This window comes from Sciurus vulgaris (genome assembly GCF_902686455.1).
Source record: "Sciurus vulgaris genome assembly, chromosome: 19".
Classification (NCBI taxonomy): domain Eukaryota; kingdom Metazoa; phylum Chordata; class Mammalia; order Rodentia; family Sciuridae; genus Sciurus; species Sciurus vulgaris.
In genome coordinates, this window is record NC_136480.1 from 4,770,603 (window position 1) to 4,914,781 (window position 144,179).

The 144,179-nt window shown below is 38.3% G+C and overlaps 1 protein-coding gene across 1 annotated transcript; it reads left to right on the forward strand.

Annotated features, from left to right (window-relative positions):
- Positions 1 to 19,303: 19,303 nt before the first annotated feature.
- LOC306650430 (vomeronasal type-1 receptor 90-like) lies at positions 19,304 to 110,389 on the forward strand (the record flags this gene model as incomplete). The annotated part of the gene is made up of 3 exons (XM_079122463.1): positions 19,304 to 19,627; positions 96,039 to 96,457; positions 110,209 to 110,389. 3 exons carry the CDS (start codon positions 19,304 to 19,306, stop codon positions 110,387 to 110,389), a joined length of 924 nt encoding a protein of 307 aa, XP_078978589.1.
- Positions 110,390 to 144,179: the final 33,790 nt, after the last annotated feature.

Sequence of the window (144,179 nt, forward strand, 5' to 3'; positions counted from 1 at the left end):
CAAATGGGAACAAGCTAGGGAAGAGGGACCCATCCACACATGGGAGATGCCAGGAATCCCTCACCCCAAAGTAGAGGCCACTGAAATTTGTGGAATGGGTTTGGACTAATTTCATTTTAGGATTAGAATGAGAATAACTGGAGTTGACAACCATGATGGGGACATGATTCTGATTAACATCTCTCTTAAGATATGTCCAAGAACTTAGAAAATGTTTGGAGTCCAACTCTCCAAGGATTGCCATTTTCCAGCAGGGGATAAAGTAAATTAAGAGACAGGTGACATGTTCCACTGGGGAGGCCACAGTTCTGTGTTCTCCAGTGAGATCTTGTCACTGTTCTATAGACATTAAAATGACAGTCCTTCAGTGATAGAACTTAAAGATGTCCTTTCCTTAACACAACAGTTTGGGCTCATCTCAGGTGCCATGGAGTCCTTCCATTCCCTCAGGCATCTAGGTGTCTTCATGTCCTCAGATGCAGAATTAGTGCAGATGGGTCCAAGAAAGAGGAAATTGAAACCAACTAGTGAGGTTTCTGGTAGCTGCACACTCCTCTGGTAGCTCCAACAGTCCTCACGTAACCATGAGTTTTAATTTAAAAGTTTTACTTATAATTTTGCATCATAATAGAACTATTATTGATGTGACCAACTTCTATAGTTTGAGTAATTATAAGTTTTGAATTTTTTAAAATTTTTAAATTTTTAAAAGAAAATCACATTCATTTCATAGAAGGGAATTGCACACTACTATAAACTACTTGTATTTTCTCATTAAGTTTTGTACCCATTTTAATTTCACCAATTATAAACTCACTTCCCTTTTACTCTCACTTACAAAATTTCAAATTAGATGTTCCTTGAGAAAAGTTATGCAAGTACATTAAATATTTTAGAAATCAAATTAATAAGCTGGTTCTTTCTCATTCCTGGATTTAAAACATCCATGAATGAAGTTTTGTGAGTTTGGGGGAAGAATATTTATGTTCAGATAGTCTTTAAATCTTTAGCCACTTAAAAAAGGTAACCTTTACAATGTCTGTTACAATGAAAATCTCCGATTCTGAGTTTTTTTAGAGTAACATGTAGAGCACTCAATACCATCCTGTCCTGCTCACTGTTCCTAACTCTCAGACTTTTTCCAAACTCGATTTTTATGTCTTTAGCATGAACAGATAAATGTGAACTTGTCTCATTTTTCAAACTAGACACAGGTGAACAAGATGACAGAAATACAAACCTGTTGAGAAAGAAAGGAATTGAATCTTACATGATCACGACATCCATCAGGAGACAGACTCTTTGTCAGGATTACTTGAAATTCCCAGTAATGACAACTTGGCTTTTGCCAAATAAGCATCTCTCAGGCTTCCTGTTTCTTTATTTTAAAAGATTTAAAAGAACTCCTTCTCAGTCTGGGGGTTATAGATCAGTGTCAGAGCACTTGCCTAGATGTTGTGTCCAACTACAACTAAAGTGTTTTAAAAATGAACACTTTCTCTTCTAGTGGATTTTCTCAAGAAAAAATTTAAAGTAGCTGTAATATAAATATCATAGCTCTATGTATGAACCATGAGCTGTATTGTACACCCTTATATTTTACAAAAGTAATCTATAATACTTTTCTCTATCTCTCACACATAGCTATCATTCATTTGCCCAAGCATTGTCCAGAGTTTTGCTAATCATGCTGCTTGAGTTCATGTATTTTATGTCAGATGTGCCTGCAGGACTGACATTTGTTAGTGATGGGTTTTTCCTTCTTTGAAGTGCCAGCCATTGATACCTAGTACACTTCATAGATTTTCAACACAAGTAAGTCTACATGGTAGACAGTGCTGCCTTTATGAGCCTCAGTCCCAGACACTTGCTTGAAGCAAAACCAGTCTCACCTCTCAGATCCCCTTTGTCCATTATTACCTTAGTGAAAAGAAAGAGGAGAATGGGATGATGGCAACAGTGGTGAAGCTGAGCTGTGTGACAATGACAATCCAAAGCACGTGAGGCTGTACTTGCATAGCTAACTGATGAGTACATATAGGATTTGTCTGTCATCTCATTCCTAAAAGAGACGGAACAGGATGATGTTCACACTGCAGATAAAAACCCAAAGTTCTCTAAAACCCAAAGTTCTTTTTTTATTTTTACATTTCTTTTTCTCATGTATGACCAAATTTTCTATATGCTCACTTTTTCCTTCTTTCCAGGTCTGAGTTCTTCAAATGTGACTCGTATCAGAAGTTCATGTTAGATTCACTGTGATCCTATGTTCTTACACAGAATATCTAATCTGGGGAGCTTCCATTTCTCCTGTAACATAAATATATATCAGAGCCTGGTACAAAAGGGCATCCAGGAACTAAATTGACAGCATCACTCCTAAGATCATTTTTTGAGGAGGGATTCTCAAATTACCCCACTGTTTTCAGAGAACTGTGTTTTCTCCCCTGATCTCCTAGACTGTGTTGTGTCAGGCGTGATCACAATGGGGGTACAGCTGGGAAGTGATGTGCCACAGGATTTCTCTTAGTTCATATTTATGAATGCTTCCCCTTCCCCAGGGATGCTTTTAACAACAATGGTATGTCAGCATGGAAATTATTATAGATCTTTCTTACCATAATACTCTGACATATTTACATAATTTCAATTATATATACTTTATGTGCATATTTAGAATATGATTTGTGGTTCAAAATTTGAGATAGAAGTATGACTAGAAAAGTATTTTCTGTGGTTTGTCCTGTCAACACATAAAAGATTAGGTGTGCTTAAGATTACATCAAAATATGTCCCTTTCTTGCATAGATATATCTAAGAAAGAGTCTAAGTTTTTGCTGTTACTAATATAGAAATTCACTTTCAGAAAACAATTTTCCAGTGGTTTTTAGACAGTGGACAAACAAATCCATGAATTCCTTATTAAGATTGTAAACTCATGGCATCTGTACATTCCCACTTGTCATTACTACTGTTTGTATGACTGTAGATCCCTTGGCACACAGAATTTAATTTAATTCAAAGGCCTTGAGACACAGGGATTGAAAACCAGTCATTCAATGAGCATTAAAATACTTTGCTTTGTAAGGCTCAAGTGTTTAAAATGAATTGAAACAGATCATGTGTATTCCCAATTAATATGATAGAATGAATATTTTTTTTGTGCTTTGTTTCATAAATACATCTTTTCTTTTTGTCAGAGAAGGCAATTTAACACCTTTTTTTTTTTTTTTTTTGGTACAAAGATTGATGCCAGGGTTCTCAACCACTGAGCCACATCTCCAGATCATTTTATGCTTTATTATGAGTCAAGGTCTCTCTTAGTTGCTTAGGGCTTGCTAAGTTATGGGAGGCTGGCTTTGAACTTCTAATCCTGCTGTCTCAGAATCCTCAGTAAGCATAATTACAGGCCATATGCCACTGTGCTTGGCCTAATACAATCTTCAAAGGCTATTTATTACATGCTAATATGGATCCACTTAACTTGTACTGAACATAAAAATGCACATAAAATATTTTGACTGATATGAAATAAATTATAAGAATGAGCATATTGCCATTTCTTTGTACATAAATATCGCAAAATAAGACACTGTATGCTAGTGATCAAATGTGACCCATAAAATCTTGGACCCATATCAAAATTTGATTTGTGTCTTTCTATTCTTTTTCTGAAATTATCATGGGAGATGACCCCCAAACATGGAATGAGTGAACGAAGAAGAGTTGTGTGACTTTACCTGATCATTACTTAATGAAAGACTGTGTTATCCTGGTAGTGGGTAGATAGTTTTTATTTTCCACAAATACTGAATGTTGTCACTCATATATTGAAGCTAAAATAGTGGATCACACAGAAGCTCAAACAGATCTATAAGGGTCTTATAGATCTTCCCAGATCTATAAGAAAGTAAATGAGATAGACAGTGGGTAAGAAGTGGCAAGATCTAAGAGGGAAAGTAACTCAGGTTTTATAGCCCAATAGGGTGAATACGGTCCATAATAAATACTATACAATTCAAAATATCTAGAGAAGAGGTTTACAGGTTTCAAACATAAAGATGATAATATTTGAGAAGATGGAAATTACCCTGATTTGATCACTAAATACTGTATGCACAAGTTGAATTATAATGCTGGGTTCATATCCAGTACAAATAATAGATTACTATTAAAAATCAAAATAAATAAAAATTAACTATTCATTGTTTAACCAAGTAATCTACATCACTTTGGATTTTATATGGTATTCCATGTTCATGAATATTTAATTTTTCTCACTTCTCTTAGTTTCTTGCCATATAGATCTATATGTACTGGAGTTGTGAAAGATTTAGTCTCAAAAACAATTTTCTGTTGACTATTATTTTTTAATATGTGACTGTAAATAAATTAAAAAATAACTGCTCCTTCAGACACTTGATTTAAAGCACACATATGCCTTGTATAGGAAACATTCCATCCATAGATCAATAGTAAATTTTCCATGTCAGGTTTATGCTTGGAACTAAACTGGAAAATTGCTTAATTCATGAGATGAAAGTAGGGATTCTTTTGGATGTCCATTTTTCAGGTTTGGGTCAAATCATTTTTCTTTAATAAAAACCTTACAATGGAATAACTCTGAATCTAATTTAATTGTGACTTTAATTGCCACCCCAATTCCAGATAATGTAGTTAATATTAGAATGCCTTACTAATATTGGATAACTGCATTTGGCTCACTTAAGACATTTCTCAAAGAATTCCTGAAATGCCACCAAAGATCTTGTTACAGTTGTTGACTAAATATTCTAACATTATGGAAATTTCTTGAGGCAACAATAGATAGTCTTTTAAAAACCTGAATTAAATCACCCAAGGCACATGTATGAGCAAGTGCATAATTAAAACATGATGGCCAATATTTCTAGAGGTCATTATATGTCATAAACACTTTCATCTTTGGTACTTCATCTTCTTTTATGTGTAATACCTATAGAATACAGGTAGTAGAACTGCCTGTGTTTTATAGATGATGATCAGATGTTAACATCATAGACTGCTCAAGGTCACACTTGAACCCAAATGGAAGATCACAGGACACAAATTCAAAGAAAGTGTCTTAGAGTGTATACCTCTCAATGTTGGCTCAGTTTTGATGTATTAAAAATATTAGCTCTGGTAATAAAATAAACAGAGCACTAAATAATACCACAATTTATACAACTAATCCACTAAAATTCATTTCTGAGAGAGATAGAGTTCTCCACTATTATGCAATCCTCCCAACTGAATCATCAAAATTTGAAGTTTCAATATGCACTTGGGGTTTAATCAGGAGGAGAAAGATGAAAACCAGTAAGACACTATCCCAGAAAACCTCAAGATGAGATTATAATCAAGAACTCTTTTCAATAATATATGGCAGTTCTGAATGGATAGGAGAGCTCATGCACAGTGGAGCCCCACAATCATTACATCATCCAGATGATTTGGTAATAATAGGAAATGACACTGGGAGGGTTTCAGAGACACTTGGGCACTGACGTGAGAAAAGGGTTGAGTTGTGGTGAGATCACATTTCCTCATGGTAATAATATAGGCTGTGATTCATTCCATTGAAACTGTTTGAAATAAGATTTCATCTTCATTTCTCCTAAAGATATATACGATGAGAGTCCTTGCCCATAAGATGAAAATGACCAACCAACTACATGATTTTATTTGCATAAGAAAGCACTTTTCTTGAAGTTAGCCTTGGGATCTCAGCCAATGCCATTCTTCTTCTCTTCCACATCTGCAAATTCTTTCATCAGCACAGGCTCAAACCCACTGACCTGATCATTGGTCTTTTGTCCCTAATTCACTTAGGGATGCTGATAATTTTGGGATACATGGGTACAATGTTTTTGTGTCTCAGGACTTCTGGAATGACATCAAATGTAAATCATTTATGTACCTGTGCAGGTTTTGAGAGGTTTTTCCATTTGTGCCCACCTGCCGCTGAGTGTCCTCCAGGCCATCTCCCTCAATCCAGAAGCTCCTTCTTGGCAAAGTTCAAATACAAATCCCCACGTCAGAGCTGTGTTCCCTCATTTTCCTCTGGATCTTCTACATGTCCTTGAGTGCTCCCTTCTCATACTCTTCTACTGCCATCCTTAATATGACCTCACATGGTCTTATATGTAATACTGAATCCTGCATGGACTTTTCCAATGAGTTACTTTACAAGGCATTTATTTTCTGTATTAGGTGTATTCCGGGATGTCATTTTTATAGGACTCATGGCCCCTCTCAAGTGGGTATATGGTGGCTCTATTGTGCAGGCATAAAGGCACTTGCAGCACCTTCAGAGTATCAACCTGTCTCTAAAAGCATCCCCTATACAGATGGCCACCTGGACCATCCTTCTGCTAATGAGTTCTTTATGCTCATGTACTATTTGGACAGCTTCTTCTCCTCCTCAAGAACTATGTGGAACAATGACCCACTTTGTCATTATATCCAGATGATTGTGGCCAATGGCTATGCTACAACCTGTCCTTTGCCTGCTAATCTTTAATGAAAAACAAATATAACTTCTTGAAATCTTTTTTGGGAAAATAGTACATATTTAACTATTGATGATAGATAAGTTTTTCTAACATGCCAAATACCCTGGATTCTGAACAATAATTCATGGCATATAATATATATTCTCTGGATTAAGTGAATATGGACTTTATACATGTTTTGTTAAATCTGTGTACTTTGAGACATGTGAATAACAAACATTTCATGAAATGTCAATCATGTAGCTTTTTGAGATAGCACAAGGGCCCACCCTACCTGCTTGATGTCAGCATGTAATTCTTATAAGGTGGCTCTCACCTTCATGGCCTAGGTTAGCCACTTCTAAACACAGTGAGGGTGTATAGCACTTTTTAATAGTACATCAATGAGCTGTATTTTCCCAACTAAATATGTCAATTTTTATTGCCATGATTATCTACCCTATCCAACACTGTTCTTTTATTTATCTGCTAAAAAGAACTGAAGTCAGAGACTGAGGGGACAGGGTGATGTGAGACTTCAGTGGACTTTTTCATTGGTTCAGCTTTGACTCATATAAGCATCTTTCATATTTGAAACATGGAGTTAAATCAAAGAGGAAATATCAAGCCTAATTGAGGCACCAGACTGACAACCCCAACAAGAACCATGCTATTTTAGGCTAAATGATTCCTAATCTTGCTTGATTCCCAGAGTTTTGAAGTCCCTTTTCACACAATTTTTACCTAAAGTATCAATGCTGACTGTGGGGGTAACAGTGCTGGTGAGTACTCTGCAATAAAGGATGTCAGGATCCATTAGCCATGTCTACTGTCAACTCAGCAAGGGACCACATGTGTTCTTCACCAGACTGGAGGCTACAAGGGCAGGGGCCACTTCTCATCCAGTGTGACAAGCCTGCTGAGGACACAGATACTACTATTAATATACACTGAAGAATTCTTTGACAATTTAATGTCCAGAAAAGCTATAACTTGACAGTTACTTCCAGCACCTGATTCTAGAGGCTTGTATGTATATACATGGAGCAAAATGACTAGTAGTTGAACCTACTGAGTAGAGATTTGAAAGTTTTGCGAGGTTAGCATGAGCCTGGGCAGGAACTAAGTCTCCTGTGTCCATCCAAGGCCAATCTTTTTTCTCCATATATTATATGGATCCAATATGTGATTCCATGGTCTTGTTCCATCCTGATTTGGCAGTTCTCCCAAGACCAGAGGTGAGGCTGATTTACTTACCTCCCCTACTGGCCATCTCTAACTCCCTCTTGGGAGCTGTGTCTTAATCACTGAGCACCAAGATCATAAAATTCTTTCAGGTTTGGGATGATAAACACTCAGCTGTCACATTCAGTCCTAAACCACAGGGCAGTTGCAAACAAGCCACCCATCAGTTTCAAACAAACTCTCTCATCAAGGATGCAGGAAGTACAGGGAAAGATGCACTGAGGCCTATTCTTCAGGCTCTTATGTGATACCCTCAGCAACAAAAGTGCATCACTTTTTACTACAGTCTGAATGTTTTTCCTCTCAAACATTTGTGAAATCCAAAACTCCACAAGGTGATGATATGAATCGAGGCCCTGGAGGTGATTTGATCATGGGTGTGAAGCCAAATGGGTGGAATTATTGTCCTTTATGAAAATCCTAGCTGCCAAAGACCTCTCATCTCACCCAGTGAGGGCACAGAGAGTTGGTGCACTGCCTTTCTTTGATCAGGGTGCTATAATAAATTATATTAGACTGGTGGTTTTTTAAGCCATAGACACTATTTTTACACTGTGGAAGATCAAGACACCAGGAGATTCAATGTCTGTTAAGGATATGCCAAATGGTAGGAAGCTTCTGGCTGTGTTCTCAAGTGGAAGAAGGGGCCAGCTTCACTCTGGGACTTTGTTCATAAGGATATTATTTCCAATGATGAAGGCTCCAGTCTTATGATGTCATCACCTGCCCAAGGACCCACCTCTTAATACTATCACCTTGGTGGGGAAGAGTTCAATCTAGGTAATTAGGGGGACAAAAACCTTCAAATTAGAGCTGTCTAAGAAGAAGTGGCTCCTCACCAGACACTAAAAATGCCGAAGACTTCATCTTGGACATTCTAGCTTCCAAAATTACACAAAGGAAATTATGCTGTTTTTAAGGTACATAGATTCTGGTATTTCATTACAGCAGCCCAAACAGACTAAAATATATTTCAAATGACAATTCTTTCCTTTCAACTATTTCCCCACTGTGAACACTTCTCTGAATTTTACACAGGTTATTGACAATGACAATAACAATCAATGACAGTGAATGATCAGGCAGGCCAGAATTCTTGTACTTCTCCTATTAGACCTATTTCTTTAAAATAGGAACATAGCCTTCTTCTGTCCTGCATCATAGGCTTTGCTGTTATCTCCATAGAGGAGCTCTTGACCCCTAGTCACAGCAGGGCACAACTATCACCTGCACATTCTTTTCCTCCTCTACGACACAGATCACAACCTGTCATCACTTTACAATGCTCATTTGTGCATTTGTTCATCTGCCTCCACAGTTAGAATAAAGCTGCCATTTGCTAGCTGCATGACCTTGAACAAGTTAAATTCCACAGTGTTCAGCATCCCTGTCCTGCAAGATGGGTGTAAACATGACTCATGTTCATGGTGGTACTGCTTCCAGTAAAGGGAGCAATGATAAAAGTGCTAAACACATGATTCCAGCACAAGCTCATCAAAGGTTCCTGCTATTTAAGTGCCACCATTATTAGCTGTCAATCCCAGCTTACAACATGGAAAATGTGAATCCCAGAAAAGTGAAGCCATTTAACCAAGTTCACCTGGCTGGTGAGTTCAGGTATGCAAGTTTTCCTGTTCCCAACCACAGCTTAGGGTCAGAACTGAAAAAGTGCCATGCAAAGAGCTGGTCACTGTAAAGATGCTGAGGGAAGTTTCATAAGTGGACATGAGACAAAGAATTATGGGATGGAGCCAAATCTTTAACCTTACACTTGGGGATGGTGAGATTTTACCTTCAGCCTGACTCCCTTCTCACAGGGACAAAACTGTCATGGAAACCTAGGCAACAGAGACAGGTTAGTATTCCTAGAAAATAGCATCTACATACCTCCTCACAGGTGTACTCATTCTCTTCAGCCATAAAGAAGTATGGAATTTTGTTAATTGTGGAAAATGAATAAAAATAGAGAATATCATGCAAAGTGAAATATGTCAGACACAGAAAATGAAGGGTCAAGTGTTCTTTTTATGTGTGAAATCTATAAAAAAAAATGGAAAGAAGAAATAAAGAGGATCACACAAACTAGGAGGGAGAAGAGCAGAGGAAGGGTGGAGGAAAGGAAAAATAAAAAATTAAAGAATAAGAATGACCAAATGAGTTACACACAACCACAGATATGTGAAAGACCCAGGAATTAGATAAGAAACACTTTAGCTGCCAAAAATAATGGATCAACACTCCCATAGATGAGCACAGGCACCCACTTCCTTAATCAGATTGCTAAAGCTCAAAGCTCAATAAATGACATGGCTTCAAATTAAAGATTCTGCACAGTAGAAAAGAACAATAAAGACTATGGAAAGAGCTTACAGAATGGAAGAAAAATGTTTCAGCCACTATTCCAACAGAGGATTAAAATCTTGAATATATGAAGAATTAATAAACCTTAACAAAAATAAGCCCACAAATATTTCAATCAATAAATGCCCCCCCCCATAACAGTGGGTAGAGGGAGACAAGAAGAAGGAAGGATAGATTGTATAGAGGAAAATGAGGGGTGGGGACATGGTGGGGGGAAGGAAAATAATAGAATGAGACAAACATCATTACCCTATGTACACATATGATTATGCAAATGGTGTGACTTTACTTCATGTAGAACCAGAGAAAAAATAGTTGTAACCTATTTGTATACAATGAATCAAAATTTTTAAAAAGCACACACACACACACACACACACACACACACACAAAATAAACGGGCCAATGAACTGAACACACATTGCTTAAAATAATGTGAAAATAATGTCCAACATCTTTAGAACTCAGGGAAATCAAAACTCCATTGATATTTTATCTCTACAATGTCAATTATTATTAACAAATAATTATTAAGAAATAAAACGACTTGCAAAGATTCAGATAATATGGAATATTATACACTTTTGGATGGATTGTCAATGAGTATGATCATGATAGAAATCAGCATAGTGGTTTCTCAAAAAGTTAGAAATGGAGTAACCACTTCACCCCACTACATCCCCACCTGTATTTATCCAAAAGATCTAAAGTCAGCATAACATAGCAATACTTGCATAACCATTTTTATAGCAGTGTGGTTGAGAATAATATCCATTAATGGAATCAGCCTAAGTGTTTCTCAACAGTTAAACAGAAAAAGAAATGTGGTATATATACACAATGGAGATTTACATGGCAATTTAAAAAGCTGAGTTATTTACAGGAAAATGGACAGAAATGGAGAATTTGATGTTAAGTGAAAAAGCCAAACTCAGAAAGTCAATAATCAAATATTTTGTCTCATAGATATAAGCTAGAGACAAAAAAGAAAAAAAAAATAAAAGAATCTCATGAAAACAGAAGGTATAAAAGTAGAGTAGAAAAGGGGGATTTGTGGATAGAGGAGATGAAAGAAATGGAAAGCATTGGGGAATTAAATTGACCAAATTATGTTATGTGTACATAATGAATATTTTAAAATGAATCCTACATTAATAACTGTAATGCACCCATTAAATTGTGTTTTTTTAAAACCTAGATAACCAAGAGCTAAAGATCAGTGGGACATGACTTCCACCTACATTTTTTTTGGTCAGGATATAATCATGGCTACTCCTACCTTCAAAGGAAAATGGAAATGTAGTTTTTAAAGTCATATAAAAGTATAAAAGGCAGAAAGTTTTATTCACAATAACTGATATTGCTTCATAACATTAATGTCTACAACAATAACAGTTTTGCTTTTTCATATGGAGATATTTGTTTGAAGTGCCAACTCTGGGCCAGGCATGGAGCTACCACTGGTGTCCTCCAGTGAAGTGAAAAGACAATGGTCTGTCCTCCTATGGCTCAGAAAGCACTCACTGTGCACCAAGTCCCTTCTACCTGAGACTTCATTTATTTCTCATTATACCTTTGGGAAGCAAGTGACAGCAGGCCAACCTTACAAATTAGTAGAGAGAGGCTCTGAGATGTTAAAAATCTATTAAATGCTCTAAAAATAGATAAAAGCAGAAATCCAAACGTATGCTGATACACTCCAGAGCTTCATCCATTAATGTTTATTCTATACTAGTCACTACATCTGAGAAACTTACTGAAAACTTCTATGAATTCAAAGTCTGAGATCTTCCCCCATGGATTCTCGTTTAAGCAGTTGGGGCTATAGCCCTGGTATCACTGTATTTGTGCCTAATTCTCATAATTAGAGATGGATTTATTTTCCAATCTATTAAAAATCAGGGAAACTTAGAGGTTGGATTCATGTGCCCAAAGTCACAAAGTCTAGAGTAAAACAAGGGTATGTCTCTACAAACCTCAACAACTCTAAAGAGCTCTTCCTGGCTCCACATAAAAGCAGACTCCACAATGTTGGGAGTACAGTGGCCAACAATCTCCCACAGCTAACCACAGAAGCTTCCCAGGGAGTGAGTGTGCATAAGAGACCAGATTCCAGGTTTCACCTCAGTGATCAAGGAGCTGTGTCATGCCAGGAAATAGGCCAGAGCTCAGGTCAACATAGGCAGGAGAATGGCTGGGCCAGGATGGGGGCTACAGGTGGAAGTAAACCTTTCCAGAGCACATAAATCACTGGGCTTCCTACTCCCAAATTGAGTCTTGCCTAATTGCCCATATGCCAGAATGCTTGTTCAACTACTTATGCTTTTATTTTACTTTGTATTTCTGTCTCATGTGGCTTTGGGGCTTCTTATGCTTTCGCATTGGTTATGACATTCTTCTCTATTTTTCCAGCCTTCACAGGTCCATACTTGTGGAATTTTAGCCTGTAGATGTTACAGATTTCATTGTATATATTTCCATTTAGTTCAAGTTTCTGATTCTGTCTAGGAAAAAAAAACTAATTTTTCATTTGTTATCATACCTGTATTGACCCTTCACATATTAATAATGTTTGTGATAAAGAACTATCTTTTGATTCCAACTCCTGGAACGTACTTGGATCTGCTTGAAATGTTAACACATTCTTTTGATTCCCGGTCACAGGACTCCATTTAGTGCTTTATATAATTTTAGCAAAAGTGCCCAAGAAACTGAGCCTAATTTTACATGGTTTCTCTTAGAAAACATGCAACTCTCCCCACTACCTCCATTAGGGAGAAAGAGGGCTAATAATGCACGTTCCTTTGTGTAAACTTCCAGCTAGGGCTCTGCTTCAGCTCTACTACATGCAATCTTCCTGTGATCTCCACAATCTGTGACTTACAGTTCTGCCTCTCCCTTTCTAATTTCTATTTTATATTACATTAATTTTAATATTTTAGTCAGAGCTTGAAACACAAATTTGCCAGTTTGGAACTGATGGCACCTAGAACAAACACTACCCAGAAAAATGGGTGCTCCATGTGCTAATAAACTAGAGAAGAGGGGCCCATCACACACTGTGGGGAGAGGACCCTCAGAGCCACTGGGAACACTTGGAGGGTGCCAGAACCAACTCATCTCAAAGTATAGGCATTACAGTTGTGGAATTGGTTTTATATACTTTGATCTTAGAATCATAATGAGATTAATTGAGATTGTCAACATGATGAAGACATGATCCCAATCAAGATCCCTCTCCACATGTATCCAGGGAGCTTAGAGAAAAGTTTGGAACCCAGCTCTCCCAGGACTGCTGTTATCCACCAGAGGAGAAAGTAAAGTTAAGAGAGAGGTGACATGTTTCACTGGGGAAGCCACAGTTCTGTGTTCTCCAGTGAGATCTTGTCACCTTTCTAAGACATTAAAATTATGAGCCTTCAGAGATATGACTTAAATAGCAACCTTCTTTAAAACTTAACAACTTCTTGGGCTCCTCTCAGCTTCATGGAGTCCTCAGTCACCTGGGTAAGTGTCAACATGTCTTCAGATGCAGAATTAGTGTGTGGTTGGGTCCTAGGAATACTGTGGAATGAGGGAATTTGAGCCTGCCAAGGATTCTTATAACTGCAGAGGAGACATCAGCTCCAACAGTTCTACTCAGCCCAGAGAACTGTGTTCTTTATGGTGCAAAGAGGATATTTTCTTCTAAGAATGTTTGCTACTGTAATTTAAATCCTTCTAATATTAATCAACTTTTCATAGGGAATGCCAATTCATTTTTCATTTTTTTAATTCAATGCATTCTTGTGACGCAACTTATATGTGGTATGTTATCTAGAAATTTTAAACATTACCTACTTGTACAAATATTATCAGGAAGCCATGAGTTTTTATATAGTATTTTTCCTTATTTTGCATTTATCATCTTCATACATCAAATGAAACTATTATTCATGTGACTTCTATAGTTTGAATAAATATGTTTTAAAATCTTTGGAAGGAAATGAGGTTCTATGTTCAAAGCCTCATTTCTAGAGGGAAATCTCGCACTGCTATTATCTATCTACTCATATTTTTTCATGAAGTCTTTGGATCTAATTTAATTTCACAAATTAAAAATGACCTTACACTGTAAAGAAATGTCAAATGTGAGGATCATCATGATAAGGTTGGAAAGTATGTCAATTATTTTGAAAACGCAGATGAACTTCTGTTAGTTTCACATTTGTGGCTTCAAAATACTCAGGAATATAAGTCACAGAGTTTGGATAAAGAATACTTATGTTCATTAGTCTTTCATTTTTAGGCACTAAAAGAAATACCCTTTCCAATATCTGTCACAATGGAAATGTCTGAATCTGTTTATGTTTAGAGAAATACTTAGGTCAGTGGAATCACATCCTGACCTGGTCACTGTACTCAACATTCAGATTTTTTCCCAAACTTGATTTTTCACTTCTTTAGCATGGACAGATAAATGTGCATCTTTCTCCCTTTATTGTCACTAAGCCACAAAGAATGAGATAGTAAACCCAAAGCTGTGACCAAGAAATCAGGACTTGAATCATTACATCAGTCAGACACATGGACCCTTCTGCAGGACTGCTTGGGTTTACCAGTAATGACAGCTTAGGGTCTACAAAGCAGCACCTCTGGGATTCCAGTTTCTTTACTTTAAAATAACATTTTTTTCTTCTGGTGGTTTTTCTCAGGAAAAATTTAAAATAGTGGTAACATGAATATCATAGCTGTACGTGCAAACTCTGAGCTGTACTTTTCAACCATAACAATTTACAAAGCAATCAATAATTCTCACCTCCATTTGTCACAAATAAATGCCATTCTTTTGCCCAAAATTCATCCAGAGTTTTGTTCATTATATTGCTGTAGTTCATGTGTTCCACAGCAGATGAGTTCTTAGGACTGATATCTGCTGGGTGATGGTTTTGCCTTCCCTGAAGTGCCAGCCATTTCTCCCTAGTGCTCTTCATGGTGCACAAGTAACACCATGAGACAAAAAGTTCTGCCTACATGAAACTTGGTCCTAAGCCCATTTACTTTAAGTAGAATCAATATCACCTCTCAGATCTCTTTGGTCCATTTTTACTTTAATGAATAGCAGGGCAGGATGGGGAGCATTGGCAAGTCCTGAAGAAGAGCTCTGTGATAAGGACAATCTGATGTATGGGAGTCTGCACATGCGAAGCTATGCAGTGAGTAAATGATAGAATTTCTCTCTCATCTCATTCCTGAGAGGCAGTATGATGCTCATACTGCAGGCGAGGGAACAGACGTGTGTTCCCTTCACTCCTTCATCCTGCATCTGCCCACCTAGAAAGTTCTAAGAAGCCCAATTTCCAGTGGGGCCTCCAGAGTGGTGTCCTCCTCCTGCAATTCTCTTTACTTTTGTCCTGAACTCAAACTCATGTCCACTGTTTCAGCAGTTCTCACTATTTGGGGGGAACATATATGATCACGCATGTATCATAGAACCACTCATGATTGTGGCAATGGCAGGATGGCACATTTTCTAACACGGCTGCTTCCTTGATACAGATAATTAGTGGAGCCCAACCATGAGGGTCCCCCAGTCTTCACTATCACCTCTAAGAAAACAAAGTTCTGGTTTTCTTTGGACATCTTTTTAAATGTGTGATCTGTTATACTCATTTGCTCACTTAGCCTTTCCTTCCTCTTACCAGATGTGGGTTTTAAATATGTGACCTATTTCAGAAATTCATGTTAGATTCCCTGGGATTTACACATCTTTATAGACAAGAAGTCCACGCTGGGGGCAGCTTGATTTCTCCAGTAAGACAACTACAATATTAGTGCCTGGTACAACAGGGCATCCAGGTACCAAACTGGCAGCATCACTCCAAAGACCCTTACTTGAGGAATGCTTCTCAGATTACCCCACTGATGGCAGAGAGCTTGTATTCTGTCCCCTGATCTCCTAGACTGTGATGTGCTAAAAGCAATCATAATGCAGCAAAGCTGGGAAGGGATGTGCCACAGGATTTCTCTTACCTTATCTTTATGAATGGGTACCATTCCACAAGATGCTTTCTAATAATGTGCATCGCCATGGACATTACTACAGACCTTTATTTACAATACTATGATATATTTATATAATTTTAATCACACATATTTGATGTATATATTGTACTGATAGGATTTCTTATGGTTCAAAACTGGAGATAGCAGATGACTGCAGTATTTTTCTGTGGTTTCTCCTGGTGCTGCATTGTAGAATATTAATTGTGCTTAGGATTACATCAAATTATTTCCATTTCTTTGAAGCAAATTATCAGAAAAGGTTCCATGATGCTCATGCTACTGGTACACAATTTCACTTTCAGAAAACAATTTCCCAATGGTTTTAAGGCAATGGACAAACAAATCCATGAATCTTGAATACTATTGCAAATTAATGGCACCTGTACATTCCTGCTTTTCATTATGCTTGCTTTTAGGGCTGCAGATTCCTTGCTCACACTCAATTTTATCCAATCATCTAGAGACACAGGTTATTAAAACGTCATTCAGCAAGTGCTAATGCTTGTTTTTTGTGAGTTTCAAATGTTTATAATGAATTAAAGCAGATCCTGAATTCAGAGAAATGTGATAGAATGCAATTTTTTGTTTTGTTTTATAATATAACCTTTTTGTTGAGAGAAGGCAATTTATTTATTCATTTGTTTATTGGTATCAGAGATGGAACTCAGGGTGCTTAACTACTGAGCCACATCCCCACCACTTTTTACTTGTTATATTGAGGAAGTGTCTCACTAAGTTGCTTTGGGACTCCGTAAGTTACTCAGGCTGCTTTTCAGTTTGTGATCTTTCTGTCTCAGACTCCTAAGCTAGTGTGATTATAGGCATGCATATCTGCCCCTGGCCTCAAACAGTTTTTCAAAGTTATTTATTATATGCAAATATGGATCCATTAAAACTTTATTTGCATTGTAAAATGTTCATATATTATTTGACTTATGTGAAAGAAAGGTATAAGAATGGGCATATGCCATTCATATGTACATAGATGTCACAAAATAAAGATATAAATCCTAGGGACCAAATGTGACCCACAAAATCATGGGCTCATATGGGCATTTGATTTATATATTTCTGCTTTTATTTTCCTGGAATTATCATGGGAGACAACCCCAAAACACAGAATAAGTGAATGGTGAAAATTGTGACACCTTACCTGCTCTAGTTGGGAAAAATATCATCTTTTCCTTATGATGGTAGAGAGTTTTCTATTTCCACTAATACTACATCATGGCAATCATGAATTGAACCTGAAAATATTGATCATACAGAGATCAAAATCAGAAAACTTCCTAGATCTTTGATAAGAAATGGAATGAGATAGATTATGAGTAATGAGTACCAAAATCAACTAAAAGGAGAGAGTTAGAGCACAATAGGGTGATCACAGTCTATAATAGTTACTTATACAATTTGAAATAGCTAGAGAAGAGCTTTCAGGTTTCAAACATAAAAATGACAATATTCAACAAGATATAAATTGTTCTGATTTGATAACTACACACCATAAACACATGTTGAATTAAAATCTGGATCCCATATCCAAATACAAATAGTAGAATCCAAGTAAAATGTAAAATAAACAAAAGTCAACACTTCATTGTCATAAACAAGTATCTTCATCACTTCAGATTTTTAAATGGTATTCTATTTTCATGATTATTTCCCTTTTCTGGTTTCTCTTAGCATCTGTCCTTATAGATCAAAATGTTCTAAAGAGTCATCAAATGATTGAGCCTTACAAGCTTGATTTTCTTATGTCTGGTAATTTTCATTGTGTAGATGTAAGTGATTTAAAATACATATGTACTATTTCAGATACTTGAATTAAAGAAAAAAACATGACATAAATGAAACATTTCATCAGTAGATCAATATTAAATTTTCTGTATCAAGTTTATGATGGACCTCTGAACTAGAGAATTGCTAACATAATGGAGAAGAAAATTGGAATTTTTTTGAAGATCCATTCAAACTTGGGTCAAATGCTTTTTCTTTAATAAAAACCATACAATGGAATGACTCTGAATCTATTTAACGGTGACTTTAATTACCACCTTACTTCCAGATGACCTAGTAGAAAACATTAGAATATATTTCTATTAATATTTGATAACTACAGTGTGTTCATATAGGATAGGTATTCTGGTGGAGATAATAACAGAAATGTAGATATGCATAGTTACACTGGTGATTCAAAAACAGTCCTAAAATACCACAAAAGATCTTTCTATATATATTTCTAAAATGTTCAAACATTTGGGGAATTTTGTGAGGCAATGAAGGTAGTCATTATTAAAAACAGAATTAGTTTTCCCAAATCACATGTTTGAGTAAGTGCATAATAAAAACATAATGGCCAATATTTCTAAAGGTCATATTTTAGAAACATTTTATATTTGGTACTTCATCTTCTTTCACACATAATAATTCCAGAATACAGGTAATATTACTCCCCATATTTTACAGATGAGATGATCAGAGTTTAGCATCACAGACTGCTCAAGGTCACATGAACTCAATGGAAGATCACAGATACAAATTCAAACATGCTTTAGAGTGTGTACTTCTCAATGTTGGTGCAGTTGATGTATTAAAGTTGTAGGTCTGATAAAAAAAATGAGAACAAAACCAGCAATAAAATAACAAACCTATGTGTTAATCTACTTCACTAAGATTAATTTCTTAAGTAAGTTGGGATTATCCACTATTATGCAGTCTTTCCTGTTGAATTCACCAAAAATTGTTGAGTTTTCAATATACACCTGGGGGTTAATCAAGAAGAGAAAGATGAAACCAAGTAAGACAGTAACAAGAAAATCTGAAGGTGAGATTATAATCAAAATCTATTTTCAATAATGTAAGGTAATTATAAATGTATACAAAAGCTGATGCACAGTGGGAGCCCAACAATCTTTACATAATCCAGATATGATCTGGTTGTAATAGAGGAATGGCATCTGGAGGGTACCAGACAGACTTGACTACTGAAGGGGAAAAAGGGGTGTTGAGGTAAAGCCACATGTTTTCTGATGGTAAGAGTTTAGGTTGAGATTGATGAAGGTGGTTCTTTTTGAAATAATTTCTGTTCATTTTCTCCCAAGATATACACTATGTGATTTCTTGCCTATAAGATAAAAATGACCAACCAACTATATGATTTCATTAGTATGAGATATGCATTCTTCTCTGAAGTTGGCATTGGGATCTCAGCCAACGCCATCCTCCTTGTCTTCCACATCTTCACGTTCCTTCTCCAGCACAGGCTCAAGCCCACCAACCTCATCACTGGTCTATTGGCCCTAGTCCACCTAGGGATGCTGATAATTATGGGGTATACTGCTACAAATATTTATGTGTCTCAGGACTTTTGGGATGACATCAAATGCAAATCACTTCTCTACTTGCATAGGTTTTTGAGAGGCTTCTCCATTTATGCTACCTCCCTGCTGAGTGTCCTCCAGGCCATCACCCTCAGTCCCAGAAGCTCCTGCTTGGCAAAGTTCAAATGTAAATCTCCACAACAAAGCATGTGTTCCTTTATGTTCCTGTGGGTCTTCTACATATTGCTAAATGCTCAGTTCTTATTTCCTTCTACTGTCATCCCCAATGTGACCTCACATGGTCTTGTATTTTTTGTTGAAACCTGCAAAATTTTACCAATGAGTTACTTCCTCAGGCATTTATCTTCTATTTTGGGTGTATTCTGGGATGTCTTTCTCATAGGGCTCATGGCCCTCTCCAGTGGTTACATGATAAACTTCCTGTGCAGGCACAAGAGGCACTCCCAGCATCTTCACAACACCAGTCTTTCTCCAAAATCCTCCCCTGTACAGAGGGCCACCAGGACCATCCTGCTGCTCATGAGCTGTTTCATGTTCATGTACTCTTTGGACTGCCTTTTCTCCTCCTCAAGATCTATGTGGAATAATGACCCCGTTTGTCATTCAATAAAGATGATGGTGTCCAATGGCTATGCCACAACTAGTCCTTTACTGCTAATCTGTACTGAAAAACAAACTCTTACATTTTTGAAATCCTTTTTGGGGAAGATAGCACATGTTTAACTGCTGAGTGATGGACCAGTTCTCAGAATGTGCTGATACGCTGACTTCTGAACAATACATCATGGCATAGAATATATACTTGCTGAATTTAGTGGAGATATGCGTGCTTTGTAAAATCAGTTTATTTTGATTCACATAGAAATGTCAATCATGTGCCTTTTTGAGACAGCATGGGCCCAAAATATCTGCTTTGTGTCAACAAGAAATTCTTATGAAGTGTGTCTCACCTTCACAGCCTAGGTTACCATTTATGAACACAATGAGAGTGCACAGCACTTTCTCATAGGTGCTCCAATGAGCATTATTTTACATAACTATGTCGATATTTATTGTTGTGAACTACCACCTGATCCATCAGTAGTTCTTTTATTGATTTGCTAAAAAATATTGAATGCAAGGACTCAAGTTATCATATGTACACCAGTGCTTATAGTAGCATTAGTGTTCATAGCCCATAGTACAAACAACTCAATGTCTAAAAGTATAAAATGTATATACCAAATGTGGCCTAGGCATAACACAAGACATTATTTATCTTGAAACAAAACAGTGAATGCCTGAGGGAATAACTGCAAGTGAACTGTTAGTCACAAAAGAAAAATTCTGTGGCTAGGGGTGTGGCTCAGTGCCTGGCATGTGTGAGGCACTGGTTTCCATCCTCTGTACCACATAAAAACAAATAAATAAAATAAAGATATTGTGTCTATCTACAAATAATTTTTTTTCTAAAAAAAGAACCAACATTGAAAGAATATTGTAGAAGGTGAAACCAAGAGTAGAAATTTACACAGACAGAAAATATAATGGTAATTACCAGGGCTGAGGAAGGGGATCAGTGAGGAGTTTTTATATGGTAACTGCACAGGGATAGTTTGGGTAGAAGAAAAAGCACTGGAGATGGATGGTGATTGCTTTCACAATAGCATGATTGTGCTTACTGCCTCTGACCTGTACTATTAGAAAGAATCAAAATGGTAAATTTTCTGATATATGCACCTTACCATAACAAAAAGTGCCCAATGACCTCCATTAAGTTAAGTGAAATACACCAGATACAGAAGGGCAAACACTACATTCTCATTCATTTGTGGAAAGTAATAAGTAAATCTAGTAGAAAAGAATAGAATAGTGGTCACAACAGAGAATGGGAAGAGCAGAGGGAGTTCAGTGAAGGGTACCAAGAACAGAAAGGAATCACCTCCTGTACTTCTTAGGTACTGTAGGGTAACTATTGGTTGAAAGAACCTAAAATGGGTTTTAAAATGAAATTCCTGACACATACATGTAATTAACAGTTGAGAAGATGGAAATACTTATTACTGTGATCTCATTACTACAACTTATACACATTCAATGAGTTACAATAACGTACCCCATAAAATGCACATATAAAAATATGTCTTTCAAAGTTTCCAGTGACATTATAAAGAGATGTGAAAAAAATCTCTAAAATAAAAAAATTATATATTATAATTCTAAAGATTATAATACACAATTTTTAAAGATATTTTAGTGAATATGTTCCAAAGAATTTTTTGGAGAGGGACAGGGTTTGAACCCACCAGTTATTAACTACTGAGCCACAATCCCATCCCTTTTTATTTATTTTGAGACTGGGTTTTAATAAGTTGCATAGCCCCTTGCTAAGTTGTTTGAGGCTGACCTTGAACTTGTGATCCTCCTGCCTCAACCTCCCAAGTCACTGTCATTATAGGTTTAAACCACCTTGTAATCTATCCAAAGGAGGAGGAGGAGTTCTTGTTATGCATTCAGTTAAGCACCACTCTGTGCTGTTCAACCATTCAAGGGTATGTTGCTTCATGTACAAACAGTCTCTTCAATTTTTGGATAAGTTGTTTCACCTGAGTTTAAGATGTCAAATTCAAAAACATGGAAAATTACTACCCTTGATAATTCATGCCATGAAAATCATGGATTCACAGTATTCTTTTAAGTAGAAAAAGGAAAAATATCAGAGTTGTACTTGTAAATAGGTGACAGCCTTTTATTTCATGGAATACTTCAAAAGATAAAATTTGTGAAATATTACAATGTCATTTATCTTCTATTCTATTACCTCATAACATCAGTGGTACTCTCTGCAATGTTGCCTTTAAAATTATGACCTAAACAAATGAAAATTGAGTACAGAGGAGGCAACTTGTAGAAACTCTGTACCATGTGCAATTTCTCATTGATGAAATTATCAACATGTAAAAGGGGATTTCCTAAATGAATGATTATGTCCAATTAGTAGAAATTATAGACTACTGTGTACCAGTAGTTGCAGAATACACCAATAGTGGCAGGGAAGAGGAGACGCATAAAGACCCTTCTAAAAACAAGCTCTATAAATGGTATGTAGACCTCTGAAACCATGTTTAACAGCACATGTCACTGGGAAATTAAAGGATTAGAAGATCCTACTAAGCAGTCATAAATGGCACACACTCACAAAAATCCCAAAAGTAACAAATTTCATTTGGTTCCAGAGCACAGGGAGTCTCCTTGATTGTTTCTGGGATGCCAAATACAGTGCTCTGGTCAAGGAGCACTGTAGTTTTTATCCTTTATAAATTTACCATATGAACCAGTGATCACACTTCCAGATTTTATCCAAATTATTTATAAAGTGATGCCAAAGAAATGTTGTGTTAGTTAAGACTTGGTTTTTGTCTCTGCTTCCAGTTTAATAAGGAGGACATGATTTTCAGAAAAAGAAAAAAGCAGGTATATTGTTTGACTAGCAAAGGAGAACTACAGGGGACCCTTGGCCAAGAGGCTGTGATTCAGCCCATCAGAAGAAACAAGGTTTTTGTTTTTGTTTGCTTGTTTGTTTTTTAAGAAGTTATTCAAAGACTGTATACCAAGAGCTCCCTGTAGGAGATAATTCACTTTTACTTCGGGAGATCCCTGTAAATCTGAATTACCTGGTTCCTGTGGTAGGTGGCTGCTCAAGACAGATAACTGGGTCTAGGATAGGGAAAAGAAATCTTATTCCCTGCTCCAAGGTGAAGGACTGAGAAAGGAGAAGAGAAAAAGAAAACACATTCATTTTCAAAGAAGTTTCAGTGACAGAGCAGCAAGGGCTATATTCAAAGCATGAGGTGGGCCACTGTTACATATGCAAGTGTTGACACCAATTTATTCACTAATGATGTAAATTGGAAGGAATAAAGACATTCTTTGGAAAAATTAATGGAAAAGCAATTATCATATTTGCAAGAAATTTTCATTCAACAAAAAGAGTACCCTTTTGAATTGCTCAACCAAAATAATGAAAATTAAATGCATTTTTCTAAGTGAAAGGACCTGGGATGCAAAGGGTAATTATTTCAGTTCATTTTATATGACATTCCTGAGAAGGAGAAAATATAGACTTGAGATGAGACTACTGGTTTTAGGGTTGGGGAAAATAGCAGCCACAAAGAAAGAGTGGATGTGGCCTGGCATCCTGTGTCCACAGTCCCAGGTACTCAGGAAGCTGAGGCAGAATAACATAAATCCACAAGAGTGAGACCAACCTAGATATCACAGCAAGACTTTGTCTCCAAAGAAGATTGTAAACAAAGATAATAATAACAAAGAAAAAAACACTTAGATAACTTTTAAGGTAAAGGAACTTTTCTGTACTGTCCTAGGATGACATAAATATATGCCTGCCAATTTTCATAACCACGGAATTCATTTTACAAAAAGTGTACTCTAATGTGGGTAAATGAAAAGAAAAACTTTAAAACTGCAGTGAGCTGAGTAACTTTGAGAAATAGCGTTTCATCTGAAATTATAAAATTTTAGATAACATCTGTGGTAATGTATACCAACAGTGTATTCTAATAGGCAAATTATTTTCTTACAGAGGTATGGATTTAAAATTCATACATTGTTCTTAAATGAAACAAATATACATATGGTAGGTAGTGGATAAATCCAAAAGCAAATACACAAGTATCTAAATGCCACAATTAGTATACATACAGATATGGCACCCAGTTCTGTTAAGAGGGTTCAGCACAGTGGCCCCTAGAGCCTGGGTCTTGGTTTCTATCTAACAGAACTAGAGAATGATAGTATGAAGAAGAGAAAACCTCAGCCCATACCCCACACATAACAATGATGTAATGATTCCCAGACCAAGACATTTTCATGAGAAATCCACAATTAAGTTAAGTATGAGTATCATGAAAGAACACAAACCAGAGAATATTTGTATTGAAGGGAATGAGAAGAGTAATCTTATTTTACCAGTGAGTCTCATCCCCCCCCAAAAGTCGAGGTCTCCTCCAACCACAGTCTTCATATAGGGGAGACTCCTTCAACCACAATCCCCTGTATGAAGAAGAAGAGAGTCAAGGGGAGGGGCTAGTTCCTGTCTTACCCTGTGGAATACAGGACTTTGTCCTTCCTTTTCCTGGACACCGTATGTGGTAGTTTTGTCATCTCTCTTATTTCAGTAAACAGGAACACTCTGGTACTAGAATAACTGAAAATATGTAAAACAATGGAACTGAACCAAGACCAGAGACATAAATTCACACACATACAGACTTTGGCAAGTATGTCAATAGCACATGATGGTGAAAGGCCAGGCTTTTCAGTAAAGTGCTGAGACCAGATATCCACATACACAGCAAAGACTGAATCTTTCTTTACCTCACACTCACAGTGAATGAAAGATTTAAATGTGAGATGTGAATCTGTAAAACTACTAGAAGAAACATGGGGAGATGTTTACCAATCTCTACCATCCTTCACACCCCAAGGCGGTAGGTAAGCTAATTATTCCAATTTGATCTTTATAAAATATACACATGGATTAGATTATCACACTGTAGCCCATCATCATCTAAATTTATTGTGCATCAATTCAGAATAAAGGGTAAGTCTCTGAGGAGAGGAAATATAAAGAAGGAAATAGAGAAAAAATTTAGGACATTTGCTCAGACAATGATTTCTTGGATATTAATTCAAAACAACCAAGAAGTGCATTCAGATATAAACCAATAGTTTCTTATTCAAATAAAAAGATTCTGCACAGCAAAGTAAACAAGTAAAAGAACAAAAGAACAGGTCATAAAATGGGGAAACTTTTTGAAAAACACACATCACATAAGGAGTTAATACCAAAAATGAAGAACTCTAGAAGTCTACAGCAAGAAATAAATAACCCAGTTTTACAAAGAACAAAGGGTCTTAAGAGACATTTCCCAAGGAAGATATATAGAAAGTGAGCAAGCAACAAAAATACTCCTTATCAGTTGATCATCCAGGAGATGCATGCACATAAAAGACATGATGAATGTGCTAATTACCTTGGTTAATTCATTCTGCACTGTGTTCAGGAACCAGTGTTATGTGTCAGGTAGGCATAGGGAATGGCTAGAGCCCCTAAGCCCCCCTAATAACTTCCTGTGAGGGGAAAGTGAATCAACTTATTGCTAAAAGGAAGAAGCTAAATGAACACAAGGGGAATTCAAGACACTGAAGGGAGAGTGTCCCATCTTGGGCATGCACAACTGCTCAAGGGAACAAACTAAAGTTTACTTCTTATCACTGTGGATTGCTCTCCTTCTGTATTTATCTTGGGGGGGATTTATGTGTTGGCACTTGAGAAGAAATAATGTCAAATTCAGCTGTCAATCCAGGTGCCAACCAACCCCAGATCCACCTAGGTGAGAAGAGGGAGAAGTAGTACTGCACCATGAGAGCAAGCTGCACTGTGTAGACGGGACCTTGAGCTATGTGGCAGCTCAGCCCACTGTGCTCTTCCAGAGTGTACACCTTTAATTTCAGTAAAGCTCTGCTTTGCCTGCCTAGTTCTTGTACCTTGTTCAATTCTTTGTTCAGGATGTCAAGTGCTTGGACCCAGAAACCCCTGGGAACCCCCTGTATGGTACCCCTTGTATGGTAGTAATATCACACTGTAGCCCACATGTGTATACAAATCTAATAAAAAAACAGGAAACAAAAACCACAATGAGATATCATCTCATGCCCATTAGGGAGACTATCAAAAAATAAACAAAAACTAATGATGAGACTTGCTAGAGAATATGTGGAGAATCACCAAACCTATATAATGTTGGTGGAAATATATAATGGTGCAGCCAACCCCCTTCACAATATATATATGTAAACTGAAATCAAGATCTCCATGACATTGTAAAACTCCTATATTTATGACAGCATGACTACCAATAACAAAGATATAGAGATAGCTAACACCTCTAGATGAAAGGCTAAAGAACATGTAGTGTATTATTCAGTCTTTAAAAAGAATTTAACACTACCATCTGTGACAGTAAGGATGAACTGGAGCTCATTACCCTAGGGAAATTAGTGAACCACAGGACACATTTTGCATGATCCACCTATATAAGGTATATAAAATATTCAAACTCATCAAAGCAGAGGTAAGTACAGTGATGATTAACAGAGCCCAGGGGAGAATGGAACACAGGTTAAGAGGAATAATGTTTCAGTTCAACTCTAGAAACTTTATTATATTAGGCATAAGAATTACCAGTGCTATAGTTACCACTTAAGAGTTTGCCTAATAGAGTGGATTTCATGGTTAGTATTCTTTTTAAAAGAAAGAGAGACAAGAAGGAAGGAAGGAAGGAAGGAAGGAAGGAAGGAAGGAAGGAAGGAAGGGAGGGAGGGAGGGAGAGAGGGAAGAAAAGAGGAAGGGAGGGGTGGGAGATGGAGGGGAGGGAGAGAGAGAGAGAGAGAGAGAGAGAGAGAGAGAGAGAGAGAGAGAGAGAGAGAGAGAGAGAGAGAGAGAGAGAGAGAAACAGAGACAAGACTGGAACAACTGCATGAGTGTGCAACCTGTATAATCACACAAGGATCCAAGCTCAGAGGGGCCTTGGACTTGGTTTAATGCCTTGGTCCTCATGAAACAATTATTAACTTTATCTTTGTACATATGTTTTTCAAGTGAATTCCAACAGGAAGTGTGATGACCAGCATAAGACCTACATGGAAATGTACCTGCTGCTGTTCTTTGTACCCATTTACATGTAGTACTCATGATCTGCTGCAAGGCTCTTCTAACATGCTTATGTTGATTCTGGGCTCTTGTGCTGAGAAGGGCCCTTTGCTTCATTCAATTCTCTTTCAATAAAATTGTGAATTTGTCAATAATATTGACTTTGAACTTGGGTTTTATTATTACCTCCACATCAAAATCAGAAAAGGACACAAGAAAATTACAAATCAATATCCCTGATGGGAATAGATGCAAAATTTTTCAATGCATTGCAAGTGAATTGAACATAGCAGCATATAAAATATTATACACCGTTTAAGTGGGTCCGACCCTGTGAATGCAAGGATGGTCCCACAGATAACAATCAGTAAATGTAAAGCATTGCATGAAGAGAGTGAAGAACAAAGACCATAGAATCATCCTGAGAAGTTCAGAAACTCGATACCTCTTCATCATAAATACTCTCAAAACAAATATAGAAAACTGCACCTAAACACCAAAGGCTATCTACACATGAAAAACTCATAGTGGGCAACATACTGAGTGGGGAAATGCTGAAATCATTTTCTCTAAGATCAGAAACAAGAGAAGGGTATCCACTTTCACCACTCTTATTAAGTGTAGCATGGGAAATTTATCTAAAGCAGTAAGAGACAGAAATTAGGGCATCTACATGGAAAGTGTTTGTAATAATGTGGAGAAACTGGACCCCTTATATTCTTGGTACAAATGTAAAACGGTAGAAATGTAAAATACCTACAGTTGCTCCACAATGCCTTTCCACCACCTAAAACCAGAATCCCCTGCTATGCAGTAGAGGATAGAGTTTTCTGATACTTTTAGTTTTTTGAGATTAACCTCTCATACAGTGACCACTTTAAAATGTAAGATTCAGTGACATTTACAGTGATGTGACATGATTTCCACCTTATCTTGTTTCACTTCATTTTATCACCACAAAGAACACTTTGTGACCATTGAACGACCACTCACTCTCATGCCCTCATGGGCCTGGGCAATCACTATTCCAGCTTCTCTCTCTGTGATTTCCAATTTCTGGATGTTACGTGTGAATAAAATTATGTGCACTGTGACATTTGATTTCTGATTTTGTATAGGTAGGTTAATACATTTTAGATTTATTCACATAGTCACATGTATTAGTTTTGTTACTGTGTGAAAAACCCAAAGCCAACTTAACATAAATGGGGGGAAATTAAACATATTTCCTTTAGAATCTGGAAAAGACACGTATGTCCACTCTCACCACACCTAATTATAGTACTAAAAATATTAGCCAGAGTAATTACTGAAGAAAATAAAGGGGATTAACAAGAGAAAAGAAGGCAAATTATCACTCTTTATAGATGATATGATCCTATACTTAAAAGATTCAAAAAGCTCCACCAAAACACCATTAGAGGTAACAAGATCAGCCAAGGTGTAGGTTACAAAATAAACATACAATAATCAATTTTTTTTACAAGCCAACAATGAATCTATTAAAAAATACATGAGGAAAATAATCCCACTAAAAAGAGCCTCAAAAAAAAAGTACCTATGAATAAATCTCACCATGGAGATGAAAGACCTGTACACCTAAAACTATGGAACATTGAAGAAAGAAATTGAAGAAGAAGACCACAGAAGATAAAAATATGTTAATGGATAGGCAGAAATAATATTGTTGAAATTGCCATACTACCAAAACAATATACAGATTCAATCAGACCCCAATCTACATGACAATGACATATTTCACAGAACTAGAAAAAAGAAAGCAGTTCCAACTTTCACTCGGCAGAATAAAAGAACCAGAATAGCTAAACCAATTCTAAGCCAAAAAAAAAAAAAAAGCTAGAGGAATCACAATACCAGACTTCCAATTATACTATAGAGTTATAGTAAAAAAAAAAATGCATCATACTAACAGGAAAATAGACATATACACCAATGGTACAGAAGAAAACACACAGATAAAACCACACAGATCCAGTCATATGATCTTTGACAAATGAGTCAAAAACAATTGGCAGAAAAGACAGCCTTTTTGAAAAATGGTGCTTAGAAAACTGTTTATCAATATATAGAAAAATGAGACTAGACTCTTATGCCTCACCCTGTATGAAAATCAACTCAAAAGAGATCAAACATCTAGAATATAAGTCAGAAACTATGCACATCCTAGAAGAAAATGTAGTGTCAACACTCCAGCACATAGGCACAGGCAGGGACATTCTCAATACAACCCCTAAAGCTCAGGAAAGACCAGAAAGTGTTAATATGTGGAACAGCATTAAATCAAAAAATTTCTTCCCAGCAAAAGAAAGAATAATGTGAAGAGAGAGCAAATGTACACATCAGGGAGAAAATCTTTGCTAACTATTCTCACAGAGGGTTAACATCTAGAATACATAAAAAAATTCAAAAAACTTATTAAAAAATGCAAATAACTAACTTAAGAAGTGGACAATGAATCAAAAACTTACCAAAGAAGAAATACAAAGGATCAGTGGATATATGAAAAAATCCAACATATCTAGTTATTACCAAAATGCAAACAAGAAGTTCACTAGATTTTTACCTCACACCAGTCAGAATGGCATTTATCAAGAATACAAACAGTGATAAATGCTGGAGAGACTACAAAGAAAAAGGAACGCTTTTACAGTTGAAAGAGGATCAATTTTCTCTTCTAATACTCAGGTCTGAAATTAAAAAAAAAAAGAAACATAAAATATGGCATTTCTTTACTGCTAATTGAGAAAGAGTCTCTACCAGCTGTCTCAACACAGTGGATTATGAATGTAGAAATATCTGATGATATTTCCTGGACAAAGTGGAATATATTTTTCAAAAAGTAGAATTTCTCCAGTAACCAAGGATCAAAGTTTGCCAGAGAAATTCAATGTTATGGTAGGCTTTTCTCCTCTCAGTTATGAAATCTTTAATTTACTACTCTCCCAAAATAAAGTTAGGTGGTGAAGGATAGTGAGCCAATAATTAACAATATTATAGTGCTTCATGCCCATCAAGCATTTTCTAAATATTCTTTAATGTATTTACTTGTTTACTCCAATACTGCTATGGGAGAAATATTATCATAGCTAGGCATGGTGGCACATGTCTGTAATCCCATAAGATCAGGAGGTTGAGAAAAAAATTTACAAGTTCAAAGCCAACCTCAGAAAAACCGAGGTGCGAAGGCACTCAGTGAGACCCTATCTCTATGTAAAATACAAAATAAGGCTGGATATCTGGCTCAGTGGTTGAGTGCACCTGAGTTCAACACCTGTTCCCCCACTCCCCACAAAAAATATTGTCCTTATCTACTTTTCATGATGTTAATAGATTGAAAATTCTCACCCAGCTAGTAAGTATGGGACTGTTTTTAGTCAACTTTTTTGCTGCTGCAAATGAAGAACCTGACCAGTACAACTGTAGAGGGGGAAAGTTCTATTTGAGGGTTCATAGTTTCAAAGGTCTTAGTTCATAGAAGGCTGGCTCCATTCTTTGGGGCTCGGGGTCAGGCTGAACATCACAGCAGGGGAGTGTGGAAACTGGCTGAGGTAAGCAGCTTAAATGGTGATCAGGAAGGAGAGAGAGAGAGAGAGAGAGAGAGAGAGAGAGAGAGAGAGACTCCCTTTGCCAGATACAAATATAAACCCAAAGCCATGCCCCAATTCCCACCACCTCCTGCCACACCCTACCACTTCAGTTCCCACTCAGTAAATCCCTGTCAGGGGATTAAATTACAGATTGGGTTAAGACTCTTACAACCCCATCATTTCTCCTCTGATCCTTTTCTCATTGTCTCACTCATGAGCTTTTGGGGGAACAACTCACACCCAAACCACAACATGGACCACAGCTGAACACAGCCTGTTGGGTCTGTGATACTTACTACAAAATCCCACAGGGTTCTCCACTTCTATAAATAAACCATGAGAATGTGTCTCTTGAGACAGTTTTCCTGGAAGATTCCTATTTCCACTTCTCCAGGACTTAAATCAGAATCTTTAGTGAACACTATCGATTTAGGTAGCACTGTTTTGGGTCTTCCAGATCCAAAGGTAAATAAGGAGGCATCTCCACTCTTAAGATATATGGAGGAAAAATAGGAAAGTAAAGAAAAGCTACTCATAAAATTATGTAACTAATGACATAAACTAAAGCACAGTAGGTCCTACTGGCTTACAGATAAAGATATATATGGGTACTCCATGAGGTAAGGGGGAAGATAAAAAAAATCACTCCTTGGAGGAATAAATGATGCTCATATATGTATTGACACATATGCAATGTGTATGCAGTGTTTTGGGCAGAAGCCAGGGCTTCATGGATGTTGGCCAGCACTCAACCCAGAGCCACATCCGAGCTCTTGACTTGAAATTACTGTGTGGAATCAGTCACTCCTATTTACATAGAACTATTTTAATAAATAATGATTCTAGAGAAAGAAAAGTGTGAGCTGATGACTGGGAGCCTGCCAATAACAATACTGATGCTGTCATACACTCTTGTATCTCCTTTCAGAACTATTTGCTTCAACATCTGCATGAAGATGAACTAACGTTTCAGTTACATTGACATAAGGATGACTTCTATCCCCAAGCTGGCATTGGGATCTCAACCAACACCTTTCTGCTTGGCCTTCACACATCCACTGTCCTTGGGGGCCCCAAGCCCAAACTCACCAACTTCCCCATCCCCCACTTGGCTCCAACACATGTCCTCATGCTTCTCACTATGGGCCTTTGGTTCTACAGACATCTGGGAAGGCAGAGGACATTCCAGGGGACTTCAAATAAAACATGCTGGTTTTTCTGCACAAGGTAATGATGGGACTCTCCATCAGCACCACCTGGGTACTGAGTGTGCTTCAGGCCATCACCCTCAGTTCCCAGTGGCTTCTGGTTGCCAACTTCAAATTTAAGTCTGCAAATCCAATCCTGTGGCTATTTCTATTCTTGCGTGCTCTCACCATGTCCATTACCAGGAACCAGCTCCTCTGCACAGTGGCCACACACAATAAGACCCAGCCTGGTCTTCTGATTGTCAATGATCACTGTCCCCCTTTGCCAATGTACAGGGGTGTCTTTATCACCCTAATAACATTAAGAGATGTCTTCTTCATGGGCCTTATGATTCTTTCCAGTGGATGCATGATCATCCTCTTGTACAGACATAAATAGTGCTCCATGTCTCTTCGCAGCTCCAGGTTCTTTCCCAAATGTCCCATGAACAAAGGACCACTCACACCATCCTGTTCATCAGGTCCTTTGCCCTCCTGTACTATGCAGACCTCATGTTTTCACTGTTCATAAGCACCATGTGAAGAAATTATCCCATGCTATTGTGCATCCACAATTCTGTGGCCAAAGGCTTTGGCAAGCTCAGTCCCTTGGTGCTAATCAGGGTCAACACTCAAATAAAACAAGTTATTCAATATGAACAGAGAAGCAAGGGCAGCTCCTGCAAAAACTGATTCAAGCAACTTTGCCACTCTTTTCCCTCTGAAATAATTTCAGCTAACATGTCAAATTTTCTTTGTGAAAATGTTTCTAAGTGAAAAAAGACTTTGTGTATAATTTTTCATGATATCTACATCAGTATTGTTATCTGGTCTTCACGGTTTCATTTTATTTTCTTTCTTCTTTGATTTTTTATGAAAATTTCTTTTAAAGAAGTTGTATGATATCTACAATGTTCCCTATTCCATCTGAATGTAGCTATGTTGCACTCTTTCTTTTAAAATATCCTAGCAACCAGGCAGCACCATGCTCACTTGAAAAACAGGTGAAAACCAGTTGTCCATCAATAAAGGAATAAATATTGCCCAGCATGTTTGAAGACATGGGTTCAATTTCCAGCAACAACAGAAAGATAAAAAGGAAGAGAATGGATTAAAAAAATAAGGTGATATGTATGTAGTGTATGAATAAGCACATGTTATATGTACATATATACAAGCATATTGGTATATATGTAATTTGTAGTGGTAGAATATCACCCTGCCATAGAAAGAAATGAAAAACTGATATATGTTACAACATGAATAAATCTAAAAATATTGAGCTCAGTAAACAAAATCAGACCAAAGAAATCACAGATTGTATGCTTCATTCCTATGAAAAATCTTGAATATGGAAACTCCAGAGTCAGGAAGCAGAAGGTTGGTGGCCAGGGCCTAGGAGAGCAGAGAGTGAGTGAATGCCTGGTGGACACATGAGTGTTAGGTGGTGATTAAAAGTTGTGAAACAAGGAAAGTGGTGATTATACTATAACATAGCAAGTGTCATTAAATCTTATTTTAAAATGGACACAATTATGAGAATTGAACCTCACTTAAAAACCTAACCAAAAAATGTTTTAAAATGTTGAAATTTGCTCAATTACAGGGGGTAAAATCTCCAGGTGATAAAATGGCACTTTTCAGCCACAGATTCCCAATTGTACTTTGGATCACCAACTCAAAGGGATGCTAGTGATACTGGCTTCCAGGAATTGAGAATGTGTCAGGTGACATTCTGCCTTCTTCCTATATTTGGATTCTCATTTTCCCAGTCATCTTGGGTCCTGCTTGGAGGAATCATGAATTTATGATGAACAAACTAGGGCTGGTGAACATAGTTGTAAAAATTCTCAATATAATTCTCGCAAATAGTTTGCACAAACATATTAAGAAGATAGCACACCATGATCAAATGTGGTCAACCAGGAGTGTAAGGTTGAAAATCAGTAAGTATAATTCATCACATCAACAGGCCTAAGGAAAATATTTATATGATCATCTCAATAGATGCAGAAAAAGCAAATGTCAAAATACAGCACCCTTCATGCTCAAAACACTAGAAAACATAGGGATAGAATGAACATATGAGAACACTGTAAATGGTACAGATGCTAAACCAAAGGCCAACATCATTCTAATTGTTTATTCATGACAATAGAGTGAATTTGGACACATTGTATACAAGTGGAGCATAACTTCATTCCTCTGGCTCTACATGGTGCTGAGTCACACTAGTAGTGTAATCACACATGTATGTAGGATAATAATGTCTGTCTCATTCTACCACCCTTCCCATCCCCTCCTCTCTACCCCTCCCCACACTCCCCTTTGCACAATCCAAGGTTCCTTCTATGTTCCAAACCCCCACACCCTCACTATGGATCAGCATTCATGTATCAGAGAAAAATTTTGTTTTTTTTTTGTGTTTTGGGGTTGGCTTATTTCACTTAGTATGATATTCTCTAGTTACCTGAAAAGTATGATATTCATCAAGTTACCTGAAAATGTCACTCTTCTTTAAGGCTGAGTAATATTTCACTGTGCATATGTACTACATTTTTTTTTAACCATTCACCTATTGAAGGGCATCTAGTTGGTTTCATAGTTTAGCTATTGTGAATTGAGCTGCTACAAATATTGATGTGAATGTGTCACTGTAGTATGCTGATTTTACATCTTTTGGGAAAAATTGAGGAGTAAGATAGCTGGGTCAAATGGTGGTTCCATCCCAAGTATTCTGAGGAATCTGCACACTGCTTTCCAGAGTAGTTGCACCAATCTGTAATGCCACCAGGAATGTATGAGTGTATCTTTTGCCCCACATCCTCACTGACACTCATTATTGCCAGTATTCTTGATAATTGCCATTCTGACTGGAGTGAAATATTAGAGCACTTTTTATGTTCATTTCTCTGATTGCTACAGATGATATGTTGTTGACTGATCATATATCTTCTTTGGTGAAGTATCTATTCTGTTCCTTAGTCCATTCATTGATTTTTTTGGTGTTAAGTTTTTGTGAGTTCTTTATATATCCTGAAGATTAATTATCTGAGGTGTGTGGAAAGATTTTCTCCCATCTGTAAGTTCTCTCTTCATTCATATTATTGTTTCCTTTGATGAGAAGAAGCTTTTGAGTTTGAAACCAACACATTTATTGATTCATATTTTTACTTGTTGTGCTTTAAGAGTCTTGTGAAGGAAGTCATGTCCTAAGCTGACACGATGAAGAGGTCCATCTACTCTTTCTCCTATTAGGCACAGGTTCTCTGTTTTAGGGCCTGTCTTTGACCCACTTTGAGTTGACATTTGTGCAGAGTGATATGTAGAGGTTTAATTTCATTATGTTACATATGGACTTCCAGTTTCCCCAGTACTATTTGTTGAAGAGGCTGTTGTTCTCCTATGTATGTTCTTGGTGCCTTTGTCTAGTAAGAGATAGCCATATTTATGGGGGCTTGTCTCTGTTTCTTCTATTTTGTGCCATTGATCTACATGTCTATCTTGGTGCCAGTACCCTAATGTTTCTGTTACTTTTCCTGGGTATTATAGTTTAAGGTCTGGTATTGTGATGCCTCCTGTCTCACTTTTGCTAAGAACTGCTGTTTCTATTCTGGAACTCATTTTTCCAAGTCAATTTCAAGATCACTTTTTCTATTGAAGACTGTCATTGGGGTTTTAGTAAGAATTGCATTAAATCTGTATAATTCTTTGGATAGTATGGCCATTTTGTCATTAATTCTCCTATCCAAAAGCATGGGAACTCTTTCCATCTTTGAAGGTTTTCAATTTATTTCTTTAGTGCTCTGTAGCTTTCTTGTGGAGGCATTTTACCTCTTTTGTTAGATTGATTCCCAAGTATATTTTGAGGTTATTGTGGATAGGGTAGTTTTTCTAATTTCTTTTGCTTTAGAATTATTGCTTATATATAGGAATGCAATTGATTTATGGGTATTGATTTTATATCCAGCTACCTAAATGAATTCATTTATTTGAGAAATGAAATTTTTTGAATCTTGTAAGTATAGAATCATGTCACCTGCAAATAGTGATAGTTTGATTTCTTTGCTTTTTTGTTTGTATCTCTTTAATTTCTTTCATCTGTCTGATTGGTCTGGCCACAGTTTCAAGAAAAATGTTGAATAGAAGTGGTAAAGGTGGGCATACATGCCTTGTTCCAGTTTTTAGAGGGAATGCTTTCAATTTTCCTCCATTTAGAATGATGTTGGGCTTGGGTTTAGCATACACAGCCTTTACAATGTTGAGGCATAACATACTCTAGGAGGAGGTAGAAGGCAGGCAAAGGAGGACTAGCCCCATAGTGTGCCTCCCACACAATCAGGATCTCTTCTCAAGGTAGTCCTGTCCCTGCTAGAATACTCTGCCGTTACTATCGTGAATTTTTATTGATTATGTGTTAATACTTATGTTTAATAAGGGAACTCCAAGGTGATAATGGACCACAAGAATGAGCAGAGTACACACATGTAACCTGCATGGTTACTGCATCTGGCCACTTCATTCATATGGAGGAGTTTTAATTCCCATAAGCACAGAAGTCTAGTGGGCCAAGGAAATATGGGAGCTGAGAGAGAGTCAGGTGCAAGGTGAGTGTGTTCTATCTACAACTAAGTACACGGAGGGAGGGTGCTGATTCCCAAGGAAGCCACACTTTGGTTTCAGCCAGATCTAGATTCCAGTGCAGAAGAAAGGCAGTGTATTCTTCACAAAGACCAAGGATCCCTGTCTTGTACTTTGTCACGTATTGTACTTCACTGTGTAAGCCCACATCTCCAGCTGAGTATTGAAGGGAAAGGGAAACCAGGGTAATCTACAGTCACTTAGCTTTCAATTCTTTCTAACTCACTAACCAACCAACCAGAGAAGAGGTTAACAGTTATCAAGGTGTAGTGAAAACCACTGGGTTGGTTTTCTGTAATATTTTCACAGCTCTGGTATGAAAGAACTCAAGTCATATAAAATATGACTTGCTGATAAGTTTTGCATTTAGAATTGGCATTGAATAATTAAAGATGAATGTTAAAAGTCTTGAAAATAATTAAAAATGCTGGTTTTTCTGTGCTCTGAGGGACACTAAAGAACAAATAAAATGCACATGACACGTGAAGAAATCACTGAAGAAAGAAATAGATTTCTGTTGCTTGATGTTAATGGCACAGGTTATCTGCTTTTGATCAAGGACTCTGACTTTTCATTTTGCATGAGGGAGGACTGATGAATTACACAGCTGGCCCTAATAAATATGAGCAAATAGGAGTCTGTTTCACCGAAGAAAAGGCTGATTCTAGGACCTGGCAAAATATATACAAAATGAGCCTGAAAATAGAAGAACGAGGAGGAGGAGAAGGAGAAGGAGGGAGAGGACAAGGAGGAGGAAAGTGTCCCTAAGTGTCCCAGATATGGATGTCTGAGCAATGGCCTAAAAACTAAAGGTTTTCAAAGAGCCAAAGTTGGAAGAATATGAACAGTAAAATAAATGTGGTTATAAGACTGAAGTATTTACTGATATAAATAAATAAATGGCTACAGAGGTAAGAAGTGCGGGGAACAGATAAATCTCTCCAACAGAAGAGTTGAAAACAAGGCAGGTGGAGAGCATCCCTTACTGCAGGTGGAGCTTACTCCCTTCTCTTTTTCGGGTGGGCAGATCAGTGACTTGATCACAATGAATAGTGAAGTAAAAGAAAAGTAGAAACTTCCCAAAGGATGAGCCTGGCAAAAGCTGCCTTGACTGTGGATGGACATTAGCACCTCAAGGATTTCAGGTACCATCAGGTAACTCCATCACACTGTGAGAAGAAAGCACTTCTGTTTTATTACTTTCAAAATTATTTAACCATCACAGCCTTAAAACACACACACACACACACACACACACACACACACACACACACACACACACCACAAAAGCCCACGTAAGATACATTCCACAAAATACATGGCCAGTATTTGACATCATTGTGAAGATCATGAGGAATAATAAAAGACTGGAATGGTGTTCTCATCACAGATGACTGAGAATAACCACTTGCACAAACAGAAAATAAAGTACAAGAATATAAACCTCCAATAATCAAGCCAGCCAATGGATAGACAGATAATCTGGTAGACCCTAGTAAACGCCTAAAGTCTATAGTTCTGGCTCCATCTAGTGTCCAATAAGGAGTTCACCACTTCTAATGAGGGAAAAAACCCACATCAAGCAGAGAAGTATGCACTGGTAGGGGAGAGATAGGTATTCTTGAAATCTCAGGGATGGATGGGGAGATGCAACTGGAGAAGCAAGTGAGGAACAGCTCCTGAAGGAGTCCTTTATCACACAGGGAAGAAAGGATTGGGGGCAGCTAAGTGACCTGATGGCAGTGTGTTCTAGATAACAGAGAAGGTGAACACTGCCATGGATGGTAACATTGGACCTCATGCTCAAGGGGATCAATGACTGAATACTTGGGCTAGATCAGTGGACCAGCAGCCTCCTACTAGAATGGGAGCAGGGATTCCTGGCTGTTTTGTTCAGGTCTATATCCTCTGTCTAGAAAAGAGCCCAGTACATGATAGTTTCATTTTAAAACACAAAGAGGGATATGTTTTCATATATAAAACTAAACAAAGTGTCAAAACCCAGACCCCTCCCCATCCATGCTAAACTGCCTTTTAGAGAATAACAAAGCTGGATCTTGGCCTTATAGCAGCCCAAGAGGCAGTCATAACCACTTACACTTTTCTACAGATGCAGTGAGCTCCCCAAGGTCACCCTGGCAAGGGTCAAGGCCACCTGCCCCATCTATGCTTCTCTCAATGACCAGGTGCAAGGAAGACCCTGCTCGTGGGTGACCAGGTGGACTGTGGCACCCAGACCAGGCTCCAACATGTGACAGCCTCACAACATGTTTACCCTCTCTGGACCTCTACATGACACTGTCTACACAGCAGGCACCAGGAGATGTCTCTGTGGACACACCAGGCAATGGTTGATCCCAAAATAAAAAGTATTTAAGGTCACATCCCTAGGACCCTTCCCAAAACCCCCATGGATCCCCACCCACCTGGATACACAGAAGGTCCACAGTGTCCTGCGAGAAGGAGGGACTAAGGAAGGTTGTGCCATGTCACGCTCAGCCTCCCTCCATTGCCTCATTGTGTAAAGGGGAAAGTGAGGCCATAAGGGAACAGACTCAGGTCACTTTTCAGGTCAGGCAAGTCCAAGAACCCTGCTTCCCTGCTGGGCCCAGAGGAATGTCTAGCCTCATTTCTATTTGCTCCTCTCTGGGATCTCCTTGCCTCCTGCTCAGGCACTCACCATACCCTCTGCTCACCTGCTGGGCTCCTGATTTCTGCACTCAGCTCACCTGAGGAGCCCTGGGCTGGACAGGACTCTCACGTACTTCCCGTAGCCCCACCCACCTGCTGCTCCTATTGGTCAGGCTCCACTCAATCAGCTTGACTCTGCCCTACCAGCTCTGCCTATGGCTCCACTTGCAATATTTGGGCTCCACTCAGAATCTGCAGCACCACACCCACTCCACACACTAGCTCTGCTGCATTCTGCCCCCATGGATCTTCCTCTTCTGATCTATTTAACATACTGGGATCACTTGTTTTCTCCTCTAGTTTTGCAACTTTCTGAGATCTGGCTTGCCCCAATTCCAGGGACATCTCATAACATCCCAAATTGTTTTGCTCTTCTGATCAGCTTGGCTCTCAGTCAACCTCACTCGTACAACTGACACCCCCTCCTCAACTGGCCACTATACTGCTCTTTGAGAATACCATCTGAAATGGATGAAAAGGGTCTTGCAGAGAAGTCCACAGTTGTGGAGGCTGCTCAGGCTGAGGGACAATAGGACTTGGGATCTGGTCATGTTTGGAACTCATATCACCAAAAGTATGACCTTGGACCACTCTGCTCACCCCTAAGTCAGTCTCTCCTTCACAGAGAGCAGCTGAAGATAATACTTGATTGCCTGGTGGGTGAGCATGTTTTGAATGCTGTCTGTGTGTCAGGCAGAGTATGGAAGCAGAGGAGACTCTGGTGAGCAAGACAGCAAGGTCTCTCTTCTACATGCAATGAGTCCAGCCAGGAATAAAAGAGCACGTGTTTGCAGAGGAACTGGCTCTCTGCTTTTCTCTAGCTCTGGGGCCTCCAGCCCTCCTCTTAGCCTTTGTGCATAGTATGAGCACAGCTCCTTGGCAAACAAGTGCCACCTGTGCTCTCCCTGCCAGCCAACCTGAGGCATCTCAGGATGATGTAGCACAGGTGTCTGACCATAGCCATCTTTCTCAAGGTTAGGTCTCAGGAGGAGAGCCGCTTTACAACAACCTCTGTGTAACTATTGTTCATTCCGATGACCTGAATAAATGCTAGGGTAGCAGGCCAGCAGTTGGGGACATGGGCTCCAAGCTGCAAAAACTCATCTGAGTGTTTAATTAAAAACAATGTGTTACAGAATATGAGAGGGGTCAAGGCAAACTGATAGCAAAATCGATAAAGCAGGAGTTGGGCGGTGCCAGGTGATTGCAGCACCCAAAACCCCTGCACGGTCCCCTCTGGATGCTGCTGCTATGTGAGCACATTGTAAGCCTTTCTGCTGTCCCTTTGTCACTGCTCAGATTCCAAGTCTGCAGAGAAAGGGTCTGATTGGCTGGGTGTAGGTATCAGGAAATTCTTACATTCAACTAGGGATGGAAGGATGAGTAGAAATTTACTGAAGCACGAAGACAAAGGACATGCAAAGTAGTACTGATTATCGCCACTTCTAGCCTGGGTTGCTCCAAGCGACTCGCTGCTGCTTCTTGCTCTTATGGCCTGACCAGCAGGACAAAAGACTTGTACTCTTCAGAAGTTCGTGAAGCAGCTCCACGTTTATTCAGATAACACCCTCAATATATAAGCAGTCTCATGCATAAGCAATTGTAACCAGATATGTCCATCCAATCCTGTTAAAGGTCAAGTGATCACTCGCTCAAGCATACATGTAAAGTATATCTGTCCACGCGCTAGGTGGCTGAACTGATTATCATACAGCCAATTGTAAATGCTTCCTGCCTTTCTCCAGGCATAATCAGGATGCCATTTGCTCTCTGCCAGTCGCCATCTTTAGATGCACGTGGCGTAACCCTGGGCCCTGGGTCTCACCCACCACAAGGTAGGAACCACACGTATGTCTCAAAAAGAAACTGGGTCTCTGAGAATCACACAGCCACACTAGGACAGGGGCTTTTCTCAAAATGTCAGTCAGTGCCCTCAAACTCTTCAAAAAGAGTGCTAATGTTTTGGAAAACTGATTGCATTGTTTTTATAAAAATGCTAAAGTCTCTTTTAAAGGACTCCAAGTATACAGCAGAATGCTGCAAAACTAATCAGGGGATGGGAATCATGAAAAATCTAGTGCTCCAGACACCAGAATTAGCATTAAGCTACATCACCCCAGATGCCTTCCTAGTCACCTAGATGGGAGGGAGGGAGGGAGGGAGGAGGAAGGGGAGAAGGAGGAGGAGTAATAAGAAGGAAGCAAACTTCAATAAAATGAGACCAAATGTTCATAGTAATTTTTAATAATGCATTTTCACTTGAATTTAAGAAAAAGGAAAACAATTTCAGATGAAATAGAAGCAGTTGCTAACTTTACCTATTTCTTTTGACCAAAATTCCTGTTTGATATAAGATCATCCTGATGTTCTGAATAAAATTTTGTCTCAAAATTTTTTAAACATTGGTGGGGTTGTAGGTCAGTGGTACAGTGTTTGTGAGGCCTGGGGTTTGATCCTCAGCACCAACTAAAAGATAAAATAAAAGGATTGCATCCACCTGTAACTTAAAAATATTTTTAAAAAATTTTACAAAGGGTAACTTTCTTTCCTTGGATATTTGATGGGCTGACAGATCTGACTCCATGAGAATGTTATAGACCAGACTCTAAGGGAACTGACTAAACAGACTCCATTTTGTTCTGAGATTACATGGTATGTATGAAATAATCTTCTTCCATGGGAACACCCTGCCTCTGTGCCCATCATCAGTTACTTAGTGTGACATGTTTAACAATACAGAATGACAATTCCTATGTAAAGAAAAATTGCTCTCTTCTGATTCCTACTGCTCCTAAACAATGTACCATGTGAAGAGTGATTGTGTGGATGTTAGTAACCATTCTTTAGTTTGTACCTAAGTAAGGGCCATTTTGATGCACTTCTCCCTCTGTTGATGATCTCATAATGTTAGTTTGTAATTTTGAATCATGGAAACAGACACTTGATTGAAGTGATTTTTGGTATAAGAACCCCTACAACCTTATGGCCAGGGCTGGTCTCCCAATAGCAATTTTGTGGGCCATTGTGTGAGACAGTCAGCCAGCTGGCTTCAGAAAGACTCAAATTTGGATTTCTCAGTGGTAATTGGTATGTTCTTAAGTTGTGCCCAATACAGATATTTCACAAATGCTTTTCTGATATAATATCACCCTGCTATTATGATAAAAATTTTGTTTCAAAATAAATTTTTAAAAAATATTTTAAGATAGGGTTGGGCATGTGGTTCAGTGGTTAAAAATCCTTGGGTTCAATTCTTGGTACAAAAAACAAAAGCAAAAAACAAATTATTGTCTTTATTCTTAAAGTTCATATTTCAAATATAGCACTTATTTTTCTCTGTTGAAACAGAAGAAAATATTAAGTTACTCATGCATTATTCCATGTTCCCACAGAATATTTTGGCATCAGGCTATTGTTTTATGCCAAGAGCCATAATTTACCTGCCACCTCCCTTCCCTTGGAAAGTTCATGGAAATCCTACGTTTATGGGAGTCATCTCTCACCTCCAGTCCTGGTACTCTGGCTTCTTCTTTTCTGTTTATTTAGATTCGAGTCTTAACTTGGTGCAACCGCACTTTATAGATGGGAACAACAAGGTTTGCTCAAAGCCCCTTTCCCATGGCCCATCAGTGCAGGAATTGAGATTCAGACCAGTGTTTGCCTGTAGTAGAGACAGTGCTCAGGAGAGCCACGGGAGCTCTGAGATTTAGGACTTGAATGTTGATATCAAGAGTAAAGAGACTCAGTCTCTGTGATCCTCCAGGAGGGTGAGGGATCCTGGACAAGACACAGTGCTAACTCTGTGCCAAGGGTTCAGGTTAGGTATGGGACAGGTTTCCTGTGGTGCCTCCATTCCATCCCCAGAGACCTGACAAAGGAATTTGTGACAACTTGCTTGGCCTAGATTTTCCCCAAACTTGAGCACTATAAAAACAAAGTAATATGAGGAGAAAATCCAAGGCATGCATTTTTCCTCTATTAGAATAATATTCCTGCCAAATACTGAAAATATTTCCTTTCTTTTGAAAAAAAAACAAACAAACAAACTCAGAGGTATGTAGTCTGTGCTGCTCTGTCTATACAAACATGCCATCAGGACACAGGACCCTTCTTATTTACCATTTTGTCATCCTTTCAAGACACCTATCAGGGGAAAGGGAAGAAGGGAAACACAAAGATCTAGAGGCCAAGGGGTTTCCACCAACATCTCATTGGCCAGCGCATAATCACACCTACTCCTGTCTGCAAAGGATATTGGGGAATGTAGCTTGATTTTGGTTTATTGATTTTGATTTATTTTTGGTTCTTTGGGCTGAAATTAGGGGTGCTTCACCACTGAGCCACATCTCTGTGCCTTTATATCTCTTAGAGAAGAGGCCCCACAAATGTGCATAGGGCCTCACCAAATTGCTCAAGCTGGTCTTTAACTTGCGATCCTCCTTCCTCAGCCTCCAAAGCCACTGTGATTACAGGTGTGCACCACAGTGCCCACCTATTTTGATTTTTATTTATTTGGGTGATGGAAACAACCCATAGCCAAGCACATATTAAGCACATGCTTTTCCACTGAGCTGCACCTCCAGTCCTACCTATTCCACAAGGTATAATCAAGAATGAACACCTAAGCAATGGGAAATCTATTTGAAACCATTTATGTGTTTGTGTGTGTGTGTGTGTGTGTGTGTGTGTGTGTGTACATATAAAATCCAGAATGTGTAAAGCACTTCTGCATCCAAAAACTACAAAAATGCAACTCAACACATGCCTGTAATCCCACTGGATCAGGAAGCCACAGGAGGATCTCAAGTTCAAGACCAGACTCAGCAATTTAGAGAAGCCAAAAGCAACTTAGCAAGACCCACCCTCAAAATGAAGAAAATAAATAAGTACAAATGACTGGGGATTAGACTCAGTGGTCACATACTCCTGGGTTCAATCCCTTATGCAAAAACTAAACAAAAGAAAAAAATATAATAGGCAAAAATTTGAATAAAAAGTACCAAGTCAGCACAAAAATGACCAAACAAGCTCACCTAAATATGCTTATCATTAGTCATGAGGGAAATGCAAATTAAAAGGCCAATGAGAGCAAGCACTGTGGAACACTCAATCCAACTTCCTTCAGAAATGGAAGCAGGAGGATGGCAAGTTCCAGGCCATCCTGGGCAGTGTAGTGAGACCCTGACTCAAGACAGAAAATGAAAGAGGCTTGAGATTTAACTCAGTGGGTAGAGCACCCCTAGGTTGAATCCAAAGTTCCAAACACACAACTGAACAGGTGCAAAATACCACTTCACACCCACAAGAATGGCTATAGTTTTTAAGAAAGTAAACTAACAAGTGTAGAAAGTGTTGTAATAATGGGTAGAAAGTGGATCCCTTATATATTCCTGGTAGGAATGAAAAATGGTGCATTATGTATAGCAAACAGCTTGATAGCTTCTTAAAAAGTTCAAATTGGAATTCCCATATGACCTACCAGTTACACTCCCAGCTGAACATCGTCATGAATTGAAAACAGATGCCCAAAATTTGTACATGAATGTTCATAGCAGCAAATTCATGCCATCAAAAGGGGAAAGGAATAAAAATGACCATCAGAAGATAAATGGAAAAACAAACAGGGGTTTGTGGGGGTGTTTATACACACACACACACGTATGTACATACACACCTATACACATATATAAAGTAGAAGATTACAAAGTCATAAAAAGGAACAAAATACTGATATATACTACAACACAAATAAATCTAAAAATATATTAACCTATCTAAATAAAATCAGACACAAGATATTACTGATTGCATAATTCCATTCACATGAAATATCCAGAATGTGGAAACCCGAGAGACAAAAACTACAATGGTGGTTGCCAGGCTCTGGAGGGTGTGGGGGTAACTTTTTGTTCAAAGGGCATGTGGTTTTATTTGTGGTGATAAAATTATGTTAAACAAGAGAAAGGTGGAGATTAGGTCACAACATTGTACATGTCACTAAATCACACCTTTTAAAATGGTCAAAATTATGAGTTCATTTCAAAAGACGTTTAAAAATATCTGAAGACATTGAAGTCTACACAATGGTAGGGGATCCAGAATGAGGTTGTAGAGAGTCACCATGGAGCTACAGCATCCCAAGCGTCCTCTGGATCACAACTCAAAGCATGTCTGATAGTACCTGATAGCTGCCAAGAATTGAGAGCCTATGCCATCAGATACCATTCTAGGTTCTTTATATACTTGAACCTTATTTTCTCTGAGGTATTTTATATATATATATATATATATATATAATTTATAATATATAATATATATAATTTAAATTATATATATAATATATATATAATTTAAAGACAGAGTCTCACTGAATTTCTTAGGGCATCACTAAGTTGCTGAACCTGGCTTTGGAATTGTGATCCCCCTGCCTCAGCCTCCCAAGCTGGTGGGATTATAGGCATGCACCACAGACCCTCACTAGATCTTGTGTCTTAATGGGAAAAATCCTGATTTTAAAGATCAGTATATTTAGGTTAAAAGAAAAAGTGCTTATTCTAAGGTTATCCGCCATGAAGACCAGGGCTATGACAATTGATTTGTCTGAATTGTCTGAATTCCAAACACCTGTGTATCTATAATAATAAAAATCCAATTGGTGGAGTTTCTGGAAGGAGGAGGAGGAAACAGAGCAACTTCTAAGGAGCACAAGGAATATTTTTGGTGTGATATCAATGTTCGCTATCTTGATTGTGGTGATGACTTCATGGATAAATATATATGTCAAAACAGCAAAGTACATGTTAAATACATATAGTTTATCATCCACAACTTTGACTTGAATAAAGTTGTTTTTAAAAATAAAGGAAAGATCTGAAGAGACACCTCAGCAAACAAGATATGCATATGGAAAATAAGCATAGAGAAAGATTCTCAACACCATGTCATAGGGAACTGAAAATTCAATACACCCAGAAGAATGGACATAAATTGTAAACTGCCAACACCAAGTACTGACAAAAAGAGGAGTAACAAGACCACTCACACATTCCTGGTGGAATCACAAAACTGTTTGATGATATCTTACAAAACTGAAAACAGTTTACCTCTGGCCTAGCAATCACATTTCTAGGGTTTATGCCAAGGGGTTGAAGCTTATGGTCACACTAAAGCCTAATACAAATGTTCTTACCTTCTTCATTCATGATGGTCAATAACAGAATGCAACCAACTCCTCTATTCATGGGCATTTACCTATTATTAATTTTAAAAACCTGATACACCCATAAAATTTAGTATGGTTTGTCAATAAAACAGGGGCTTAACCAAACACATTGGTAGAAGAAAACAGCTAGTGTGAAATGTCAATCTGTGGGATTCCATGTCTACAATCTTCTGAAAAAGGCAAAGTAAAAGATGATAAAAATATGAATGGTAGAAGGAAGGGATCTTTATGGTAGTGAATCTAATCTGTAAGAATCCATAATGGGGGATACTCAACATTACGTTTTCCTCAATACTAACACAATTAGACAACTAGTTAAGAATTGTATATCAATATTGGTAACCTTATATCAGTTTATGGCAACAAATTTATCACAGATATGCAAGATGTAAATAATAGAGGAAACTCTGTGGGGGAAGGAATATGGGAATTTGGGCTCTATGCTCATTTTTTCTGTAAAAAAAAGTAAACTATATTAATTAGAGCAAGTAGACAATGCTCAGAGGTTTCTAGCCTCAGCCATACATTAAGTAATGACCAGGTCTCACCCAGTTAGAGTGATGCCTTGTGCTCACAATTAGAGATTCACAACAAATTTCTCCTTCTCTTTAACATATTTCCATTTGGGTTTTTTTGTTCCATTCCTAATAGTACATAAAAAAATCCATTTAAAATTTTTTTACTGGCTGGGCACATGATGATGCCTATAATTCCAGCTGCTTGGGAGCCTGCCACAGGAGGATTGCAAGTTTGAGGCCACACTCAGATATTTCACAAGACCCAATCAACTTAGTGAGACTGTGTCTCAAAATAAAATATAAAAAGTGTTGAGAATGTGGTTCACTTGCTAAGCATTCCTGGGTTCAATCCATGGTACCAAAAAAATTTATTCTCTTCATGTAGAAGAGCAAACAAAAGACCTCAGGGAGGAAACAACTACTCTAAAGCCTACAGGAAACTGAGACACCCTTCCATCAAACAAGAGTGACCATTTCTCTGTTCCCTAACTAGCGATTCTTGAGATCATAAGGAAAACCAGCTCCAAGGTATTTTACTCTGCCCATACTTGAGGAGAATATGGTCTGAGATAATCTTTGAAATAATCCACTTCATGTTCACCATGATATATTCAAATGAGAATATTTTACTCATGCTGACCTAGCAAAGCTTGAGTGGGAAATCAGCAGGAACAATGCAGAACAAAGGTGCAGTGGTGCACACTAAAGCACAAACTGTGGTCAATATTATGATAAGACATGGAGTTCTGGATCAGAGAAGCAATTATTTGGCAAGCCAAGGTTTGCAGGAAAGATGTTCTCTATCATTGTAAGGAGGTGGAAGGAGAGAGGCCTGGCTCATAAATATCCCATTTTCACACCATGTGCTCATGGATGAGCTGGAATCCACACTGAATGGAAAATTCTTTACTGGCTTTGGCATGGGAAATATAAGTTCCTTTTCCTGCTGTTTTAATGAATGAGGACAGATCCAAGAAAAACTGAAGCCTGACTCAGGAGATGAAGGAGTGAAGAGTACTAATGGGGGGCCAGTTGGGGAGACATTGTTCATGAGGGAAGAAATAAATCCCATGAGAGAAGAGTGAGTCACATATGAAGTCATGTTGACAAAATTTCACTAGTCTTTGAATTCCTTCCTTACTCATTTCATATCCTCCTTCCTTTTTAATCTCTTAAGTTCATTTCCTACCTTCTTTGCTTTTCAGTATAAGATGTCCCTATCTGATCTACATATTTCCCTCTCTTAACAAAGGTACTTTTTTGTTTTGGTACCAGGGAATGAACCCAGGGGTACTTAACCACTGAGCCACATTCACAGGCCATTGTATATGTTATTTAGAGATAGGGTCTCACCAAGTTACTTAAGACCTTGAGGAATTGCAGAGGCTGGCTTTTAACTTGTGATCCTCCTTCCTCAGTCTCCAAATCACTGGGATTACTGGCTCAGCCACAGTCTTAGAAATCAAATTTCATCAAGAGGCAGATTCATTGATATTTCAATATCATTACTCTCAACTGTTTTCAGCAGAGAGAAATATATCTTTTAAATTTCTATTTATTCATATATAACACTGCAGTTTTCATACTTCTGTCTTTTATGCCAGGTACCACCCATTTTGTATCCATGTTAGTGGGCTAAGATCTGTTTCTTATGATTGGTACCCCCCAAAAATAAAATGTCACTTGACTTCTTGACTGGGAAAGTGAGAGCTTCACACACTGAAAGTTTTCATCCACATGCTGATTGTTTACCATTGTTTGAGAATGAAAGAAGTACATTTTTTTCCCTTTGGGGATGTCTTCTCTGCCTATGCAAGACAGATACCATCATATTAGAGATGTAACACCAAGATAACGTATATGGAGAAATCAGCTAAACCTGTCTGTCCCATACAACCTCATCTTGGAAAACTCCTAATCTGAGTGAAAGAGGAGTCAGAGGAGGGTCCTATGTAGGTGCTGGAGGAAGTCATTTGAAATACTGACTCTGGATACATCATAACTATAGAACTTTTTAAAATTTTAGTAGACTTCTTAATTGTATTAAATATATAAAATTTGAAGTCCCATGTGGATCCCCAGGGCTGACCCAAGAGTCACGGTGTCCCACCAACATGCTGAGGCTCCCCACCTACCAATGAGTTGGGACGTCTCTGTTAACAACTTGGATTATTCCCGATGCCAATGGTGCCATCTTTAGTTGGGGCAGCTTCCAATCTGGAACACCCAACAGAGACTAGAAGCTCATCATCAAAGTACAAACAGCTTAGTTACTGGTGGATCTATCAACTTGGGTCATGGTTGCTTACACCCAGGTATATCAGCCAGGTTCTGAAAGATCAACACCAAGGGCCCAGAAGGCTTGTTGGCTCTTCTAGGTGTGCTAATTGACACCATCTTGCCACAGAAGAAGGAGAGAACATTGCAAAGGATCAATAGGTGGGAGAAGGGTGTGAGTGCATCTTGATTCTTGATTGTTCAGCCAACCAGCCTGGCACTTGCCAGGATCCAAAAGAGAAAACTTAGGCATACTTTTTGGGACTTAACATCATCCTGGTCCACAACTCCACCAAGCACCTACCTGGTCCTACTGGCTTGACAACCAACAGAACCCCCAGCTCCTGAATCCCCAATCTCCCTACCATGTCCTGGCCAAAAACTGGCCCAGTGTCTACAACCACATGACTGGCACATAGTTTTCAATGTGTGGTCCTGATGTGCCAAATTCAGGACAATTTTTTGAGAAAGGCACACAGGTCAAGTTCCTCAGTCCTCAGTACCTCCAGGAAAAGAGGTTACTGATTGGAAAGTCAAAAAAAGAGGGACAGTAGAGATAAAATTTAGAGACTAAATTATAGACCAGGAATTCTCGGGTACAAAATAAGGGAAGGTGGTAAGACCAGGCTCCTGTTTCATATGACTGGACCCCAAAGGAGAGTTCTGGGGTTAGGTATTCCAGAGAAACTGACCATTGCTATACCCTGCCAGCAGGAGTCCTGCCTCCACGTCTAATAATCTTACCTTAGTAACTGTCATCATCCTGATGGTGGAGTTACCAGCAAACTCCAGACAACACCACTTATCAGAAGAGAAGTGAGGCAGAGAACATACTAAACTCCAACAAAAACAATGGTTCAAATTTTCTTCAAGACTCTATTTTTTCTTTTCCCAATTTTTTTTTCATTTCTCAGTCTCACATCCCCATCATCTTTGAAATCAAATACCTTTCATGCAGCAGACTACTGAAGACTTTGAGGTTTCAATAGTCTATTATAGATTTGTAGATTTTTAAAATTTTAATTATTAAAATTTTCACACTCTATTTTCCTCTTATTCATCTATTTCCTTGGAGTCACTTTCTCTCTTTTCTTATGCTAATAACCAACTTCTGTTTATTTCACTTTCACACTTCCTATGATCTTGTACCTCTATATTCTCACTTCCTACCTCATTAATATTATATCTTACACCCCTCCCCAGTCCTCTTTGACCACCATTAGAAATTGTAGACCCTATTGCAAACCTATTGTTTATGCTGTAGATAATCATCCAAGTATCTGTTTATTATGACAATATTGTTAATATATTAACATTATATATTAATGTTGTTAATATATTAAGCTATTTGGCTTAAGGCTGCATATTGTTTGTATTGGGTGCTGTTAATAATGATCTCCCCCTTAAAGTTGAGGTATTGGAAATGTGCAGGGACACTATAAACCTATGTGGGAGAAGCTGTAATACCTCAGATCTGCACTGCTAGAGGGGAACATACACCAACAACATGAAAAAACAAAGGAAGAAAGCACTGTAAACAAACCAAGATGCTATATTTATACTGTCCATATACTTTTACTGTCTGTTGACAGCACTGTAGAAGAAATGTCAGAAATGGAGTTCAGAAAGGACATAATTAAAATGATCTGTCAAGTAAATAATGATCTAAGAGAACAAATGCAGGCAATGAATGATCACTTTAACAAACAGTTACAAGAAAAAATGCAGGAAGCAAAAGATTATTTCAATAAAGAGATAGAGATTCTGAAAAGAAACTAAACAGAAATTCTTGAAATAAAGGAAACAATAGAACAAGTTAAACAATAGAAAGCATCACCATCAAACTAGATCACTTGGAAGACAGAAACTCAGACAAAGATGACAAAATATCTCATCTTGAAAATAATGTTGACCACACAGAGAAAATAGTAAGAATCATGAACCTAAACTCCAAGAATTATGGGCTAACATGAAAAGACCAAATTTAAGAATTATTGGAAATGAGGCAAGCACAGAGTTACAAACCAAATGAATGAAGAGTCTATTTAATTAAATAATATTACAAAATTTCCCAAACTTAATGAAATGGAATATCAAATACAACAGGCTTACAGGACACCAAAGTTATAAAATTTCAACAGATCCACACCAAGGCACATTATAATGAAAATTACCACCATTCCAAATAAAGATAAAATTTTAAAGACTATGAGAGAATAGTATCAGATTACATATAGGTGGAAGCCAATACAGATATCAGCAGATTTCTCTGTCCAGATCCTAAAATTCAGTAGGGCCTGGAAACACATATTTCAAGCTCTCAAAGAACATGGATGCCAACCAGGAATCTTATACCCAGCAAAACTAACCATCACAATTTATGATGAAATATCATTCTTCCATAATCAACAAAAATTAAAAGTATTTACTACTAGAAAGTCTGCAGTACAGAACATTCTCAGCAAAATATTCCATGGGGAGAAAATAAAAAACAACAATGAAGGTCAGCAGAGGGAGGAATGACACAAAGAACAAAACCAATCAAAGGAGAAACCAAGTCTAGTTAAAAACCAAAAATAAGCCAAAATGACTGGGAAAACAAATCATATCTTAATAATATCCCTGAATGTCAATGGCCTAAAATCATTAATAATGAAACATAGATGGTCAGATTGGATTTTTTTAAATTTATTTTTATTGTAAACAAATGGGACATATGTTGTTTCAGTTTGTACATGGAGTAACAGCATACCATTTGCATATTCATATATTTACATAGAGTAATGATGTTTGATTCATTTCATTATTTTTTCCTCCTCCCCCACACCTCCCACCTCTCTTTTCCCTCTATACAGTCCCTCCTTCCTCCATTCTTGTCCCCCTCCCACCCCCCATTAAGTGTCATCATCTGCTTATCAGTGAGATCATTCCTCTTTTGGATTTTTGAGATTGACTTATCTCACTTAACATGATATTCTCCGATTTCATCCATTTGCCTGCAAATGCCATAATTTTATTATTGTTTATAGCTGAGTAATATTCCATTGTATATATATACCACAGTTTCTTTATCCATTCATCAATTGAAGGGCATCTAGGTTGGTTCCATAGTCTGGCTATTGTGAATTGAGCCACTATGAACATCAGATTGGATTTTAAAGAAAACACCTAACATAGGCTGTCTTCAAGAGACTCATCTCATAGGAAAAGACATTCACAGACTGAAGGTGAAAGAATGGGAAAAAACTTATCAGATACATCAACTCAGTAAAAGAAGGAGGAGATTCCATCCTCATGTCAGACAAAGTGGACTTGAACTCAAAGTTAAACAGAAGGTATCAGGAAGAACATTTCATACTGCTTAAGGGAACTATAAATCAACAAGACATAACAATCATAAATCATTATGCCCTAAACAATGGAGCATCTGTGCATGTCACACAAACTCTTCTCAATTTCAGGAATCAAACAGACCACAGGTGACACAGGCCAACCTACCTGCCACTGCTCACCCCAGAAGCCTCCCAGGGAGTGAGTGTGCATGAGGGACAGAATTCCAGGTGGCACCTTCATGATCCATGAGCCTTGCCATGCCTGGGAGTAGGGCAAAGCCCAGGTCAACAATGGGAGAGGCGAGACTGGGCCAGGATGGGGGCTGCATGTGAGATAAATTTTCCACAGCATGTGAGACTCTTGGCTGCCTTCTCCCCGGATGAGTCTTGCCTAATTGTGCAAATTCTGAAATTCTTCAGCTATCTGTGTTTTTCTCCTATTTTAAATTTCCCTCATGTGGCTCTGGAGGCCTCATGCTTTGGTGTTTGCTGTAACATTCTTCCATTTTCGAACCTCCCCAGGATTATCCATGGAATTTCAGCCTGTATGAAGTTACTTTTCATTCCATGCATTTACATTTGGTTCCTTTTAGGTCTCCAATTCTCTCTAGAAATAACTAATTTGTCATTTGCTATCATAATTGTATTAACCCTTCACATACTGAACAATGGCTGTGATAAAGAACTATCTTCTGATTCCAACACGTAGAACATAGCTTGGTCTGTTTGAAATGATTGTACTTCCTTTTGACTCCAGGTCACAGAGCTCCATTTTGTCTTCAATGGTTTATATAACTTCAGACAAAGTAGACAGGACACTGAGCCTAATTTTACCTGGAATAATGTGCAGAGCTCCTCACGGCCTCCCTGAGTGAGGATGAGGGCTGATCATTCAGGTTCCTCACAGTGGCCTCCCAGCATGGGTTCTGCCTCAGCTCTGCCATGTTAAACTGCCTGTGTGCACTTCAACCTGTGAGCTGCAGCTCTGTGTCTAAGTTTTGGTTTTTCATTATCTTAGATTAATTTTATACTTTACTTATAGATTAAAACTTGGAAATACAACTTTTAAATTGATGGCATACAGAACTAACACCACCAAGAAACCAAGTGCTGCCAATACAAAAAAACTAGGGAGGGAGCTCATCACACACAGTAGGAAGAGGACCCACAGAGCTACTGGGAAGCCATGGGTGGTGCCAGGAATCCCTCACCTAAGGGGAAATGTGGACTGAGTTTGGACTAGTTTGACTTAAGATTAGGATAAAAATAATTGAAATTGTCAACAGGATTGGGACATGACCCTGATCAAGATCTATGTACAAAGAAAGAAACAAGATATACTCTATTTGTTTACAATTTAAAAAAAATCCAGTTCAGATGGTGGACTAGTGGGAGGCTGTGTTCCTTGTTGCTCCGTAACTCGGGTTTCAAGCAGAGGATATCTGTTTCTTGGTGAGGCAGTTTTTGCTGCTTATCGATCCCCTGCTGTTTACCCCATTTGTCTGCTGTAATCACCCCCAGTCTGCCAGCATATCAATGCCTTTTTTGAATGCAGATTGCTCACTTTAAGACGCCTGTCATCCTCTATTTGCCTGTCTCTCACTTGTCCATCACCTGCCTTACACTTATCCATCACCCAACGCATGAGAATCACCTCCGGATCATCTGACAACAGTCAGCAAACTGATAGCCAACCACCAGTGGAACACCAGCTGCCTGCTGTTGCCTGGAGTGTCACTGTTACAGTACCTGCAGGTTTGAATACACGTGGCTGCTGCCATTGTGAGACAACAGCCAGGCCCTGTAGGACCCCTGGCCAGACTGACTGAGCCCCATCTCCAGGATCCCTCAGCCCGACTGATCACTCCCTGCCTCCAGGGCCCTCACATCGACTGACTGCTCCCTGACACTAGGACCCCCAGAACAACTGACTGTGCCCTATCACTGGGACCCCAGATTGACTGATTGCACCCAGCCTCCAGAAACGTGCAACCACACCAAACACACCCGACCTCCAGGACCCATGCCTGATCAACTGCACCCCACATCCAGGACCTCCAGCTGACCACAGCCACAACCTGAGCGGCAGCTCCCCATTTGCCAAGATGTTTGGAAGCCAGAGCAGCTATCTTGGATAATCCTGGAAGCCATAGCTCAGATCATTACATGGGGAAAATCCCATCCTGAGACACCTGCTGGAGACTTGAAGCTCATTGTAAGGTAACCTCTCATGCATCAGGCTACTGAACATCGGGAGGTTTCGTTATTATATGACTGTTATAGTGTAGATTTTCTTTTTTCTCCTTATTGAAAAATTTTACATTTCTATTTCTTTACTTTTCTTGCTCTATTTTCCTTTTGTTTACCTGTTCCCTCAGAGTCTCATTCTCCCTTTTTTGCATGCTAACATCCAATTGCCTTGATTACACACTCACACTTTCTATTATATAGAATTTCTGTATATTCTTTTTTTATCCCATTAAAAGCCACATTCTCCATCCCTCTGCATCCTCTTTGTCCTCCATTTGAAACTGAAGACCTTATTGGAAATCTGTTTATTTCACGGAGGACAATATTGGAACTCATTCTGTTTATTATGAAAATATTTTTATTGTCCTCATAGGGGCTATTTGGTCTAGGATTGCATAGTGTCTGTATTGGGCACTGCTAATATTGATCTCCCCTTAAAGAAAGGGTTTGGAAACCTATAGGACGACTATAAGCCTATAGGGGGAAATCTGCAATACACCAGATCTGCACTGCTAGAGGGGAAGATATATGAACAAATGAGTAAACAAGGGAAGAAAATAATCCAAACAAATCTAGATTCTATATTAATAGAATCCAATGATATAAGTATGTTAGAAGAAATGTCAGAAAAGGACTTCAGATTATACATGATTAAGATGATTCATGAAGCAAAGGATGAGATAAGAGAGCAAATGTAGGCAATGAATGATAATACTAATAAGCTGAAAGAGCACCTGCAGGAAGCAAAAGATCAAATCCACAAAGAGACAGACATTCTCAAAAAAAACCAAATGGAAATCCTTGAAATCAAGGAGACAATAAACCAAATAAAAAACTCAATTGAAAGCATCACCAACAGACTAGACCACTTGGAAGACAGCACATCAGACAATGAAGACAACATATTTAATCTTGAAAATAAAGTTGCCCAAACAGAGAAGATGGTAAGAAATCATGAACAGAATCTCCAAGAACTATGGGACATCATGAAAAGACCACATTTAAGAATTATTGGGATTGAGGAAGGCACAGAGGTACAAACCAAAGGAATGAACAACCTATTCAATGAAATAATATCAGAAAATTACCCAAACCTGAAGAATGAAATGGAAAATCAAATACAAGAGGCTTACAGAACACCAAATGCACAGAATCACAACAGATCCACACCAAGGCACATTATAATGAAAATGCCTAACATTCAAAAAAAAAAGACAGGATTTTGAAGACTGCAAGAGAAAAACATCAGATGACATATAGGGGGAGACCAATACAGATAGCAGCCGATTTTTCAACGAGACTCTAAAAGCTAGAAGGGCCTGGACCAACATATTTGAAGCTCTGAAAGAACATGGTTGCCAACTAAGAATCCTATACCCAGCAAAACTAACCTTCAGATTTGAATATGAAATAAAACCCTTCCATGATAAACAAAAGTTAAAAGAATTTACAAATAGAAAGCCTGCACTACAGAATGTTCTCAACAAAATATTCCATGAGGAGGAAATGAAAAACAACAATGGAGGTCAGCAAAGGGAGGAACTACCTTAGAGAAAAACCACTCAAAGGAGAAACCAAGCCAACTTAAAAACCAAAAAAAAAAGCCAAATGCCTGGGAATACTAATCATATCTCAATAATAACCCTGAACATTAATGACCTAAACTCATCAATCAGAAGACATAGACTGGCAGAATGGATTAAAAAGAAAGACCGAACAATATGCTGCCTGCAAGAACTCATCTCATAGAAAAAGACATCCACAGACTAAAGGCGAAAGGATGGGAAAAAGCCTACCACGCACATGGACTCGGTAAAAAAGTGGGGGTTTCCATCTTTATATCAGATAAAGTGGACTTCAAGCCAAAGTTAGGCAGAAGGAATAAAGGAGGACATTTCATACTGCTTAAGGGAACCATAAATCAGGAAGACATAATGATAGTAAATATTTATGCCCCATACAATGGTGCATCCCTGCACGTCAAACAAATCCTTCTCAATTTCAGGAATCACATAGATCACAACACAATAATTCTGGGTGACTTTAATGCTGTCACCAGTAGATAGATCTTCCAAACAAAAATCAACCAAAGAAACCATAGAATTCAAAACAATCAATAATGTAGACTTAATAGACTATTTAGAATATTCCATCCATCAATGAGCAGATCCACTTTCTTTTCAGCAGCACATGGAATCTTCTCAAAAATAGACCATATGTTATGCCACAAAGCAGCCCTTAGGAAATGCAAAAAAATAGAGATACTGCCTTGTGTTCTATCAGATAATATTGTACCGAGAGTAGAAATCAATGACAAAATAAAAAACAGAAATTATTGCAACACTTGGAGACTAAATAATATGCTATTGAATGAAACATGGATAACAAAACATCAGGCAGGAGATAAAAATATTCTTAGAGGTCAATGAGAATGATGACACAACATATCAATATCTCTGGGACACTATGAAAGTGGTACTAAGAGGAAAATTCATTGCATGGAGTGCATTCCAGAAAAGAATGAAAGGTCAAGAACTAAATGACCTAGCATTATAGCTCAAAGCCCTAGAAAAAGAAGAACAGAAAAACACCAAAATTATAGAAGACAGGAAATAATTAAAATCAGAGCTGAAATCAATGAAATTGAAATGAAAGAAACAATTCAAAAAATTGACAAAACAAGAAGTTGGTTATTTGAAAAAGTAAACAAAATAGACAAACACTTAGCCACACTAACAAAGAGGAGAGAGAAACTCAAATTACTAAAATACATGATGCAAAAGGAAATATGACAGACACAATTGAGTTACAGATATAATGAGAAACTACTTTGAAAATCTGTATTCCAACAAAATAGAAACTACCAAAGACATTGACAAATTTCTAGAGACATATGCTCCTCCAAAACTGAACCAGGAGGACATACACAATTTAGTAGATCAATATCAAGCAATGAAATAGAAGAGCCATTAAAAACCTACCATCCAAAAAGCCCAGGGCCACACGGATTCTCAGCAAAGTTCTACAAGACCTTCAAGGAAGAACTCATTCCAATACTTCTCAAAGTATTCCAGGAAATAGAAAAAGAGGGTACCCTACTAAACTCATTCTATGAATCTAATATCACCCTCATACCCAAATCAGAAAAAGACACATCAAGGAAAGAAAATTTTAGACCAATATCCTTGATGAATATAGATGCAAATATCCTTAACAAAATATTGGCAAACCATATTCAAAAAAATATTAAGAAAATTGTGCACCACGATCAAGTGGGGTTCATCCCTGGAATGCAAGGATGGTTTAACATCCATAAATCAATAAATGTAATCCATCATGTCAATAGACTTGAGGATAAGAATCATATCGTTATTTCCATTGATGCAGAAAAAGCATTTTACAAATTACAACACCCTTTCATACTCAAAACACTAGAAAAAATAGGGATATTAGGAACATACCTGAACATTGTAAGGGCTATTTATGCTAAGCACATAGTCAACCTCATTTTTAATGGAGAAAAACTGAAACCATTACCTTTAAAAATAGGAACAAGACAGGGATGTCCTCTTTCACCACTTCTATTCAACATTGTCCTCGAAACTCTAGCCAGAGCAATTAGACAGACTACAGAAATTAAATGGATACAAATAGGAAAAGGGGAACTTAAGCTGTCACTATTTGCGGATGATATGATTCTATATTTAGAGGATCCAAAAAATTCCTCCGGAAAACTTCTAGACCTCATCAATGAATTCAGCAAAATAGTAGGCTATAAAATCAACACACATAAATCTACAGCATTTTTATACACAAGTGACAGCTGAAAGGGACATGAGGAAAACAACTCCATTTGCAATAGCCTTAAAAAAACTAAAATACTTGGGCATCAATCTAACCAAAGAGGTAAAAGATCTCCACAATGAAAACTACAAAACATTGAAGAAAGAAATTGAGGAAGACCTTAAAGATGGAAAGATCTCTCATGGTCTTGGATAGGCAGAACTAATATTGTCAAAATGGCTGTACTACCAAAAGTGCTATACAGATTCAATGCAATTCCAATTAAAATCCCAATGTCGTACCTTACAGAAATAGAGCAAGCAATAATGAAATTCATCTGGACGAATAAGAAACCCAGAATAGCTAAAGCAATCCTTAGCAGGAAGAATGAAACAGGGGGTATCGCAATACCAGAACTTCAACTATACTACAAACCAATAGTATCAAAAAGAGCATGTTATGTGCACCAAAATAGGTAGATCAAGTACAGAATAGAGGATACGGACACAAACCCAAATAAATACAATTTTCTAATACTAGACAAAGGGGCCAAAAATATGCAATGGAGAAAAGATAGCCTCTTTAACAAGTGGTGCTGGGAAAACTGGAAATCCATATGCCACAGAATGAAACTAAACCCCTATCTCTCACCCTACACAAAAATCAATTCACAATGGATCAAAGACCTTGAAATCAGACCAGAGACCCTGCATCTTATGGAAGAAAAAGTAGGTCCAAATCTTCAACTTGTTGGCTTAGGATCAGACTTCCTTAACAGGACTCCCATAGCACAAGAAGTAAAAGCAAGAATCAATAACTGGGACAGATTCAAGCTAAGTATCTTTCTCTCAGCAAAGGAAACTATCAGCAATGCAAAGAGAGAGCCTACAGAGTGGGAGAAAATCTTTGCCACTCATGATTCAGATAGAGCACTCATACTTGAGATAGAGCACTAATTTCCAGAATATATAAACTCAAAAAACTCTACACCAAGAATAGAAATAACCCAATCAACAATGGGCTAAATATATGAACAGACACTTCACGAAAGAAGATCTACAGGCAAGCAACAAACATATGAAAAAAATGTTCACCATCTTTAGTAATAAGAGAAATGCAAATCAAAACTACACTAAGATTCCATCTCACTCCAATTAGAATGGCGATTATCAAGAATACAAGCAACAATAGTTGTTGGAGAGAATGTGGGGAAAAAGGTACACTCATACATTGCAGGTGGGGTTGCAAATTAGTGCAGCCACTATGGAAAGCAGTGTGGAGATTCCTTAGAAAACTTGGAATGGAATCACCATTTGATCCAGCTATCCCACTCCTCGGCCTATACCCAAAGGACTTAAAATCAGCATACTACAGAAATACAGCCACATTAATGTTCATAGCTGCTCAATTTACAATAGCCAGATCATGGAACCAACCTAGATGTCCTTCAATTGATGAATGGATAAAGAAACTGTGGTATATATATATACATTAGAATATTAGTCATAAGGAATGCTAAAATTATGGCATTTGCAGGCAAATAGATGAAATTGGAGAATATCATGCAAAGTGAGATAAACCAATCTCAAAAAAGCAAAGGACGAATGATCTCACTGATAAGTGGATTATGACACATATTTGGGGGTGGTAGGGGGGGCAATAATGGAGGAAGGAGGGACTGTATAGAGGGAAAAGTGGGATGGGATGGGTGGGTGAGGAAAAAAATAACAGAATGAATCAAACATCATTACCCTATGTTAATGTATGATTATGCAAATGGTATGCTGTTACTCCATGTACAAATAGAAACAACATGTATCCCATTTGTTTGCAATAAAAATAAATTTAAAAAACATCCCTCTCCAGATGTGTCCAGGGAACTTAGAGAAAAGTTTAGAGCCCATTTCTCCCAGGATTGCTGTTATCCATCAGAGAAGAAAGTAAAATTAAGAGATAGGTGACATGTCCACTGGGGAAGCCACAGTCCTGTATTCTCCAGGGGGATCTTGTCACCTTTCTACAGATATTAAAATTATAGACCTGCAGATATAGGACTTAAAAACATCCTTTCCTTAAAACTTACAACTGTTTGATCTCTTCTCAGCATCCGGAAGTCCTCCCCTTTGTCAGACATCTGGGTAAGTGCCTCTGTGTCCTCAGATGCAGAATTAGAGTGCAGATGGGTACTAGAAAGGCTGTGAAAGGAGAGAATTTGAGCCTACTAGTGAAGTTTCTGGTAGCTATAGAGGAGATATCAGATCCAATAGGTCTGCTGGTCCCAGAGGACTGTGTTCTATATGGTGAAATGAGTACATTTTTTCTACTTTAATTTAGATCCTCATAAAATTAATATGTTTTTCATAGGAAATATAAATTAATTTTAATTTCCTTTTAATTTTAATTTAATAGCTTCTAGTTACACAACTTACATATGTTATCTATTCTTGAAACTTTACACATTACTTATATGGATACATATTATCAGGAAAGTCATATGTTTTAATTGAATATTTTTATTATAATTTTCTTCTGTCTTCTTCCTAAGGCAAATAAAGCTATTGTTTTTGTTAGGGATATTTGTTGTTTGAATAATTGTGAGTTTTTAAACCTTTAGAAAGAAATTATGTTCTGTGTTCAAAACTTCATTTCATGGAGTGGAAACTCACACTAGTATAAAATATTTACTTGCATTTTCTCATCAAGTCTTTGCATTCAATTTAATTTCACATATTAAAAATTGCTTTACCCTGTACTATATCACCTGAAAATGTCAAATGAGAGGACCAGGATGATAAGGTTTGGAGTAAACATTTTTAAAAAAATCAAATGTACATGCTAATAGTTTCCCATTCCTGGCTCCAAAATACCCAGGAATATAATTCATAATAGGTTGGAGGAAAATTATTTGTGTTCACTACTCCTTTATGTTTTAGTTGCTAAAAAATAACACTGTTTTGATTCCTGTAACATGGAAAATGTTTGAGTCTGATTTTTTTAGAGGAACATTTACGTCATTCAAACCCCATCCTGCCCTGGTTATAGTACCTATATTTCAGATTTTTCCTCAAACTCAATTTTTCTTGTCTTTAGCATGAATAGATAAATGTATCTCCTCTTCTTGACACTAAGACACAAAGAATAAGATGACATAGGAAAGCCAAACCTGCTGACCAGGAAAGAGTCCTTGAATCTTCCATCACTACATTAGTCAGGAAGACAGACTCTCCTGCAGGACTGTTTGGGTTTCCCAGCAATGATAGCTGAGGCTCTGTGAAGAAGAACCTCTGGGGAATCCTGTTCCTTTGTTTTAAAGGAACACTTTCTCTTCTAATAGCTTTTCTCAGAAGAAATTTAAAATACTAGTACTATGAATATTATAGCTGTGTGAATCCTGAGCTGAACTTCACAACCCTGACAATTTACAACAGCAATGACAGTTCTCACCTCCATTTCCCTCAAATAGCTGCCATTTATTTGCCAAAAGTTTGTCCAGGGTTTTACTCATCGTATTGCTGGAAATTTTCACTGCAGATGTTCTAACAAGACTGACATCTGCTGGGTAATGGTTTCACCTTCCATGAGGTGCCAGTCATTTCTCATTTTGCACTTTAGAGATTTCCAACACAAGTAGTTACACAAGGGAGAAAGTGCTGCCTACATTGATCTCAATCCCAAGTCTGTTTGCTTGAAGGAAGACCTATCTCCCCTGCCAGATTCACTTTGTCCATTTTTATCTTAGTAAAGAGAAGGGAAGGACAGGAGGATTGGCAAGAGTGGTGAAGAAGTGTGATAATGACAATACAAAGCATGTGAGTCTGTCCATTTGGTCAGTAATAGGGTTTATCTATTTCATCTCTGAGAGGCAGGATGATACTCACACTGCAAATGAAAGAACAGATGTGTGATCCCCACAGACCCTCAGCATGGAATCTGCCCACCCAGAAATTCCTAAGAACCCAAACTTGCAGTGCAATCTACAGCTTATTTCTACTTCCTGAGAAGCTCTCATTAATTAGGGGAAAATGTATGATGATGCATGTATCATCCAGCCACCCACGATTTTGGTGATTGCAGGATAGCACACTGTCCAACATGACTGCTTCCTTGATCAAGATTTTAAAGGGAGTCTTCACCATGAGAGTCCCCCAGTCTTCATGATGAGCTCTAACAAATAAAAGTTCTGAAATTTTTGAACGTTTCTCTTTTTCAATTGTGATCCGTTACACTCATTTACTTACTTACGAGATGTGGATACTTCAAATAAACCCATTTCAGAAATTTTTGATAGATTCACTTAGATTTACACAACCTCACGCACAGAATATCAAGCCTAGGGCAGCTTGATTTCTCCAGTGCATAAAGGATAATATTAGTGCTTGGGACAAGAGGGCACATAGGTACTGGTTTGGCATCCTCACTTCTAATGCCCCTATTTGAGGAGTGTTTCCCAGACCACCACATTGATGGAAAAGAGCTTGTATTCTGTCCCCTGATCTTCTAGATTCTGAAATTCTGGGTGTGAGTGTAATAGACAGCTGGGAAGGGACATGCCACAGGATTTTGCTTAGTTCCTTCATATGAGTTGTTCCCATTCCCCAGGACGCTTTCTAGTAATAATGGTACATCAGCACGGACATTACTATAAAATAATTTTACAGTACTACTATGATATATTTACATAATCATAATCATATATCCTAGGTGTGCAGCTTTTACTGACATGATTGTGGTTCCAAACAGGAGATAGGGTGACTAGAAAACTATTTTTCTGGGCTTTTTCTGGGCACTACATGGAGAAAGTATAGTTGTGCTTAGGACTAAATCAAATTGTGTCCCTTTCTTTCATGTTTACTTCAGGAAAGAGATAAAGTTTTTTCTTTACTAATACAGAAATTCACTTGCAGAAAACAATTTTCCACCAGTTCTAAGGCCATGAACAAACAAAGACATGAATTCATAAATATTTTTGCAAATTCATGGCATCTGTACGCTCCTACTTTTCATTACTCCTGTTTGCAGGACTGCAGATTCTTCCATCACAGTGAACTTATTGTCATCCAAAGGCCATAGGACACAGGCGATTAAAACATTTCATTCAATGAGTGTTTTATGGCTTTTTAGAAGACTCAAATATTTTAAATGAATTAAAACAGATCCTGTATTTCACAGAAATTATAGGACAGCAAGCAATTTGTTTTGTTTTGTTTCATAATACACTTTTTGTTGTCCTTGGGAGAAGGCAATTTAAAAAAAGTTTTTTGGGGGGTACCAGGGATTGAACCCATATTTAGGGTTAAACACTACCCAACTATTTTTTTTTTTTATTTTGAGGCAGGGTGTCACTAAGTGGCTTAGGACCTTGCCAAGTTACTGAGGCTTGGCTTGAAATTGGAATCCTCCTGTCTCAGACACATGTGTCTGACCTAAAACAATTTTTAATATTAATTTTTCACATGATAATATGGATCTATTTAAACCTATACTATAAAAGTACACATAAATATTTGAATTATGTGAAATAATTTTATAATAATGGGAATATGCCATTTATCTTTACATTCATGTCACAATATATGAGAATGAAGTACTAGTAATAAAATGTAATCCATAAAGTCTTGGACACATGGACATTTGATTTATATTTTTCTAATCTTTTTTTTTTTTTTTCTGAACTTATCATGGGAAACAATCCCAAAACACTGAATTAGTGGATGGAGAAGATTGTGGCATTTTACCTGATCATCACTTGGGGGAAATACTGTCCTTTCCTAGTGGTGGTAGAGACTTCATTTTTCACAAATACTACATATTGGCAATTATGCATTGAACCTGAAATATTGATCATACAAAACTGAGAACATAAAAGCATAAGTCCACATGTGTGAGACCAGACTGAGCCTCTCATCAAGATTCTGTCTCAAAAACAAACAAACAAAAAAAAAACCCAGAAAAACCAACAACCAAAAAAATATACTGAGGTCATTTTTAATGTGAAGGAACTTTTGTGTACTGTTCTGGCATGACACATCAATGAATGCCTGCCATTTTTCAAAACCATGGAATTCATTTTACAGAGAGTGATCTCTAATGTGGGGAAATGAAAAAAACCTTAAAAAATGAAGTTATCTGAATAACTTTGACACTTTGACAAATGCTATTTGAACTGGAATAGATAACATATGCAGTAAAGCATACCAACACTGTTCTCTAATAGATAAGCAAGTTTCTTAGAGAAATATTGATAAGTAATTCATAAACTGCTCTTAGAATGAAAGAAATATGGATAGGGTTGGTAGTGGGCACCGGGCTGTGTGCTGTTGGACAGCAAAGAAATCATCAAGAAAGGAGGTCTAGACAGCCTGTTGCATTGTGTCATGGTCAGATATAGCAACATGGACTTGCATAGCTTGGTAATGATACACATGGGAAAATCCAGAAACAAAGATGAAAGTGCCTAAATGCCACAGTTAGTATATATTCAGATATGGCTCACAGTTCCATTAAGATTGTCCAGAGCAGTGACAGTTCCTGCTTTTATGATTCTGCATTATACGTCTTGAAAATTATTTTAATGAAATTATATTTCAAGAATATTTTCCCTTTTATTTTAAAAATATTGATACATAGTGCCCTCTTTTCACAAATATTTTAGCAGCCAGGTATGTGCCTGCCCCACCGCTAATCCCATGTACTTCAGAGGCTATAGCAGGAGAATTTCAAGTTGGAAACCATCATCCCAAATTTTGAGAGAATGCCTGAACTTAAAAAAAAAAAAAAAGATTGGGATTAGCTCAATAGTAGAGTGCTGCTGGGTTCACATCCCTGTACCACTGTGAGTGTGTGTGTTTGTGTAGTAGTAGGACTCAAGGGACCAGCAGCATGCTAAGCAAGTGTTTTGCCACTGAGCTACATTCTCAGTTCCCCATGTAGTAATTTTTTTTTAAATAAATGAAATGAGATTCCAGTTCAAGCCCAGTCAGAGAGCATAATTTAAAAAACTGAAAAAAAAAACAAGAAAAATAACAACAGTTGGTGACAAAGTAAAGAAATTCGCATTCCCATAAATTTCTGCTAGAAATGAAAAATGACATACAGATGTACAGAAAGCAGTTTGATGGTTCCTAAAATGTTCAACATAGAATTATCACATGACCCACCAATTATACTCCCAGCTCTATACACAAATGAACTGAAAACAGACACTCAAACACTTGTATATGAATATTCATAGCAGCATCATTCACACTAGTAAAAAGGTGAGAACAACCCAAAAGTCCATCAACAAATGAGTGCATGGACCAAACGTGCTGTGTGTGCACACACATGACAGAAAATCAAAGCAATGCTGATACATGCTACAACATAGATAAATCTCAAAAATATTAAACTAAGTAAGCAAGACCAGAATGAAAAAATCATATTTAGTATAATTCTATTCATTTGTAATATTCAGGACATGTAAACTCAGCAACTGAAAGTAAAGTGGTGGTCAGCAGGGCCTAGGAGGATGTGCAAGAAAGAGTTTGCTTCATGGATATTTGATTTCCTTTTGTAGTGACTAAAAGATTAGGAAGAAGATAAATGCAATTACACAGCAATATTGTCAGTGTCACTAGATTGTGCATTTTAAATGGAAACTATTATCAGAACTTAACCTAAGAATAATCAGAAATATGACCACACACAACACTGAAAGTCTACTTAATTGCAAAGGATACCACCTCATCATGGTGAATGACAGGAAGTGTGGAGCTAGAGATTTCCCCCATGTACTCTGAACTCCAGATTCAAACCTTGGCTGGTAACTCTGGCTTCTGTGAGTTTTGAGCCTATTATGTGTTGAGTCCAACTCCATATTATTTATATTCGTTAATCCTTACATTTCCACAAGGTTTACAGCCTGTGTGCAGGAATCCTGATTTTATTTATCTTTTACATTTTATTTTGGTACCAGGGATTGACCCAGGAGAATTTAACCACAGAGACACATCAAGCCTTTTTAATTTTTTTTTTTTTTTTACTTTGAGACAGGATCTTCAAAGTTGCTTAGGGCCTCACTAAGTTGACAAGGCTGGCCTCGAACTTGCAATTCCACTGCCTCAGCCTCCCAAACCACTGGGATTACAGACTTGTGCCAACACAACTGATGAATCTGATTTTACAGATAACTAAATTAAGGCTCAAAGACAGACTGTTCCAAGCTCACCACCATGCAGACCAGGGGTATGACTACTCCTTGAATCCCAAATCATTCTTTTATGTATGACAATAATAAGTCTGTTAGTGGTCATGTCTAGGTGGAAGGGGCGGAAAGAAGCAGGAATTTAAAAGGGGCACCAGAACATGTTGGGGGTGATATCAGTGTTCATTGTCTCGATTGTGGTGATGGTTTCATAGAGGTAAAAATATATCAAAACACAATGCATTTTTCATTCAATGTGTGCACTTTATATTAACTGAATAAAGTTGTTTTCCTAAAATTAATGAATGATCTCAGGAGACACCTCAACCAAGGGAAAAAGAGATAAGAATAAAGCACAGGAAAATATGCTCAACATCATGGATCATAGTAAATTGCAATGAATGCATCCATAATCATGGCTAGAATCTGAAAATCTGACAATACTAATTGCTGATAATGGAATAGGAACAACAGGAACACTCACTCTTGGTAGTGGGATCACAAAATTGTGCAGCCCACTTGGGAAGAGCATTTGGAAATTTCTTATTCAGCTGTAGTCTCACCATATATCTACTGACCACATCCTAGGTGTTTATCTAATGCATTTGAAAGCTGATCTTCACATTAAATCCTGCATGCAAATATTGATAATTTCTTGGACTGGGGATGTGGCTCAGTGGTAGAGCACTTGTCTGGCAAGCAGGAGGTTTCAATCCCCAGAATCAGGTACACAAAACTCTTTCTAGCTTCTTTACTTATAATTACTGAGAACAGCAAACAATGAAGATATCCCATAATAAGTATTTACATATTGTTAACCATAAAAAAGACTCATCCATAAAATGGAGTGTCCCTCAGCTATAAAACAGTAGTGCAGTAACAAACAAGAAAAGACAAGGAGGCATCTTAAATGCATCTTGCTTAGGGAAACTGCTGAGTTGAAATGCCCCACCTGTGTGATTCTGAGTATATGACACCATGGATAAGGGTAAACAAAACGCAAGAACAAGATTACTGATTGCCAGGGATTCGGATGGAATAAGAGAGGATGGAGAAGTACGATTTGGGGATTTTTGAACACTGAATGTATTCCATATGATACCATAATGGTGACAATTTAAGACTGTGTTTTTTCTCAATACTTTAAACAACAGCATAGCCAGGCATGGTGGTGCACACCCATAATCCCAGAGGCTTGGGAGGTTGAGAATGAAGATCACAATTTCAACACCAGCCTTGGCAATTTATTGAGGCCCTGAGCAACTTAGTGAGACTCTGTCTCTGAATTAAAATATAAAAAGGGCTAGGGATGTGATTCAGTGGTTAGGCATCTGATAGATTGATATATCTATATTGGTATAATTATATTACTTTGGTAACTACATCAAATGCATTATAGAAATTCAGGATATAAAAACCAGAGGAAACTGCCTGGGGAGCAGGTGTACAGGCTCATTATACAATAAGCTTCATTTTTCTCTAAACCTGAAAATGTCCTATAAACCTCTATTAATTATGACAAACAGAACAAGCTTATGACTTTCATTCCTCCACCATACCCTAATTTAGGACTGGCCCTTGACAATCAACAAATGTACTGAAAATTCATGGCCCACAGAAACCTTGTCTTCATTTGATTGTCTTTCCCTGTGAGGTTTGCTGGTCCTGTCCTACCAGTTGGTCCATTTTACAATTTATATTCTCTTTAGAGAACAGTAAACAAATGACTTCAGAAGGAAACTGGTACCTTAGACCCATAAGGTGTTCCTCCCCCTTTCTGAAGTGTGTTTCTTATACTCGTGATTGAAGGGGAAATGATTTTAGATGCTTCAAAATGTCCAACTCACTTACACCATGTTACATATAAAATGAGAGTACTTTCCATTCCTTTAATAATGAAGGTTTGATGGGAAATGAAGATGACAGAGGTAAAGAGGTGTGCTGAAACACATTAAATGACTAATAAATGGTGACTCATGTTATTGGGAACAAAAAGTTGCTGATCAGAGATTTGGCAGATATTTGGTATTATGGACAGCTCCACACTGTTTATTTTTATAATAAAATCACACCTTTCCTGTTTGGACAATCCATTCCTGGGCTTTATGAGTGACACTAAGCAACCAGAAGTCAGGATTGGGGCCTGTGAATTAATCCTAACCAGGTCAAGTTCCTCAACATCCTCACAACCATGTTTAGTAGATGTGGACATGACCAGAGCCAGTCAAGTATTTCCTTCACATTTCTTAACCAAAGTTAGTAAGACACAGGTTTTCATTTTGGTTACTAGGGTGGAAAGGAGAGTCCTGCATGACTGACATCCAAGGTTCTCACATTAACTGTGGCTAGGCTGGAATCTGCAGTAGCTGAACAAGTCACCTTTTAAATAGGTGTGGCTCATGCACTTTCCCTAATTGGTTTTGTCTTTAATAATGACAACATACTGCTGCATATTCAAGCATAAATTAGGACAGAGTGGTGAAAAAATGGACTATAATGGGGTCTAGTTGAGAACACACAGATTGTGATGGGAGTAAAAATCACCACAATGAAGAGAAAACTGGCTCCCTCAGGAAGAAGGCTTTTAACCCATCTTCATGCCCAGCCTCAGCAACCCCATTACTAATGATTCTTTGTTCCCTCCACATTTCCTTTCCTCCTTCCTTCTTAACTCCCACCCTTGCTCCCTTTCTGGATTTCTGTCTTGGAGAACATGTCCCACACCATTCTCCATATTTTCTTCTCACAACCAAGGCATTTAGAAGTCAAAACTCACTGTTGGACATATTCACTGATATTGGGGTGTCATTACTTGGAGTTGTTTCTGTAGGCAGATCTAGGTTGTATATATAACATTAGTTTTGTCAGTTCATTTTATTTTATGCTAGGTCATGCCTAAATGGGGACAATAGGAGGGCTATTATATTTGTTTGCTAGGAATGCTATGCAAATAATAACCCAGACTCCTCTGACCTTGGAAAATGAGCACTGCACACAAAAAGTTTTCAACCAGATGCTCCTTGATTACAATTGTCTAAGAATGAAAGAAGTGTATTCTCGCCCCCCTCTGGGGATGACTTCCCTACCTTGTGCAAGACAGGAAATGTCAGACTTCAGATGCAACACCAGGATTACCAGTCTATTGAGAGATGAGCTAAAGTCACCTGTGACATATAACTTTATCTTGAAATCCTCAGCTTCAAATCTGAGTGGAAGAGGAGGCAGAGGAGGCTCCTGTGTAGGTTCTGGAGGAAGGCGATTTGAAGTCTGACTCTTACTAACTCAAAACCAGGACACAGGTATGTATTCCTAATGTGCTACAGACTTCTTTGAACTTGTACTATGATTTTTGTGAATTTTCATTGTGTCATTTTAAATTCATACTATTATTACATATATAATTTTATAAATATTATTATCTTACATGAATGATTTTTCCAGCATAAAGACTCACAAGTTATAATAATTAAAAAGGCCACTAATTTCTAGCTGTATATTATTTTCTGGAACTTAAAATATTTCAAAACCTCTTTTGGTAATTTATAAAAAATTATAAATTTATAATTTATAAGCTTACAGACTTACCTGATAAAAATTCTATCTAATATTATCTTATTTTGAATAGTAATTTCAAATAAAATGTGTTGTGTGTATTTTTATGTGAAAGCAGAATCACTGCATTCTTTAAAATGGTCCTTGGTACACTACATCAGAATTACTTTATCTTTATCTTTACTTTAGCATTGATGTTCAATGAAGGTGCATCTGTACATTTAAAATATTCTACAGGTGCCAAGAGAGAGAATAGTAGTAGAATAAACTTTAGTTTTTAATTAAAAAATACTATTTTTTCATGGGTTGGCATAGTGATATTAGGAAACACAAACACAGGTTCATTTTTTTGATTATGGAATATTACCCCTTATTTCAGAGAATAGTGTTCCTTGATATCTGATGGTTATGGAATTTAAATATTCTCCTAGCTGAACTTCAAGCTTTATATTTTTTCTTAAACATAATCATTAAGAAAGCACATACAGCAAAATCCTACAATGAAAAAAACTGAGGCAATTAGACCTGGAATTGGTGTCAAAAAATTCATCTTTAATTGCATCAGGCAATAAATATCATGGATACTCTTTAGATATATTTAAAAATATAATTTGTCATGTAAAAGATTGTTCAAAAATAATTTTTCCTGTTCAAAAAAATAAAAAGAAATCACACAGAATTTAGCAGTATAATTTTCCATAACTATTATTCCCTTATATGTAGATTTGTTAAATTTTGAAATATAAAAATTATCCAAATACTGCAAAGAGACAATAAAACACTAGAATTTAAATTTGTGTCAATTTAAAAAATGCATCTTTTTCATGATATGACAGAGTACTATTATCATAGAAAACTCTAGGTTCACTTAAATGGATACAGTTTACATCCTCCTCTGTTATAATACTTTGTCCCTTGAAACAAAATTTTTCTAGAATTCTCCTCTTCTCCAAGCTGTTCTATGAGCTTCAGTTATTTTTTACTAATCCATAATCACTGAGAAATTGCATAGAATTTAAGAGAATTTTCAATAAGTAGAATAAATCTGACATAACTTTCCTATGAACATATTTGAATGCACCACAGTGAATCCCACCATTGAATACATCCAAAAGAATGGGGTCCTAATTAGAATAAAATACATCCCATGTTTGTATACCTATATCAAAATGGATTCTACTGTCATGTATATCTAAACAGAATCAATAATAAAAAATTGCCTATATTAAATATATTGATGCTTCCAGAACTAAAATTAAAAATTTCTTTTTAATGATTTCACTAATTTTTATGCAGTAAAGAGTAGTAGTTTATAATAATATAGAGAAAAAGTATTTTGTTTCTTCATGGAAAATATTTTCTTTTCTAAATTATTTTCCACCACTCCTTCCACCGGAATCTTGACTGATGATGTTTTGAATTGAAAACTTCCTTCACAAAACATTTTCCAAATATAGTTTCAATGCAGTTACTGGATGATTAAAGACTTCATATTTGCATGTTCTTTAAGGTAAATAAAGCAAAATCTTCAGAAATTTGGGTAATTTAGAAGGAGAAGGAAGTTGTAACTAGATCATAATAGTGGAGATGTTTTGCATCATGGTTTGCAAATATTTAAATACAGCAATTGGTAGGAGGATGTCTGAAGTTTGGAAACAAGGGCAGGTTTTGTGAAAGAGAATCAAAGGCCTGAGTGTTTCAGGACCTGAGTTTATATTGCTGTAAGAGGAATCATATAAAGCATGTTATATAAAGAATATTCCAATAGCCTCCAAACAGAAGTCTTCCACTTGTTCTTAAACTTGGTCATGGGGGACCATCCTTTACTAGCCTTGGTGATGGATAATTAGTGGTAGTGTGGCAGGTTGTGTTTGACAGGTTCTGATAAAAAGCATTGATTGTAAGTTTTTGATACTTAGTTAACCTTGAAGTTGAATGTTTCATTGCCTTTAATATGAGTGTGTGTGTGTAATCTATTCCCTTCTGTATCTCCTGAGAGGTCAAAGAATTGGTTAGTTTCTAGGGTAATGTCCCACCTTGCTGCTTTCTACACAAATAGCCCTAGGCTTTAAATTGGGTTTCCAGGTAATTTTGGCCTGGTGTTTTGACAGTGCCCCTCCTAGTTTGACTTTTTATAACCCTGTAACTGTTTTCTGTTCTTTTACTTCACAAAACACACAAAATCTTGAGTAGTAAATATCCAAACAGGAAAAAATACTGTTAGCTCCACCTGTGTTTGGATTCAACTTTTTAATGAAAAGTATTTGAAGACCCTCATCCTTGTGATATGTATTGGTATACCCCAAAATGGGCTATTTGGGTACCCATAAGTAAATCTCTTGTGTTTCTAATTATTCATTTCTATGCTTTTGCCTTGATATTATAAGGATTATGTCCAGGTTATGACCACTCTTAACTCTGCCTTCCATCAGAAAGATTACGATGAATATGGAGACTCAGAAAATAGTTACAAAAAAAAAAAAAAAAAAAAAAGAAAATAGTTACAGCCACTTTCACAGTGTTGCACACATCAAAAAATTTAAGTCCTGATTTAAAGAGATTCAATAAATAGAATTAGAGCCATGACCCTGTGATTCAATGTCATGCTTACTATGTACCTCAGGACTCTGAAGATACATATATTAAAGAATAACTAAGAAAGATGTTCTCACTTCTGAGCAACTTATCCTCTTTCAGACATGTATGTAAGGCATACCTCATCACCAGTGGAATGGTGGGACTATTCTCCCTAATGCAAAAGACTAACAAAAATGAAAACAAACTGTAGCATTTCTTACAAGAGATAAAAATTGATAAGGAGTCCACAACAACTGTGTCCCTATTTAGCTGGAAGGGATTTGGAATGTGGAAACATCTAAATTTATTGCATGTGGATATTAGAAAATGAGAAGTGTAGAATACTAACTGGATCAAATAATCAAAGTTTGCCAAAGAAAGTCAATCTTACATACACATTTCCTACCTATGCTAAGATATCCTTAATATATCCCACAACAAGATTAGGAAAAATTAATAAAACAATAATGAATATTTCTATTGTGCTTCATATATGTGAAGCATATAATTAATTACTCACTCCAACAACAGCAGGAGGAAAGTAACCTGATTTCTATTTACTCATGATATAAACTAAGAGACCTAAGTAGTTAGGTGAGGTGAACATGTTCCCCCAGCTAGTAAATGGTGAGACCTGAGTTAAATGAAGGTCATGTGTGTGGAAGAAAGAAATTACTAAACCCCTTACAATTCTGCATGTGAATAAAGAAATCATGGAAATGGGCATGTTGTGACTATTTTCCTGAAAGATTCTTAATTCTTTTTTTTAATATTTTCAGTTGTAAATGGACATGATACATTTGTATTATTTATTTATATATATGTGGTACTGAGGATCAATCTCAGTACCTCACATACACTACTCAAGTGATGACCACTGAGCTACAACCGCAACCCAAGATTCTTATGTCTGCTGATCCAAATTTCACATCCACAGTTTACATTAAATAATTTTCATTTAAGTAGCAGGATTTCAGATATTGCAGATCCAAGCTAGTTAAAGCAACATCTTCACCTTTAAGAAACCTGCAGGCAAGATTGAAGAGCAAACAAAAGCTCACCATTAAATAGTATAGCTCATGCTACAGAGGAGAACACGTACAGGCACAAGACCAAGGTAAGACCTGAGCACTTCTGTGAGCTCTGTGGGAATGTACAAAGTCATTCCTCTGAAGAATAAGGAATGTTTGAGATAAAATTCTTTAACTTATTTTTTATTTATTTTTTCTTTTTCAGCATTTGGGATAAACCAGTGCCTCACTCATGCTAGGCAAGTGCTCTACCATGGAGGCACACAGCAGCTCTTGACTCAAAATTAATATGAAAAATGAGACTCTGTCCGATTTACAAAGACTTTTGTCATTTTGGTAAATGATGATTGAAGAGATTGTAAAGGGTAATAGACTGACTGAAATCATGTCAATAAAAACATTATTGCCATCAAATGCCCCTGTTTTTCTTCCCAGGTTCCCCATGAAGATGAACCAACATTTCTGTTTCACTACCATAAGAAATGCCTTCTATCCCCAAGCTGCTATTGGAATCTCAGCCAACACCTTTCTGCTTTGCCTCCACATTGCTGCTGTCTTTGTGGGCCACAACCCCAGGCTCACTGACCTGCCCATCACCCACTTGGCTCTCACACACATCCTCATGCTCCTTACCATGGGCCTTTTGGCATCAACAGACATTTGGGACTTGCAGGAACTTCCAGGGGACTTAAAATGCAAAGTGCTTATCTTTCTGAACAGGGTCATGAGAGGGCTCTCCATCTGCACCACTTGTGTCCTGAGTGTGCTTCAGGCTGTCACCATCAGCCCCAGCAGCTCTTGGTTGGCCAACTTCAAATTTAAATCCACAAATCCCATTGTGTGGCTATTTCTGTTCTTATGGGTCCTCACCATGTGCATCTCTAGCAACCTGTTCCTCTGCACTGTGGCCACACCCAATAAGACCCAGCCTGGTATTCTTACCCTCACTGAGCATTGTTCCCTCCTGCTCATGAGCTACAGAGACAGGAGCCTCTTTCTTGCCCTGATGGCATTTAGAGATGTCTTATTTCTGGGTCTTATGGTTCTTTCCAGCGCATACATGATAATTCTCTTGCATAGACATGAACAACAATCTGTGTCTCTTCATAGCTCCAGGTGTTCTCCAAAAAGCTCCCCAGAACAAAGGGCCACTCACTCCATCCTGCTGCTCATCAGCTTCTATGAGATCCTATATTGTTTGGACTCCATCATTTCACTATTCATAGGCATGGCATGGACCAGGGACCCCATCCTGCTGTGTCTCCAAATGCTTGTGGCCAATGGCTATGGCACCATCAGTCCTTTGGTGCTGATCAGAGCTGATACTCAAATAATAAAAGTTATGCAAAACAAATGGAAAAACAAAGGTCAACTTCTGACTAACCTAAAGAAACTATGTCACTGGCATTAAAAATATTTTCTCTAATTTGTAAAATTTTTCCTCTTGAAAAATTATTAAGATAGGATTAACATTTCCTGTTAGAATGAAGTAATCTAAGGAGTTAGCAAATAGCTTTTGGATAATTTTTCCTGTGTCTAAATCATTTTTTTTCAATATTTACATTAATTATCACAATATCTGCCTTTATTTGCATATTATAAATATATATAGTTTACATTTACATTGTATCTCACACCTTTATACTGGGGCTATTTTCTTTCTCCCTGCATTATAATTCTTAAACTTCTATCAGTGAAATTCCATTAGAGGCATATTTGTGCTTTTCTCTTTTTTGTCTGATAATAGGTGCATGCTTATATCCAAGCTATTTAGGGGAATGAGGCAGTAGGACTACAAGTTTGAGAATACCCTGGATAACTTAATGACACTCTGTCTCTAAATAAAAATAAAAGGGTGGAAAAGGGGAGCAGCATCTTACTGTGCTGATATGGCCAAGTCCAAAAACAACAGCATGCACAACCAATCCCAAAAATGGCACAGAATTGGCATCAAGAAACCCTGATCACAAGAATATAAATCTCTTAAGGGGGTGGACCCCACATTCTGAGGAATATGTGTTTTGCCAAGATGCACAAGAAGGGCTTGAAAAAGATGCAATGCCATGAGTGCATGTGCTGAGGCTGTCAAGGTCTTGGTAAAGCCTAAGGAGATTAAGCCCAAGGTGTCAACATGTGCCAGCTGCAAGCTTAATTTCCTTGCCTTTCTTGCCATCCCAAGCACAGGAAGCATGCTCAATGCTCACAAGACCAGGAAGTGCAGGCTCTGCTGGCCAAAGATCAAAGACACAGCCAAGCCCAAGCCCAAGCCAAGAACCAGTCTGCAACTCCAGCTCCAGTACTGGTTCCAGCTCCTGATCCTGCTCCTACTTCCAAGGGTGCCCAGGTCCTTGTTAAGGGTCCATAGTAAAATCCTCTGTGAATGTGAGAACTGAAGGATGGTGTGATCCTTGAACTTCTGTCTATGGAAACTGGTTTAAATAAATCGACAGGCAGGAAAAATAAAGGGGGGATGGGGGTAGGAGATATGGTCTTTTGTTGGACCAGCCTTTGGTTCACTTCCGTATACCAAAACTACTACCACAACAACCAGGAAAACAAAATTCTATAAATACCATGAGATAGCAATTCATGAACAATAGAATGACTGCATTGTTTAAAAAAGGGAAGTAAGTGTTGTTCACTATGCAAAGAAATTGGAAGTTGCACACACTTCTAGTAAATAGAAGTAATATACTATAAAATAGTATAGTAGGTGTAGAAAAAAATTTGTTGGTTGCTAAAAATTTAAACAGAATTACCATATGATCTACTAATTCCATTCCTATATTCCCCAAAGTATTGAAAACAGATATGCAAACATTTGTACATGAATGTTAATGGCAGCACCATTCACATTAGAAAATAGATGACAATCCAAAGGTCCATCAAGAGAAGAATGAATAGTCTGAATAAGCACTTGTATATATGTATTCATATAAACAAATATATATATCTATATATAGCATCCATACGTATGTTTGAATATTAGTCTGCCATATATATGTTTCAATATTACTCTGCCACAATAAATGAAGTACTGATGCAGGCTACCAAATGGATAAATCCCAGAAATATTAAGTGAAGTAAACAAAGTCAGACTTGAAATGTTACATATACTATAACTACATTCACATAAAACATCCAAAATTTGGAAATCTCAGATCAGAAAGGAGAAAGGGGGTTTCCAGGGACTGGGAGGGTATGAGTGTGAGTGTCTGCCTAACAGATACATGGTTTTCTTCTAGTGATTAAAATGCTTGAAACAAGGTAAAGGTGGTAATTATACCACCTTTGTATTATAACACAATGTTGCAAATGTCACTACATCACATATTTTATAATGGGCACTCCATTGAGAATTCAACCTCAATAAAACCAATAAGAAGAAAATCCTGAAAGCACTAAAGTCTACTCCATTATAGTTCAAGGTGATAGAAAGAACTGTGGAATTGGACATAACTTTTCTATCCTTGTATTTGAAAACACAACCAGGGCAAATCCACATCATGTGCTGCTGAGAAGAAAGTGTATTCGCTCTTGGTTGGATGGAATATTCTATAAATGTCCGTTAAGTCTAAATTATTGATTGTGTTGTTGAGATCTATGGTTTCTTTGCTCAATTTTTGTCTGGAAGATCTGTCCAGTGGTGAGAGCGGCGTGTTAAAATCACCTAGTATTATTGTGTTGTGGTCTATTTGGTTTCTGAAATTGAGAAGGATTTGTTTGACATACATAGATGAGCCACTGTTTGGGGCATAGATGTTTATGATTGTTATATCTTGCTGATTTATGCTTCCCTTAAGCAGTATGAAATGACCTTCTTTATCCCTTCTGACTAACTTTGGCTTGAAGTCCACATTATCGGAAATGAGGATGGATACTCCAGCTTTTTTGCTGAGTCCATGTGCATGGTATGTTTTTCCCCATCCTTTCACCTTTAATCTATGGGTATCTTTTTCTATGAGGTGAGTCTCTTGCAGGCAACATATTGTTGGATCTTTCTTTTTAATCCAGTCTGCCAGTCTATGTCTTTTGATTGATGAATTCAGGCCATTAACATTCAGGGTTATTATAGAGAAATGATTTGGTTTCCCGGTCATTTGGTTCATTTTTAAAATTTTGTTTATTTATTTGTTTGACACAACTTGTTTCCTCCTTTATTTGACAATTCCTTTAGGATAATTCCTCCCTTTGCTAATTTGCTTCTTTGTTTTTCATCTCTTCCTCATGGAATATTTTGTTGAGAATGTTCTGTAATGCTGGCTTTCTTTTTGTAAATTCTTTTAGCTTTTGTTTATCATGGAAGGATTTTATTTCATCGTCAAATTTGAAGGTAAGTTTTGCTGGGTATAAGATTCTTGGTTGGCATCCATTTTCTTTCAGGGCTTGAAAAATGTTGTTCCAGGACCTTCTAGCTTTTAGGGTCTGGATTGAAAAATCTGCTGATATGCGTATTGGTTTCCCCCTGAATGCAATTTGGTTCTTTTCTCTCACAGCCTTTAAAATTCTGTCTTTATTTTGTATGTTAGGTATTTTCATTATAATGTGCCTTGGTGTGGGTCTGTTGTAATTTTGTGTATTTGGAGTCCTGTAAGCCTCTTGAACTTGATTTTCCATTTCATTCTTCAGATTTGGGAAATTTTCTGATATTATTTCATTGAATAGGTTGTTCATTCCTTTGGCTTGTTTCTCTAGGCCTTCCTCAATCCCAATAATTCTTAAATTTGGCCTTTTCATGATATCCCATAGTTCTTGTAGATTCTGTTCATGATTTCTTACCATCTTCTCTGTTTGTTCAGCTTTGTTTTCAAGGTTAAATATTTTGTCTTCAATGTCTGAGGTTCTGTCTTCCAGGTGTTCTATCCTATTGGATATGCTTTCTATGGAGTTCTTAATTTGGTTTATTGTTTCCTTCATGTCAAGGATTTCTGTTTGGTTTTTTTCAATATCTCTAACTCTTTATTGAAATGATCTTTTGCTTCCTGTATTTGCTCTTTTAACTGTCGATTGGTGCGATCATTCAATGCTTGCATTTGCTCTTTCATCTCCTCGTCTGCTTCTCTGATCATTTTAATTATGTACATTCTGAACTCCTTTTCTGTCATTTCTTCTGCCATGCTGTCATTGGGTTTTATTGATGTAACATCTAGATTTGTTTGCAGCATTTTCTTTCCTTGTTTTCTCATGTTGTTCAGATATCAGTGGACCGCTGAGATATTGCAGATTTCCTCTGTTGATTTACAATGACCCTGAAGATTTCTATATATATCCCCCCTTAGCCTTCAGTAGGCTGAAGTCTTGGAGGAGGTTGATAATGCGGTGCTCCACAAGGAAGCTGCCTCTCTAGGAGTGGTGGCCTTCAGGTGGGGTATATTCCCTGCTAGTGGGCAGAGGTGCCTCCACTTGTTGACCAATGGTCATCCAAAGGGGACCTAGGCTGTGGGCTGAGGCAAGGCCTGTTTGGGCCTGTGTCTCTGGTTTTACCGTCCTTGTGGGGAAACCTCACCAGGCAGGGAAGACTCACCCAGTGGGGAGGTCTCGCTGGTCAGTTTCCTCCTAGAGGTTCCCCTCAATTTACAGCTACTGCCTGGGCTGGGCTGCCTTCCTCTGCAAAGTTTCCAGGGGCCCGGCCCTACCTCCTGGGCCTGGGAGCCTCACCCTTCACAGATGAATCTCCTTAGGCTGCCCCTCCTCAGAGAATTTGCCCATAGGCCTGGAACCTTCGCTCCGCCCTAAGCCTGTCTCTGTGCGGCTCTTCCACCCAGAAGCCTCCTAGATCCTGGGACCCTGTTCTGCACCTAATCGCCTGGCTGCGTGGCCCCTCCTCTGAGCAGCCACCTGTGACCCCGAACAATCGCTCTGAGTCCCAGAGACCCGCCACAGGCCTCTTCCTCCAGACAGCCGCCCAGTATGCCGGTGCGGTCACTAGGAGTCCAAGAAACTCACTTCGTGCCTCCTCCTCCCACCAACCACCCGTAGCCCGGGGCAATCAATCACTCCGAGTCGAAGTGACCCTCCCCGTTCCTCCTCCTTCTCCAGATAACCCCCCGGGTGTTCAGGAGCAGTCCCTCTGAGTGGCTCTGAATCCACGTGACCCGCTGCACGGGTCCTCTGGGCACCGCCCGGAGCTCTGGTGTCCCCCTCAAGACCAAGCGTCCCACCACGCTTCTCCTCCAGGCAGCCCCCGTGTTCAGGAGCTGTCACTTTAAGACCAAATAACTCACCACTCGCCTTCTCCTCTGAGCCGCCGCCTGGAGCGCTAATGCAGTCACTGCGAGTCCAAAGGACCCGCCGCGCTCCTCCTCCTCCTTCTCCTACTCCTCCGGGCAGGCCCCGGGGTTCAGAAGTGGTCAGAGTCCAAACAGCTCGCCACGCAGCCCCTTCTCTGGCAACCGCCTGTAGTTCCCGTGTAGTCACCCGAATCCAAGCGGCCGCTCCTCTTCCTCCTTGTCCTCAGGGCAGGCCCCGGCGTTCAGAAGCGTCGTTCTGATTCCAAACAGCTCGCCGCGCGGCTTCTCCTCTGGCAACCGCCTGCAGCTCTGGTGCAGTCTCTCCGAATCCAAGTGGCCACGCTCCTCTCCTCCTCCTCAGGGCAGGCCCCGGTGTCCTGAGTCCACACAGTTCTCCCCGCTACTCCTCCCCCGGGCAGCCGCCGGAGCCCCAGTGGCTGCTCCGAGTCCCAGCGCTGTGCCGAGCGGCCTCCTCTATGGCGCTCCAGCGGGGGGAGGGGCGTCTCGCCGGCAGTTCTACTTCACAAAGTTTCCTGCGTTCCGGGACCCCCGTCCCATCCGGGATGCCCCCCCAGGGGGTGAGAGTCACCCGGCTACTTTGAGTTGGTCCCAAGCGTCTCAATATCTCCTCTCTTGAATCCTGAGTTCTGGAGCAACACGTAATGCAGCCACCCTCTAGGCCGCCATCTTGAAAAAACCCAAATCCACATCATGAACAACCACAATAGGATCCTAAATAGAATAAGTGATACTCCATGTATGTGTAATATACCTAAATACATTCTACTGTCATTATGTCTAAAAAGAACAGTAAAACAAAGAGAAAGAAATTATGGAGTTATAGTCTCCTACTTGTACTCTGCATTGCAAAAACCTAAAGCATCGTTGGTTACAATGGACTCCAGAAGTTGAGCGCCCACTCTGTCAGGCACTCGTCTTGGTTCATTATTTACTTTGTCCTTATCTTTCCAGTATCTTAAGTGCTGGATAGAAGACTACTGATCTTATAGATGAGTAAACTAAGTTGGAAAGTGACTGATTTGTCCAAGGTCACCTGCCTTGGAGAATAATGCTCTGAGGGCTAATTTGTGGAACTTCAATCTACTCTATAATCTATCACAATCTAAAGTCATTCAGTGGTTGTTTCTGAAAGGAGGAGGAAGCAAGAGGGAGGAAGTACAAAGGACACCAGGAACCTTTTTGGTGGGATACCAACAAGAACTATCTTGATTGTGGTGATACATTGGTTAACACATATCAAAACTTAAAGTATTCACTAAACATGAATAGTTTATTGTATTTTAGTTTTACCTAAATTTGTTAATCACACCTATAAGAATGGCTAAAATAGAAAATCCGACAATACCAACTGATGGGTATGGGAAGACATACAGAGGAACTCTCACTCATTGCTAGTGGGATCACAAAAATGTATAGCCACATTGGAAGAGTTTGGCATTTTATTGCATAAACACAGTCTCATTGAATAAGGATGAAATAGAATAGATAGTAAAATGACCAGGCAATCAGACTAATGGACCCCATTCAATCACCCCTGGAGACATATTCATGAGCACCTGCAAGCCTTATTTCAAATGTAAAACACCTTGAGGTTCATCTATGGGAACACCTCCTGCCCAACTGTTTGTCCCAGAGGTGAAAAACTGAATGTGGGGGTGAACCCAGATGGAAGTTACAGAAAGGAGGATGGAAATGAACTAGGATGGCAGCAGGATGGCTTTTCAATACCCATTTTATATAGATTTTGCTCCATGCTCTGCCCATAAACTTCTAAGCTCCACACCTAAATGGGTTTTTGCTATAAGACCACTTCCTGCATGGAGGGAGTTCTCTCTCCTCGTTTAAGTAAATCCCGCTCCATTCATTCGTCCCTTCAGTGACTGCCACATTAGACACAACAATAGACTGTCTCCTGAGGACCACTTGATGGTCCACATATCCTCAGGGATGCAGAAAGTGAAGGGGAAGATGCCCTGAGGTGTATCCATCATGCACTTAAATAAATGATACCCTATCAAAGTAAGGACATCACTTTTACTACTGTATGAACTTTTATGTCTTCTCATAATTTGTATGTTGAAATCCTAACCTGCATGGTGATGATGGAAGGTGAGGTCTTGGAGGTAATTATGTCAAGTGGATAGGGCCAAATGAATGGAACTATTTTCTTTTAATAAAAAATAACTAAAGAGAATCCTCATCTTACCCTGTTAGGACACAGAGAGATGGTGCACTGCTTTAGTCTGATCATGGGAAGGGTCCAAGTCCTATGGATAACACCCGGAGGATGGTGATTTTTCAACTTAAGTCTAACTCCCTCCTCTCAGGCACAAAATTGTCATGGAATCCTGGATCATAGATACAGATTAGTAGTCAACACAGGCAATGAAGGGCATTCTGGATGTGGCCAGGCTGCTCAATGGAGGTACAAGTAGTCAAAGCCACACATGGGAGGTCCATATATGCTTCAGATAATATCTTTTCCTCCCTGAATCTCTGTTTTCTGGTTCACATGACATCTACCTAGGAGTAATCATGGGACATCTTGTGTGCCGATAGGTGACATTCCCAGGAAAAAGAATCTATGCATCTCTTCAAGAGTGTACTCATTCTACTCAGCCATAAATAAGAATGGAATTATGTCAATTGTGGGAAATGAATGAAACTGGAAGACATCAAGCTAAGTTAAGTAAGCCTGACTCAGAAGATCAAGGGTCAAGTGTTCTCTACTACATGAAAGGTACAAAGAAAAATTGAATTAGGGAAAGAGAGGGGATCTTACAAAAACCGAAGGGAGAAGAACACAGTAGAGGCTTGCAGAGAGGGAGAGGAGAGGGAAAGCTCAGGCATTGAAGACTAAGACTGATCAAATGATGTTTTCCACATACATGAGTATGTCTCAGTGAACACACTGTTAAGATGATTATAGAGCACTAATAAAAATGTGGTTTTTTATAGTGGGGTTTGAACATAGTAGGGGCTCTTAACCACCGAGCCACATCCCCAGCCCCCCCCCCTTTTTTTTTTTACATCTTTGTTAATTGTGTTTTACATTTCTTTTTTTTTAATTGTAAACAAATGGGATACATGTTGTTTCTCTGTTTGTACATGGCGTGAAGGCATACCATTTGTGTAATCATAAATTTACATAGAGTAATGTTGTTTGATTCATTGTTTTTTTCCCTTCCCCCCACCCCTCCCACCCCTCTTTACCCTCTATACAGTCCTTCCTTCCTCCATTCTTGCCCCCCTCCCTAACCCTAACTCTAACCCTAACACTAACGCTTTCCTCCACCCCATTATGTGTCATCCTCCACTTATTAGTGATATCATTCATCCTTTGGCTTTTTGAGATTGGCTTATCTCACTTAGCATGATATTCTCCAATTTCATCCATTTGCCTGCAAATGCCATAATTTTATCATTCTTTATGGCTGAGTAATATTCCATTGTCCTCCAGCCCCCTTTAATATTTTACTTGAGACAGGACCTCTTTGAGTTGTTAAGGATGGCTTTGAACCTGCCATCCTCCTACCTCAATTTCCAAAGCTCCTGGGATTACAGTTGTGCACCACTGGACTAAGTAAAAATATATTTTTTAAAAGCCATCTAAATGGAAAAAGCAGGCACCAGATGTAGCCTCAGCTGAATTCTATCACACATTTACAAAACAAATGTTACTGCTTCTCCAATTGCTCTGTGAAACAGAAATGGAAGGGAAATGCTTCAAAAATTCATTTAATGGTGCTTGGGTAATATTGATACCAAAATCACATAAGGACAAACCACACAAAGAAAACTGTAGAGCAACATGCCTACAATATAGTTGCAGCACCTCATAAAATATTAGCTAATCATATTCAAAAATATGTTAAGAAGATTGTATATCATGATCCACTTGGTTTCATACCAGGATGCAGGGATGGTTCAATATATGCAAATAAACATAATTCACTATGTAAGTTGGATTAAGAACAAAATTTCATGGTTATCTGAACAGATACAGAAAAAACTTTGCAAAAATATCTAGTGCCCATTCATAATAAAAACCCTGAACATATTAGACTCAATAGGAACTTTATTCAATGTCATGAATACTATATATGACAAACCCAAAACTGACATCGTACCAAGCAGGGGGAAACTGAAAGCATTTCCTCTATATTAGGAACAAGACAAGGATGGCTGCTTTCTCCACTCTTACTTGGTAAAGCACATGAAATTTTATTCATAGCAACTAGGCAAGAGGAGAAAATAAAAGAGATAACAATAGGAAAGGAAGAAGTCAAATTATCAGTTTGCAGATGGTATGATCCTCTATAAGAATAAAAACCCTCCACCAGAAGAGTTCTGGAACTGAAAAATTCAACAAATAGCAAGATACAAGATAAACATACAAAATTCAATATCTTTTTTTAGATCCCCCCCACCCCTCCAACCCCTCTTTTCCCTCTATACAGTCCCTCCTTCCTCCATTCTTGTCCCCCTCCCATTGCTTGTGCTATGGGAGTCCTGTTAAGGAAGTCTGATCCTAAACCAAGTTGAAGATTTGGACCTATTTTTCTTCCATAAGATGCAGGGTCTCTGGTCTGATTTCAAGGTCCTTGATCAATTGTGAGTTGATTTTTGTGCAGGGTGAGAGATAGGGGTTTAGTTTCATTCTGTTGCATAGAGATTGGGCTCACCTCCCCAAAGTCACACAAACAGTCCACAGTAGAAGAAGGGTGTTTGTCTATACCTCTCTACCTCTACAAAGAGCTCTTCATGGTTGCACAAAAGAGGTGACTCCAAAAAGTTTGGGGGAAACTGGCCATTCCTTTGCATAGCTCACCCCAGGAGCCTTCCAGGAAATGAGTGTACATGAGGGACAGGATTCAAGGAGGCACTGATGGTCAATGGCCCATACCATGTCACAGAGGAGGGTAGAGTCCAGATCACCAAAGGCAGAGGTGAGGCTGGGACAGGATGGGGGCTGCATGTGAGGATAAACTTTTTTACAGCACATCATGCCCTGAGTCCACACCAGGTGAGACTTGCCTTATTGTACATATGCTGGAGTGCTTGTGCTCTTCTGCCATTTTTATATTTTCCCTTCACGTGGCTTTGGAGATCTCATACCTTGGCATTTGTTATAATGTTCTTCTGTAGTCTTGAAGCCTCCCCAGGCCCATCCATGTGAAATTTTAGCCTATAGATTTTACAGTCTTCATTGTATGTATTTCCACTTAATTTAAGTTTCCCATTGTCTCTAGAAGTAACTAATTTTTCATTTGTTATCATACCTGTCTTAACCCTTCACATATTGATATTGGTGGTTATAAAGAACTATCTTCTGAGTCCAAAACTGAAACATCAGTGGGTCTGCTTGAAATGATTGTACTTTCTTTTGACTCCAAGTCTCAGAACTTTATTTGGTTTTTAATGTTTTATAAATCTCCATGTAAAGTACACAGGAGACTGATTCTAATTTTACATGGTTTCTCACAGAGAAAATGTACGCCTTCTCCCACCTCCATTAATGAAGATGAGAGTTGATCATGCAGGTTTCTTAGAGCAGACACTCAGCTTGGGCCCTGCCTCAGCTTTTTGTTCCATCTGCCTGGGATCTCCTCAACCTGTGACATTAGCACTAACTTTATTCTTTTATTTTCCATTTTATATTACATTAATTTTAATATATTACTCAAAGCTTGAAACACATAACAAGCAGTTTGAAAATGGTGTCATACAGAACCAACACTACCCAGGACCCAGGTGCTCCATGTGACAGCAAACTAGAAAAGATGGGTCCATTGCTCACTGTAGGGAAAGGACTGTCAGAGGCACTTAGATACCATGGGAGGTGCTAGGAATCCCTCACTCCTAAGTAGAGGTTATCTAAATTGTGGCATGTATTTGGCATAATTTGACAGTAGGATAAGAATGAGACTAAATGGAGTTGACAGCATGACTGGGACATAATATCAAATGAGATACCTCTCCAGATGTCTTCCAGGGAACTTAGAGAAAAGTTTAGAGCTCAGTTTTCTCAAGATTGCTTTTATCCACCAGAGAATAAATTTAAATTAAGAGAGGGGTGACATGTTCCATGTGGGAAACCAGAGTTCTGTGTTCTCCAGTGGGATTTTGTTACCTTTCTACAGACATTAAAATTACAGGTTTGTATATACAGGACTTAAAAACATCCTGTTCTTAAACCTTACAGCTGTTTGGCTTCTTCTTAGCTGCATGGAGACCTCCCTTGGCTCAGCCATCTGGGTAAGTGCCTCTCTGTCCTCAGATGCAGAATTAGTGTGCACATGGGTCCTGGAAAGGCTTTAGAAGGAGGGAATTTGAACTTACTAGTGAGGATTTCAGTAGCTACAGAGGAGACATCAGATCCAACAGTCCTACTGAGACCAGAGGACTTTATTCTCTGTGGCACAATGAGGATATTTTCTTCTGAGAACATTAGCTTCTTAATTTAGATTCACCTAAAATTAGCCAAGTTTTTACACAGGAATATCAGTCAATTTTAATTTTTTATTTGTTTTTAATACAATGACTTCTAGTGACACAACTTACATAAGGTATCTATTCTAGAGACTTTATACATTATTTATTTGGATACATATCATCAAGAAAACTAAGTTTTAGAGAGGATCCAAGATGGTGAACTAGAGGGAGGCTGCATTCCTAGTCGCTTCGAAATGCCGGATACAAGCAGAGGACATCTGTTTCTCAGTGAGGCAGTTTTTGCTGCTTATCGATCCCCTGGTGTTTACCCATTTGTCTGCTGTGATGACCTGCAGTCTGCCAGCATATTGATGCCTTTTTTGACAGCAGATTGCTCACTGTCAGGCATTTATCATCCACCATTTGCCTGCCTCTCGCCTGTCCATCGCCTGCCTTACTCCTATCCATCAACGAATGCTCGAGGTTCACCTCCCGATCATCCGACAACAGTCAGCAAACTGATCACCAACCACCAGAGGAGAACCAGCTGCCTGCTGCTGCCTGGAAGTTCACTGCTACAGTACCTGCAGGTTTGATTACACGTGGCTGCCGCCATTTTGAGACAACAGCCAGGCCCTATAGGACCCCTGGCTGGACTGAATGAGCCCCATGTCCAGGATCCCTCAGCCCAACCAATCACTCCCTGCCACTGGGGCCCTCATATCAACTGACTTCTCCCTGCTGCCAGGACCCCCAGACCAACTGACTGCACCCTATCACTGGGACCCCAGACAGACTGATTGCACCCGGCCTCCAGGATCCCACAACCACACCGAACACACGGGACCTCGGGGACCCCTGCTGGACCAAGTGCATCCCGTCTCCAGGACCTCCAGCTGACCACGTCCACCCCTGAGCTGTAGCTCCCCATTTGCCAACACATTTCGAAGCTAGAGCAGCCATCTTGGATAATCCTGGAAGCCCTAGCTCCGATCTTAGTGGGGCAAATCCTATCCTGAGACACCTGCTGGAGGCTTGAAGCTCATTTTCAGGTACTTCTCATGCATCAGGCTACTGAACACTGGGAGGTTTTATTAGTATATGACTGCTATACAGTAGATTTTCTTTTTTCTTCTGTTTAAAAAAATTAAGTTTTTATTTCTTTACTTTTCTTGCACTCTTTTCCTTTTGTTTACCTGTTCCCTCAGAGTCTCTTTCTCCCTTTTTTGCATGCTAACATCTGATTTCTTTTGATTACACTCTCATACTTTCTATTTTCTAGAACTTCTGTATATTCTTTTCTTATCCCATTAACAGCCACATTCTACATCCCTCTGCATCCTCTTTGTCCTCCATTAGAAACTGCAGACCTTATTGCATACTTGTTTGTTTTACCGAAGATAACATTTGAACTCATTTTGTTTATTATGACAATTTTGTTATTGTCGCCATAGGGGCTATTTGGTCTAGGATTGCATAGTGTCTGATTTGGGCACTGCTAATATTGATCTCCCCTTAAAGAAAGGGTTTTGGAAACCTATGGGGCCACTATAAGCCTATAGGGGGAAATCTGCAATACCTCAGATCTGCACTGCTACAGGGGAAGATACATGAATAACATAAAAAACAAGGGAAGAAAATGACCCAAACAAATCTAGATTCTATATTAATAGAATCCAATGACAGTATGTTAGAAGAAATATCAGAAAAAGACTTCAGATTATACATGATTAAGATGATTTGCAAAGCAAAGGATGAGATAAGAGAGCAAATGCAGTCAATGAATGATAATATCAATAAGCTGAAAGAGCAACTGCAGGAAGCAAAAGATCATTTCAACAAAGAGATAGAGATTCTCAAAACAAACCAAATGGAAATCCTTGAAATGAAGGAGACAATAAACCAAATAAAAAACTCAATGGAAAGCATCACCAACAGACTAGACCACTTGGAAGACAGAACCTCAGACAATGAAGACAACATATTTAATCTTGAAAATAAAGTTGCCCAAACAAAGAAGATGGTAAGAAATCATGAACAGAATCTCCAAGAACTATGGGACATCATGAAAAGACCAAATTTAAGAATTATTGGGATTGAGGAAGGCACAGAGATACAAACCAAAGGAATGAACAACCTATTCAATGAAATAATAGCAGAAAATTTCCCAAACCTGAAGAATGAAATGGAAAATCAAATACAAGAGGCTTACAGAACACCAAATGCACAGAATCACAACAGATCCACACCAAGGCACATTATAATGAAAATGCCTAACATTCAAAATAAAGATAGGATTTTGAAGGCCGCGAGAGAAAACCATGAGATTACATATAGGGGGAGACCAATACAGATAGCAGCCAACTTCTCAACCCAGACTCTAAAAGCTAGAAGGGCCTGGACCAACATATTTGAAGCTCCGAAAGAACATGGTTGCCAACCAAGAATCCTATACCCAGCAAAACTAACCTTCAGATTTGAAGATGAAATAAAATCCTTCCATGATAAACAAATGTTAAAAGAATTTACAAATAGAAAGCCTGCACTACAGAATGTTCTCAACAAAATATTCCATGAGGAGGAAATGAAAAACAACAATGGAGGTCAGCAAAGGGAGGAACTACCTTAGATAACAACCACTCAAAGGAGAAACCAAGCCAACTTAAAAACCAAAAATAAGCCAAATGACTGGGAATACAAATTATTTCTCAATAATAACCCTGAACGTTAATGGCCTAAACTCATCAATCAAAAGACATAGACTGGCAGAATGGATTAAAAAGAAAGACCCAACAATATGCTGCCTGCAAGAGACTCATCTCATACAAAAAGACATCCACAGACTAAAGGTGAAAGGATGGGAAAAAACCTACCACGCACATGGACCCAGTAAAAAAGCGGGGGTTTCCATCCTTATATCAGATAAAGTGGACTTCAAGCCAAAGTTAGTCAGAAGGGATAAAGAAGGACATTTCATACTGCTTAAGGGAACCATAAATCAGGAAGACATAACGATAGTAAATATTTATGCCCCAAACAATGATGCATCCCTGTACACCAAACAAATCCTTCTCAATTTCAAGAATCACATAGACCACAACACAATAATTCTGGACGACTTTAACACACCGCTGTCACCACTAGATAGAACCTCCAAACAAAATCGAACCAAAGAAACCACAGAACTCAATAACACAATCAATAACCTAGACTTAATAGACATATATAGAATATTCCATCCATCAATGAGCAGATACACTTTCTTCTCAGCAGCACATGGAACCTTCTTGAAAATAGACCATATGTTATGCCACAAAGCAGCCCTTAGGAAATGCAAAAAAAAAATAGAGATACTGCCTTGTGTTCTATAAGAAAACTGTTTTAATTTAATATTTTTTTCAATTACAATTTTTCTTCTGTCATCTTCATAAATCAAAGAGTTATTAATGATGTGGATGACTTCTATAGTTTGAATATTTATAAGCTTTAAATTCTTTTTGAAGAAAATGAGGTTCTAGGTTCAAAAACTCATTTCATAGTGGAGAAACTCACACCAGTATAAAATACATACTTGAATTTTCTGATAAAGTCTTTGCATCCAATTTGATTTTGCGAATTAAAAATTCTCTTACCCTGAACTCTATTAGTTAGGAAATGTCAAATATGAGAACCACGATGATAAGTTTTGAACATATATTAAACATTATAGAAATTAAATTAACATGCTAGTGGTTTCCCATTCCTGGCTCCAAAACACCCAGGAATATAATTCACAATTTTGATAAAAAATATTGGTGTTCATTAGTTTTTTATGATTTAGTCACAAAAAGTAAGTACCCTTTGCAATTTCTGTCACAATGTAAATGTCTGAATTCAATTTTGCTTACAGAAACATTTCAGTCACTCAAATCTCATTCTGCACTGGTCACTGTACTTAGCTTTCAGATTTTATCCTAAGCTTGATTTTTTTCATGTCATCAGCATGAGCAGATAAATGTGAATATAGCTGCTTTTCTTGTCACTAAGAGACATAGTACAAGACAAGACAGGAAAGCAAAACAGTCAAGCAGGAAAGCAGGACTCAAATCTTGTCACCACATCAATCAGATAGACTGACTTTCTTGCAGAATTGCTTGGGTTTTCCAGTATTGACAGTTTGAGTTCTGCAAAGAAGCACCTCAGGGGTTTCCTGTCTCTTTACGAAAATAACACTTTTTCTTCTAGTGGTTTTTCTCAGATGAACTTTAAAATAGTGCTAATGTAAATATTATAGCTGTGAGTGTGAACCCTGAGCTGTATTTTACAACCCTGACAACTGTTTTAAAAAATGAACCAATAATTCTCACTTCAATTTGTCACAAATAGCTTTCATTCATGTGCCCAAATATTTTCCAGGGTTTTGCTCCTTATATTGATGGAATCTGTATATTTCCGAGCAGATGTGCCTGCAGGACTCACACCTGCTTAGTGATGGTTTTGACTTCCCTGAGGTGCCAGTCACTTCTCTCTAGTGCTCATCATAGATTTTCACCACAAGAAGTGCCAAAAGGCAGAGGGCGCTGCCTACATTCACCTCAGTCACAAACCCACTTGCTTGAAACAGGATCAGTTTCAGCACCCAAATCTCTTTTGTCCACTTTTTCCTTAGTGAATAGAAGGGGGGAATGGGGAGAGTGGCAACAGTGGCAAAGCTGAGCTTTGTGATAATGATGGTCCGAAGCATGTGAGCCTGCACATGCAAAGCTAAGTGGTGAATAAATAACAGGATTTATCTGTCATCTCATCCCTGAGATAGAGGCAGGATGATGCTCACACTGCAGATGATAGAACAGATGTGTGCTCCCTTCACTTCAACCTGGAATCTGCTCACCCCAAGGGTCCTAAGAACCCAGATTCACAGTGGGGACTGCAGAGGGGTGTCTTCTTTCTATAATTCTCTCTACTTCTGTCCTGGCCTCCAGCTCATGTCCACTGTCTGAGACGTTCTCACTGGTTTGGGGGAACAGGTATGATGATGTATATATCATATGGCTGCCCATGATGCTGATGACAGCAGGATGGCACAATGTCTAACATAAATATTTCCTTGATGTAGATATAAAGGATCCCCCAATCTTCACTATCAGCTCTAACAAGAAAAATGTTCTGAAGTTTTTTAGACATTTCTTTTTCATACGTGATCTGTTTTACTCATCTGCTGATTTAGATTTTCCTTCTTGTTACCAGATCTGGATTCTGCAAATGAGAACTATTTTAGAAATTTATATTAAACTCCTTGTGATTTACACATTCTTACACACAGAATATCCAGTCTGGGGGCAGCTTTGGTTCTCCAGTGTGTAAGGTATAACATTTGCACCTGGTACAAGAGGACATCCAGGTACTACACTGGTGGCAACACTCCTGAGACCCTAACTTGAGGAGTGTTTCTGACATCACCCCACTGATGGCAGAGAGTTTGTGTTCTATTCTCTGATTTCCTAGTCTGTAGTGCACCAGGAGTGATCACAATGGGACACAGCTTGGAAGAGACATGCCTCAGGATTTCTCTGAGCTTATCTTTATGAATATTTTCCATTTCCCAGGATGCTTTAAAACAACAATGTCACATCAGCACAGACATTAAAATAGACCTTTCTTTATAATATTGCTTGATATATTTAAATAATTTTAATCATATATACTTTGTTTTGGTGCTAGGATTGAACCCAGGGCCTTATGCATGCAAGGCAAGCACTCTACCAACTGAGCTATATCCCCAGACCCAATCATATATACTTGATGTGCATAATTTAGTGGTATGATTAATTGTGGTTCAAAATTGGAGATAGCACAATGATCAGAGTATTTCTCTGGGGCTTCTCCTGGCACTATATGGAGAAATATTAGTTGTACTTAGAATTATATCAATTTGTGTCCCTCCCTTTGAAGCATACTGTCAGGAAAGTATTTGCTGTTATGCTACTGCTGTTATGCAGTAGTATTTCTGCTACTGATACAAAAATTTACTCTCAAACAATTTTTCAATGGTTTTAAGGCAATGAACAAAAAATCAATGAACACCTGGATTATTATTGCAAATTCATGGCACCCATACACTCCTACTTTTCATTTCACCAGGTTGTAGGACTGCAGACTCCTCCATGAAAGTGAAGTTAATGTCATCCACTAGCCTTAGGACACAGGTAATTAAAGCATGTTATTCAATGAGTGCTAGAAAACTTTGTTTTGATAAGGCTCAAATGTTTAAATGAATTAAATAAGATCCTGCATGTCACAGAAATTATGTGAAAGAATGTAATTTCTTCCCTTTTGTTTCATAATATACATTTTGTTGTAGAGAAAAGGTAATATTAAAACTTTTTTTTTTTTTTTGGTACCAGGGATTTAAATCAGGGCACTTAACCACTGAGCCATATCCTCAGGACTTTTTATTTTTTTATTTTGAGGTAGAGTCTGGCTAAGTTTCTTAGGGTCTTGCTATGTTACGGAGGTTCGTAATGAATTTGTAGTCCTCCTGCCTCGGACACCTAAGCCAGTGGTATTACAGAAATATATGACTGCACCTGGCCTAAAACAATTTTTAATGTCCATTATTACATGCTAGTATGGATTATTTTAACTTATACCATAGAAATATCCATATTATATTTCAGTTTTTGATATAAATTTGTTAGAATCGGCACATGCCATTTATATGTACATAGGTCTCACAAAAAAAAAAAAGAACAAAATCCTACTGATCAAATGTGACCCACAAAATCTTAGACACACATAGACATTTGATTTATATCTTTGTTTTCTTCTTCCTAGACATCATGGGAGACAACCCCAAAAAATTGAATGAGTGAATCGTGAAAAGTGTGTCACTTTACCTGATCATTGCTTGGGGAAAAGATCATCTTTTCCTAGTGATGGTAGAGAGTTTTTATTTTCCACTAATACTGCATGTTGGCTCTCATGCATTGAACCTGAAACAGTTGATCCCAAAAAGACCAAAGTAAGAAAACTTCCTAGACCTATTATAAGAAAGAAAATGAGATAGATGATGGGTAAGGAGTGCCAAAAACAGTTAAGAGGGGAAAGTAACTCTTGGGCTCAATAGCACAATAGCATGGTGACAGTATATAATAATTACTTATACAATTCAAAATAATCAGAGAAGTGTTGGCAGGTTTGAAATATAAAAATGACAATATATGAAGACGGGAAGTACACTGATTAGATTACTACATACTGTATACACATACTGAATTATAATGCTGGGTTCCATATCTAAATACAAATAGTAGATGCCAATTAAAAATTGAAATAAACAAAAATCAACTCTTCAATGTTTTATCCAAGTATCTACATCACCTTGGATTTTAAATAGTACTCCATGCTCATTGATATTTAACTTTTCAGGTTTTTTCTTAGTATCTTGCCTTTTAGATTGACATTTCTACAGCATCATGAAATGATTTAATCTCACATACAGGATTTTCTTATGATGGTTATTTTTCAATATGTGGCTGTAAAGATTTAAAATACATATGTATCTTAAGACATGAGTTATAGCACAAATATGCCTTTTATAGAAAATATTCCATTAGTAGTTTAATAAAGAATCTTCAGTATCACTTCTGTGCTTTGGGCTCTGAACTGAAAAATTGCTTCCTTCATGGAGAAGAAAATTGGAAGTCTTTAGGAGGTCCATTCAGGCTTGGGTCACATGCTTTTTCTTTAATGAAAACCTTATAATGGAATGACTCTGAATGTACTTTAACTCTGACTTTAATTACCACCCTAAGTACAGATGACTGAGTAGAAAATATTAAAATATATTCCTAACAATATTTAATAACTGGACTTGGCTCACTTAGGATAGTTATTCTGGTGATAATAATAACAATTTAAGACAGATAGTTACATTAGGATTCAAAGACAGTACTAAAATACCACCAAAAATATTTCTATACATACCGCTAAAATGTTCTAATATCATGGAAATTTTGAGAAAACAATGGAAGTATAGTCATTATAAAAAGAAATGAATTAAACCTCCCATGTCACATGTATGAGAAATGGCATAATTAAATCATAATGACCAATATTTCTTGAGGTAATTATATTCCTGAAACATTTCCACAGATTGTACTTCATCTTCTTTAACACATACTTGTAGAGTATATATCATCTGACTGTCCATATTTCATAGATGAGATGATCAGTGTTTAACATTATAGACTGCTCAAGGTCATTCTTGAACTCAATGGAAGATCACAGATGCAAATTCAATGTGTATTACAGTGTATTTTCCTCAATGTTGTCTCAGTTAATATTTTAAAGATATAGGTCTGGTACTAAACCAGAATAAAGCAACACTGAAATGATGTATTTAAGTGTAAACCTATTCCATTGACATTTAATTTTTTACAAAGTTGGAATTCTCTACTATTATGCATTCCTCCCAATTGAATTCAACAAAAATTGCAGAGCTTTTCATACGTACCTGGGGCTTTATCAGGATGAGAAAGACAAAAATGGGATGAGGACGTAGCTCAGTTGGTAGAGTACTTTCCTTGAAAGCACAAAGCCCTGGGTTCTATCCAAAACACCTAAAAAATATGAAAATCAAGCAATCCCCCAGAGAAAACAAAGATGAAATTATTTCCTAGAACTATTTTCAATAGCATATGGTTATTGTGAATGGATGCAAAAGGTGATGTATAGTGGGAAACCAACAATTGTTATATAATCCAGACCTGATTTGATAATAACAGGAGAATGGTACCTGGAGGGTGTCAGAGAGACTTGAGGACTGAAGGGGGAGAAGTGTGTGTTGGGGAGATGGAACACATTTCCTGATGATAAGAATGGAGGCTGAGATTGATGATGATGTTACTATTTGAAATAAAGACTTTCTCTTCCTTTTCTCCTAAGATATAATGTGATTCTTTGCCCAAAATATGAAAAAGACCAACCAACTATATGATCTTCTTAGAATGAGAAATGCACTTTTCTCTGAAGTTATCATTGGGATCTCAGCCAACACCATCCTTCTTCTCTTCCAATATTCAGGTTCCTTCTCCAGCACAAGCTCAAGCCCACTGACTTGATCATTGGGCTCTAGACCCTAATCCACATAGGGATGCTGATAATTATTGGGCACACTGTTACAAATATTTTTGTGCCTCGGGTCTTTTGGGATGACAACAAATGTAAATCACTGATCTACTTGTACAGGTTTTTGAGGGGCTTCTCCATTTGTGCCACCTGCCTGCTGAGTGTCCTCCAGGCCATCACCCTCAGTCCCAGGAGCTCCTGCTTGGCGAAGTTCAAACATAAGTCCCCACATCAGAGCCTGTGCTCCCTTGTGTTCCTGTGGGTGCTCTATATGTCCCTGAATGCTCACTTTCCAATCTCTCCTACTGCCATCCCCAATGTGATCTCATGTGATCTTATACTTATTACTGAATCCTGCATGATTTTACCAATGAGTTACTTCCTCAGGCATTTATTTTCTGTATTAGGTGTGTTCCAGGATGGATTCCTTATAGGGCTCATGGCTCTCTCAAGTGGGTACATGGTGACCCTCTTGTGTAGGCATAAGAAGCACTTCCAGCACCTTCATGCAACCAGTCTTTCTCCCAGAGCATCCCCTGTACAGAGGGCCACCAGGACCATCCTGCTGCTCATGAGTTTCTTCATGCTCATGTATTGTTTGGACTCTATCTTGTCTTCCTTAAGATCTATGTGGAACAATGACCCTGTTTGTCACTTTATCCAGATGATGTTGGCTAATGACTATGCCACAACCAGTCCTTTGTTGCTAGTCTGTACTGAAAAACAAATTAATAACTTCTTCAAATCCTTTTTGGGAAAGACAAAACATGTTTCACTAAAGTGATATGTAATTTCTCTGAATGTACCAAGATAATGGCTTCTGAACAGTAAATCACGGCACAGACTATATGATCCCTGGGTTAAATGAATATGGATATGTGCATGTTTTGTTAAATCTGTTTACTTTGAGACAAGTGAATAAAAAAATATGTAATAGAAATAGCAATCATTTGCTTTTTTGAAATCACATAAGGGCCCAACCTGTCTGCTTGGTGTCAGCAAGTGATTTTTATGAGGTAGATCTCATGCTCATGGCCTTCATTAGCCACTTGTAAGACATTAAGAATGTATAGCACTTTTTGAAAAGTGATTCAGTGAGTTGTATTTTGTCCAATCAAATATATCAATATTTATTTCCCTGAATTATCACCTGATCCATCACTTGTCTTTTTATTTTTATGTATTCATTTTGGGGAGACACCAGGGACTGAACTCTGGGGACTCAGCCACTGAGCCACATCCCCAGCCCGATTTTGTATTTTATTTAGAGACAGGGTCTCATCAAGTTACTTAGTGCCTCACTTTTGCTGAGGTTTGCTTTCAATTCACAATCCTCCTTTCTCAGCCTCTGGAGCCCCTAGGGTTACAGATGTTCACCACCACAATTGTTCTTTTATTGACTTGTTTGAAAGAATTGATGTAGAAACTCAGGTTATCACATGTACACCAGTGCTCCTAGTACTATTATTTATGATAGCCCAATGTGGAAACAGCACACTGTCCAAAAGCATCTGAATATACAAACAAAGCATAGCTTGGCCATACCATGGAATATTATTCAGCCTGGAACAGAAGAACAAATTCTCAAGCAAGTAGTTTGTGAACTTTGATTACATTATTGCAAGTGAATTGTCAGTCACAAAAGAACAAATGCTGGGGCTGGAATTATTGTTCTGTAGTAGAGTGATTGCCTGGCATGTTTGAGGGACTGGGTTGTAACCTCATAAACCACATAAAAATTAATTAAACAATTAAAGATATTGTGTCCATCTATAGCTAAATATAATTTTTAAAAAAGAATCAATGCTATAATAGTCTACTGTAGAAGGTAGAAATAAGAGTAGAAACTTATATAGGCAGAAAAATAGAATGGCATTTACCAGGGGCTGAGGGAGGGAGTCAGTGAGGAATTCCTATTTGATAGCTACAAAGGTATAGATTCGGAAGAAGAAAAAGTGCTGGAGATGAATGGTAATTGTTTTCACAATAGCATAAATGTGCTGACTCCCTCTAACCTGCACTTTTATAAAGCATCAAAGTTGTACATTTTCTGTTATGTGCATTTTACCATAATGAAAAATGCCCAATGACCTTCATTATTTCACATGCAATACACCAGATACAGAAGGACAAACACCACATGTTCTCATTTATTTGCAAAAAGAAATAAATCTAGTAGAAGAGAAAGGAATATTTCTTCCCTTATGACTTCTTTTATCATTGCATCATTCAATAGCATATTATTTAGTCTCCAGGTGTATGAGTAGTTTTTGTTATTTTATCATTCATTTCTAATTGTATTCCATTATGGTCTGATAGGATACAGGGTAGGGTCTCTATTTTTTTTTTTTTTTTGTATATACTAATGGCTTTCTTTGGGGCATAGCATATGGTCTATTTTGGAGAAGGATCCATGAGCTACTGAGAAGAAAGTATATTCACTCAATGGTGGATGAAATACTCCATTAAGTCTATATAATTGATTGTATTATTTAATTCTATAGTTTCTTTGTTCAGCTTTTGTTTGGAGGCTCTATCCAGAGGTGAGAGCGGTGTGTTAAAGTTCCCCACTATTAATGTGTTTTGGTCTATTTGATTCTTAAAATTGAGAAGGGTTCATTTGATATACATAGATGTTCCATTGTTTACATAAATATTTAAAATTGTTATATCTTAAATTTGTTATATCTTAAAATTGTTCCACTAGAAAACCTCTAGAACTAATAAATAAATTCAGCAAAGTAGCAGGATATAAAATATATAAAATCAGTATGCATAAATGTACTGCATTTTTATTCATAAGTGATGAATCCACTGAAAGAGAAATTAGGAAAAACACTCCATTCACAGTAGCCTCAAATAAAATAGAATAAAATAAAATAAAATAAAATACTTGGGAATTAGTCTAACAAAAGAGGTGAAAGACCTCTACAATGAAAACTACAGAATATTAAAGAAAGAAATTGAAGAAAACCTTAGAAGATGGAAAGATCTCACATGTTCTTGGATAGCAGAATTAACATTGTCAAGATGGCCATTCTACCAAAGGCACTATACAGATTCAATGCAATTCCAATTGAAATATCAATGACATTCCTCATAGAAATAGAGAAAGCAATCATGAACTTCACCTGGAAGAACAAGAGACCTCGAATAGCCAAAACAATCCTGAATAGAAAAAGTGAAAAAGGAGGTATCACAATACCAGACATTACACTATACTACAGAGTAATAATAACAAAAACAGCATGGCATTGGCACCAAAATAGACAGGCAGACCAATGGTACAGAATAGAAGACACAGAGACAAAGCCATATAAATACAGTTACCTCATATTAGACAAAGGAGCCAAAAACATACAATGGAGAAAAGATAGCCTGTTCAACAAATTGTGTGGCAAAACTGGAAATCCATATGCAGTAAAATGAAATTACACCTCTGTCTCTCACCCTGCACAAAATTCAATTCAAAATGGATCAAGGACATAGGAATTAGACCAGAGACCTTGCACCTAATTGAAGACACAGTAGGCCCGAATCTTCATCATGATGGTTAGGATCAGACTTCCTCAACAAGACTCCCAAAGCACAAGAAATCAAAGCAAGGATCAATAAATGTGATGGACTCAAAGTAAAAAGCTTTTTCTCAGCAAAGGATACAATCAAAAATGTGAAAAGAGAGCCTACAGAGGGGGAGAGAATCTTTTCCACATGCACTTTAGGTAGAGCACTTATCTCCAAAATTTATAAAGAACTTACAAAACTTTACACCAAAAATACAAAGAACCCAATCAATAAATGGGCCAAGGATCAGGACACACACTTTACAGAAGAAGATACACAAGCAATTAGTAAATATATAAAAAAAGTGTTCAACATCTGTAGTAATTAGAGAAATGCAAATTAAAACAACTCTAAGATTTCATCTTACTTCAATTAGAATGGCTATTATCAAGAACACAAACAATAATAGATGTTGGTGTGGATGTGGAGAAAAAGGCTCACTTTTACATGGCTGATAGAGTTGCAAATTGGTGCAGCCACTGTGGAAAGCAGTATGGAGAATACTAAAAATACTTGGAATGGACCTGCCTTTTGACCCAGTTATCCCTCTCCTTGGTTTATACTCAAAGGACCTAAAATCAGCAAACCAGAGTAACACAGCCACATCAATGTTTATAGCAGCTCAGTTCACAATAGCTAGACTGTGGAACCAACCTATATGCTCTTCAACAGATGAATGGATAAAGAAACTCTGGTATATATGCACAATGGAATACTATTCAGCCATAAAGAAGAATAATATTATGGCATTTGCAAATACATGGATGGAATTGGAGAATATCATGCTAAGTGAAATAAGCCAAGTCCAAAAACCCAAATACTTAATGTTTTTCCTGATAACTGGAGAATGATATATAATGGGGGTGGGGAGATGGGGAATGAGAGAATAATAGGGACACTTTAGAATATGTAGAAGGAAATGAGAGGGAGGGTGTATGAAAATGGCGGAATGAGATATCATTACCCTATGTATATGTATGATTACACAAGTGATATGAATCTACATTGTGTACAACCCTAGAAACAAAATGATATAACCCATTTGTATACAATGAATCAAATTGAACTCTGCAAAAAATTAAAAGCTAAATAAAAAATAAAAGTAATAAAAAAATAAATAAATAAAGAGAAAGGAATAGGGTCACCAGAGGATGGGAAGAACAGGGAGAGGACAGATGGAAAGAGATCATTGAGGGGCACCAGGAGCAAAGTGGGGGAATCCCTTCTGGTACTTCTTTGGCACAGCAGGGTAAGTATTGGTTAAAACAATCTAAAATGTGTTTCAAAATTCAATTTCCAACACATAAAAATAATTAATAGTTGAAGAGATGAAAATGCTTATTACTATGATCTGATTACTACGACTTATACACATGTACTGAATTACCATAAGGTACCCCATAAAAATGCATGTGTATAAATATCTTTAAAAATAGTTTGCAGTGTTTTTATAGACAAATAAAACAGGTGGGGAAATGACTGCAGCATAAACAGAAATAAAAAAATTCTCAAAAAACAATTTGATGGCATGATTCTAAAAATGCCAAAATATAATTTTCTAAAGGTTTCATTGCATTTTAGTGAATTGGATCCAAATCTTTTTGTCATCATCATTGTTTTGGGTCAGGGATTGAGCCCAGCTTTGACTAACTACTGAGACACATCCCCAGCCCTTTTTATTTTGAGACAGGTTATCAATAATTTGCTTAGCCCCTTTCTAAGTTTTACAAGCCTGACCTCGAACTTGTGATCCTCCTGGATTATTCTTGTAGGTCCCTGGGATTATAGGTGTGGGCCACCTTGCAAGATATCTGAAAAGGAAGAAAAATTCTTGTTATAGATTCAGGTAAGCAGCAGCTACAAAAGGGTATGTTGCCTTAGGTAGGAAGAGTTTTTTCACTTTCTGGGAAGTGTTTCACATGAGTTTAAAATGTCAAATTCAAATTGTAGAGGAATACATGGAAAATTGCTGGCCTTGATTATTCATGTCGTGAAGAGTATGGATTTGTAGTATTGTTCCAATTAGAAAAAGGAAAAAAATAGAGTTGCATTTCTAAATAGAGGACAGCATTATATATCAGTGAATATTTCAGCAGATAAACTGTGGGAAATGTTACAATACCATATATCTTCTCTTCTACTGACTTATGACATCACTGCTCCCATCTGGTAATTTTGCCTTCAAAATTATGATGTAGAGAAACAGCCAAAATTAGAGGTAAGTTGTAAAGTAGGTTGCAGAGTATATACCTACTAAATAATAAAATAATCAAAATGCACAATAGCAGTGCATAGATTCTTGATCATGTCCAACTAGTTGAAATGATAAGATAATGTGCCACAGGACTGCAGAAAGTGACAAGAGTGGAGGGGAAAGATGGAGACAAGAAAAGACCCTTCATCAAAGGAGCTCTATAGATATCATTTCAACATCTGAAAAGATGCTTAACAGCACATGTCACGGAAGAAATAAAATTAAATGTACTGGAAGATCCCACTAACCACTCATAAGTAAGAGGAGTTTACACAAAACCCAAGAATAACAAACAGTGGTTGATTGCAGAGCACAGGAAGTCTCCTTGATTGTTGCTGGGAAGTTGAATATGGTCTTCTGGAGAAGTAGCACTGAGTTTTTATCCTTAATAAAGTTACCCTATGACACAGTGATTACACTTCCAGATTTTACCCAAATTATTTGTAAACCGATGCCCACAGAAATAGTGTATATTACTGAAGGCTCATCCCTGAATGCAAATTTAACAAGGTGGTCATGGTTTTGAGAAAAAATAAAGAATGTGTGCTTAGTGTTTTGCTAGCAAAGGAGAAGCACAGAGGACTCCAGACCCAGAGGCTGTGATTCAGCTCATTGACGGAAGTAGTATTTTTTTTTGGAAGCTATTCAGAGACTACCTGCCAGGTAATCCCTGTGGGGGAATTGGGATTCTCATGTTACTTTGGGAGACAGCCATTCTTGAGATCTTCTGGTGCCATCCTTGATGTCTTAATTACTTGGTTCCATTGGTGGGTGGGCACTCAAAAATAGATAATTGAGATTAGAATGGGAAAAATTTAATCTTGTTCCCTGCCCCCAAGTGAAGGAGGAGAGGGAGAAAAGGAAAAGAAAACATGTTCATTTTAAAAGAAGCCTCAGTGGCAGTGTGGCATGGACTATATTCAAAGCCCTAGGTGGACCACTGCTGCATATGCAAGTGTTGACACAGCTTCATTCAGTGAGAAGGTAAGTTGGAAGGAATGCAGACATTCTTTTGCAAATTCATGAAGAAGTAAGTGTACTTCCAAGAAATTTCTATGCATCAAAAAAGAGTAACCTACTGATTAGCTCAACAAGAAGAATGAAACTCAGATGCATTTTACTAAGTCATAGAAAAGAGGATACAAAGGATACTTATTTCACTCCATTTACATGACATTCCTTGAAAAGAAGACAATATTGAGTAGACTGGAAACTACTGGGCCATAGGGTTAGAAAAAAATACAGCCTTTAGATAAAAAGTAGATGTGACCTGGCATCCTGTGCCTGCAGTCCCAGCTGCTTAGGAAGCTGAGGCAGAACAGCATGAACCACAAGAGTGAGTACAGCCTGGGCATCCCAACAAGACTTTTTCCCCAAAAAAGCAGAAACAAAGACAACAATAACACACACACACACACACACACACACACACAAATGCAAACCCCACCTAGGTTATTTTAAAGGTGAAGAAATTTCCTGTACTCTGCTGGGTTGAAATATAAATGAATGCCTGCCATTTTTCAAAACAATAGAATTCATTTTACAAAGAGTAACTTTAAAATGGAAGTGAGAGTATAACAGGTCCACTGTTAATTTAAAACAAAGTCTTTGCTGCTTATTTTAAAAGTGAATTGTTTGTATTTTTCTCTTCTCCCTCTCCCTAACCTGGGGACAGGGAACAAGATTCCCTTGAGTTATATGTTCTCCACAGGAAGGAGAGGTCACCAGAAGAACTAGGAAGGGACTGAATCCCAAATTACAAGTGGATTTTAATACACCATCTGGATGCACCTGAGACCACCCTGCCAGGACCCACCTGGAATGCAGTCTTTGTATAGCTTCTTTAAAATAGCTCTGTTTTCCCTGAAGGGCAGAACTACTGCCTCTGGGTCAAGAGTCCCTGTGTCTTTCTTTTTCTCATAAATAAAAAGAACTTCAAATTCATGTCCTTATTATTGGATTGACATCCTGTACAAGAGCCAAGGTATAGAAACAGTTTATGTCCATGACACATGAATAATTAAAGAGTAGACTATTTAGCCCTGAAAAAAAATGAATCCTGGCATTTGTGACAATATTAAAAAGTCTAGAATTATGCTAAGTGAAGAACAAATACTGTATGATACTACTTAGCTGAGGTATTTATAATAATGAAATTCAGTGAAACACCCCAGAGGCCCGGGAAGCTGAGACAGGACAATGGTGTGTTCAAAGACAACCTCAGAACCTTAGCAAGACTTGAAGAAACTTTGTGACACTTTGTCTCTAAATAAAACACAAAAAAGGGCTGGAGATATGACCCAGTGGTTAAGTTCCTCTGGGTTCAACTCCTGGTACCAAGAAATAAGCACACACACACACACACACACACAGAGAGAGAGAGAGAGAGAGAGAGAGAGAGAGAGAGAGAGAAACATGTTTCCAAGGAATGAGGTTAGAATTAAGTGAGGTGCACTTATTCAGTGGATAAACAAATTCTACTATTTTTGCAAAATTCTGTACTTATTGTTTACAATACTATAATGTAGTTATAAAATTTTTAAGAGTAAAGATATTCTACTTAGCATTCTCATGACTATGGAAGAAAGAAAGGGATGGGAAAGAGAAATGGAGGGAGGGAGGGAGGGAGGGAGGGAGTAAGTATGAGTGAGAGTGAAAGAGAGACAAAAGGAGGAGGAGGAGGAAGAGGAGGAGGCAGGCAGGCCAAAAAGGAATAGTTTCATGGGTGTTCCTCCAACACAGTCCGGATCCCTGCTCAAAGTAGCCCTGTTTGTGCTAGAATACTGTGCTCTGGCTATCATAAATTTTTATCAATTGTATCATAGTACTTAAGTTTTCTAGGTGAATTTCAAAAAGAATATGGACCACATGTATGAACACAGCAAATATACGAAACCTGCATGTATACTGCCTCTGGCCACCTCATGCACAATGAGGAGTTTTAATTCCTAGTAGCACAGAAGTGTGGGGGGTGATGAAATGTAGGGGCTGAGACAGAGTTGGTACAAGGTAAATGTGTCCTATCCATATATAAGTATGCAGAGGGAGGGCACTGAAGCCCAGCAAGGTCACCCTTTGGATTCTGATCATCAGAATTGCATTCAAGTACAGAAACAAGGCAGTGAATTTTTTCCCTAAGACCAAGAACACCTCCCTTATCCTTTGTCACTCATGGTACTTCACTGTGTTAGCCCACCTCTCCAACTGAGGATGTGAAGAGAAAGGGAAACCAGGGAAATCTACATTGGTCTTCCTTTCAGGTCTTTCTAACTGACTAACAAGCCAATGGAAAAATATGTTAGCAGTTATTGAGGTATAGTGAAAAAATCACATTGGTTGTGTGTAACATTTTCACTACTCTGGTATGAATGAACTCAACATGAGTGTGCAAGGTGCAAACTATGACTTGCTTTTAAGTTTGCATTTACAATTGACATTGCATAATTAAAGATAATGTTAAAAGTCTTGCTAACTAGTTAAAAATCCTGATTTTTCTGTAATGAGAAGGACACTGAAGGACAAATGAAATGCACATGAACTATGAAGACAGCACCAAGGAAATACATTTCTGTTGCATGATGTTAATGGCACAGGTTACCTGTTTTTTGAACAAGTACTCTACATTTTCATTTTGCGTTGGACCTGTCAATTACACAGCTGGCCCTAATAGCTACCATTAACAAGGACTCTTTCCCTGGAGAAATGCCTGATTCTAGGATCTGGTGAGGAAATACAAAATGAGCCTGAACATAGCAGAATGAGGAGGCAGAGGAGAGGGAGGAGGAGGAGGAAAGTGTCCCAAGTGTGGACATCTGACAAATGACCTGAGAACTAAGGTGTAAGATGTTTCAAGAGTCAAACATCAAAGAATAAGATTAGTAAAATAAATAGCTTTATTACTGAAATAAAAGTGAAAGTAAAAATTGAATATATGTTTACTGACATAAATAAGTAAATGGCTACATAGGTAATAAGGGAAGAGAACAGAAAAATCTAATGGAAGAGTTGAAAACCACACAGGTGGACAGCACCCCTCCTTCAGGCAGAGATTACTCTCCTTCTCCGTTTCAGGGTGGCCAGATTCAGTGGCTTGATCACAAAGGATAGTACAGAAAAAAATGGAAGAGAAGGAAGTTATCAAATGAGAAATCTGGCAAAAACCACCTTGACCATGGGCAGATGGTAGCATCTCAAGGATTTCAGTGAACATCAGGTAACCCTGACATGCTGTGACAAAAAGGCACTTCATCTCTGTCCTATTCCTTCCTAACTTATTTAATCACCACCACCACCAAACACCACATAAAATAAATAATGTGTGGCCAGCATTGGCCATTATTTTGAAGATCCTGATAAATAAGAAAAGACTGATACAGTTCTCTTCACAGGTGACTGACAGTGACCACTTTCACAAGAAGGAGTTAAAGCATGAGGATAAAAATGTCCTCCCCTAGTGTTGAGGGTCTACCACTCAGTGATAGAAGAGAATCGTTAGTCCCATGTGTTCTTAAATTCATGCATATTAATTGCACACGTTAATGGGATCAATCTTGATATTTCCATATGCGTGGCACACAGTAATTACATCTAATTACCCATCTTCCACTCTCACCACATACCCTGTCCCAGCAGCAATCTCAGACTCCAGTATTCACACTTGTGCTTCCAAATTTTAAAGGAAAAAACCTCTAGTATACAGTTGGTAAATATAGTAACAGAAAGAGATTCCTGCAGCCACAAACAAGAGAAAAACGCACTTTCTGGAATCGCCTCCTCCCCACATCTCAGAGAACACCAATGCTAATGCCAGGCTGGGTCTTCCTTCAGCTCATGTCCAAAATCAGAAAACTGTCCTCCAGCTGTGGCCTTCACTGTGCCACCTTCTATTCTTCCATAAGTCATCCGGGTGGCTTTAGTTCCCTCCACCTGTGGACAGTGGTGCCACTGAGAGCATCAGAAACACCTACGGCACCAAATCTAGTGGCCCCTCCTTGGTCACTCTCTAGCTCACTTTTGAGGGGTCTTCAATACAAGAGGTGCCGCCTTTGTTTTTACAATTCTCTCTTCCCAGAAGTCCACGTTGTTCCATTTCCCATGCTTTTCATCCCCCTAAATGGTGACCCCTGCTCTGTCTCCTGCATGGTCTTCTCCTTTGCTCAATATAGGAGTGTCCCCAGTTCACAGAGAGGTTCCTGTGCTTCTCCATCTTCACCTCACACTGGGTCACCTCATCTCATGGCAGGAAGCATTCTCCACCTCTCCTGCCTCCCAAGCGTCCATCTTCTTCCCAGCCCTCTGCTCTCACCTGCACACCTGTCCATGTGGTTATCTTGTAGGCATTGCAAACACCAATGCCAAGGCCTTCCTCAAAACCAGCGCTCTTTCTCCTGCTCCTGGCATCTTTCAGACCCATCCTGTACTGGAAGTTAATAACCCCCTAGATTGCACAAGAAAAAAATTCAGAAATTGTCATTGTTGTTCTGACCCTTTCCCCCACCATGATCCATCATCACTCATTGCTTGTTCTAGAGACAAAATTATAAGTGTGTGTGTGTGTACAAAATTATAAACACATAAACTATGCAATTACATATAGTTTTATGTATATGAAATATCTGTACTTATAAATAAATCATGTTCAACCACTTTTATTCCCTTACCTAGTTATGCCATAATGTTATATGATATATATTTGAGGGGCTGAAGAAATAGCTCGTTTTGGAGAGTGTTCACCTAGCACACCCAAGGGCCATGGTTTGAATCCCCCATGCCTCAGAGTGAAAAACAAAATATATACATATATATTCGATTGATACACATGCCCATGGTGGCAAGTTCTGCTAAATGCCACAAATTCTTCTCATACCAGAGGGACTTAAAGGCTGCTTTTGTCAAAAACCACTGATTCTTCACTGGGGTCTACAGATGCCCAATCGGTAAATAAAAGCAAAATAACTAGGCATCTCTGATATATACACATACATATGTGTGTAAATATATGTATATATATATTTATACACACATAAATATACATTCTATGCATTCTCTTATAATAATCAAAGCTTAGAAAAGAACACAACATGCCTCCAACATTAGCAAAGATTCCTGCAGCATCCGAACAACAGCAGCTGTGGAAGAGGCCATGACTGAATTGAGACCCTGACCTCACTTCTCAATAAAATTTTGAGGAAAAAATACATAAATATCTATCTATCTTATTTATCTATCTGTCATCTATCTATCTGCATTGTCTTCTTCTGAAGACAATGAACACTGCACTGGGTACTGAGTGTAAAAATGCTCCCTTTCATAGCTGGACAGTTAATTCCATACATAAAACTCATTAAGAGTTGTACCCCCCCCCCCCAAAAAAAAAAAAGACTTTGTAAGACAGCAGCTTTGAAGGGCTTTCTCAAACTGCCAGTAACCAAGCCAATAAATAGGCAGATGCCCTGGTGGAATCTAGAAAGTCTTATGTGCAGTTCTGGTGCCATCTAGTGTCTAATCAGAAGTTACCCTTCTAACAAAGGAAAAACCCATCTCAACCAGACAGGTATATACTGGTAGGGGTGAGACAGGTAGGTGCTCTTGCAACCTAGGGGAGGGATGGGGAGCAAAGATGGGATAGCTCTTTAAGGAGGCCTTCATCTTACAGGTAGGAAATCATTGGTGGGAGATCAGTGACATAAGGGGTGTACTTTAGAATAAAGGTGCAGGTTAAACTTTGCTGTGGATGGTAACATTAGATCAGATGCCTAAAGGGGTCAGTGCCCCATGTTATTTTAGCACCTGAATTCTTGGAGCAGACCAGTAGAACAGCAGCCCACACCAGAGTGGGAGCAGAGATTCCTGACTGTTTTGCTCATGTCTATGTCCTCTCACCTAGAGCAGAGCTTCATACAAAAGAGTTCTTTTTTAAAAACTACAAGGGTTTTATATTTCCATACATAAAACTAAATGATAGCAGATCCCCACCCCATCCAGGCCAAACTGCCTTTTAGAGAATCATGAATTTGGGACTTGGCTTCACAACAACCTGAGAGGCAGATCTCTTCCTTTGCCCTACTTTACAGATGCAGTGAGTTCCACAAGGTGGCCCCTGGCAGGGCCAAGGCTGCCTTCCCCATCTGTGCTTCTCTCACTGCCCAGGTGCCAGGAAGCCCCTGCCAGTGGCTGAGTGAGGTGTAATGTGGGCTCCAGATGAGGCTCCAGCAAGTGACAGCTGCTCCACAGGCTTACCCTCTCTGGACCTGCGGGTCTCACCGTCTACACAGCAGGTACCTGGAGAAGTGTCTCTGAACATACTGGGACAATGGTTGCTCCCCAAAAACAAAGTGTCTAAGGTGACATCCCCAGAACCCCTTACCGGACCCCCACAGACCCCAATGCACCTGAGCACATGGAAAGCTCACAGCATCCCATGAGAGGGAGGGACTGAAGAAGGCTGCACCTCGGAGTCTCAAGCCCCACTCCATTGCCTAATTGTATAAGTGGGGAAACTGAGGCCCCAATGGAACAGCATGAAATAACATTTCCGATTCAAGATCCCACAGCCTGTTTCCTCGCTGGGTTCACAGTGACTTCTGACAGTATTTCCAGACATATACAAGTCTCCCAACTCCCTTTGCCTCCTGTGCATGCACCCACAATGCCCTCCACTCACTTTCGGGACTCCTGGTTCCAGCGCAGGGCTCATCTGAGAAGCTGTGGGTGGTGCCCGCCTCCCACGTGCTTACCCTAGCTCAACACCACTCACTGCTTGTAAGGATTTGGTTCCATTTGCTCAGCTCCTCTCTTCCCTCCCACCTCCAGCCCCCACTGTGGCTCCACTGGGCCCTCTCAACTTCCTCTCATAGGCTCCACCCTACATCCAGGCTCCTCTCTGCACTGCTGTGCAGCACCACACCCACTCCACCCACTCTCTCCCCTGCATTCCACCCACATGGCTCATCCTCTTCTGGCCTATTTAACTCACTGGGATTGCAAGTTTTCCCCTCTAGTCCTGGAATCTTTTGTGGACTGGCTGGTCCAATTCCACCAATATCCAGCAGCATCCCAAATGGCTCTGCACTTCATGATCAGCCATGGATTTTAATCAAGCTCATGCCTACACCTGCCACCGCTCATCGCCTGGCCATTCTGCCGCTCTACCGCTCCTTGAGAACTCCTTCCAAAATGAATGAAAGTTGTCCTACAGTGTTGCTTGTGGCTGCAGATAACTCTCAGTCTGGGGGACAACTAATCTTTGGGTCTGGTCATGTTGGGACCCCACAGCCCAGGGGATGACCTTGGACAACTCTGTTCACCTGAGCCATGGCCTCTCCATATACACAATGAAACTGATTATAATTCTTGATTAGCATGAGAGCAAGGACCTTTTCAGCGCCATCTGTGTGTCAAGAAGATAGTGGAAGCAGAGGAGACTGGTGACCAAGAGAGCAAGGTCCCTGCCCTGCATGTGGAGAAGTTCAGCAGGATTAAAGGAGCATGTTTACACAGGACCTGGCCTTCTGCTTTTCTCTAGCTATGTGGCCTTCATCATCTTCTCAGCCTTTGAGCACAACATGGGCACAGCTCCTTGGGAAACAAGAGCCATCTACGCTTTCTGGGCCAGCCAGCCCCAGGCATCTCAGAATGAGGAAGCCCAGGTGTCTGATCATGGCCATCTTTTCAAGCCTGGGTCCTGGAAGGAGATTTCTTTATAACTCTGTGTAAAGCCATCATTCTGATGGCTTGACTCAATGCTGTGGAGATGAGACAGCATTTGGGGACTTGGGTTACAAGCTGTAGAAAATAAACTGGGTTCATTTTTTTTTCAGTGAGTGAACACCTTGATTTATTTATTCACTTACTCAGAAACATTTTGGTTATTTCCTGTTTGAAGCTATTAAAAATAAATTTTCTGTGAAAAACCATGGGCAGATTTTTTTTTTGCTGGTTGTTTTCTTTTTATTTATTTATTTATTTATTTTTATTGTAAACAAATGGGATACATGTTTTCTCTGTTTGTACATGGAGTAACAGCGTACCATTTGCATATTCATACATTTACATAGAGTAATGATGTTTGATTCATTCCATTCTTTTTTTCCTTCCCCCCACCTCTCCCACCTCTCTTTTCCCTCTATACACTCCCTCCTTCCTCCATTCCTGCCCCCTCCCACCCCCCATTACCAGTCATCATCCGCTTATCAGTGAGATCATTCCTCTTTTGGATTTTTGAGATTGGCTTATCTCACTTAGCATGATATTCTCCAATTTCATCCATTTGCCTGCAAATGCCATAATTTTATTATTCTTTATAGCTGAGTAATATTCCATTGTGTGTGTGTGTGTATATATATATATATATATATATATATATATATATATATATATACATATCTCACAGTTTCTTTATCCATTCATCAATTGAAGGGCATCGAGGTTGGTTCCACAGTCTGGCTATTGTGAATTGAGCAGCTATGAACATTGATGTGGCTGTATCTCTGTAGTATGCTGATTTTAAGTCCATTGGGTATAAGCCAAGGAGTGGGATAGCTGGGTCAAATGGTAGGTCCAATCCAAGTTTTCTAAGGAATCTCCACACTGCTTTCCAGAGTGGTTGCACTAATTTGCAGCCCCACCAACAATGTATGAGAGTACCTTTTTCCCCACATCCTCTCCAAAACCTATTGTTGACTGTATTCTTGATAATTGCCATACTAATTGGGGTGAGATGGAATCTTAGTGTAGTTTTGATTTGCAGTTCTCTTATTACTAAAGATGGTGAACATTTTTGCATATATCTGTTGATTGCTTGTACATCTTCTTCTGTGAAGTGTCTGTTCATTTCCTTAGCCCATTTGTTGACTGGATTATTTGTATTCTTGGTGTAGAGTTTTTGAGTTCTTTATAGATTCTGGAGATTAGTGCTCTATCTGAAGTATGATTGGCAAAGATATTCTCCCACTCTGTAGGCTCTCTCTTCACATTGCTCATAGTTTCCTTTGCTGAGAGAAAGCTACTTAGTTTGAATCTATCCCAGTTATTGACTCTGGCTTTTATTTCTTGTGCTATGGGAGTCCTGTTAAGGACGTCTGATACAAAGCCAACAAGGTGAAGAATTTGACCTACTTTTTCTTCTATAAGATGCAGGGAGGCCACTCGGCACAACGCTGGGACTCGGAGCAACCACTGGGGCTCCGGCGGCTGCCCAGGGGAGGAGTGGTGAGGAGAGCTGTGTGGACTTAGGACACCGGGGCCTGCCCTGAGGAGGAGGAGGAGGAGGAGTGTGGCTGCTTGGATTCGGAGTGACTGCACCAGAGCTATAGGCAGTTGCCAGAGGAGAAGCTCCGCGGCGAGCTGTTTGGACTCAGAACGACGCTTCTGAACCCCGGGGCCTGCCCTGAGGACGAGGAGGAGGAGGAGCGCGGCCGCTTGGATTCAGAGCAACTACACCAGAGCTACAGGCGGTTGCCAGAGGAGGGGCTGTGTGGCGAGCTGTTTGGACTCAGACCACTTCTGAACACCGGGGCCTGCCCGGAGGAGTAGGAGTAGGAGGAGGAGGAGGAGAGAGCAGCGGGTCGTTTGGACCCGCAGTGACTGCATTAGCGCTCCAGGCGGCTGCTCAGAGGAGAAGGCGAGTGGTGAGTTGTTTGGACTTAATGTGACAGCTCCTGAACACAGGGGGGCTGCCTGGAGGAGAAGCGTGGTGGGTCGCTTGGTCTTGAGTGGCCGCACCAGAGCTCTGGGTGGTTGCCCAGAGGACCCGTGCAGTGGATCACGTGGATTCAGAGCCACTCAGAGCGACCGCTCCAGAACACCCGGGGGGTTATCTGGAGAAGGAGGAGGAACGGGGAGGGTCACTTCGACTCGGAGTGATTGATTGCCCAGGCTACGGGTGGTTGGTGGGAGGAGGAGGCATGCAGTGAGTTTCTTGAACTCCTAGTGACCGCACTGGAATACTGGGTGGCTGTCTGGAGGAAGAGGCCTGTGGTGGGTCTCTGGGACTCAGAGCAATTGTACGGGGCCCCAGGTGGCTGCTCAGAGGGGCCGCATAGCCAGGCCATTAGGTGTAGAGCAGGGTCCCAGGATCTAGGAGGCTTCTGGGTGGAAGAGCCGCACAGAGACTGGCTTAGGGAGGAGCGAAGGTTCCAGGCCTGCGGGCAGATTCTCTGAGGAGGGGCAGCCTAAGGAGATTCATCTGCGAAGGGTGAGGCTCCCATGTCCAGGAGGTAGGGCCAGGCCCCTGGGAACTTTGCAGAGGAAGGCAGCCCAGCCCAGGCGGTAGCTGTAAATTGAGGGGAACCTCTAGGAGGGAACTGACCAGCGAGACCTCCCCACCGGGTGAGTCTTCCCTGCCGGGTGAGGTTTCCCCACAAGGACGGTAAAACCAGAGACTCAGGCCCAAACAGGCCTTGCTTCAGCCCACAGCCTAGGTCCCCTTTGGATGACCATTGGTCAACAAGTGGAGGCACCTCTGCCCACTAGCAGGGATTATACCCAACCTGAAGGCCACAACTCCTAGAGAGGCAGCTTCCCTGTGGAGCACTGCATTATCAACTTCCTCCAAGACTCAGCCTACTGAAGGCTAACGGGGGATATATATAGAAATCTTCAGGGACATTGTAAGTCAATAGAGGAAATCTGCAATATCTCAGTGGTCCACTGATACCTGAACAATATGAGAAAACAAGGAAAGAAAATGCTGCAAACAAATCTAGATGTTACATCAATAAAACCCAATGACAGCATGGCAGAAGAAATGACAGAAAAGGAGTTCAGAATGTACATAATTAAAATGATCAGAGAAGCAAACGATGAGATGAAAGAGCAAATGCATGCACTGAATGATGAGATGAAAGAGGAAATGCAAGCATTGAATGATCGCACCAATCGACAAATAAAAGAGCAAATACAGGAAGCAAAAGATCATTTCAATAAAGAGTTAGAGATATTGAAAAAAAACCAAACAGAAATCCTTGACATGAAGGAAACAATAAACCAAATTAAGAACTCCATAGAAAGCATATCCAATAGGATAGAACACCTGGAAGACAGAACCTCAGACATTGAAGACAAAATATTTAACCTTGAAAACAAAGTTGAACAAACAGAGAAGATGGTAAGAAATCATGAACAGAATCTACAAGAACTATGGGATATCATGAAAAGGCCAAATTTAAGAATTATTGGGATTGAGGAAGGCCTAGAGAAACAAGCCAAAGGAATGAACAATTTATTCAATGAAATAATATCACAAAATTGCCCAAATCTGAAGAATGAAATGGAAAATCAAGTTCAAGAAGCTTACAGGACTCCAAATACACAAAATTACAACAGACGCACACCAAGGCACATTATAATGAAAATACCTAACATACAAAATAAAGACAGAATTTTAAAGGCTGTGAGAGAAAAGAACCAAATGACATTCAGGGGGAAACCAATACGGATATCAGCAGATTTTTCAATCCAGACCCTAAAAGCTAGAAGGGCCTGGAACAACATTTTTCAAGCCCTGAAAGAAAATGGATGCCAACCAAGAATCTTATACCCAGCAAAACTTACCTTCAAATTTGACGATGAAATAAAATCCTTCCATGATAAACAAAAGCTAAAAGAATTTACAAAAAGAAAGCCAGCATTATAGAACATTCTCAGCAAAATATTCCATGAGGAAGAGATGAAAAAGAAAGAAGCAAATCAGCAAAGGGAGGAATTATCCTAAAGGAATTTTCAAATAAAGGAGGAAACAAGTTGTGTCAAACAAATAAATAAATAAAATTTAAAAAATGAACCAAATGACCGGGAAACCAAATCATATCTGTATAATAACCCTGAATGTTAATGGCCTGAATTCATCAATCAAAAGACATAGACTGGCAGATTGGATTAAAAAGAAAGATCCAACAATATGCTGCCTGCAAGAGACTCACCTCATAGAAAAAGATACCCATAGACTAAAGGTGAAAGGATGGGGAAAAACATATCATGCACATGGACTCAGCAAAAAAGCTGGAGTATCCATCCTCATTTCCGATAATGTGGACTTCAAGCCAAAGTTAGTCAGAAGGGATAAAGAAGGTCATTGCATACTGCTTAAGGGAAGCATAAATCAGCAAGATATAACAATCATAAACATCTATGCCCCAAACAGTGGCTCATCCACGTATGTCAAACAAATCCTTCTCAATTTCAGAAACCAAATAGACCATAACACAATAATACTAGGTGATTTTAACACGCCTCTCTCACCACTGGACAGATCTTCCAGACAAAAATTGAACAAAGAAACCATAGATCTCAATAACACAATAATTTAGACTTAACAAACATTTATAGAATATACCATCCAACCAAGAGCGAATACACTTTCTTCTCAGCAGCACATGGATCCTTCTCTAAAATAGACCATGTATTATGCCACAAAGCTAATGTTAGCAAATACAAGAAGATAGAGACACTACCATGTATTCTATCAGATCATAATGGATTGAAGTTAGAAATAAATGAAAGAGTAAAACACAGAAACTATTCCAACATCTGGAGAATAAACAATATGCTATTGTATGATGAATGGATAACAGAAGATATTAGGAAGGAAATTAAAAAATTCTTAGAGGTAAATGAGAACAAAGAAACATCATATCAAAATATCTGGGACACTATGAAGTAGTACTTAGAGGGAAATTTACTTCATGGAGCGCATTTAATAAAAGAAGTAAAACTCAACAAATAAACGGCGTAACACTACAGCTCAAAGCCCTAGAAAAAGAAGAACAGACCAGCACCAAAAGTAGTAGAAGACAGGAAATAGTTAAACTCAGAGCTGAAATCAATGAAATTGAAACAAAAGAAACAATACAAAAAATTGACAAAATAAATAGTTGGTTCTTCGAAAAAATAAACAAAATTGATGAACCTTTAGCCACACTAACAAAGAGAAGACGAGAGAAAACCCAAATCACTAAAATTCGGAATGAACAAGGAAATATCACAACAGACAGGATTGAAATACAAAACATAATTAGAAGCTATTTTGAAAATCTATACTCCAACAAAATAGAAAATTTCGAAGACATCAACAGGTTTCTAGAGACATATGAATTGCCTAAACTGAACGAGGAGGACATAAACAATTTAAATAGACCAATTTCAAGTACTGAAATAGAAGAAGTCATCAAAAGCCTACCAACAAAGAAAAGTCCGGGACCAGATGGGTTCTCAGCCGAGTTCTACAAAACCTTTAAAGAAGAGCTCATTCCAATACTTCTCAAAGTATTCCATAAAATAGAAGAGGAGGGAACCCTCCCAAACTCATTCTATGAAACCAATATCACACTGATACCTAAACCAGACAGAGACTCATCAAGGAAAGAAAATTTCAGACCAATATCCTTAATGAACATTGACGCAAGAATTCTCAACAAAATTTTAGCAAATCCCACACAAAAACATATTAAAAAGATAGCGCACCACGATCAAGTGGGCTTCATCCCAGGGATGCAAGGTTGGTTCAACATCAGGAAATCAATAAATGTCATTCACCATATCAATAGACTTAAAGGCAAGAATCACATGATTATTTCAATGGATGCAGAAAAAGCATTTGATAAAATACAGCACCCCTTCATGCTCAAAACACTAGAAAAAATAGGGATAGTGGGAACATTCCTTAACAGTGTAAAGGCCATTTATGCTAAGCCCATGGCTAATATCATTCTAAATGGTGAAAAACTGAAAGCATTCCCCCTAAAAACTGGAACAAGGCAGGGATGCCCTCTTTCACCACTTCTATTCAACATCGTTCTTGAGACTCTGGCCAGAGCAATTAGACAAACCAAAGAAATTAAAGGGATACGAATTGGAAAAGAAGAACTCAAACTATCCCTGTTCGCTGATGACATGATTATATATTTAGAGGAACCTGGAAATTCCACCAGAAAACTGTTAGAAATCATAAGTGAATTCAGTAAAGTAGCAGGTTACAAGATCAATGCCCATAAATCCAACGCATTTTTATACATAAATGATGAATCTTCAGAAAGAGAAATTAGGAAAACTTCCCCATTCACAATAGCCTCGAAAAAAATAAAATACTTGGGAATCAATCTCACAAAAGAGGTGAAAGACGTCTACAATGAGAACTATACAACACTAAAGAAAGAAATTAAAGAACACCTTAGAAGATGGAAAGATCTTCCATGTTCTTGGATAGGCAGAATTAATATTGTCAAAATGGCCATACTACCTAAAGTGCTATACAAATTCAATGCAATTCCAATTAAAATCCCAATGACGTACCTTACAGAAATAGAGCAAACAATTATGAAATTCATCTGGAAGAATAAGAAACCCAGAATAGCTAAAGCAATCCTTCGCAGGAAGAATGAAACAGGGGATATTGCAATACCAGATCTTCAACTCTACTACAAAGCAATAGTAACAAAAACGGCATGGTATTGGTACCAAAATAGAAAGGTAGATCAATGGTACAGAATAGAGGACACAGACACAAACCCAAATAAATTCAATTTTCTCATACTAGACAAAGGTGCCAAAAATATGCACTGGAGAAAAGATAGCCTCTTCAACAAACGGTGCTGGGAGAATTGGAAATCCATATGCAACAGAATGAAACTAAACCCATATCTCTCACCATGCACGAAACTAAACTCAAAATGGATTAAGGACCGTGGAATCAGACCAGAGACCCTGCAGATTATAGAAGAAAAAGTAGGTCCAATTCTTCACCTTGTTGGTCTAGGATCAGACTTCCTTAACAGGACTCCCATAGCACAAGAAATAAAAGCTAGAATCAACCACTGGGATAGATTCAAACTAAAAAGCTTTCTCTCAGCAAAGGAAACTATCAGCAATGCGAAGAAAGAGCCTACAGAGTGGGAGAATATCTTTGCCAATCATACTTCAGATAGAGCACTAATCTCCAGAATCTATAAGAACTCAAAAAACTCTACTCCAAGAATTCAAATAATCCAGTCAACAAATGGGCTAAGGAAATGAATAGACACTTCACAGAAGAAGATCTACAAGCAATCAACAAACATATGGAAAAATGTTCAATATCTCTAGTAATAAGAGAAATGCAAATCAAAACCACCCTAAGATTCCATCTCACCCCAATTAGAATGGCGATTATCAAGAATACGAGCAACAACAGGTGTTGGCGAGGATGTGGGGAGAAAGGTACACTCATACATTGCTGGTGGGGCTGCAAATTAGGGCAGCCACTCTGGAAAGCAGTGTGGAGATTCCTTAGAAAACTTGGAATGGACCCTCCATTTGACCCAGCTATCCCACTCCTTGGCCTATACCCAAAGGACTTAAAATCAGCATACTACAGAGATACAGCCACATCAATGTTCACAGCTGCTCAATTCACAATAGCCAGGCTGTGGAACCAACCTAGATGCCCTTCAATTGATGAGTAGATAAAGAAACTGTGGTATATATATACAATGGAATATTACTCAGCCATAAAGAAAGATAAAACGATGGCATTTGCAGGGAAATGGATGAAATTGGAGAATATCATGCTAAGTGAGATAAGCCAATCTAACAAATCCAAAAGATGAATGATATCGCTAATAAGTGGAGGATGACACATAATAGGGGGGAGGGAAGGGTTAGTGTTAGGGTTAGAGTTAGGGTTAGGGAGGGGGACAAGTATGGAGGAAGGAAGTACTGTATAGAGGGTAAAGAGGGGTGGGAGGGGTGGGGGGAAGGGAAAAAATAACAGAATGAATCAAACAACATTACTCTATGTAAATTTATGATTACACAAATGGTATGCCTTTACGCCATGTACAAACAGAGAAACAACATGTATCCCATTTGTTTACAATAAAAAAATATAAATATAGAAAAAAAAAGATGCAGGGTCTCTGGTATGATTTCAAGGCCCTTGATCCATTTTGAGTTGAGTTTTGTGCAGGATGAGAGATAGGGGTTTAATTTCATTCTGTTGCATATGGATTTCCAGTTTTTCCAGCACCATTTGTTGAAGAGGCTATCTTTTCTCCATTGCATATTTTTGGCCCCTTTGTCTAGTATTAGAAAATTGTATTTATTTGGGTTTGTGTCCATGTCCTCTATTCTGTACCATTGATCTACCTGTCTATTTTGGTACCAATACCATGCCGTTTTTGTTACTATTGCTTTGTAGGATAGTTGAAGTTCTGGTATTGCAATACCCCCTGTTTCATTCTTCCTGCTAATGATTGCTTTAGCTATTCTGAGTTTCTTATTCTTCCAGATGAATTTCATGACTGCTAGGTCTATTCCTGTAAGGTACGTCATTGGAATTTTATTGGAATTGCATTGAATCTCTATAGCACTTTAGGTAGTACGGCCATTTTGACAATATTAATTCTGCCTATCCAAGAACATGGGAGGTCTTTCCATCTTCTAAGGTCTTCCTTAATTTCTTTCTTCAGTGTTTTGTAGTTTTCAGCGTAGAGATCTTTTACCTCTTTGGTTAGATGGATGCCCAAGTATTTTATTTTATTTTTTTTTTGAGCCTATTGCAAATGGAGTTGTTTTTGTCATTTCCTTTCAGCTGTTTTGTAGCTTGCATATAAAAATGCTTTAGATTTATGCGTGTTGATTTTATAGCCTGCTATTTTGCTGAATTCATTGATGATGTCTAGAAGTTTTCTGGAGGAAGTATTTGGATCCTCTAAATATAGAATCTTGTCATCTGCAAATAGTGACAGCTTAAGTTCCTCTTTTCCTATTCATATTCCTTTAATTTCTTTAGTCTGCTTACTTGCTCTGGCTAAAGTTTCAAGGACAATGTTGAATAGAAGTGGTGAAAGAGGACATCCCTGTCTTGTTCCCATTTTTAAAGGGAATGGTTTTAGCTTTTCTCCATTAAGAATGATGTTGGCCATGGGCTTAGCATCAATAGCCTTTACAATGTTCAGGTATGTTCCTACTATCCCTATTTTTTCTAGTGTTTTGAGCATGTAAGGGTGTTGTATTTTGTCGAACACTTTTTCAGCATCAAAGGAAATAATCATATGATTCTTATCCTTAAGTCTATTGACATGATGGATTATGTTTATTGATTTATGAATGCTGAACCATCCTTGCATTCCAGGAATGAACCCCACTTGATTGTGGTGCACAATTTTCTTAATATGTTTTTGGATATGGTTTGCCAATATTTTGCTAAGGATCTTTGCATCTATATTCATCAAGGATATTGGTCTAAAATTTTCTTTCCTTAATGTGTCTTTTCCTGGTTTGGGTATGAGGGTGATATTAGCTTCATAGAATGAGTTTGGTAGGGTACCCTCCTTTTCTATTTCCTGGAATACTTTGAGAAGTATTGGAATGAGTTCTTCTTTGAAAGTCTTGTAGAACTCGGCTGAGAATCCATCTAGTCCTGGGCTTTTCTTGGATGGTAGATTTTTAATGGCTTCTATTTCATTGCTTGATATTGATGTGTTTAAATTGTGTATGTCCTCCTGGTTCAGTTTTGGAGGAGCATATGTCTCTAGAAATTTGTCAATATCTTTGGTACTTTCTATATTTTGAAATACAGATTTTCAAAGTAGATTCTCATTATGTTCTGTACCTCAGGGGTGTCTGTTGTGATATTTCCTTTTGCATTATGTATTTTAATAATTTGAGTCTTCTCTCTCCTTCTGTTTATTAGTGTGGCTAAGGGTTTATCTATTTTGTTTACTTTCTCAAAGAACCAAATTTTTGTTATGTCAATTTTTTGAATAGTTTCTTTTGTTTCAATTTGATTGATTTCAGCTCTGATTTTAATTATTTCCTGTCTTCTACTACTTCTGCTGTTATTCTGTTCTTCTTTTTCTAGGGCTTTCAGCTGTAATGTTAGGTCATTTTATTGTTGACTTTTCATTCTTTTCTGGAATGCGCTCCATGCAATGAATTTTCCTCTTAGTACCGCTTTCATAGTGTCCCAGAGATTTTGATATGGTGTATCATCATTCTCATTGACCTCTAAGATTTTTTTAATCTCCTCCCTGATGTTTTTTGTTATCCATGTTTCATTCAATAGCATATTATTTAGTCTCCAAGTGTTGGAGTAATTTCCCAGTTTTATTTTGTCATTGATTTCTACTCTCAGTCCATTATGATCTGATAGAACACAAGGCAGTATCTCTATTTTTTTTCATTTCCTAAGGGCTGCTTTGTGGCATATCATATGGTCTGTTTTCGAGAATGTTCCATGTGCTGCTGAGAAGAAAGTGTATCTGCTCATTGATGTTTGGAATATTCTATATATGTCTATTAAGTCTAGGTTATTGATTGTGTTATTGAATTCTATAATTTCTTTAGTTGTATTTTGTTTGGAAGATCTATCTAGTGGTGACAGCGGTGCGTTAAAGTCGCCCAGAAATATTGTGTTGTGATCTATGTGATTCTTGAAATTGAGAACGATTTGTTTGATGTACAGGGATGCATCACTGTTTGGGGCATAAATATTTACTATTGTTATGTCTTCCTGATTTATGGTTCCCTTAAGCTGTATGAAATGTCCTCCTTTATTCCTTCTGACTAACTTTGGCTTGAAGTCTACTTTATCTGATACAAAGATGGAAACCCCTGCTTTTTTCCTGAGTCCATGTGCATGGTAGGTTTTTTCCCATCCTTTCACCTTTAGTCTGTGGATGTCTTTTTCGATGAGATGAGTCTCTTGCAGGCAGCATATTGTTGAGTCTTTCTTTTTAATCCATTCTGCCAGTCTATGTCTTTTGATTGATGAGTTTAGACCATTAATATTCAGGGTTATTATTGAGAAATAATTTGTATTCCTAGTCATTTGGCTTATTTTTAGTTTTTAAGTTGGCTTGGTTTCTTCTTTGAGTGGTTTTCTCTAAGGTAGTTCCTCCCTTTGCTGACCTACATTGTTGTTTTTCATTTCATCCTCATAGAATATTTTGTTGAGAACTTTCTGTAGTGCAGGCTTTCTATTTGTAAATTCTTTTAACTTTTGTTTATCATGGAAGGATTTTATTTCATCTTCAAATCTGAAGGTTAGTTTTGCTGGGTATAGGATTCTTGGTTGGCAACCATGTTCTTTCAGAGCTTGAAATATGATTGTTCAGGCCCTTCTAGCTTTTAGAGTCTGAGTTGAGAAGTCGGCTGCTATCTGTATTGGTCTCCCCCTATATGTCATCTCATGTTTTTTTCCCCCTAGTTTTCAAAATCTTATCTTCATTTTGAATGTTAGGCTTTTTCATTATAATATGTCTTGGTGTGGATCTGTTGTGATTCTGTGCATTTGGTGTTTTGTAAGCTTCTTGTATTTGATTTTCCATTTCATTCTTCAGGTTTGGGAAATTTTCTGCTATTATTTCATTGAATAGGTTGTTCATTCCTTTGGTTTGTATCTCTGTGCCTTCCTCAATCCCAATAATTCTTAAATTTGGTCTTTTCATGATGTCCCATAGTTCTTGGAGATTCTGTTCATGATTTCTTACCATCTTCTCTGTTTGGGCAACTTTATTTTCAAGATTAAATATTTTGTCTTCATTGTCTGAGGTTCTGTCTTCCAAGTGGTCTAGTCTGTTGGTGATGCTTTCCATTGAGTTTTTTATTTGGTTTATTGTCTCCTTCATTTCAAGGATTTCCATTTTTTTTTTTTTTTTTGAGAATCTCTATCTCTTTGTTGAAATGATCTTTTGCTTCCTGTAGGTGCTCTTTCATCTATTGGCATTTTCATTCATTGCCTGCACTTGCTCTCTTATCTCATCCTTTACTTCGAGAATCATCTTAATCATGTATAATGAGAAGTCCTTTTCTGACATTTCTTCTTACATACTGTCATTGGATTCTATTACTATAGAATCTAGATTTGTTTGGATCATTTTCTTCCCTTGTTTATTCATGTTGTTCATGTATCTTTCCCTCTAGCAGTGCAGATCTGGGTATTGCAGATTTCCCCCTATAGGCTTATAGTGGCCCTATGGGTTTCCAAAACCCTTTCTTTGAGGGGAGATCAATATTAGCTGTGCCCAAATCAGACACTATGCAATCCTAGAAATAGCCCCTACAGGGACAATAACAAAATTGTCATAATAAACAAAATGAGTTCAAATATTATCTTCAGTAAAACAAACAGATTTGCAATAAGGTCTGCAGTTTCTAGTGGAGGACAAAGAGGATGCAGAGGGATGTAGAATGTGGCTGTTAATGGGATACGAAAAGATTATACAGAAGTTCTAGAAAATAGAAAGATTGAGAGTGTAATCAAAAGAAATCGGATGTTAGCATGAAAAAAGGACAAAGAGACTCTGAGGGAACAGGTAAACAAAAGGAAAAGAGTGCAAGAAAAGTAAAGGAATAAAAACTTAAATTTTTTTTAAAAGGAGAAAAAAGAAAATCTACTGTATAGCAGTCATATACTAACAAACCTACCAGTGTTCAGTAGCCTGATGCATGAGAGGTACCTGACAATGAGCTTCAAGCCTCCAGCGGGCTTCTCAGGATGGGATTTGTCCCATCCAAAGATCAGAGGTATGGCTTCCAGGATTATCCAAATGGCTGCTCTAGCTTCGAAATATGTTGGCAAATGGAGAGCTGCAGCTCAGGGGTGGACGTGTTTAGCTGGAGGTCCTGGAGACCAGATGTAGTGGTCCAGCAGGGGTCCTGGAGGTCCCATGTGTTTGGTGTGGTTGTGGGATCCTGGAGGCCGGATGAAATCAGTTCGTCTGGGGTCCTGGTGATAGGGCACAGTCAGTTGGTCTAGGGGTCCTGGCAGCAGGGAGCAGCCAGTCGATGTGAGGGCCCCAGAGGCAGGGAGTGATCAGTCTGGTTGAGGGATCTTGGAGACAGGGCTCAGTCAGTCTGGCCAGGGGTCCTATGGGGCCTGGCTGTTGTCTCACTATGGTGGCAGCCAGGTGTAATCAAACCTGCAGCTACTGTAACAGTGAACTTCCAGGCAGCAGCAGGCAGCTGGTGCTCCACTGGCGGTTGGTGATCAGTTTGCTGACTGTTGTCGGACAATCGGGAGGTGAACCTCGAGCATCGGTTGATGGATAGGAGTAAGGCAGGCGATGGACAGGTGAGAGGCAGGCAAATGGCGGATGATAGACACCTGACAGTGAGCAATCTGCTCTCAAAAAAGGTGTCTATATGCTGGCAGACTGCTGGTCATCACAGCAGACAAATGGGTAAACACCAGGGGATCGATAAGCAGCAAAAACTGCCTCACTGAGAAACAGATATCCTCTGCTTGAATCTGGCATTATGGAGCGACAAAGAATGCAGCCTCCCTCTAGTCCGCCATCTTGGATCTCTCTGTAAACTCGATTCTTTAAATGAAAACAATAAGCTAGAGGACACTGGAGAGGTCAAGGGAACCTGATGGCAAAGTTCAATGAGAAGCTGTGCTGTGCAAGGTGATCATAGTGCCCGAAACCCTGCACAGCCCTCCCTGGATGCTGCTGCAATGTGGGCACACTGCAGGACTTCCTGTTGTCTATCATTGTCCAGATTCGAAGTCTCCATAGAAAGGGCCTGATTGGCTGGGTGTAGGCATCTGAAATTCTTCCCATCCAACTTGGTATTGAAGGATGAGCAGAAACTTGTTAAAAGGCCAAAGGAAGGACATTCCAGATAAGAACAGCATGTATGTCCTCACAAAGGCATTGGGGGCCTCTCAGAGTCATGCAGCCACACTATGCCAGGTGCTTGCCTCATCATGTCCTTCAAAACCCCAAATGCTTCAAAAATAGTGCTAATTTTTGGAAAAATATTTGCACTGTTTTATAAAAATGCTAAAGTTTCCTATAAAAATTCAAAATATACAGCAGAATACTGCAAAGCTGGGCAGGGGACAGAAAGCAAAAAAAAAAAAAAAAAAAAAAAAAAAAAAAAAAAAAACCCTAGTGCCCCAGACACTATTAAGCCTTTAGTAACTATGGACATTCAAGTTTCTCCCCAGGGATCCCTGGTTCCTCTGCCACACCTGGCTTATCTACTCCTGCCTTGTTTTTTGAAACCAAGGGCACTTAACCACTGAGTCACATCCCCAGCTCTTTGTAATTTTTATTTTGAGTCAGAGTCCAGTTAAGCTGCTTAGGGAATTGCTAAGTTAATGAGGCTCTCTTTAAACTCAACCCTCCTGCCTCAGGCTCCTGAGTTGCTGGGATTACTACTATGCACCACTGTGCCCAGCCTAACACAATATTTAAGTGATTTATTCCATGCTAATATGGATCTACTTATACTATTAAAATATCCACATAATATTTTGACTTATGTGAAATAAATTTATAAGTAAGGGCATATGCCATTTATATGTACATAGATGTCACAAAATGAGACAACTATGTCCCAGTGATCAAATGTGACCCATAAAATCTTGGACACATATGAACATGATTTCTATCTTTGTATTATTTTTTTCTGGATTGATCATGGGAGACGAGAACAAAACACTTAATGAGTGAATGAAGAAAGGTGTGTCACTTTATCTGATCATTATTTGGGGAAAATATTGTCTATTCCTGGTGGTGGAGGAGGTTTAATTATCCACAAGCACTGCATGTTGGCACTCATGCATTGAAGCTGAAAAGTTGATCACACAGGAGACCAAAAGAGAATGTCTTCATAGGTATATGAGAAGAAAGAGAATGTGATAGATGGTGGGTGAGGAGTGCTGAAAAGAGTAAAGAGGGGAAAGTACCTCTTAGGATTTAGAGCACAATTGGGTGATTTCAGTCTAAAATATTTACTTACAAAATTCAAAATAACCAGGCAAGTGTTTGCAGGTTTCCAACATAAAAGTGATAACATATGAGAAGAATGGAAATTGACCTATTTGCTATACACTGGATACAGTGTGTAGAATTAAAATGCTGGGTCCTATATACAAGTACACATGCTAGGTTCCAATTAAATATTGCAATAAACCAAAATCAAGAGTTAAATATTTTAGCCAAGTATCTACATCACTTCATATTTTTAAATGGTGTCCCATGAGATAACTGTATTATGTGGGTTTATCTCTGTGTCCTTTATTCTGTATCTGTCTATTTTGGCACCAATACCATGTCATATTTGTTACTATTGCTCTGTAGTACAGTTGAATGTCTGGTACTGTGATACCACCTGCTTTACCCTTCTTCCTAAGGATTGCTTTGGCTATTTCTGAGTCTCTTATTCTTCCAAATGAATTTCATGATTGCTTCCTCTATTTCTATGAGGTACGTCATTGGGATATTAATTGAAATTACATCAAATCTGTATAGCGCTTTTGGTAGTATGGTCATTTTCACAATATTAATTCTGCCTATCCAAGAACATGGGAGATCTTTCCATCTTCTACGTTTTTTTTTTTTCCAATCTCTTTCTTTAGTGTTCTGTAGTTCTCATTGTACAGATATTTCACCTCTTTTGCTAGATTGATTCCCAAGTACTTTACTTTTTTGAGGCTAGTGTGAATGGGGTAGTTTTACTAAATTCTCTTTCAGAGGATTCATTACTTATGAATAAAAATGCACTAGATTTATAAGCATTGATTTTATATCCTGCTACTTTACTGAATTCATTTATGAGTTCTAGAAGTTTTCTGGTGGATTTTTTGGGTCCTCTAAATAAATATAACATGTCATCAGCAAATCTGATAGTTTGATTTATTCTTTTCCTCTTTGTATCCCTTTAATTTCTTTGGTCTGTCTAATTGCTCTGGCTAGAGTTTCAAGACAATGTTGAATAGAAGTGGTGAAAGAGGGCATCTCTGCCTTGTTCCAGTTTTGAGGGAGAATGCTTTCAGTTTTTTTTTTCTATTTAGAATTATGTTGGCCATGGACTTAGCATATATAGTGCTGAGTGAGGAATGTTCCTACTATACCTATTTTTTTCTAGTGTTTTGAGCATGAAGTGTTGCTGTATTTTATCAAGTGCTTTTTCTGCATCTATTGAAATAATCACATGATTCTTAATTTTAAGCCTATTGATGTGGTGAATTACATTAATTGATTTCCATATGTTAAACCAATCTTTCATCTCTGGGATGAAACCCACCTGATCATTGTGCATTACCATTAGACAATGGTGCCAAAAACATACAGTGGGGAAAAGATAGCCTCTTCAAAAATTGTTGTTGGGGAAACTGAAAATCCATATGCAGCAAAACGAAACTGAACACCTATCTCTCACCCTGAACAAAACTCAACTCAAAATAAATCAAGGACCTAGGAATTAGACCAGAGATACTGCACCTAATTGAAGAAAATGTAGGCCCTAATCTTCATTGTGTTGGTTCAGGAGAAGACTTCCTTAACAAAACTACCAAATAAATAAAAGCAATAATCAATAAATGAGATAGATTCAAAGTAAAAAGACATTTCTCAGCACAGTAAATAATATTTTACATAATAAAAGTATTTAGGGGGGGATTCAAGATGGCGGACTAGAGGGTGGCTGCGTTTTGTGTTGCTCCAGGACTCAGGACTCAAGAAGAGGAGATATAGAGAGCCTTGAGACCAACTCAAAGCAGCCGGGCGAGAATCTCCCACTGGGCACACGTCCCGGACGGGGCAGGAGCCCTGGACGGGGCGGTAGCCCCAAAAGCAGGGATCTTTGCAAAGTAGAACAGCCGCGAGGCGCCCCTCCCCCCGCCGGAGCAGTGATTGCAGACAGCTGGGAGCATTGAAGAGGTGGCTGTTCACCACAGCGCTTAGACTCGGCGCAACCCACCCGCGCTCTGGGAGGCTGCCCAAAGGAGAAGGTGCTTGGTGAGCTGTTTGGACTGAACGTGACCACCCCTGAACACAGGGGGCTGCCCAGAGGAGAAGGAGAAATACGGGCTCGGCACGTCGCTTGGAATTGGAACAGCTGCGCCAGGGCTCTGGGCGGCTATCCGGTGGCACAGCGTGGTGAGTGGTTTGGTCCCAGAGCATCCGCTCCTGAACATAGGGGGGTTGTCTGGAGAAGGAGGAGGAGCACGGCGGGGTGCTTGGGCTCGAAGTGACTGCACCAGGGCTACGGGAGGCAGTCGGGACAAGAAGGTGCACAGTGAGTTCTTGGGACTCGTGACGCACCAGATCTCTGGGTAACTGCCTGGTGGAGAAAGTGGTGCGTGGTGGGCCACTTGGTCTTAGAGCGACGGCACGGAACAACAGGTGGCTGCCGGAGGAAAAGGCGTGTGGCGGGTCACTGGGACTCGGAGCGATTGTAAGGGGCTTCAGGTGGCTGCTCAGAGGAGGGGCCGCATAGTCAGGCGCAAAGTGCAGAGCAGGGTCCTAGACGGCTTCTTGGTGGAAGGGCCCCACAGACAAACTGAGGGGCGGAGCGAAGGCTCCAGGACTGCAGGCAGCTTCTCTGAGGAGAGGCAGCCGAAGGAGATTCGTTTGTGAAGGGTGAGGCTTCCAGGCCCAGGAGGTAGGTCCAGGTCCCTGGGATCATTGCAGAAGAAGGCTGCCCAGCCCAGGCGGTAGTTGTGAATTGAACGGAACCTCTGGGAGGAAAACCGACCAGCGAGACCTCCCCACCGGGTGACTCCTCCCTGTTGGGTGAGGTTCTCCCAAAAGGACCGTAAAATCAGAGACACAGGCCCAAACTGGTCTTGCATCAGCCCACAACCTACTTCCCTTCTGGATGACCATTCATCAGCAAGTGAAGGTACCTCTGCCCACTAGCAGGGAATATACCCCACCAGAAGGCCACCACCCCTAGGGAGTCAGCTCCCTTGTGGAGCACTGCATTATCAACTTCCTCCAAGATTTCAGGCTACTGAAGACTAAGAGGGGATATAATAGAAATCTTCAGGGATATTATAAGACAATAGAGGAAATCTGCAATATCACAGCGGTCAACTGATACCTGAACAATATGAGAAAACAAGGAAAGAAAATGCTGCAAACAAATCTAGATGTTACATCAATGAAACCCAACGACAGCATGGCAGAAGAAATGACAGAAAGGGAGTTCAGAATGTACATAATTAAAATGCTCAGGGAAGCAAATGACGAGATGCAAGAGCAAATGCAGGCACTGAATGATCGCACCAATCGACAGTTAAAAGAGCAAATACAGGAAGCAAAAGATCACTTCAATAAAGAGTTAGAGATATTGAAAAAAAACCAATCAGAAATCCTTGAAATGAAGGAAACAATAAACCAAATTAAGAACTCCATAGAAAGTATAACCAATAGAATAGAACACCTGGAAGACAGAACATCAGACATTGAAGATAAAATATTTAACCTTGAAAACAAAGTTGAACAAACAGAGAAGATGGTAAGAAATCATGAACAGAATCTCCAAGAACTATGGGATATCACGAAGAGACCAAATTTGAGAATTATTGGAATTGAGGAAGGCTTAGAGAAACAGACCAAAGGAATGAACAATCTATTCAATGAAATACTATCAGAAAATTTCCCAATTCTGAAGAATGAAATGGAAGATCAAGTACAAGAGGCTTATAGGACTCCAAATATACAAAATTACAACAGACCCACACCAAGGCACATTATAATGAAAATGCCCAACATACAAAATAAAGACAGAATTTTAAAGGCCGCAAGAGAGAGGAATCAAATTACATTCAGGGGGAAACCAATACGGATATCAGCAGATTTTTCAATCCAGACCCTAAAAGCTAGAAGGGCCTGGAACAACATTTTTCAAGCCCTGAAAGAAAATGGATGCCAACCAAGAATCTTATACCCAGCAAAACTTACCTTCAAATTTGACGATGAAATAAAATCCTTCCATGATAAACAAAAGCTAAAAGAATTTACAAAAAGAAAGCCAGCATTACAGAACATTCTCAGCAAAATATTCCATGAGGAAGAGATGAAAAACAAAGAAACAAATCAGCAATGGGAGGAACCATCCTAAAGGAATTGTCAAATAAAGGAAGAACCAAGTCGTCTCAAAATAAATAAATAAATAAATAAAGAAAGAAAGAAAGAAAGAAAGAAAGAAAGAAAGAAAGAAAATGAACCAAATGGCTGGGAATACTAATCATATCTCAATAATAACCCTGAATTTTAATGGCCTGAACTCATCAATCAAAAGACATAGACTGGCAGATTGGATCAAAAAGAAAGATCCAACAATATGTTGCCTGCAAGAGACTCACCTCGTAGAAAGAGATACACATAGACTAAAGGTGAAAGGATGGGGGAAAACATATCATGCACATGGACTCAGCAAAAAAGCTGGGGTATCCATCCTCATTACAGATAAGGTGGACTTCAAGTCAAAACTAGTCAAAAGGGATAAAGAAGGACATTATATACTGCTTAAGGGAACCATAAAGCAGCAAGACATAACAATCATAAACATCTATGCCCCAAACAGTGGCTCATCCATGTATGTCAAACAAATCCTTCTCAATTTCAGAAACCAAATAGACCATAACACAATAATACTAGGTGATTTTAACACACCTCTCTCACCACTGGACAGATCTTCCAAACAAAAATTGAACAAAGAAACCATAGATCTCAATAACACAATCAATAATTTAGACTTAACAGACATTTATAGAATATACCATCCAACCAAGAGCGAATACACTTTCTTCTCAGCAGCACATGGATCCTTCTCTAAAATAGACCATATATTATGCCACAAAGCTAATGTAAGCAAATACAAGAAGATAGAGACACTACCTTGTATTCTATCAGATCATAATGGTTTGAAGTTAGAAATAAATGAAAGAGTAAAAAACAGAAGCTACTCCAACACCTGGAGATTAAACAATATGCTATTACATGATGAATGGATAACAGAAGATATTAGGAAGGAAATTAAAAAATTCCTAGAGGTAAATGAGAACAAAGAAACATCATATCAAAATCTCTGGGACACTATGAAAGCAGTACTTAGAGGAAAATTTATTTCATGGAGCGCATTCAATAAAAGAAGTAAAAATCAACAAATAAACAACCTAACACTTCAGCTCAAAGCCCTAGAAAAAGAAGAACAGACCACCACCAAAAGTAGTAGAAGACAGGAAATAGTTAAACTCAGAGCTGAAATCAACGAAATTGAAACAAAAGAAACTATACAAAAAATTGACAAAATAAATAGTTGGTTCTTTGAAAAAATAAACAAAATTGATAAACCCTTAGCCACTCTAACAAAGAGAAGACGAGAGAAAACCCAAATCACCAAAATTCGGAATGAACAAGGAAATATCACAACAGACACGATTGAAATACAAAACATAATTAGAAGCTATTTTGAAAATCTATATTCTAACCAAATAGAAAATTTCGAAGACATCAACAGGTTTCTAGAGACATATGAATTGCCTAAATTGAGCGAGGAGGACATACAAAATTTAAATAGATCAATTTCAAGTAATGAAGTAGAAGAGGTCATCAAAAACCTACCAACAAAGAAAAGTCCAGGACCAGACGGGTTCTCAGCTGAGTTCTACAAAATCTTTAAAGAAGAGCTCATTCCAATACTTCTCAAAGTATTCCATGAAATAGAAGAGGAGGGTACCCTCCCAAACTCATTCTATGAAACCAATATTACCTTGATACCCAAGCCAGACAGAGATAAATCGAGGAAAGAAAATTTCAGACCAATATCATTAATGAACATTGACGCAAAAATTCTCAATAAAATTTTAGCAAATCGCATAAAAAAATATATTAAAAAGATAGTGCACCACGATCAAGTGGGTTTTATCCCAGGGATGCAAGGTTGGTTCAACATCCGGAAATCAATAAACGTAATTCACCATATCAATAGACTTAAAGTCAAGAACCACATGATTATTTCAATAGATGCAGAAAAAGCATTTGATAAAATACAACACCCCTTCATGCTCAAAACACTAGAAAAAATAGGGATAGTGGGAACATTCCTTAACATTGTAAAGGCCATCTATGCTAAGCCCATGGCTAATATCATTCTAAATGGTGAAAAACTGAAAGCATTCCCCCTAAAAACTGGAACAAGACAGGGATGCCCTCTTTCACCACTCCTATTCAATATCGTTCTTGAGACTCTAGCCAGAGCAATTAGACAGACCAAGGAAATTAAAGGAATACGAATAGGAAAAGAAGAACTCAAACTATCCCTATTTGCGGATGATATGATTATATACTTAGAGGAACCAGGAAATTCCACCAGAAAACTGTTAGAACTCATAAGTGAATTCAGTAAAGTGGCAGGTTACAAGATCAATGCTCATAAATCCAATGCATTTTTATACATAAGTGAGGAATCCTCAGAAAGAGAAATTATGAAAACCACCCCATTCACCATAGCATCGAAAAAAATAAAATACTTGGGAATCAATCTCACAAAAGAGGTAAAAGACCTCTACAATGAGAACTACAGAACACTAAAGAAAGAAATCGAAGAAAATCTTAGAAGATGGAAAGATCTCCCATGTTCTTGGATAGGCCGAATTAATATTGTCAAAATGGCCATACTACCTAAAGTGCTATACAGATTCAATGCAATCCCAATTAAAATCCCAATGACGTACCTTACAGAAATAGAGCAAGCAATTATGAAATTCATCTGGAAGAATAAGAAACCCAGAATAGCTAAAGCAATCCTTCGCAGGAAAAATGAAGCAGGGGGTATCGCAATACCCGAACTTCAACTTTATTAGAAAGCAATAGTAACAAAGACGACATGGTACTGGTACCAAAATAGACAGGTAGATCAATGGTACAGAATAGAGGACACGGACACAAACCCAAATAAATACAACTTTCTAATACTAGACAAAGGTGCCAAAAATATGCACTGGAGAAAAGATAGCCTCTTCAACAAATGGTGCTGGGAGAATTGGAAATCCATATGCAACAGAATGAAACTAAACCCATATCTCTCACCCTGCACAAAACTCAACTCAAAATGGATTAAGGACCTTGGAATCAGACCAGAGACTCTGCAGATTATAGAAGAAAAAGTAGGTCCCGATCTTCAACATGTCGGCCTAGGACCAGACTTCCTCAACAGGACTCCCATAGCACAAGAAATAAAAGCAAGAATCAATAACTGGGATAGATTCAAACTAAAAAGCTTTCTCTCAGCAAAGGAAACTATCAGTAATGTGAAGAAAGAGCCTACAGAGTGGGAGAATATCTTTGCCAATCATACTTCAGATAGAGCACTAATCTCCAGAATCTATAAAGAACTCAAAAAACTCTACACCAAGAATACAAATAATCCAATCGACAAATGGGCTAAGGAAATGAACAGACACTTCACAGAAGAAGATGTACAAGCAATCAATAAACATATGAAAAAATGTTCAACATCTCTAGTAATAAGAGAAATGCAAATCAAAACCACCCTAAGATTCCATCTCACCCCAAATAGAATGGCGATTATCAAAAATACAAGCAACAGGTGTTGGCGAGGATGTGGGGAGAAAGGTACACTCATACATTGCTGGTGGGGCTGCAAATTAGTGCAGCCACTCTGGAAAGCAGTGTGGAGATTCCTTAGAAAACTTGGAATGGACCCTCCATTTGACCCAGCTATCCCACTCCTTGGCCTATACCCAAAGGATCTAAAATCAGCATACTACAGAGATACAGCCACATCAATGTTCATAGCTGCTCAATTCACAATAGCCAGACTATGGAACCAACCTAGATGCCCTTCAATTGATGAGTGGATAAAGAAACTGTGGTATATATACACAATGGAATATTACTCAGCCATAAAGAATGACAAAATTATGGCATTTGCAGGCAAATGGATGAAATTGGAGAATATCATGCTAAGTGAGATAAGCCAATCTCAAAAAGACAAGGGACGAATGATATCGCTAATAAGTGGAGGATGACACATAATGGGGGGGAGGGAAGGGTTAGTGTTAGGGTTAGAGTTAGGGTTAGGGAGGGGGGCAAGTATGGAGGAAGAAAGTACTGTATAGAGGGTAAAGAGGGATGGGAGGGGTGGGGGGAAGGGGAAAAAATAACAGAATGAATCAAACAACATTATTGTATGTGGATTTATGATTACACAAATGGTATGCCTTTTCGCCATGTACAAAGAGAGAGGCAACATGTATCCCATTTGTTTACAATAAAATAAAATTTAAAAAAATAAAAAATAAAAAAAAATAAAAAAAAGTATTTAGGTTAGTCATAAATATAATTTGTGATTTTCCTATGTTTAGTCTAATTCTTTGAGAATCAGAATAAGATTGTAGTCAACCATTAAATGAAATAGAATAGGCTAAATATTAACTGTAAGCTGATTTCTTTGCCCTTAGTTAATAATAGTAAAACTTTTCACTGTTAAACACTGGAGTTCATGGGGGGGTTTCTCAGAAAATCTAGTAATGTGTTTATTCTGAAGTTTAAAGACTAGCAGACCATGGTGTCTGCTAGTCTTGGGAGACAACCTTGGGAGACAAGGTTGTTTTAGTTTAGCTGGGATACAAGATTGTTTTAATCTAGCTGGAAAATAAGTTGTTTTGGTCTGGGCTGTCATACAAAGAAAATGTGTACTTTGAGAAGAAGCCTAAGATGGTTCTTTTGAAGGTTTTTCTTATTTTAAGCTAACCATAAAATGATATAATTATTACTAAAGAAAAATATCTATAAAAAGCCTGACAGAAAAAATAAAGAGGTTCAGCCTCAGAACACTTGGTGTCTCTGTGTGCTATTTCTCCACTGAGTCAATGCCTCCCATCCACCTAGGAAGCCCGACCCCTGCTAGGGCTGGACCCCAGCAGGTTAGTAGTCAAAACACACAATGAAGTTCACTTTAGAGTTGGCCAGGCTGCATGGGGGTGTGAAATAACTCAAAGATGGGAGGTCTCCACATACTTGAGATAAGACCTTCTCCTTCCTATGCCTCCATTCTCTGGTTCACATAATATCAAGCTGGACCTGCACATGGGAGGTCCTGTGTTCTGGCAGGTGACACTCCTGGGAAATAGCATCTACTCATCTCTTCATGGGTGTACTCACTCTAGTCAGACAGAAAGAAGAATGGAATTATGTCATTTATCAGAAGCAAATAAAATTGGAGATCAGAATTCTAAGTGAAATAAACCACTCTGAAAGTCAAGACAAGTGTTTTCTCTCATACCTGAAAGCTAGAAAGAAAAGTGAAATTAAAAAAGAAAAAAGATAGGGGATCTCACAAAAATAGAAGGACAAACAGTGGAATAGAGATTCATGGAGAAGGAGGAGGAGAGGGAACTGTGAGGCATTAAGGAATGAGACTGATCAAATGATGTTCGGCACATATGTGAATATGCCATTATGGATATACTATTAATATAATTATAATGCACTGATAAAATACATAATTTTTGGTACCAAGTATTGAACCCAGGGATGTTTAACCACCGTGCCACATTGCCAGTTCCCACTTTTTTCAAAGGGTTCCTCAGACTCTTTTAAAAAAAATAATCTTTAGTTAATTTATTTATTATTTTATGTGGTGCTGAGGATTGAACCCAGTGCCTGACCCATGCAAGACAAGTATTGTACCACTTAGTTTAAACCCCAGGCAATTCCCAGTTACATTTTGCATTTTGTTTTAGACAGGGTCAACCTAACTTGCTCAGGACCTTGCCAAGTTGCTGAGGTTGGATTCGAATTGGTGATCCTTCTGCCTTAGCATTCTGAGCCACTAGAATTTCAGACCACTGTGCCCAGCAAAAAAATATTTTTTAAAAATCTTCTAAAAGAGAGAAGTCCAGGACCAGATGTAGCTATGATTCAATTCTACCACACCTTTAAATACCAACTAATGTCACTGATTCTCAAATTATTCCATGAAACAGAAAGGGAAGAGAAATGCTTCAAAAATATTTAATGCAGTTGAGATTACACTGCTACCAAAACCAGGTACTGACACATTATCAAAAGTAAACTACAGAGCAATATGCCTGAAAAGGTAGCTGCAAAAATTCTTAATAAAATATTAGCAAATAATATTCAAAAACATATAACAAAGACTGTAGATCATGATTAAGCTAGTTTCATTCCAGGATGCAAGGATGGTTCAACATATGCAAATAAATATAATTCACCATATAAGCAGAATTAAGAACAAAATCAGGTGATCATCTCAATAAAATAAACCTTGAAAAATTTAGCAACAATTCATAATGACACTCTGAAGAAACTGGGTTTAATAGGAACTTACCCTAACATCAAATAAACCTATACAGGACAAACCCAAAGGCAATATCATATTTGAAATCATTTCCTCTAAATTAGGAACAGACAAGGATATCTACCCCATCAAAATACCAGTGACATTACTCAAAGACCTCAAAAAATAGTACAAAAATTTCTATGGAAGAGTAAAAGACCTAGAATAGCTAAAGCAGTAGAGCAATGAGCACAATGTTGGAGGCATCACAATTTTGGATATCAAATTATTCTGCAGAGTTCTATTTAAAAAATCATGGATTGGCAGCATGACAAACATGAAGACCAATGCAACAGAATAGACGGCACAGAGAAAAATGCTTACATTATTTGACCTTGGGTGAAGATGCCAAAAACATACACTGGACAAAGGATAGCCTTTTTAACAAATGATGCTGGGAAAACTGTATGTCCAAATGTGGAAGACTTAAACTTGATCCCTGTTTCTCACCCTGCATGCAAAAGATTAACTCAAAGTAGATCAAAGACCTAGGAATTAGACCAGAAGCGCTGCAGCTGTTGTAAAAATCATGGGATCAGCACTCCAAAAGGTGCCATAGGCACAGATTTCTTAAAGAGTTTAGTAAAGCTTAAGAAATAAAACCAAGAATCAGTGATGGGATGACTTCAAATTAAAAAGTTTATTCACAGCAATAATAAAAAATGGAGATTGTAGAAAGAGCCTACAGAATGAGAGAAACAAAAATTTCAACTGCTCTCCCAGCAGATGATAATATCCAGAATATATGAACTAAAAATAATTAACAGAACTCCCCACATAACCCAATTGATAAATGAGCCGATGAACTAAACAGATATTCCTTTAAATTTTTTTAAATAAAAAAAAGAAATATAAATGGTTCACAAATATGTAAAAAAAGAAAAGTTCACCTTTTTCAGGCTCAGGGAAATTCAAGTGAAATCTCACTGAAATTTTATCTCCAATTACAATGTCAAACATTATCAATATAAGTAATAATTAGTCAATACTGGCAAAGATGCATATAAAAGGGCACATTAAACACTGTTGGTTGAATTGTCAATTAGTACGATTTACATTAGTTTCTCAAAAGACTTGGAATGGAATTATCATATGACCCCACAACATCCCTACTGGTACTTATTGAAGAGATCTGAAGTCAGCATACTGTAGCGATACATGTGCAACCATTTTTATATCTCTGTGATTGACAATAGCCTAGATACGCAACCCACCTTATTGTTCATCGACAGGAGAACAGATAAGAATTGTGGTATGTGGTATGTACATACAATAATAAGTATTTACATAGCCATAAAGAAGATCAAAATTATGTCTTTTGCAGAAAAATAATGGAACTGAGAATATCGGGCTAAGTGAATAAGCCAGACTCAGACATCCAACAATCAAATGTTTGCTCTCACATATGAAAGATTTAGATTTTAAAAAAGGAAACATCAAAGGATCTCACACGTACAGAAGGGAGAAAGTGAGAGTAGAAAAAGGGAATTGGGAGAAGTAGGGGGAGAAAAAAATGGAAAGTGCTGGGGAATTACATGGAACAAATAGTACTATGTGTGCTTAATGAATATATCACAATGGATCTTACACAAATAATCATGATTTTTCAATTACACTTTTTTAAAAAAATTGAGAACCAATGAGCTGAAGACCAAGGAGAGGTGGCTTTCACCTATGTCTTGTTCAACAGAACATAATCATGGCTGTTCCTAGTTGCAATGATGGAAAGTGCAGTTTTTAAAGTTGTACAGAAGACAGAAAGTAATTTTATTCACAATAGCTCATATTGTATCACTACATTTATGTCTACAACAATAACAGCTCCACTTATTCACTTACAGATATCTCTATGAAGTACCAACTCTGGGATAAGCATGGTGCTACTGCTGGTGTTCACCAGTAAAGCAAAAACAGAAAGCCCAGTCCTCTCTGGCTTAGGGGTCACTCACTGTGCACCATGTACTTACTATCTATGACTTCCTTTCATTTTTATAGCCGTGGGAAGTAAGTGGCATCAGACCCATCTTACAGATGAGTAAACAGTTTCTCTGAGAGGTTAAAAATCTATTCCAGTCTCTATAAATACATAAAAAGCCAAACTTCAAATGCATACTGATCCATTCCAGACCTTGGTCTGTTAACATTTATTCTGTACTAGTCATTACACAAGAGAATCTTCCTGAAAGCTTTTATATAGCCAATGTCTGCAATCTATTCCACAGAGAATCTTATTTAACTGGTTGGAGCTACAGCCCATGAATCAGTGTATTTTTGCCTAATTCTGACTGTTGGACATGCAGTCGTGTTTTCTGTTAAAAATCAGGGAAACTTAGACAAACAGATTGGACTCACCTGTCCACAGTCATATGGCAAGCCCACAGTAGAACAATGGTGTGTGCCTACACTTCACTATGTCACCAAAGAGCTATTCCTGGATCCACAAAGAAATAAACTCAACACAGTTGGAAGTACACTGGCCAACACTCTCCCATGGCTTACCCAAGAAGATTCCCCAGGAGTGAGAGGGACAGGATTCCAGGAGGCACCTTGGTGATCAAGTGATCAGGTCATGCCAGATAGTAGGGCAGAGCCCAGGCCACCAAAGGCAGAGGTGTGTCTGGGATAGGATGGGGGCAGCATGTGGGAATAAAATTTCCACAGGAGGCACCTTGGTGATCAAGTGATCAGGTCATGCCAGATAGTAGGGCAGAGCCCAGGCCACCAAAGGCAGAGGTGTGTCTGGGATAGGATGGGGGCAGCATGTGGGAATAAAATTTCCACAGCACATGAAGCCCTGGGCTTCCTCCTTTGCAGAAGAGTCTTCCCTAATTAAGCACATGCTGAAATGCTTGTTCAAGTATTGATGCTCTTCTCCTATTTCATATCTTCCTCTCATATGACTTTGGAAGTCTCATGCTTTGGCATTTGGTTTTAAAAATTTCTTCTGCAGTTTTCAAAGTACCCTAGCCCCAACCATGTGGAATTTCAGTCTGTAGAGATTACACTATTGAATGCATTTATTGAAATTTAGTTTGAGTTTCCCATTCATTTTAGAAATAACTAATTTTTCATTTGTTAACATAAATGTTAATCCTTCACATATCCGTAATGGTGGTGATAAGGAAGTATCTTCTGATTTCAACACCTGGGACATCAATGGATCTGCTTGAAATGGTTGTACTCTCATTTGACTGGGTCACAGGGCACCATTTTGTATTTAACATTTTATAAAACTTCATATACAGTACACAAAAAACTGGGCCTAATTTTACATGCTTTCTCTTAGAAAAAGAATAGGAGGATTGATCCTGCAGGATTCTTAGAGTGGACTCATGCTTGGGCTCTGCCTCAACTCTATGTTCAATCTGCCTATAATCTCAACCTGTGGCCTTCAGCTCTGCTGGCTTTTTGATTTTCCATTTTATTACCAATTGATTTGGCTATTTTACTCAGAGCTTAAAACTAAAAACTGCCAGTTTAGAACTGATGACATACCTAACCCAAACTACCTACAAACCAAGTGCTCAATGTGAGAACAAATTAGGGAAAAGGGTCCCATCACACACTGTAGGAAGATGACCCTCAGAGCCAGGAAACCATGGGCATGCCAGGAATCCCTCACCCCAAAGTAGAGGCATTGCAAAGTTTGGAATGGTTTTGGACTAATTTGATCTTCGGATCATAATGAGATTAACTGGAGTTGTCACATGATGGGGACATGATTGCAATCAAGATCAATCTCCAGATGTATCCAGGGAACTCAGAGAAAAGTTTGGAACCCAGTTTTCCCTAGAGTGCTGTGATGCCACAGGGAACAAAGTAAAATTGATTAAGAGACAGGGGACATATTCCACTAGGGAAGCCACAGTTCTGTGTTCTCCAGTGGGATCTTGTCACCGTTCTACAGACATTAAAATTACAGTCCATCAGACATAGGGCTTAAAGACATCTTTTTCTTAAAACTTACATTGGTGTGGACTCTTCTCATCTGCACAGAGTCCTCCCTGCTTCAGACATCTGGGTAAGTGCCTGTGTGTCCTCAGATGCAGAATTTGTGTCAGTAGGTCCAAGAGAGGCTGTGATAGGAAAGGATTTGAGCTTACTAGCACAGCTTCTGGTAGCTGCAGAGAAGATGTTAGCTCCAACAGTCCTACTCAGCCCAGAGGTCAGTGTTCTGTAGGGTGCAGTGAGGATATTTTCTTCTAAAAATATTTGCTTCTTTAATTTACATCCTCCTAAATGTAGTTGATTTTTTCATGGGGAATATCCATAATTTTAGCTTTTCATTTATTTTAATGTAATGAGTCCTAGTGACACAACTTGCAAACAATATGTCATCTAGAGATATTAAATATTACTTATTTGTATCCATAGTATCAGGGAAACCATAAGTTTTAAATTAACATTTTTATTACTTATAATTTTTCTGCTGTTATCTCAATTCAAATAGAAATATTATTGATGCGAGTGACTTCTGTAATTGGAGTAATTATAAATTTTAAAATCTTTAAAGGAAATGAGGTTATATGTTCCAAATCTTATTTCATAAAAGGTTATCTCACATTGCTATAAACTATTTATATGTATTTTCTCATGTAGTCTTTGAATCCAGTTCAATTTCACTAATTAAAAATTCCCTTACCCTGTACTTTATCAGTTAGGAAATGTCAAATCAGAGGACCATGATGATAAGATTTGGAAGTACATTAAACATTTTAAAATATCAAATCAATGTGCTGGTAATTTCCCATTTTTGGCTCCAAAACAGGAATAAAATTCACAATAGTTTGGAGGAAGAATATTTGTGTTTCTTAGTCTTTTATGTTTTAGTTACTAAGAATAAAATACCCTTTTCAAATTCCGTCACATTGAAAATGTCTGAATCTAATTTTGTTTTGAGGAACATTTAGGTCAGTCAAATCATACCCTGCCCTAGTAACGGTACCTAAGTTTCAGATGTTTTCCCAAACTCAATTTTTTATGTCTTTACCATGAATAGATAAATGTGAACCTGTATTATTTTCTTGTCACTAAGACAGAAAGAACAAAATGATACAGGAAAGCCAAAGCTGTTGAACAGGAAAGCAGGACTTGAATATTCCATCACTATGTCAATCAGGGAGATGGACTCTCCTGTAGGATTCTTTAGGTTTCCCAGCAATGTCAGCTTGTGGGTCTGTAAAGAAATGCCCCTGGGGCTTCTTGTTTCTTTACTATAAAAAAATACTTTTATTTCCAGTGACTTTTCTCAGGAGAAGTTTACAATAGTGGTAATATGAATATCATAGCTCTTAGTGTGGATCTTGAGTTGTACTTTACAAACTGAAAATTCACAAAAGCAATCAATGATTCTCACCTCTATTTCTCATAAATAGGTACCATTCATTTTCCAAAAGCTTGTCCACCATTTTGCTCATCATATTGCTGAAGTGTGTGTTTCACACAGATTTTCCCACAGGACTGATATGGGCTGGGTGATGGTTTTGCCTTGCCTGAGGTGCCAGTCATTTCTCCTTGTGTTTTCCATAGATTTCCAGCCCAAGTAATTCCCCAAGGTGGAAAGTGCTGCCTACATGAACCTTAGTCCCAAAACCACTTGCTTGAACCTGCCAGATCCCCTTGGTCCATTTTTATCTTAGTGAATAGAAGGGGAGGATGGGAGGATTGGCTCTGTTGCTAAGCTGAGCTGTGTGATAATCACAACTTAAAGCATGTGAGTTTGCACATGTATAGCTAAGTGGTGAGTAAACAATAGGATTTATCTGTTGTGTCATTCCTAAGAGAGAGGCAGAATGACACACTGCAGATGAGAACAGATGTGTGCTCTGTTCATCACTTCACCCTGAAATGTGCCCACCCAGAAGGTCCTAAGACCCCCAACCTTGCAGTGGAGCCTGCAGAGGGCTGTCCTCCCCCTGTAATTCTACTTCTATCCACTCTCTCACATCCACTGTCCGAGCAGTTTTTACTACTATGGGGGAACATATCTAATGCATGTAACATGCAGCCACCAATGATTTTGGTGATTGCAGGATGGCACACTGCCTCCTGGATCCAGATATTAAAGGGAGAGTCCTCCAGTCTTCACTATGAGCTGTATCAAATGAAAATTCTGAAATTTTTGACTTTTCTTTTTTTTCATGTGTGATCTCTTTTACTCATCTACTCACTTTTCTTTCCTTCCTCTTACCAGATGTGGATTCTTCAAATGTGACCTATTTCAGGAATTCATGTTAGATTCACCATGATTTATACATCACTACATGCAGAATGTTGAATCTGGGGGTAGCTTGATTCCTCCAGTGCATAAAGTACTATATCGGTGCCTGGTACAAGAGGACACCCAGGTACCAAGTTGGCGGCATCACTCCTAAGACTCTTATTTGAGGAGTGTTGCTCAGATAACCTGACTGATGGCAGAGAGTTTGTGTTCTATCCCCTGATCTCTTGGACTGTAATGTGCCAGCCTGAGTGTTATGGATCACACCTGGGAAGGGACATGCCACGGGATTTCTCTTAGCTCATATTTTTTCTTGGTTTCCATTCCACGTGAGCTTTCTAACAACAATGGTACATTATGATGGACATTACTATAAAACTTTATTTCAATATCACTATACTATATTTACATAATTTTTATCATACAGGCTCAGTGTGCAGGATTTACTGATATAATTGCAGTTCAAAACTGGAACTAGCAGGGCAAGTAGAAAAGTATTTTTTCTGGGGTTTCTCCTGGCACTACATAGAGAAAGAATAATTGTGCTTAGGATTGCATCAGATCATGTCCTTTTCTTTCATGTTTATGTCAGGAAAGAGTCTTAAGTTTTTTTCTGTTACTTGTACAAAAATTAACTTTCAGAAAACAAATTTCTACTGGTTTTAAGGCAATGAACAAGTACATCCATGAATTCCTGAATATTATTGCAAATGAATGGTACTTCAGGTTGCTGCTTTTCATTATTCCTGTTTGCAGGTTGGCAGATTCCTTGGTCACACTGAACTTAATGTCATCCAATGACCTTGAGGCATAGGTGAATAAGATATTTTATTCAATTAGTGTTATAATGCTTTGTTTTTATAAGGCTGAAATGTTGAAAATGAATTAGACCAGATCTGGTATGTCACAGAAATGATATGATAGAATGCAAATTTTTTTTGTTTTGTTTCATAATACAATTTGTTGTTATTAAGAGAGAACATTTTAAAAACCTGTCTTTTGTTTTTTGGGTTTTTTTGTACCAGGGATTGAACCCAAGTTCAGGGTTAACCCTGAGCCACATGCCCAAGTATTTTTATTTTATTATTATGTTTTTTTATTTTGAGGCAGTGTCTTGCTATGTTGCATAGGCCCTTGCTAAGTTCCTGAGGCTGGCTTTGAACTTGCAATCCTCCTGTCCCTAGCTCATGTGCCTGGCCTAAAACAGATTTTACAAGTCCTTTATCACATGCTAATATTAATTCATTTAACCTTATACTACAAAAATGCCCATAAATATCTGGCTTCTGTGAAATACATTTGTAAGAATGTGCATATGGCATTTATATGTACACCAATATCACAAAATAAGAGATCTAAGTCCTAGTGATCAAATATGATTCATAAAAGTTTGAACATATGTGAATATTTGATTCATCTCTCTAATCCTTTTCTTGGATTTATCATGGCAGAAACACCCAATGCTGAATAAAAGAATGGGAAAAAAGTTACTTTACCTGAGCATTTTGGTGAAAAGACTGTCATTTTCTAGTGGTGATAGAGTGTTTTCATTTTCCACAAATACTGCAGGGTGGCACTGAAGCTGAAAAAGCTGATCACACAGAAGCCAAGAAAAGAGCTTCCTAGAACTTTAATAAGGAATGTAATTAGATAAATTGTGGGTAAGGTGTGCCACAAACAGGTAAGAGGGGAAATTAACTCAGGATTTATAGCACAATAGGGTGATTAGGCTATAAAAATTACTTATACAATTTAAATAATTAGAGAAGAGTTTCCTACTTTTTAATACAAAAAAAAATTTTTGACAATTAGCAAGATTGAAATTGCCCTGATTTGAACACAGCACATTATATACACATGTTGAATTACAATGCTGGCTCCCAACTCCAAGTACAAATAATAGAAAATTATTAATTTATGAAAAATTAAACAAAGATCAACATTTCAAAGTTTTAACCAAGAATCTACATCATTTCAGATTTTTAAATGGTATAACATGTTTATGGATATTTCACTTTTCTGGTTTCTGTTAATAACTTCACTTATACATCTACACATTCTAAAGAGTGATGAAGTGACTTAGCCTCACAGGCATGATTTTCTGGTGACTGATATTTTTTATCATACGGCTGGAAATGATTGAGAATATATACCTACTAGTTAAGACACTT